The sequence below is a fragment of the Cheilinus undulatus genome, linkage group 16 (assembly GCF_018320785.1).
Source record: "Cheilinus undulatus linkage group 16, ASM1832078v1, whole genome shotgun sequence".
NCBI lineage: Eukaryota > Metazoa > Chordata > Actinopteri > Labriformes > Labridae > Cheilinus > Cheilinus undulatus.
This window is the reverse complement of record NC_054880.1, coordinates 13,676,889-13,821,067: the sequence shown is the minus strand read 5'-3', so window position 1 is coordinate 13,821,067 and position 144,179 is coordinate 13,676,889. Positions and strand designations below refer to the sequence as shown.

At 39.1% G+C, this 144,179-nt stretch overlaps 3 protein-coding genes, 1 long non-coding RNA gene and 2 other non-coding genes across 8 annotated transcripts; 1 reads left to right on the top strand and 5 right to left on the bottom strand.

The window, feature by feature from the left end:
* The first annotated feature begins 10,990 nt into the window (after positions 1-10,990).
* si:dkeyp-92c9.2 (uncharacterized protein LOC571482 homolog) lies at positions 10,991-20,579 on the top strand. Its single transcript, XM_041810022.1, has 2 exons — positions 10,991-11,444; positions 14,390-20,579. Exon 2 carries the CDS (start codon positions 14,562-14,564, stop codon positions 15,543-15,545), a length of 984 nt encoding a protein of 327 aa, XP_041665956.1. The 5' UTR covers positions 10,991-11,444; positions 14,390-14,561; the 3' UTR covers positions 15,546-20,579.
* Positions 20,580-40,876: 20,297 nt separating this feature from the next.
* myo1g (myosin IG) lies at positions 40,877-123,400 on the bottom strand. 3 transcript variants are annotated; one of them, XM_041809926.1, is made up of 22 exons: positions 123,192-123,400; positions 117,801-118,009; positions 114,500-114,593; positions 114,100-114,265; positions 112,284-112,337; positions 111,998-112,093; positions 109,643-109,759; positions 109,307-109,513; positions 108,957-109,102; positions 108,741-108,855; positions 106,936-107,106; positions 105,962-106,032; positions 95,113-95,187; positions 94,801-94,933; positions 89,098-89,264; positions 86,536-86,743; positions 85,724-85,947; positions 83,663-83,807; positions 79,616-79,720; positions 78,773-78,886; positions 66,780-66,937; positions 40,877-41,763 (listed from the first exon to the last, which is right to left on the bottom strand). In XM_041809926.1, the coding sequence occupies exons 1-22, from the start codon at positions 123,284-123,286 to the stop codon at positions 41,601-41,603; spliced, it is 3,033 nt and encodes a 1,010-aa protein (XP_041665860.1). In that variant the 5' UTR covers positions 123,287-123,400; the 3' UTR covers positions 40,877-41,600. The 3 variants fall into 3 exon arrangements, with proteins under 3 accessions (XP_041665860.1, XP_041665861.1, XP_041665862.1); XM_041809927.1 differs by lacking the exons at positions 117,801-118,009; positions 123,192-123,400 and adding an exon at positions 115,926-116,036 and having other exon boundaries at positions 40,881-41,763; XM_041809928.1 differs by lacking the exons at positions 117,801-118,009; positions 123,192-123,400 and adding an exon at positions 115,505-115,819 and having other exon boundaries at positions 40,881-41,763.
* A 6,129-nt stretch (positions 123,401-129,529) lies between these two features.
* LOC121523374 lies at positions 129,530-138,006 on the bottom strand. Its single transcript, XM_041808238.1, has 4 exons — positions 137,943-138,006; positions 135,238-135,388; positions 132,561-132,651; positions 129,530-132,449 (listed from the first exon to the last, which is right to left on the bottom strand). The coding sequence occupies exon 4, from the start codon at positions 132,447-132,449 to the stop codon at positions 131,241-131,243; it is 1,209 nt and encodes a 402-aa protein (XP_041664172.1). The 5' UTR covers positions 132,561-132,651; positions 135,238-135,388; positions 137,943-138,006; the 3' UTR covers positions 129,530-131,240.
* A 747-nt stretch (positions 138,007-138,753) lies between these two features.
* On the bottom strand, positions 138,754-141,115 carry LOC121524325. Its single transcript, XR_005993106.1, has 5 exons — positions 140,824-141,115; positions 139,943-140,015; positions 139,299-139,379; positions 139,015-139,126; positions 138,754-138,927 (listed from the first exon to the last, which is right to left on the bottom strand). It is a non-coding gene; the product is annotated as an uncharacterized LOC121524325 (long non-coding RNA).
* On the bottom strand, positions 139,466-139,600 carry LOC121524613. The gene has a single exon (XR_005993149.1). It is a non-coding gene; the product is annotated as a small nucleolar RNA SNORA9 (small nucleolar RNA).
* LOC121524614 lies at positions 140,529-140,663 on the bottom strand. Its single transcript, XR_005993150.1, has one exon. It is a non-coding gene; the product is annotated as a small nucleolar RNA SNORA9 (small nucleolar RNA).
* Positions 141,116-144,179: the final 3,064 nt, after the last annotated feature.

The following is a 144,179-nucleotide window of genomic DNA, read 5'->3' as shown; positions in this document are numbered from 1 at the left end:
TGATTGTTGTTCAAGTCTAAAACATTACCCTTATTTTGAAGAAAATACATACTTTTTACAACCAAACAAATCTCTACCGCTGTTTATAATACCCGGCAATTAGCCCGTTATAGCTTTATAAAAAATTATAAATGATATCTTGAGTAAGGTGAAAAGTTGAGACCCTGTAGCCTGCCATATCAAATGTAGCAAAACAAGCTAGCGACGTTTAGCCATTTCGGGGCTCGGTTTACCTGTTTGACTCTCTCTTCCTCTGTTGTAGACACCAACTATGAATAAATTAGATTTCACGTCGACACTTCTTCAAATTTATCACCTTTTGGTTTTGTTTTGGGCTTGTCCTTCACGTTACAACATCGACAAAGGTTATATCCAAGCGCATTTGCTGTCGAGTACGTTAAAGCCGTTCAAACTCAGTCGTAGGCCACGCCCACTCCAGACAGCATACAATACAGCGGCGCAGATTTCTGACTCATTAGTACGCATATTTATTTTGAATCAAGCTAGAGACATTTCAATCGGAGTGACTATTTAGCTGAATAATGAGGGTATTTATCAGCCCTAAATGATGAGCACTCACAGGGAGCTGTCCTACGGTATCAGTAAAGAGGCTGGTCGCCATGTGTCCTATGGGTGGCGCTGCAAAAACAATTTAAAATGATAAACAGGTGCATCTCAAAAAATTAGAATATCATGCAAAAGCTCATTTTGTGTCCACTTAAGTTTACATAATTTGCTTAAAATTTTAGGAGAATTTTCTGTTGGATATTTCAGGGAATTTCTGCAAATTTTCAAGTAATTTTATATAAATTTGGAGAGTATGTTTTATATTTTGGAGAGTTTGCTTTGATTTTTCTTTTCTTCCTTTTTTGCATTTTATTGGAAACTTAGTGAAGTTGTTTGAATGTTTGGTAAATTTGTGAATTTTCAGTCCTTTTTGTGGATTCTTTTGTAGAATTGAGAGAATTTATCTGGTTGTCTCTGTAATTTACATAGAATTTTGGAGAATGTATTGTAAATTTGGGGGGATTTGCTAAGAATATTTTTTTCAAGAACTTGCTTTGAAATTTTGGGATTTTGCTGTAAAAATTTTAGGAATTTTTTTGAGGATTCTGCACAGGAAAATTGCCATGAAATTTCTGTTCAATCACAGGGCTGACATTAACACTTATCAGGCCTTATTTTACAGTAACATTTTTCCAAAGTCTTCCTTACTTTTACCATTTATTTCTTTTTAATACCAACACACTCATAGAGTGAATGAATGCACATTTATGTAGGACTGTACTGACGCTTTAGTAAAATTCACAAGCTACTAAACAACATATGAGTAATAACCACATTAACTTATCCTATTTCTACACTTTAACATCTTATTTAAACTGTTTTTTTCATTAAGGTGGCTGTCACTCAGCCTGTGAGGACTAGGGTTGTCAGTTCAAGTCTGGAAATTAGTGGAGTAATTCTGCCTTAAGGGACTGATAAAGTACATCTTCTTTCTGCCTCCTCATCTAAAAAAAAACCCGAAGCAGCAGTAGGAGCTTCCTTTGTCCACTAGAGGGCACCATTGCCATAAGTAGAACAAAGTTTAATCGTCGAGTGACTTTTTTCCTCTTTGTAACAGAACCAGCCAGTTGTTGTAGATAGTACTGTGCCATTCACATTCATTCCTTTGTGCTTAAAATAGTCTCTATTAGTCTAAGTATTTGCATCCATTAGCTCTGTACTGGACTGATTAGAAAGACAACTCATTTCAACAGAAAGTCAAACTTTTAGACAAAACCATAGTAGCTGTGAAACGTCTTGCATAGTTTTGTTACAGAAATTGTCAAATATGTTCTCAAGATTAACTCCTGAGTGACTGGGATTCTTACAGTCACCCAAAACAAAAACAGTATTTTCGCACTGGTAAGGCTGATCAAGGAGTTCCATCTTGTCCAACGGCACATTAAAACAGGTCAGTATATATCTGACTGCCTGAAACTGTCCTGAGGCTTCCTGTAATCCCCCCTGGGCATGTGTGTTGTGTTTTCCCTCAGCGTCGTCTGCCGCTCCACGCAGGTCTGTAAGAGGGAGATTAGAGAGTCTGGGTGAGTCCGACCCGGCAGATGTGTCATCAGGTGAACCTGTCTGACTCCGGCAGCAACCCACAGCTGAGCCCATACTGTCCCTCTCTGCCTGTCTGTGTCCTTGTTCTGCTGCCGCAGTTACTGTCTCCTCCCACTCTTGTTTTCTTTACTGTTTTCTCTTCTCTTGTCCTCTTTTAAACCTTTGGCACTTTCTTTCTGTGAAGTCTTTGCTCTGGTTAATCTTGATGTTTGTTTCCATGTTTCCCCCTCAGATTATTTTTTTTTTACTATCAAGCACCTAGCCATGAAGTCATGAATTCAACAATTAACAGATGTGGCCAAATACTTTTGTCTATATAGTGTATTTTAAACCATAAACAGCATGTAAAGCTCCATTTCCTTTGTCTGTGAACTATCAGAGGTGGATAATACGTACAGTTAAAACTCCCCATGCTTTTATACGGTATAACAGCGCTCATAGGAGCCATCTTGTCCAATCAGATTATGTTATGCCCTTGTTTTTAATCAGTAGCACTCTGAGATTTGTTTAAAAAGTAAAGTGGGTGATAAATAAAGTGATCAGCTAAATGCAAACTCAATATCAGCTATGACCATACCTCCAGGAGTGCTTTAAGCTCTGATTATAAATCATCACCTGTAAAATTGCATGCATAATTAAAGTCACAGTGCCTTCCCAAGTGTAACAGCACTCATGGAACATTTCTCTTCAAATCAGATTACCTTTTCTCAGATAATAGATTCAAGTTGTTTTTTCCACCTGTTTCCATTCTGCAAAGTGTAAAATGATTCACAAATAAGCTGAAACATGATCAGTTATCTCTAAAGTATACCATTCAAGGTCAAAAACAAAAGTTAGTCTCTAGTTCAGCTGCGACTGTACACCCAGAAATGCCACAAGCTCTAACTCTGAATCAGCAGAGGAAACCGTTTCCCCCGCTGCAACAGAAAAACTCATTTTGCAATTCATGGCGGTGCATCCATGCTGCTCGGTTTCTAAGAAATCAAACATGATCAGTGGGTGTGTGACAGAGAGGCAAGACCGCTCCGCTGTGAGTTTGGATGTGGATGAAAGTGTCTGTGATAGCAGAGACATACAGCTGCCGGGCCTCATTTGTAACAGAAGCCCCGGTTCAGAGAAACCATTTGTTTTATTGACTGCACCAGTCTTCTGCTGCTGTTTCTGCTCCAAATGTGGGACAAGTCAGAACATCCCAGTTGCATAATTCAACTAGGTCAGACACATCAAAAACACTCAAAAAGAGATTTCTGACCCCAAATCAGGACTTTGAAATCAGTTCAAACCAGGAGAACGAAAACAAATACAACATGACCTCCCTGTTTAAAGCTGTGCACACTGTAGACTCTTGGACCTGTTTGAATAGTTTTGATATCAGTTAAACAAATGCTTATGTAAAGTTTCATGTAATTTATTCCCACTTAATCCCTGGATTTAAAAATTAAAATGTCAAAATGAGGATTAGGATGACAATAACAGCCATCACAGGTCTGTGCTCGTGCTTCCTGCCTCATGTTTGCTGCTGTTAAGTGATGACGTGCGTGTGTGCGTGTTTATGTGTAAGAGTGAGATTGCAGAGAAAGGATAGGAGGGAATGGGGGTGCAGGGGAGGGCTATCAGTGGACAACAACAGCTCTTTTCATAGCCGTCAGGGCATCCGGGTCAGCTGTGCAGGAGATGCTGAGAGTCCTGCAGCTGTCCGAGGGAGCGAGAGGGAAGAGCAGCAGAGAAAATGAGGACAGAGAAGAAATAGCACACTATGTGTGCTGAATGAGGAGATCAGCCCTATACAACTCAACCAGTCAATCAGCCAGCTCACACTGACGTATAAACCTAAATAGAAAGAAACAAGAGATAGGCTTAAGCCAGAGGAGGACTTGTCTCTCCCTTATTTGTGTGCAATTTGATGAGTCAGACCCAAACTGGTTGTTCTGTGTTATATTTTTGTTCCTAAAAAGGAGGGTTGGTTCAAACATGTGATCACACTCTGAGTAATCCAAACACGTAACATCCTTTGCATTTTACACAATTCAGAACGACCGACTATCAGAAGGATGAGAGCTGCTCCAAACCATCAGTCTGTTAATTACCTTTCCATGACTCCAAAGTTGCCATCTTGATTTGTATCTAAAAATTTTATCATGGGCTCTTTGCCTCCATAGGTACCAAGTAGGTATTTCTGGCACAACTTCAAAACTTCCAAAGTGCTCTGAGGATAAAGCATTTCAGCTTGTAGTCTTTACAAGGATCATTGATAATCCTGATGGAGGCTGCAAGCTGAGAAAACTTTACTTCCATTAAAATGGGTTTTTACAGGGGACATATTTTACCCTTTTACGACAAGTTTATTTTGGTCTCAGAAGTCCCCAAATCATGCCTGTGAAGTCTGTTGCTGAAAAAACACTCCAGTGTTGGATTTTTGCATGTCTAAAACACTCTCTGTTTCAGCCCTGCTCAGAGCGAGCTGTTTCTGTGTCTGTGGCTTTAAATGTTACTGAGCAGTCTGACTCCGCCCCTCTCAGGAAATGAATGTGGCTTCATGGATGTTGTTCTCCTGATCCTCTTCTCAGCTGGCAGCTGAGGGCAGTGCTAACTCTCCACATGACAGCATGAGGGGAAAATCTGAGAACGGCTCATTTTAGCACACATTTTATGAAAAGTGGAGAAAGCTTGAAAAAGTGATTTTTGCAAAATATGTCCCCTTTAACTGCAACTGTCACTGGAGACTTCTGTTAAATTTTAATACCTTTAAAGGTACAACATGCAGAATTTTAGCATTATATTTCCATGTTAATCAAAAAACAACTACTGCTATGTCCTATTTTTTTCTTTTCTTTTCTTTTTTTTTTGCATAACCTACCTTTTTTATTCATTTAAAAGTGCTCCAGTTCACAAACAAACAATACAAAGACAAAATTATGACAGCTCATGTTGCTTAATTTAACATAGCCACATCAGTTTATGTGTTGATATGAACTACATAGATAGCATGGCTATGTTATCTTTGAGCAACTGCTGGTGTAACTACTTCTAAAATGAGTCTGTACATAATTTTCACCCTGGTGAGACCTCTGACCTTTCCTCTACATTGTTGCTTAACCTGCAATGTTTGCAATGTGGCTATTTCATGAATGTAACACCCAGACTCTGTTTAAGAATAAAATTGAATAAAAAAGAAAAACTAAAACTGGAGTTATGTTGTACCAGAGACATGGTCTCTGATGGTCTGCAGGGGTGGGCGTCTGAGATCAGCTGTCTACAGCCAGGCTGTCTTTAGGGCGGCCAGGGCTGAGCAGAGCATTTCTACTCCTTATATTTTGCTAACATTTGGATTGAGAGCCCCCTGGTGGTGGAATCTACATACTGTGCCTTTAATTGACTGGACTGCTAAAGGAAGACAGGAAATGCAAAGAGAGCAAGCATGAGGAGCCTGACACACCAGATACTGTTTCACATATCAGTGTAAAGGGATATACTTTGCAGCCGTCTGGGAAAGACCCCAAAGTCAGTGTTTGAGACGGGCAGAACCTTTCAAAAGAAATCTTAACATTTGACTGGACTAGTGTTCTGTCTGTCACAATCATTACAAGCCAATCAGAGCAACAAAACATATGACTTAATAAGCACTGCCCAGGTTGTAAACTATATTGATGTTAACTTTTAGTTGGTGAATCAAACTCTGAAAAAAGCCGGTCAAGAGAAAAGCAAAAATGTCTTTTCCTCCAAGAAAAGTTTTCACTACAGTTCTTTGCACTTTTAATTAAGAAATATTGTACATTTCTGATAAAATTGTCAATATAGCTACGCATGTGCTAGTTGCTTCACAGGTTGCCATCTTTACTTAGCTTAATAAACAATAAGACCACACCAATCGCTACCTCCTCGTTCCTCTTAAATGACACTGATTGGTCCATTCATTCTCAAACCTGGCACCTGTAAAACCATGTGATACAAATTAGAATTTGAGATATTTTGTTAAGATCAAGCAAAAAAAAAAAAAAAAAACATCTTTCCAAAATGTTAAGCTGTTCCACAAATGTCAATAAATATCCCAAAGGTATTATTTTCTCACCTTCAGATGAAGAGACTTATTTTCTCATGCTAACATGTTGGTTCATGTTAAGTTGGGCTAACAAAAGGTAGATTTCCATGATCACAGGATACCCTATCAAGAGAAACCAACTTCTCATTCACATGACTGTTATGAAGAGATTACAATGAATCTGGTTCATTTGATCACACCTGACATCAGCTCTCAGCATGGCTGTCATCACTGTCAGAGAGGATTTGTAACAGCACAGTGATTAAAGTAAAGTCTGATGTGTTTATCAATCATAGATCCTTCCTCATCTGGCTTACATCAGCAGCTCCAGCTGTCAAAATCCAATCAAGACACACTTGGCATTGCAATCCTGAGCAACCTTTGGTTTTCTTCATATTTTGTGTGATTTTCAAGGCTTTTTTAGATTTATTTGCCTGATAACCACATTTTAATGACTGTATCGTTAAACAGAGAGTATAGATTTATAATCGTTGTATTAAGTTTTTTTGAAAGTAGTGGACAGCTGTGAGTGCGACAGCGTGTTTGAGACGCTGCCAAACAAGCTTTTAGATATTTTCTGCCAGGTTATGAAGTGATTCATGATCAATCAGATGAGTGCTTTCAACCACAGCGCTCCTGGTGTAGAAAAAATATCTCTGTAGGGATACTTTATTATCTTCCTCTGCTGTTGTTTCAAGTTTGCTTTGGAGAAAACTCACAGACTGTAAGTACACAGAATAATTTAATAACTGTTGATAATTAAATCACTATTAGGACTAACACTTTGCCTTCAATAAGGTTCCAGTTCCTGAATATATGGCATGGACTCATGAAATTTCACCACTGAACAGGAAGATGCTACATTAAATTTGAGATAGCTGGGTCTCAATTCAGGAAGAGCATCCCTGAAAGGACCCAGTCTTCATAGCCTGCAAGGATTGCTCAGGTCAATGAAATAAGCCTCTCTGGTCTTTAGGTGATTTCCCGTTTAGCTGGCATCGGACCAAAACCTTGTATCTCCATTTCTTCCCCATTTTCCTTCATAAATCAGTTCTATTGTTTACCCTTTACATCTGTCAGTGGGTTTGAACACATTTTAAAGCAGTGAAAATTGCCCAAAAGGTGCTGACAATGACCATTCAGTGTTACATTCATTGAAAAATACAGCATATTTTAATACCCTGAAAGGTGGTGGTTTTGGTGATGCACGGTTTCAGCCAGCAGCGACTTGCACCATCAGCTGTCACAAATCGTACCCTGTCATTTCTTAGCAATACCCATTTTGCCAAGCAATCTTAAACTAGCAAACATTACCAACCTCAAGTGGCTCAATAACATTAATTATAGTAGCTAATAGATTGAGCAGAAAAACAATACTTACATTTAAGAAAAAGGCTAGGCTACTGGAGAGCTCACATTGTGTTTCTTTAGTCAGGCGGTGGATTATCAGGATAACTCTGGCTGTAAAGGATGGACTGAATAGTTTGTGGTCCATGAAAAGACAGATGCATACTTGTTGGTCATGTTTGAAGGGGGCTGTCATATAGGAGACCCTTTAATTTACAGCTATGTAATCAATCTGGAAATGCTCTCTCTGAAGAATAACGCCCCTGAATTGGGACACAAGTGCAATCTTGCCATTAAACAGGAAGTTGCTGTATCTCAAATGTAATGATCTCAAATGTCAACAAAAATGTCACTGTTATCATTAATACGGGCATGCTAATGCTAATTTGGTTAACACTGAATTTGAGTCAGTTGTGTCCTAATTCAGGGGTAGCAGCCTTTAAAAGACTCAGCCTTTGTAGCTTGCATAGACCACTCAGGTTGAGCTGAAACAAGATTATCTGGTCTACAGAGGATTTCCAGTTTGTCTACAAGCTGTCACCAATCCTACCCTCTCATTATTAAGCAACCCCCACAGTGGCTATCAACTTCTGACTAGTTAACATAACTAACTTCATAAATCTTTACCTCTTATTTAAAAGATAACCAGAACTTTTAGGGGCCTCTTTAGTCTTTAATATTTGTGTGAGTAGCTATCAGATTGAGTAGAAACCAGTTAATATATTTAAACAGTAAAAGTTGGCAGCTTAAGAGTTCACCATCTTGTTATAATTTTCAGGCAATGAATTATCAGGATGTGTCAGGCCACAATAAAAGTACTGAATATATAGTTTATGATCCATGAAATGGAAGATGCATACTTGTTGGCCATGTTTGAAGGACAGCCTTTGACTCACAGCTATGATGCAATCAGTCATCAAATGCATCCGCTGAAGAATGCCACCCCTGAATTGGGACACAGCTACAATCTTGCTCTTAAACAGGAAGCTGTATGAGGCAGCAAGTCATTAGTGGCATGCCTGAATCGATGAAAATTCAATTTGCACTGTGTGATTTACAGTTAGTGCAATACCCAAAACAGACAGAATTTATAATCAGCAGTTTTCATGGTTTGGTTTCTGATAAAGACCCAAAATCTGCAAAACACTGTGTGTTTGTGACATACACAGGTGTGGGATTGCTGCTGCACTTTGGTACAAGATAACGCTATCGCCACTGATATTCTATTGACATCTTGTTCAATCAATACATCTGATCCTCTTACACTCAACCTACAATACAAGATGGACTCATAAAGACAGTTGCATAATAGAGGCAGACCTGCAAACACGTGAGGGGGGGCTTACCCACTCCAACCTGCAGTAAAACCCTCCCAGGTGAGACATACGCGCTTTCATTTCATCTCCAGCTGATACACACTTTTCAATTCGATTTAAACCATAAAGTTTTATTTGCCTCTAAGGTGGTATGCAGGTTCTCTGGCTGGAGTAGGCAGATGAAACTGAAAACATGCTCTCAAGTTTACCTTATGGGTACAGCACACCTACAGTGACAGTATAACAGAGATCTTAGGGAGGTAAATGTGCAGCTCCCAGTCTCACAGTTGATGAAATAATATGTAATGTAACAGCAGTGTGTTAATGTTCCTATAAATTTATATCAGACTATATTGTTTTACCTCTCAGTGACTGACACTTTTATTTCCAGGCTTCTCAGGGACTATTCTACATCTTCTGTCAAGTCATTATGTCTTTATTGGCCTGCATGTATTCTGCACTATTTGCACTTTATGACGCTGACAGAGTTTATTAGACAAACTCATTCCTCAGCAGGGGACTGGAACTTTGTGCAGAAGTGACAAAAAGATTTTTGCTCATTCTAAAATTACTGCTGCTTCTACTGCATTTCTACAAGATACTTATACTACAACCGGGACTACTTCTGTACCACACACGACACATACAGTGTCTATAACAGTACTCACCCCCTTGGATGTTTCACCCTTTTGTTGATTTTATAAATCAAATGTAAAAGTGACACCATAAGTATTCACCCTCTTCAAGTCAGTAATTAGTAGATGCTCCTTCGGCTGCAGTTACAGCTCTGAGTTAGGCTTGAACATCTGGACACTGTGATTTTACTCCATTCTTCTTTGCAAAACTGCTCAAACTCTGTCAGGTTACACAGGGATCAGGTGTAAAAGGTAAACTAAAACTGAGAAGATCCGCACTCAGAATGTCCTTTAGATCAGTTTATTCAGGCTTTAAGGCACAACGGACACGTTTCGACTCGTGGTCTTCTTCAGCGTTGAACACTGAAGATAAGTTGTGCACCTATCATCTAATTTAGTATTGGGAGGGTGCTCCTTTTTTCGCTTTTTTATCAGGTGTAAACAGGCCTTTAAACCATTTCTGTGTAGCTTTTGCTGTATCCTTTGGGTCACTGTCCTGCTGGAAACAAAGCTGTATCTCTCTTGCAGACTGATTAAGATTGTCCTCCAGGATTTTCCTATACTTTACCGCATTCCTTTCACCTTCTACCTTTACAAGCCTTCCAGGGCTGGCTGCCAAGAAGCATCTCCACAGCATGATGCTGCCACCACTGTGATTCAAAGTGAAGATAGCATGTTTGTGGTGATGTCCACAAACATAGCGTCCTGCCTGATGGCTAAAAAGCAGCATTTTGGCCTCATCAGACCAAAGAACTTGGTTCCATTTGACCATGGAGTCTCCCACATGCCTTTTGGCAAACTCTAGTTGAGATTTAAACTGACTTTTCTTCAATGGTGACTTTCTCAATAGTATTTTCTCTCAGTTGCTTGGGGTGTTCTTTTTTTCATGGTGTAATGGTAGCCAGGAAAACTGATTGGCCAGTGACTGGACCTTCCAGACACAGGTGTCTTATACTACAATGACTTGAGATGCATTCACTGCACTCAGGTGATCCCCATTTCACTGACTGTGAGACTGCTAACACCAGTTGGCTGGACCTCTGTTGAATCAGGTCAGTCACTTTAAAGGCAGTGAATATTTATGCAGTCACTTATTTTACATGCCATATTTTTAGTTATATGAAATTATTTCATAGAGATCTGTTTTCACTTTGACATTAAAGATATTTTTTTTGTTAAGAGAGCCAAATTATTTATACCATTCCATTCAGTTTACATTATGATTATTATTGTTATGCTATTCATTCATTCGTTTATTTATAGGTATTAATTTATTCTCAATAACCCTTTATCAATAACTAAATACAGTCTGTATGTCTATAAAGTCTGTTTAAATAATCTGTTACTGGTTTAACAGAGTTTATTAGACTGATTTTATTATTATTATTATTATTATTATTATTATTCGTGTGAGTGCGTGTGTGTGTGTCAGGCTGCAGCTGATCCCCGCGAGGAGGAGTCAGTGTTGCTGTGGGGGGCGGTGTGGGTGTTTATGTGTGTGTGATGAGGCTCTGCGTGCTCACTGGCTGCTCAGCCCTCGGTGAGTGAGGAGCGCGTGCAGAGGTCGGACTGCAGGGACCGAGCTCCGGTCAGCGCGCGGAGACCCGGGAGAGAGCGGAACAGACTTAACGGCTCGGGGCTGAGAGATGGAGAGTATCGAAAGGACTCAGACTCTGTGAAAGTTTGATAAACGGACATGGAAACGCCAACAAAAAGACATTTCATCCGTTAACTTGAAGAAACATTCAACAACATTCATCACTCCATCCGCGCGCGGTTTAAAGGTGGAGCGGAGGATGACACCTGCAGCCCGCCTCGCGAGGACACACGCGTGGATCCAGACCTGAGGAGAGAGTCAGAACCTGTGCAAGAGTGACTTTCTGCCTCTCATAGATCTCCAGATTTCTCTCTGTCCTGACATTTATCGCCTGTGGCTGCAAACGAGGCTTTTATGTTTGCATCCAAGCAAACTGAAAAAACATCGTCCTGGACTCACAGGTGAGCCTTGTGAAGACGAATCAATAGCCTATACCACTGATCAATAGGCTTTAACACTGCTGTCTGTATTTGATTGATCATTTGAAACATGGGTTGGATGCTGCATGTGATCTCAAACAGTAGCTTTTAACAGAAGGTCACCCAGAGGGAGAAAAAGTCCTTTTTATAGTTTAAATCCAGGAATTTCCACAAGTTTCAGTGAGGCAGAGCTCATTGATTAAATCAGTTGATTAACCCTTTCTAATCCAGTTTAACCAGCACTATTCTGCTGAAAGGTCAGAACAATTGACTCATTCAGCACTGACTGCTTTAAATCCTCACTAGTTTCTCTTTTATGAGCGGTTACTGAGAATCCTGGTTATTCCAATGCCTGTTTACAAAAACATGAACACGTCCAGGCTGATGACTGTCTATAAGATCATCAGATGTGACTTGATTTTTGATCAGAGATCTGGATGATGAGTTTTAATGTTACCATATTTTTGGCTGATTCCTCAAAGCCAGTTTTAACTGTGACAGCTATTTTGGATTTAGTTTTAATCTTAAAATTTAAGTTAAAATGCTTTTCAGCTTTATTGACAATAAAGTCCAACAGCTTCCTGGATGAAACTAGCTGGTTAGACTTGTCATACTTGGGAAAAAAAATGAACATTTAGTCGACAGAATAAACTCTGGATTGAATGTTTGCAGGTGCAGCAAGCAGGATGCTTCAAAAACCAGATAACGTTCAAGAAAAAGGTGCACAAAGATAATTCTCACAGTGCCTTGCAGTGGTGGAGAAGAGGGTATAGCCTTGCCGCATTTGCAAGTGGCTGATCCAGCAAAAGATAGCCATTCTGTGTCATTAATAGCCACGCATGACCATCTAGCATATTAACTCAACCTATGAGTTTCAGCTGAGGATCCTCTACCATGGATCTGTTTTGCGCAAAACTCCCTCCTCTGTCCATTTCTACTGCCTTTAGTGAACTTAGCGTTCATTTTTCAACAAAACATGGTTTAAATGTGGAAAAACTGATTTATGATAATGTATAAGACATGAATTATAATATTATCTATATTATTTTAAGATATGCTTTAGTCACAATCTGGGGCAACAGCACTACATTACCCACAATCCTTGAGTGTCACAGCAATTTCTCTGATTGATGGAGCAGCACATTTCAGCTGCCAGCTGTTACAAGTGAAGTTAACAGTCAGCTAACTTTTCAGTGAACAGTTTATTTTTTATTGTCTGTTTCTCTTGCATTTAACTACCATGACTGTAAAAAACTGTTTACACAAAAGCCACCCCTGGCTCCACCTATGACAAAGGTGTCCAAGCTTTTTCCACTGAGGGCCACATGTGGAAATATATAAGGATGGTGGGGCCACTTTGATATCCACAAAGCGAGGTGTATGCTATTAATCAAGTCAGAAGCAGAATAAAGGAGGAGCCGGGGCGGAGGAGGGTTGCAAGAGCAGATTGCAAAGAGAGTTACACAGCTTGGCCAGGCAAGAGTAGTTTAAATGAGAGCATGGGAGCGACTGGCCAATAGCGTGCAAGAGCAACTCAGCTGGCCGTCAGCTGATGAGGGCTTGCATGAGATCAGCTGATCGGGGAAGACCTTGACTCAGTGGCATGCCTGAACTAATGCTAAACGCTTGATTTAACGGCTGACAAGGAAAACAGACAATCAGTTTCAGGGTTTCGGGGATGCCAATCAGATTCCAGTGGGCCCTAGCTACCACTGGTTCCTCCCCTGGAATATTATTGATACTGCTATTTGCTGCCAAAACTCATCAGGGAGTTAGAAAGCAAGATATTTTGAATGCCAATATTTAACCGAGTTGTCCCAGTTAAGTCACAAAAACGCATCAATAAATTCTTCTAGTTCAGATGTTTGTTTCTAGAATTTGTTGTGGGCCAATTAAAATTGGATTGCAGGCCACATTTGGCCCCTGCACCTTTGTTTGGACACCCCTGGCTTATGATATCAATACATGAATATGCTTCCTGGATGTGTAGCATTTCAAGCTACCTGGTTATTATATAACTCCTGAGCCTGGCACTAATTAGCTTTAGAGTAGATTGCGATCAAAATTGTTGCAGGGTTTTATCATTGGTTACATGATTGGACATTACTGTCCTGGTCCAGTAGGCCTTACCACATCATTAAATTACAAATATGAATGCTCTAACTATTTAAAGAAGAGGGGGTTGCATTTTGAAACAGAAAACAATTAATATAATGTTTATTTTTGTTGCTTTAATAAGTTAGAATGAGTAATTGATTGTTAAAAAATAGGTAATCTTTGCTAAATTTAGTATGGGCTATGTCGTTGATTACCTCCATGGGCCTCTCCATGGCTCCAGGCCTCTATTCCCCCCTTATGAGCAGCCTTGAACATAGGCCAAGAGAACTACATGATTATGCAGTTTGAGTTTCACTTTTCTAAGCAGTGTTGGGGTAATTGTGTCACAAAGCAACAAAACTTTTTCATCACCTTTACCATCCCCACAAATAAGATTTTACAGAGGAAAATGCACAAATTAAAGTAGCTGTTTTCAGATGTTTTAGCTTTAAATTGTTACTTTTTGTCCAGAAATTGATCAGTATGATCAATCTTTATTATTATTGCTATAAAACCCACAAGAGGCCATTTAGCAGCTCTTGTTTGTGGCAGATAAAACATGGAAATGTAAGAAAAATACATAATAAAAATATAGAACTGTTAAAAACACAGCAGTAAAAGGCATTGTAGTCCAAAAACACCAAAATTGGCAGACTAGTTCATGCTTTTTGTTGACAAGAAGGACATAATTATGCTTAGGAAGGCACAGGAATTGAAGGATTATAGTTAGCAAGGTGTAATTTATAGTATATTGCCATCTAAATTTGCTTGCACATATGTATTTTGCAGTGCTTTTCTCTAAATCCTCTCTCTGTGTTTTCATGTCGCAGGTTTCCGCTGTGCTCGTCTTGTCATGTCTGCACTGCTCATCTCTTCCTCCATATTCCCCGTTGAGACTACACATCTTCTGGATACTGAAAAATAAAGACAGCTTTGCCTCTGACCCACCCTCCGCTCTACTACAGCAGTAAGGCAGTGTAATCTCTGGAGCTCTGACTCACCATGGGCACTGTACTATCCCTGTCTCCCGGCTCCCGGAAATCAGGCTACTATGACAACAGGCCGGGCTCGCTCAGCCACTACCCGAGCTTCAGCAGCCGCTCCCTTAACAGTCAGAAAGACCGCGGGCTGAAGAGGGGTCAGTCCATCTTCCTGCCTGCACTCACATGGAAACGGCTCGTGGCCTCCACGAAGAAGAAGGGCAACTCCAAGAAAGGCTCTGTGACCTTTGTGGACCCTCTGAACAACAACAATAACATTAACATCTACCAGAAGGACCCTTTGTTGCACCTTAACAGAGAGAATGTGAAGAAGTCGCTGTCATGTGCCAACCTGTCCAGCTACGAGGGCCCAGCGGGTCTGGGTTTGGGGCTCAGCTATGGGCTTGGGTTGGGTCAGGGGCATGGATTTGGCTACAGCAAGTCACAGCAGCTTTCCTCTGTGAAGAAAGTCCCGCAAGGTACTGTTACCTCGTCCCCAAAGCGTGTCATCGTTCAGGCGTCCACCAGTGAGCTACTGCGCTGCCTTGGCGAGTTCCTGTGCTGTCGCTGCTACCGCCTAAAGCACCTCTCTCCAGCTGATCCTGTGCTCTGGCTACGAGCCGTGGACCGCTCATTGCTGCTTCAAGGCTGGCAGGACCAAGCTTTTGTTACGCCAGCAAATGTGGTCTTCGTCTACATGCTGTGCCGAGACGTCGTTGACGGCGACCTGGTGGCGTCAGAGCATGAGCTGCAGGCCATCCTTCTCACCTGCCTCTACTTGTCCTATTCCTACATGGGCAACGAGATCTCCTACCCGCTTAAGCCCTTCCTGGTGGAGGCGGGAAAGGAGGCTTTCTGGGACCGGTGCCTCGCCATCATCGATGCCACCAGCGCCAAGATGCTGCGAATCAATGCAGATCCGCACTTTTTTACGCAAGTATTCGCTGAACTCAAGAGTGAAGGCAGCTGTAGCCCTCAGGACTATAGTCGAGTGCTGGATCGGTGAGAGTTTGAGCTGATCCTTGCTGACCGCATGCCTTTTTGTACTCTCATTGCACAAGACACATAAATTTGTCTCAGATTCTTGGTTCCCTTTTTCTTCTTTTGCAGTTCTGAAGAGGCACTGAAGGCCTATCTTGAGCGTTGTATTGAATCTTTCCACGTCCCTATCATCCCCAGATAGAAAGGAATTAAACCCCTCCCTACTACCGGTGTTTTCTTTCATCATTGGCAAACAGAGGCCTACAGTTGTCCCTCTTCTTCTTAGTTTACTCAAACTGGGGAACCATTTGGTCCACCTGTCCCCTCTGACCCCCCTGCTCCCAGTCATCCCAGCTGCCCTTTAAAATCAGACACCCTAGCATCCTTACCCAGCCATCTGAATGTCATCAGTCAAGATATTAAAAAAGAGATCAGCCATCAAGGAATTTTCACAGTGAACATCAGAGAGGATACACAGAAGAATAAACTGTGGCATAGACAGTATAATCCACCAAGTCCCCGTTCTATTCCTGAACAATATAAGGAGAAATCTTGACATCCGCTGCTGGCTAAGCCCTTTGTGCCAGCAGTGAAAAGTGACTCAGACTGATGGGAACAGCTGAGGAGGTCCATGTAAGGTCCCGCTGGTCCTGCTGAGCGCTGTGTGACCACCAAAGCAGGACGCACAGGCCGTGTTCGAGGAGCCTTTTGAGGGTCGTCTCGCCTGAGGGGACAGTTGCTGTTTTTTATCGTAACTCACTCAAACCTGCCAGCGGACTGTTTCTATTTTATCTAATCTCTGGAGAGTTTCCTGGTGGAAGCAGAGCACGGATTTAAGATTGACATGTTTTTGTGTGTGAGCGTATGCATTGTGCAGAGTGGACTGCAGCCAGGGTCATCAGCTGTTTACTCCCTCCTTTGTTCCCTGTGTCTTGTTGACAGGGCACCCACAGTCGGGGTATTAATGAGATTAGCCGATTACTGCTGCCCCTCCCCTCCTTCAACCTCTGCCCCCTTCCTAGTCCACTCAGCAGCCCTGCAGAGCTCCAGTGGCTTATCCAGGTCAGGCCGGACTGTAAACACACACACATTTAAGTACCTTGTGGTGTGTGCTTTATTCTCCTCAGTGCATGAATGCAACCTTGTTTGATGCACGTGTGCAGCGCCGCAGTTCAAGAAAGAGGCAGGAGAGCACTCAGAGAGATGTCGGCACAGGCGTAGCAGATGAATGTGATTGAATGGGTTTGTTTTTGTTGTTTCTGAATTTGCCCCATTTCCTCATCGGTCACCTGCATATTCTCATCTGCAACAAGAGGCTTTGTTTCCTCTCTTATCCCTCCTAAAACTCCTGTGCTTTGCTAAATTTGTTCCCCTGAATGAGTCATTGGCATCTGTGCTTGAATGCTTTTAATCTCTATTTGTCCAAGTGTGTGCACATCAGATGTGGCAACAGATGAACCAAGAGTCTCTGCTGTTACACTGGAAAATATTTGGAGTAGATAAGATTAAGGATTCTTTCCTCAGTCAGAATTCCTTTGTCATCTAAAGGTCGCAGTTTGGATAAACTTACCTGTAGTAGAGGAAGCTCAAATGATCTGCTTTATGTGCATGTAAGAGCTACAAATACCATTTATTTATGTTGAGTTACACCTTTTAAATAGGACTTTAAAAGCTTTTTGGTTGAAGAATCTCAAAAAAATGTCTATTCTGAATATTCAACAGTCAGTCCTATAGGATGGAGTATTGTATTAGCCTATTTACATTGTGGCATTTTACATATAATGTTGACTAGTGTCTAACTTGTAGTAGTTTTTGTTCAAACAACTTAAATCTGCTCATCTTGCTTCCCTCAGTTTTTCTCAACACACAGATGCACACTAATCTTAAAATTAGAGATAAATGATAATTGTAATTGATCATTTTGATCTAAGTATTGATCAGAATAATTCTAACTATCATTTTGGCCAAAATTGTGCAGATATAGATTCCAATACACTACTGTTTATTGCATCTGTTATAGAGTAGCAAAGCAGAAAGGTTTTCAGGTATATAATTTTGTGAGGATAGCAACATTAATGGTCACTGAACCCCTCCTAGCTGCTCAGCAACAGGCTGCTCATCTCTGCCCTTGCCCACTGTGTGCGGATTGGGTCCCGAAGTCTGAATATGTCGCCACTTTTAACGGCTTTTCTCCTTCAAATTTAAAAGTCATCCATGAAATGACAACAGTGATTTAAGATGGCATGTAAATACTACTGTTAAATTTTATAAAAGGGCGAGTAAGTGACAGAAGAGGGTGGAGCAAGGCTGTACTGTCACATTGTGATGCTAGCAGACTATAACATTTATCTAAAGTAGCAAAATATCACAAAATTAGCTATTCAGTTCACATTTAAAACTGAATATTTGAGAGGGGCCTGGCTACAGACTAAATATCAAAAACCCCTTCTTGCAGACCACTACTGTGAGATTTTTCAGGATGGAACTGACATTATTTGGTTTCCTTGTGAGAGGACACCATTCTTAGCATTGTTAGCATTGTTAGCATTAGCAAATGCTAAGATTGCAACACTGGCTATCTAATTAACATTTCTTCCTAAGCTAACGTAGCTACGTTAGCTTCAGCTTTAGCTAGTAAGCTTTAGGAAACATAGCTAAAAGTAGCTACGTTAGCTATGCAGGTAACTGCTACATAGCTAACATAGCTAATGTAGCTAAAGCTATTGCTAATAAAGCTACATTAGTTTCAGCTGATACAGTTATATCAGCAATGTAGCTAATGTAGCTTTAGCTACATTAGCTACATTACCTGTTTAAATTGTTATTGTTGCATCATTAGCTTTATTCTTTGCTACATTTGCTACGTTTGAGTGTCTTCATTAATTTTTTTCTGTAAGCAGACTGTTTAATCTGCTTTATTAAACATTTTAATAAGGTTTCTTTGACTTTTTAGCTTTTTGTATCCAAACCATCTGATTTTATTTTGAAAGGTTTAACCTGTATTTCCATCCTGACAGAGGTGATGTACTGCAGTAGAGCTCTGCAAAAGGGGTAATCTAAGAGCTAGACTGTCTTGGAGTATTTTGTCAATAGATTTTTAAATAGTTAAGAACAGAATAATTAGTCGCATGTCATTCATGTGAGATTTTATGATTTAGAAGACATTTGGGTCTTCCCAAGCCAGTCGGCTGCTTATGCTAACTCAGCATGTTCAGTGTACGGAGTCTGATCAAACAACACCTATTAAAGACTTAAAGCATTGATACAGGGTCAGAAGTCAGCAGATATAAAGAATATGAATTACTGAGGTTATATTTTTATATCTGACTCATATTAGAGGGATGTTTCAGGCAGAACCCTGGTCTAGTTATTGAAATCTGAATGGGGTAAGAACAAAACATATCAGAAGCAAAAATTGGAGAAAAAGCCAATCCTTTTAAAACCTCTTTAAACTTGTCTTGTGACCCCCTTTCCCAGATCCTGGTTTAAAGAGGGATGCTTCTGGTTCAGGAAGCTACAAGCCAAACCCATGGCTGCTTCACTTCCACCAGGATGTGCCGTCCACAATAGCATGTGGCAAAGCCTTAATCTTATTGTGTTTGGGCATCTGGAGATTTTGGTGCTCCACTTTCCTCCCCCTATTGGTCGTCTCTTTAGCACTCTCTGCTGTGACTTATTAGTGCATGGTCTACCATAACACCATGTAATAAAAGATATCCGTATGGGATCTGATTTAAGGCACACTTGTGCACGAAAAATTCCCCTCCTTTGGTAATCCAGTCCTAATCCCAGCACCCAATTAAACAGAGAGAAGTAGGAGGAATGAAAACGTGAGGAAATACGTAAACAGTTCAGAATCCGATAAGATTGGGTCTCACATTTCTCGCATAGTTTTGGCCGGCATTGAGCCTTCAAATCCTGCTCTAAGAAAGTGGAGGCCTCAGAGACGTAAAGCTCAGCCCTGCTGCCTTCTCCAGCTCAGCCAAGTTTATCCGAGTCAAGCCTGCCTCTGTGCCCGCCTCAGGGACCTCGCATGAGCTCACACCATTCAAGCAGAGAGGAGCGACAGCGGTGATTCACGCCCAAAGAGCCTCTTTTTCTTTAACCATGACTGGCAGCCATTTTGGGCTCGTTGTTATGGTCAGGACAGCTCTCTCGCTCTCTCTGGTCTGGCTCCGGCTTTCACAAGGACACTTGTGTCTTGACTCACCCCCTCCTCCCTCCCTCCAGCCCCCTATATCCACTCACACTCAGCTGTTGTTCCCTGGCTGTTTCATTAGATTTGACACCCCACACCCGCCAGCCATTGTCAGGACGAGGAAGGGCAGGATGGGATGGTTTGTTGGCAGCGTGTTGGTTGTGTTTCTGTGTGGATGTGGGTCAAAGCTAAGGCCAACAACTGCTTCCACCATGCCTCTCTGTTAAACCTGGACATTAATTCAATCAGAAGACAAAGTACAACATATCAAGTGATGCTGATATGGGACAAATAATGACCAATTTACACCAAGTTCTCTTTAAGAAAGCCAACAAAGATCTGATTCATCACAGGCAGAGGCGCAGAGGAATCCCGCTCATTGAAGCCTAATTGAATTTAAACATAATCCGACAAATGTGACACGGTTTGTTCTCCACAGCGAAAGCAACTGTCCCCTTTTTTCCACATTGGTCCAATCACTCGCACGGCTGGATCACATAGCTTTTCCTCTGAGAGTGGAGCGGCTTCCAAGTCAATCAACTCATGACTCGATCGCAGCTCTAATTCTGTTCATCCAATCAAACTCCTCTGAGCTCTTTCACCGAATCCGACACACGATGCCTGCGACATCTCTTTGGATGATTTACAACTATTGTTACATACAAACTGATCGACTGGGGAATCTTGGACAAGACCTTGAAGGACAACAAGTGAAAACTGGACATTTATCTGTGGATGGGACCGTCAAGCGGGACTCTGACGACTCTGTTTAACAGGATGGGCCTTAGACCGGCTTTGTTATGGACACTTTTGGACTAGAGTGAACAATGTGATAAAAGATTGAATGGATAGGTCTGGTGATACTGTGTATTTTTCTTATTGTCAAACATTATCATTCATTCATCTTTTATTTAAATCCTCTGAAAATGAGGAAGAACTACATGTTGAGGCACACTAAACAACAATAAAGACAAATAAAATCAATTTAAGGGTGAAACCATTAATAAAGACAGGATTAGGCACCTTAATAGAAGGTTAAGGGCAGGACTAAAGGATTAAACTGAATTCTAAGTATTAAGAGCAAAGCATGGTGCAAAAGTATCTAAGGCACCCTGGGAAAACTTTTTAAATTAAGGTATGATTATCAAATAATTGGACTACAAAGACAAGTATTGACAAGTGTGATCAAGTATTGTTTTACTTAAAGATTCTAATGTGTTCTATCAACTCAGAAAAATGGAGCTGAAAAAGCTATTCTGGGTTTTTAAGTTGGCACAACTCATTTTTAGCAGCCTTTCACTGTTCAGTCCTACAGTGCAGGAGTTACACCAATAAAGTGATGACGACAAACATCTGTATTCGCAATTTGCTAATTTTCCATTGTAAATATCTGCAAAAGCGTCCAGTGTTTGGACTGCTGTAGAACAGCGGATCTCAACTGGTCTAGCCTCAAGACCCACCAGTCCGCCTTACGACAAATCGGACCCAAATTTCCAAAAATATTCAACAATGCATGTTTATTTTAATAAATAATGTTGCAGTTTAAAGCATGATTGGACCAAAATACATGATATGGAAAAAGAAAAGGGACAAATCTGTAAAGTTTTATACCCTCTTTCCCCATTATTATGTGAAAATGTTTGCCAATTTTTCAGAGTTCTTGAGAAATTACTTCATTTTCATGGGAAAAGTAACTTTTTCATTGTAAGAAAATATGACTGATTGGTTGAAATATTGATCAAACATTTAAATTTACCCAATTTCACAGTAAAACAGAGTATTATAATAATAAGGACTTGAGGACTTTTGCTACCTTTTTTTTTTTTATACAGACGCCTAGTTGCGACCCACTGAAAACTTTTCCATGACCCACTTTTGGGTCCCACCCACCTGTTGAGAACCACTGCTCTAGAGCACAGACAATCCAGGCTTTGACCAGACTTTCAGATCAGCCTTAGTCAGCACTTTAACATGATGTTAAAAGGCTGATTTTTGTGTCAGTTCTACTAAAACTTTACTCTAAAATAAATGTGAACAACTGAAACTGTATTAAACTGAATTTCTTGAGAGTGACGAACACCTTGACCCATGGGCGTAGCACAGGGGGGGAAAGGGTACTGATTACCCGAGCCCACAGTAGGGAGGGCCCTTTGGGAGCCTGAAATGAAAAGTATGAAATTTTTTTTTCTTATATTAATTAGTGTCATTATTGAATCAAAAGCAACTAAATTAATTGGTCAAAAGGCAGAAATTTGTATCAAATAGAGTGAAATAAAATGCCAGGGGGCCTGCTCCTCCCTCAAAAATGTCCACATGGTACAGTCCAGCACTGCAAAATAATGCAATTAAATGTAATTTAACCACTGTAAAAATATTGCTCATAAATCCAGAAATTAAGGTTCAAAATAAATTTAAATGCATAGATATTTGTAAAAATTACACATTTATGCTTGGCTAGATGGTCAAGGGGAATCCTGTGTGATATTCTTTCCTAGGGCCCAAAATCCCTAGCTACGACCCTGCCTCAATCAGCTCCAAACTGGAAGATACAATACTACCACACTGAGTCAGACTGCTTCCATTCATAAATCCACTGTGCCCTGATACTAGACGGACAAGTTGTCCAGTCAAATGTCCTAATTAAGCCACAGCCATAGCTTGATTTAACTGAACATCTGAAACTGCTGACTGACAATAAGAAAAATATGAAATATACCAAGCCCTTCCTTTAAGCCCCACAGCTCTGTGAGTTGTGTTAAGTTATTAGAGTATGCTGCTGCTGCTGCTGACGGTCAGTGTGAGATTTAAACGGACACCTCAGACTGAACATGTAAATACGTGGGTGTTTTTGAGCCGTTCAGAATGAAAAATACAAACAAAAAGAAAAACTCTTGCTGTGTAGTAGCATGCATGCCAGCCAGGTAGATTAGAAATGTTTCCTTTTTTTTTACTTCTGCTTTTTGTTTGATTTTTATATGTGATGTTTGAAATGAAATACAGTTTCTTTGGTAACTTAAAAATGGATCTCAATGGAGTGTTTCTTCATAGGAAACAGTATTAAAGTCTCTTCTGTCTGCAGATGTAACTATCATCTTAACGGTGACCCGTTCATGTTTAGTATCAATAGAGACGAAGTTATAAATAATCAATGTCCTTTTCTCAAGCTTGATACTGAAATAGCGAAGCATGTGAGCACAATTATAACTGAACATCCTTTATTTTAAACTCATCACTGCTCAGTTTGCTCATTTATGTGGTCATGACGCATCACTTTCTGCAACAAATATCGCAGTGTGCATCAATAGTTTTTCTCTTCGGTGTACCAGCTGGTGACACAACGGCGGCCATTGTTGATGTAGCGTTTGGCGCAGGCGGCTCCGGCTCGGCCCTGCGTCCTCACTGATAGTAGCCTCAGATGTTACAACCTCTTCTTTCATTGCAACATTTCACGTCACATCAACACTGGACAGATGTTAAACAGAGATTAATATATAACTGTAAAGTCTGAGCAGGTTTCTGGTTTGTTCCCCTCCTGAGCCAGCGTTGTTGACTCCAAACGAGGCGGCACATCACCTCCAGTGACTTTTGTAAAGCCACTAAAATGTGCCGCTAATACTCTTGATAGTAAAACTTGAAAAACAAATATGACGGCTTCATTTTTCATGTTTTGTTTCCTTTTTTCATGACGATGATGATGTTTACTTTGTTGATTATTTAATAAAGTATTGAGCTGGAATCCAGGTCTGCTGTTTTCATGTTTGACTAAGAGGCTCACACACTTCACTAAAACAGCCTTTGTTCCCCCCAAATGAAAAACTCCCCGTCTGTCGGCCAACTAACCAAAGACTGGCAGTAAATTCACGTGGGACATAAAATAGTTTAATGCGCAGCCACACAATAGCCCGCCACTGCAGATGGCCTTTTGGCTTCCTGTCAGCAGGGCGGGGGCTGCGCTCCATCTGAGCGTGTCTCTGCAGTCAATCACCCCCCTCTCTGCTGAAACCACAGGTGGAAACTCTGTGATGCTGCCTCGGCTCAGCAACGCTCTCCTCTCAGGATGACAAACTTCAGAGGGAAGAGAGTTGGTGGAATAAACAAAGGAAAGAGAGCAGGTTTTATGTTCAGCAAGCTTGGGGAATATTTTGGTTATTTGGCTTCAATAACCCCAAAAAAAGAGCTTAACAGTCAAAGGAAGCTGGTTATCAACTCCATAACCACAACCAGATGTTTTATATCAGAGACTTCCCATCAATGGGTGATGTTTCAGCCTATAACCATTCCTGACGTCTGTGTTTTTTTGCATATTTGTCACACTTGAATGTTTCAGAAAATCAAACACATTTTAATATTTCACCAAGATAACCCAAGTAAATAAAAAAATGCTGTTTTTAAATGGTGATTTATTATGGGAAAAAGCCATCCAAACCCACCTAGCCCTATGTGAAAAAGTAACTGCCCTGTCTGGAAAGGGTTATAAAGCCATTTCTAAGGTGTGGAACTCCTGCAAAGCATGGTGAGAGCCATTATCCACAAATGAAGAAAACTTGTAAGAGTGGGAGCTTCCCAGGAGTGGCAGGCCTACTAAAATAACTCCAGGAACACATCGACGACTTAGCCAGGAGGTCCCAAAAGAACCCAGAACAACATGAAATGGTGGATTAACCATCACTTACTCTATGAACTTCAATTGCATATTTATATGCATGAGGCTGTGCTGGGTAAGCTTCCTGTATATTAATGAAATCTTATGTTGGAAATCTCCTTTAGTTTTCAGCTTTTCTCTTCCAGGTGGATTTCTTATCAGGTTCTGAGCTGGGTAAAGTTCACTTATTTTGCTCCCAGGACCCATAATAACTTAAATAACCCCTTGCATCTGAAAAAGCTAGTCACATAAGATAATTTTAATGCTATGTTAAAAGACCATTTAACTGAAAAATGTGATTTCTTCATTTAGCTTTTTTATCCTTTTCATTGTCTTTCATGTTTGTTGTATTTTGATGTTCCTCTTATTTAACTGCATGAAATTCATGTTGTTCTGGGTTCTTGTGGGACCTCCTGGATGAGGCATCGTTGTGCTCCTGGAGTTATTTTGGTAGGCCTGCAACTCCTAGGGAGGTTCACCACTGTTACAAGTTTCCCTCATTTGTGGATAATGGCTCTCACCATGGTTTGCTGGAGTCCAAAAGCCTTAGAAATGGCTTTATAACCCTTTCCAGACTGGGCAATTACTTTTTCACATAGGGCTAGGTGGGTTTGAACGGCTTTGTCTCATAATAAATGAAATCACCATTTAAAAACAGCATTTTATATTTACTTGGGTTATCTTGGTGTAATATTAAAATTTGTTTGATGATCTGAAACATTCAAGTGTGACAAATAGGGCCAGGTCTCCCTTGAAATAGATCTTATCTGGTTAAATGAAGGTTAAATTTAAGATAATAATGATTAGTCTAAGAGCCTGTAGGCCTCAACTGACTCAGTAAAGGTCAGTGTTCATGATTCAACAATAAGAAAGAGACTGGGCAAACATGGCCTCCATGGGAGAGTTGAGAATGAATGCATAGATTAAGGTTTATAGTATCACTTTATCATCCCAAGTGCACAATTTATCTGATGACAACTCATTTTCTGTCCTTATTTCCATTTCTCATGTGGCTGTATGACAGTTTCAGGCATGCTGTAGTATTTCAGCTGCATCCCCAACAGAATACATTTGAGGCTTATAAAAAAAACAAATAATACGTGATTATAATATAAGCATAAGTTCAGACAGGACACAGAAACCCCCCAGCCTGCTTCTTTCTGGCCTAAAGTTTTAGTTGCACCCTCATATTCACTTTTCTGCAGCCAAGGAGTCGATTACTGCCAAACTAAATTTCATTGTATTTGACATGCAGTAATTTTAACATATGCATCACTTTATCAATATGCACTGTGCTTTTGGAAAGTCAAAGCATTCTGCCTGGCTAACCCCGGGATTGTACAAGCAGAGCTGCCAACACCAAGCAAAACTAAAGATTGATTTTGGAATAAATGGTTCAGTCTATGATGACAGTGTTCCTGGCTGAATTTTTACACCTAAGGATATATCAAGGAGTTACAAAGAAAGTCATCCTTTTAGTTTTTACTCAGCAATCAGCTTCTTTCACTGACCTCTCTCAACATTTCCTATTTTTGACTGCCTCAGCCATATGACATGAAAGCCTTCAGGAACTATTTTGCAGTGCTTTACGTGAGTGTTTTCCTGTGTTGTTGCTCTATTTTTGACAGACTGTAAATTTCTGATGCTTACTCTCACAGACCGTCTATCTGAGATACCGTCTCTGTCAGAGCGCAAGTGCCATAATGTACCAGTACAAAATATTACCAGCTTTAGATTTTTCAAATTCAACTTCATTTATAAACAAACTTCATAAATAAAACAGAGAAAATGATCAGCGGTCTAATCTGAGATCAAATTATGTATAGACCCGTTTTAGAAGTAGTTACACGAACGTTTGTTCACTTTAGCTTCATTAGCTTTAGCTAAAACTAACATAGCTACTGCATGCTAGCTATGTAATTAACGTTACTACAGAAGTTAGCTGTAGCACTGCGAGGTTTAGCAAGTATGGCTAAAACTAATGTAGCAATGTGGAGACGTAGCTTACATAGCTGTTTTGTCAGCTTAGCTTTAGCTATGTTAGCTATGTAGCTATGTTACATGAGCTACGCTTGCTGCATTGTAATGTTTTCATGGAGGACAAGGTTTTATCTGCTAGCAGACTATGTACTCAGCTTTATTACATTTTGAAGGTCAGGTTTTTAATTTTTAACTTTTGTTATCCTAACTGTTACCTTGACCCTCACCCTAACCCTGAACAGAAGCTCAATTTGATTTTATTTAGAAAATTTTAGTGTGTATTTCTGTACTAAAATAGATGGGGTTAACTAATCTCCCCCTTTTGGTGCACTCTGATATTCCACTATTTTGCATTCAATGCATTTATACCATTTTTTTTTCATTTATGATGTTTGTACTGTTTTAAACTGAGGGGAAATGTCTTTCTGTTTGATTGCAGCCCTGTTTTTATTTTAAAAGGCAACAAGGAACTTTGGTAAAAATGATCTTGTCATGGATTAAAAAGGAAATTAGGGAACAGGAAATGATTAAATGTTTGATATCAAGAGGTGCAGATGACATTTGACTTCACCACTGAGCTGTCGGTGAGTTTCCTTTTTTGTTTTTTTTTTTCCCATTTTATTTTTCTTTTATCTCATCAAGTGTCTTGGCCCAATAGACATTGGTTACTTAAAGTTAATTTAAATGCTTTTAGCTTCTGGTGCAGGGTATGTGTCACCTGAAGCTTACTTTGAAACTGATCTACAGTTTCCACAATGAAGGACTAACTTACCGTCTTAAATCCTTCTTAGAGCCACAGCTTTGTCCAAAGGGGGCGCCAAAATCCACACAAACTAAAAGACTGTTATAGGAGCTTTAAGATTACATTGTATAGTAAAATGTAAACAAGGGCATTTAAAGAAAATTCAAATACATGAAAAATTAAGTATTTAATATTTTTAGAAATCATTGATCTCCTTCACTTGCTGGTTAGCTAGGAGTAGCATAAAGACTAGATATAGGACAAAAGTGCTAGGCTTGATCTGTAGCCAAGATCCATTTACCATCAAATTTACTATTACTTAATACACCTTAGTGGCTGAGTGTGTGTTGTTGACATTATGTATTGCTCCTATTCTTGGTCAAATCTCCTTGAAAAAGAAATTTCTGACCCAGTGGGCCCTGGCTAAATAATGGCTAAGTAAAGCATATTTTCACTGCTGTGGTTGCATATGATGGAAAGAAAAATGTTTTCTTTTAGCAATAATAAAAAGATGCTTTCAATCGCAGCCATGTCTGTTATACCAGCGAGTTTGAGTGGTTTTCAGCATTAACAGATTCATTCAGCTGTTACGGTGAAACACACGTCTGCCATAAAACTAAGACTCAAATGACTTTTCAGTCAAAGCAGCTTACTTGGCGAGGCCCAGTGCGTCCGTCTGCTGTCTCAGTCTGATGGTATTGGAAAATGATTATTTAAAATGGCATTTATAATCTGCTCACAATGCTGGACTGAGGGCAGCCGGGTGAAAACCATATGGCACTGGTCCAAGTCAGGGTCAGTGTTATAGGCTTGGGACACGTCAGAGGGCAGAGAGGTGAGGGAGCTGAAGGCCAGGAGGCTTTTGATTTAAAAAAAAAAAAAAAAGAGAAAAGAGGATGGATGAAATGACTTTAAGAGGAATCACTGCAGATGGCTGCAACAGCCTGACTGAGTCCTTTCCAGCTTTCTCCTGTCCTCTGAGGACACAAATCACCCAGCGATCTGCCTCTGTGTCACACTTCTATAGTGTGCTCCCGGTGGCTTTCTGAAAGCCTCTGCTGCTGCTGTTTGCTGCCTTTTATCTGCCCTCTGGGATCTGATGTGCTTCAAAACCCCCTCTGCTAATGCTCCTATAGAAAGTATCCAGAGACACGATCAATTCAAGCTGTGTTTTGAAGCTGATGCGGCTCCTCTAGCTCATTTTTTACATTAAATTATCACAATTATCTTTATATTTCAGGACTAAAAGAGTATTTTTAGTCCAAGCTTTAACAGCACAAATAAAGTTTTAGGAATTACTCACACCGCATGCTTATGCCATGAACATCCATCCCAGATGTATGTCCCTTTAGATAAAAGCATCTGCTAAATAATGTAAAATCTCTGTTCACCTATTTTACTTTGTAGCAGCTGGCCATGAGGCCCTTTAGCTAACTTGGACTTCTCATCATGACAGCTAGCCTACCTGATTTTACTCTACAGGTCCTGTCAGTATGATAATCTGAGCTAGCCAAGCAGCAGCCACGGGCTGAGATTGAAACATGCACAGAAAAATCACAACACTGAACTTTCACTTGTCAGTTTGTAATGTGTTCCTATTTGATAAACCAGCAGTCTTAGCATTAATTCACATATATATATATATATATATATATATATCAGTGTTGCAAGCATCTGTGCTGCATTGTTCTGATATTTCAGAAGGTAAATATAGGGATGGGGACTGTTCAAAACTGGCACATGTAAGTGTTTTTAATCTGTGAGGATATGAGATATGGAGCTTGAAAATGGGTTGGTCCCTATTAAATCAGGGTATACAGATACTGTTGTCCAGATTCTTGGGCTTGACTCGTTCAAATTTTTCCATACAGTCTGACTACAGGCCACAGCTTTCAGATGCCCATTTTTGCAGACCACTACTGTGAGACCCTGCGACTTTCAAGACAGAAATACATCATAAAACTCAAATTGGATTTAACTTCTGGTTAGCATTAGTGTATGGGTTAAGGTAAGGGATATGATACAAAACGTTAAAAGTCAAAAACACAATCTTCACAACCTAATAACAAAATGTTTAATAAATCTGAGTTAACAGCCTGCTTACAGGAAATAAGCTTGCCCTCTATGATAACAATACATGGCGGCTAATTTAGCTAAAGCTAAAGCTAATGGAGCTATGTTAGCTACTTAGGAAATGCAGTTAAAGACCTTTAACAGTCTCGAAAAACTCATAAGCCCATGTTTTATTAGCATAAAATAGCTATGTAGCTCACATAGTTCAAGTTAACAAAGCTATGTTAGCTTATGCTATATTTGATAAAGATAGCATTGCTATGTTAGCCATGTTATCTACATAGCTAATTTTGCTATGCTACCATTAACCATGTTTTCTCAAACTTAGGTTGCCAAAGCTAAAGCTAATGTAGCTACACTGGTTTACATAGTAATATTATCTATGTAGTTGACATAGCTACGTTAGCTGTAGCCAAATCAGAATCAGCTCACAAGGAACTTGCCTCTGGTTGAAGCTAACAAAGCTAAAGCTAGCTATCGTTAGCATGACTGCTTCAAATGGATCCATATATAATTTTTTTATCTATAATATAATTTACTTTATGAAAAAGGTCAATTACCAAAAAACAAAAAACCTTCTAAAATGGCAAATATTGTACTGGCAAATTACGTCACTCCAGTCCTGGCAGATGCAGCATCCAGCAGTGGTGTCTGCAGAGATCTGCATCCTGCAGTAAGAGTCCTCCCAGCTATTTAGCTTTCTATCTAGTAAGCTAGCTACTGACGTAGGGTTAACTGTTTTCCTTTAACTTATTTTTGTTTGGTAACCTCTTTCTTCTGTTCCATCTTCTCCTCTAAATCAGGTCACTTTAGGCTTGAGAAGGCCAAAGCTGGAGAGGGCAAAAGTCCAAACTCCAAATTTTAAAACAATAATCCATAAATCAAAATAAAACGCTGACTTTTTTATGCAGCCCCTGGTTTGCAATACTAGGAGATAAGTAAATATAATAAAACAGGCCTTAACCATTTTTACAGCATACATTTTCAATTTAAACCATCAAAGTTTGAGGTAAAGGACGCTCCTAAACAGTAACAGGTTAAATAAAGATATCGTGCAACAGATGAGCTGTAGAAGTAATAACATCATCAGATATCAGGGTCAGCCTCCACTGTGGCATTCTTTACAGATCATAAGTCGAGTTTGGGACCTTGGAGAGCAGAAGCCTGCTGGCACGTCCTGACTAAGTGAACAGATGGTTCACTCAGCCATGCACCCATAAGTAGCGGGCGAAGGACAGCGCCGAAGGGGACTCCAGAGGACTCTTAGGGGACGACTAATTCTGTGAAGAGCAATCAGAGGTCTCATTAAAGCTTCATGAAGTGCTTCAACTTGAAGGCAATCTCATATCCACATTCAATTTCAGCTGACACATTACATATGGCAAGTAGCTATGTGAAATATATGATGGTTAAAGATCCTAGAAGTATAAAAACAAAGTAAAACAAGCTCCACATACATAAGAGAGAACATGTGTTTGTTAAGAGTTAAGTATTTTACATTAATTATATATTGTATTAACTCTAATACATCATTGTTGTCATGTTTGATGGTGCAAGTGAACAGTAGCTAGAATGCTAGCTAAAATCTTCTAGCATTTCAACTTTCTTTGATTTGGACCTTTGGGAAAATTTCAGAAAAATATCAGACACCACATATGGCTAGCTAGCTGTGTCTTATTGTACATAGTATTTTGAGTTGAGGAAGGTGTGATGTCATATCTACATGACTTGTTAGCTTTGTCCTTCATACTTTATCAAATCTTTTAAAGGAATAATAAACACCAACAAGGCAGCATATCATTGCCATTGTTGACCATGAAACTACGTGTCATTGTTGACTTTTGTTTGATAAACTCTCAAATCACCCAAACTTTTGTGTAAATGGTAAAGTTTGGTGTGGCTGATGCAGACTGACTCTGTCTCAGTCAAGCTAGCAGTTTCTCTCTGTTTCCAGTTTTTATTCTAAACTCTAGCTCTTTATTTGAGAAAATAATCTAAACTCGCTAAAGCTGTCATATAAAACAAAAAAAACAAAAAAAAACTTTGATCCATGAATTGTAGCTGCTTAATTTTTTTCTGTCATTCCAATATTGCTATCCATGTCCTTGTGGCCCTTATGGAAGAATTTCTAGCCAGCCTGGGACTTGGGTAATTTTCCAGAGTATTTAAAGATGAAGTTAACACCAGTAACTCTGATACTGAACATCTTTAATTCATTTTTAAACCTTTTTTGATCATTTCTGCCGCTAGCAGCTAATGCTATCCACCATATTGCTTTGTCACATGGGCTGTGACAACCAATGGCAAGCTGTTCTGTTTTCCCGTCATGCTTTGCCAAACTTTGCTCTCAGATCATGCAGATGATTCCCTGAATATTCTCTCATAATGGAGATAAAGAGAGACAGAGAGCCTGTGATGTGGCCCTCTGTGTCACTGCAGACAGGAACCACTTTGACTAATGGTTAAAATACAGCCAAATTTAAAAAAAAAAAAACACACAAGGAGCTTTTTGTAAATAAATCAATCTTTTCAAGACTTTTTGTCCCACATAAAAATCTTAAGTTTTCATTTACATTCATTTTTTTTCTTTTGTCTTATAGTCGCATAACTTTTTAAAAATGCAAGTACACGTATTCTAATAATAGGGCTAATAATCTCACCCTTATCTTTATATTGCCTAATCTATACCAACATTTGTCTTTAGGTCTTGTTTTGTATTTTAGTGTACAATTACTGTTGCTGTCTGTGTCACTGTTTTATTTCTGTTTTTATGTACAAACGCCTAACCAATTGTTGTTGTTTACCCTGAAAACCGCCTCCCTGCGGGAGGGGTCCCTGAAATGTCGAGCGTTTTTTAAAGCGGCTGCTGCGCCGTGGTACGAGGCGGCAATGACGTAGAGGTGCTTCGGTGAACGTCACAGCAGAGCCCGCCCACAAGTCCATCACAACCCCAGCTCCCCAAAAACGCGTAGAGTACCTCACAATCTCTGTATATTAACATGTATAATGTACTATAAAACGGAGGGGGGAGAATATGGTTCCGTCATCAAAATAATTCCCCCTAGAAAATACGTTTCAATGGTTGGTTCCACAATGTTTCTTCAACGGTAGAGCCGTGTTGTAGAACTCAGGATATTCCGACAGCAACATTATGAGCTCCTCCACTGTTTGCTTTGACCCGCGAAGCCTGCCATTTCCGGGTTCTCTCCCTCCTTTGATGTGATTGGCTGCTGCCAGGTGGCTGCCGCCAGAAAGTTCAACACACTGAACTCCGAGTGGCAGGGTAAAATCTGTGCACGTTGACGTGGGCGGCAACCACTTCTGGGTCCTACCGCTGCAGTTAAAACATTAAAATGACTGGAGGTAGTGAGTTGCCGCGCGGCGGTGTGAAAAGGACTTAATGGTTATTTTGTGCACCCCACACCGAGACTGTGGTCCTGAAAGCAGGAGGCCAGGGTTGGACTTTGACCCTTGTCACTTTCCCACATGTTACCTCTACTTGATCTACTGTTTAGATCAGAGCATGACCCTCAGAAAAAAAACAAGAAAAAAGATGTATTTTATTAATGATACATTTTTTTTCTATGGGGTGTAATTGCTCTTTTTCTTGGAGTAAATGGTCTAAATTCTTCTTCCACCACAGATTAAATATTGTATATGCTCTAACGAGATTAGCATGCTGTCCTTTAGTTACACTACTTTAAAAAAATCGCTTTAAGCGCTCTAGTTTTTGAAATATTCCCTGATTAGTAAGCATTCAGGCTGACCGCATGTCGATTTAGAGTGAGCCAAAGTAAAAAACCAATCTCCCCCCTCATGTTACTGTAATCTCCAGCATGTGACCTCCCCTTGAGCTGATGACGGAGGGATGCTGGAAAACCTGCAGCGCTCACCCAAACCAGTGGCTGGTCTGCCCTGAGAGGATTTAGAGGGAAAAACACAGCAGCTCCGGGCCACATATTATATTCCCACTGGTAAATCCCCTCCAACTCATTACCAAATCCTCACTGCAGGGCTGCTAATCTCCAAAGGGAGACCGAGCAGGTGCCTGTCTTTTTGTAATGGAATTGCTCGGCTCTTTAAGTGATTGCATCAACAATTGCCAGAGCTGATAAATTAGATTAGAAGAAGAAGAATCTTATTTGTGTTGCACAGCGAGGAGAAACTTCATCATAATGCAAAACAAACGTCGCATGAAAACCTATTAGAATTGATTTACATGCACGTACATCCTAACCACTGGATTGATTGCAGTGTTGGGTTTACGTCTGCGAGACTGTCTGCTTTTCATCCACAGGCCTTTCACAGCGAGGAGGGACGAGATTTGAGCTGTCAGAGAGGAAAATGATTTGAAGAATTATGGGAAAATAAAAAGCCTGGCAGCGTGTAGCGGCTGTGAATGTGATGAGGAAACAATGAGGGAATAATTGTTGCAGAGTTGAGAGCGAAAAGCCGCCATCAAAGTAAACCCATCACAGTTTGATGTGAAATTACAAAAGATGCTGAATAAATCTGTGCCACTGGAAAATATTCTGGTTTTCCTCATTTGATTTGAGGATTATGCTTGATGGAAATGTTTGTTTTTGATAATCAGACACGGAGAGGATACTCTGAATATTTAATTTCACTATCCTCGTTTATGAAGCGTGCTTTTAACATCAATGATTAAAGGATTACACAGAAACAAACAAATTCGGTGTATGCTATAATCTGTGTTTCTGACTGAATGTGATGGGCTTACACATGGGGTCAGCGACTAATCTGATTGGTGGAGCTGTAACTGGGAGAAGAGCTGTGGTGTCCAGTTATCAGAGAGCAGCCGACAGTCCCTGCGGAGCGGAAACAACACATCTCCAGCCGCCACAGAAACAGATATCACTCAGCAGCTGTTGTTTGTGACATTTCCACAAATAAATAAATCTCCGTCATTCCCTTGAGCACGAGTTGTTTCTGCAGCTGCGGTGAGGATTCAGATTTTCTTATTAAGGAGAATGTGAACCGTGCCAGGAGGACGTGAGCCCACTGACCAAGTAAGATCTGAATTAGATCACAATTAAAGTTGTTTTTGAGGGCAAGAGAGACGTTTAGAGGACTTCTGCCAGATGTTTGCTCTGGTTTCGCTAATCAGATCTTAAAATAATAAAGACAAACAAAAGTTCAGGAGAGCTGAAGTGATGCTTTAAAGCTGTTGACTCAGTTCACCTTGGTACCACTACCTGAAAGGAAAAGAGCCTTGTGGGTAATGATGAGCTCTTTTAAATTTCAAAATCAAAACCACAAAGACACATTACTTTGGTATCGCTGTTTAAAAACTCCTGTGAGGACTTTGGTAATGAAACAGCCTGAACTTAATACTGAGGTCTCTCCAGTTTAATAATTCTATCAACAAAAATAGACCAAAAATGTCTGACAACTTTTAATCCATGAGGAAAATGAGACCTAGGGTCTGTTGGAATAGTCCATTTTTCTTAGGAGGTTCCTAACTGAGTGAAACGACCTGGAAGTATTTTAGTGTCGGCCATGATAGAGGGCGTTTGAAATCTCCAACTGAAAAGAAAAGGAGCTTCATTACTTCCTTTATCATCTCCTTTAGCCTAGGAAACACTGGACCATCCTTTACCAAAGGAGAGATGATGAGACGACCCACAGTTCTTTGCATAAACTTCATTTAAAGTGATGCACCTGTTGAGTAACCTTGCAAAGCAGATAGATACGCCTGTTTCGTTGTTTCTCACTGGCGAATCCATCTTGCAAAGCTCCCGTCTGAACTGTTAGGACCCAGTTAGAAAGCGACAGGACCAATCGGTGAGGGGGGCAGTGCTTTCAGGCGCGGCAGAGTCGTGACGTAAGCAAGCAGCAACAAGAGGTCGGTGCAATTATGGCGGAAGAGCTTAGCGTGGATGCTGCTAAAGTGCCAGTTTTATCAGAAATTGACAACATTTCTTTGTTAAAAGAAGAACAAAGAACAGCAGTGAGTTGTTTGCTTTTCAAAAATGACAAAAGTTGTGCACTGACATGTCTATAGTTGCCATGTTTCGCCTTATTCCTTGGTAGCTGCTCATGTGCAACTCAGTCGCGGCTACGTCACGTGTTTTGTTGCTCTGATTGGCCTGTAAAAATGTGACAGACAGAACGTTCACCCAATCATACTCCGAGATTTTTTTCAAACCTTCTGCACTTTCCCAAACGCTTTGTATTGAAGGTTTTCCAGATGGATGTGTGAGACAAACCCATCTGGCGTGTCAGGCTACCTGTTGACCGCTCACCAAAACAAGCGCTCAATCTGACTGTAACTTTACCAGCCCTGATTTAAACAGTAAAATTTATTGTCAAACTTACAATTCATGTGATAAACAGACGGAAACAGGGATGAAGAAAAGAAAATATTACAGATATGAAAACTATATTGATTTTGATTTGACATAATTGTGAAATAAAAGGACTTGAAAATTATTTATCTAATCGTATTGACTTTGCAGAGAGTTCAGATTAAGAGAGAGGTTTCTGCTGTTGTAGATGTTCAGCCAGTAACATTCAGACTCATAATACTGGCTGCAGAAGGACAGACCTATTTGTCATCCTTGCTCAAGTCTGCAGTGGTAAGTCTGGTTAGTAAAAATATTAATCCAATGTTAATATTCATGTTGAAACCGGCAGGAAAAACAAAAAGAGGTGACGTTTTAAATGATGATGGATTTTAAAGTTGGCTCAGTAAAACTAATATTAGGGTACAGTAAATAAAACATCATAATGTCTTCAATGTAACTTCATTTTTTTGCTCACAAATACTAATTGAAATTAACTTTTATACTTGTTTTTAAAGGTACAATATGTAGGTCTTTTCCATTGAAAGGCTAAATTAATTAACTATATGTTAAATATATTTTTAAATTTTAAACAGTTTTCAAAGTTGAAGAACTCTGTTATACTTATGGTTGTCTTGCTACCATGACAGCCCCACGATTTGGTTATTACTGCCATGAAAACACTGATGTTATGTCAAAGACTACTAAATAAGAAAGGAGGGCCTGCCATTCTGTGTTACTAGTATTTCAACGAAAAGATAAAATGTATGTGACGTTCAGTGTTTGGGAACTAATACCTCAAAGTTTCTAATAAATACACTCACCTAAGCCTGCTTTATAAGCTCAGCCCTCGCCCTGACCCACAGAGATCATTTGCCTTTGGGACGTCCATGCTCCTTACCCGTGGGGGGAATCAGGCCCTTTCACTTCCTGTGGGTCGTTTGCACGTTGATGTCACCTATGGGTCATTAAGGTCACAGTACGCTCATGTGAGAATCATCAGGAGTTACAAGAATAAAGGTGTGAATTGATGTCGAAGAGCTTGGGTTTTGTGAGGAGCTGATAAGTGCTGCCCCGGGCTCTGAACTGTGTGACACTCACACGACAAACTGAGAGCAGCATTGTACTTACGGTGAAACCAGACGGCTTCAAAAGAGAGGAGAGGAGGAAATACAAGCTCTAATTACCATCAGTTTAAAGAAAACTTTCAGCTGCTTAGAGCATCTGAATGTCAGTTAAGTCGTGCTCAGGCTAGAGTCACAAGTTAATTTGAAGTGTTAAGCATGTTTATTGCTGGGCGATGCTGAGCATCCACACTATTGATATTCGCGTCAGCCATTTTGTTTATTATCCTTCTTCCACGCCGGCTATCTCCTCCTTCATACGTTTTCATATTGACATACCATTTAAACTTTAAAAAAATTCAGTTTCTTTGTCATTCGACTGCTATGACTTTTCTCATTTCAACTTATAATTTTTTAAATATGGCTATTTTCATGCAATTTTCAGCTATTTCTATGCTTTTTCAGCCATTGAATGCAATTTTCAGCTACTTTTAGGCCAAAATCAGCTATTTTTATGCTATTTTCAGCTATTTTGAGCTACTTTCAGCTATTATTAGGCTATTTACAGCTTTTTTAGGCTACTTTCAGCTATTTCCATCCTTTTTTGGGCTATTGAATGCCATTTTTCAGCCACTTTTATGCCATTTCATACTATGTTAAGCTTTTGACAGCTATTTTATTCTATTTTACTTTTATGCCATTTTTACCTCCGCCAAAGAGGTTATGTGATTGGGTGGGTTTGTTCGTTTGTTTGTTAGTTTGTTTGTCAGCAACATAACACAAAAAGTTGAGGACGGATTTTGATGAAATCTTCAGCAAATGTCAGAAATGGCATAAGGAGGAACTGATTAGATTTTGGGAGTGATCTGGATCACTGTCTGGATCCAGGAACTTTTTAAAGGATTCTGTACTATTGGGAGATAGGGCTAATGGCGGACGTCTGCGCTCTCCAGGTGCTTTTCTAGTATGCTACGTTATGCTATTTTTATGCTATTTATAGCTATTTTTGTGCTTTTGGTTATTTTCAGCAGTTCTTCCACAATTCAGCTATTAGCATCCCCACACGTTTTCAGCTGAAATTACAATTTTGATCTAGTTTGCTCTGATCTCTTCAGATGAACCAAACGTCAACACAAAGGAGAGGCTGAGGGCCTGAGTCACTGAGAATGAACCATGTCAACTTATAGCTTGAGACAATGTTGCTAAAAGTCACATCTGCTATGGAGAAAACGAATGGGAATTTTACTTTTAGAATCACACTGTTGAGCTCTATAGCTGCATGCTTGATATTTTTAGTTTGTCAAGGAAAATCACCAAGAAAACAAGGAAAAGGAATTCTGTCTTGACAGTTACAGCAGCTAAAGAAAGACCTGGTAATTTTCCAAGTAGAAAACATGAGTTTGATTTGTTTCTCCTCCACCATCGCTGTTGACAAAGCTGGTATGAAGTCCGGCCCCTTCTTCATTTTGATTGGTCAGTGAGGGAGAACTGACATTAACGAGCGCAGCGCTGCTCCAAAAGTCGAATTGTTTTTAACTGAAAGGGTGGAATGATGGGAGGGAATGATGACAAAACATACTAAATACTAGAAATACAAACTAGAGAAATACTATAAACACACAAGGAACAATGAAAATAAATAGAGAACCTTCAAAATAAAGGTGTAATGCTAATATACATTTATACATGTCTGCCTTTGGGCTTCCGTAGAGAGACATATTGTGTCTGTTTAGAATTTACACAGAAACTTTCAAAAATGTATGCAGACTTTTGCAGAGATGTTTATGATCTCATTTGTTTTAGAAGTTATTTTAATTTTTTCAGTGTTGACTGAAATCTGAAATGTGTGAAACTGAATATGACAGGTGTGACTGCTGCACACTAACAGCTTAATGATAATGTCTAAGAGTGACTTTGTTAAATGAGATTTATCGGAGTGTAAATTATACCAAACAACACAGAACATCCTGTCTCCTGCATTATGTAAATCCCACTTATCGGAGATAAAAAAAATAAAACAGAGTATTACAGAGCAGTGAGATTTGAGGGAATCACAGCAGGGAGTATGTCAGAGGGCAGGGAAAGTGGCGTCACAGTGAGGGCAGGCGGGCTCTAAGTCGCACTAGCAGGTCACTGAGGGGAGAGAGAGATGAAAACTGGCAGAGGACGGAAGAATTAAGCTCCCAGACTTCACTGTTTACTCCAATACCATGACTTCAGTTCACACAGAAACACAGCGTTTCAAAAACATGAGCTAAACAGTTTTTATAAGGGGATAAAACGACATCTGTTTGAAAGAAATTCTTTACACTCCTAATTCAAAGCTTGGGAGAGAATTCTTGTGTTTACAGATGTTTGTGGCCAGCACCGGCATCTTATATGACTCGTCCAAATTGTGAGTCAAGTGAGTCGTTTATTTCTTCTGCCTGGCACAAACCAAAGAGATGCAGCACAACTGTGGGGTGTTGCCAGTTGCTGGAGCTGATGCTGGTACAGATGGTATATCAGCTGCTGCCTGCAGGACCTGGTGATGGCACCCCTGGTACCACCCCAGGTCAAAAGAGTTGCAGCATTTGGTTCTAAATTTAGCCAGTGAACGTTTCATGTACTTATACCAGGATACAGAGCATTGAAATTCTAAAAGCTAAGGATGATGAACGACCTTTCTCAAGTCTGAAAATGAAAGAAAAGGTCGAACCTTAGAGATGAGTCAGAGCTGGCAGTAACAAGACTGCATCACTCTCCACACCTGAGTGGGAAATGACAGAGGGGAGTCAAAGGTCACTCCAAGATTTCCTGGATTTTTCAATCAAAGACAGAAGATCTAAAGGAGCAAAGCTATCAAAATAACATCTATCAAGACTTAGAAAGTTTTTAGACATCAAAAATTTTATGTGATAGACATCACTTACATTTATATCCTCCTGCATGTTCATATAAGAATGTTACCTTTTTACATTTCTACAACATAGTTACAGTTTTTGCTATTAGAACGTTTGAGATAATAATCAGGATCATCTGTTGAAATTATTTTACTTAAAATGTTGGGACAATTTGCTATGGATTTTTTTATAGAGATTTTGGGGAATTTGTTTAGAAGTTATGGGGGAAATTTACCTCAAATTTTTAAATTTGGGGAACTTAAGACGCAAATTTGAGGAATTTGTTGATTTTTACAAAATAAGGAAGTTTTAGGAGATATTAGAGGGAATTTTTCTAGACATTTTCAAAGAATTTCATGGAAATTTTGGGGATATGTTGGAATCTTTGGAGAGTTTCATTAGAAGTTTTGGCGGAAATTTTCATGGAAGTTTGGGAAATGTATTTTTGGGGAATTTGCTTCATACCTTGAAAAATGTACATGAGATTTTTTAAGATTTTTTATTAGGATGTTTAGTTACAAAAAAAGTTTCACTAATACATCTGGGGAATATTTGAAGAATTTCTTGGGTATTTTAAATTCAATATTTCAAAATATTTTTAATAATTTCCAAGAGATGGAGACCTTATAGTGGAACTTTTCTTCATGCTCTGCAGGTTTTTGTGGTGTATCATTAAAAAAAGAAAAATGACAACACCATATCTCATACGACACCATGTCTTACTGACTGCAGCTCCCTGAAAACTGGCCAAAAAATATGCTCTAAAACCATCCATTGCTGTATTTTTTGCATAAACTCAACCTTCAGGAGATTTGAGGACATCATTTTAGTTAAAAAAAAAAAAAGACGACTCCTGTTCAAAGACAAGACTGAGCTTTAAAACTTATCAGGTCCTACTGATCCCTAATAACAGGAGAAACTAGAAATGCTTGGGATGCATTCAGGTCTCTGGAGATTATAGAATCATTTAACTGAATATCATCAGCATAACACTTAATGAGCCTTACAGTTACTGATTAATTTTTCAATAAAGCGGATAAATTAGTCTTTTTTAATGTTATTTGCCTCAGCAGGAGTAACGACAGATTTTGCTGTAATTTATCTGACACTTTAAAATAATTTGCTCATATTTGGTTTGACTGAAACTGAACGATTAGCGCTGCAGTACAGTCTGTGTGTTTTTTATCAAACCAGCTGATCTGACTCAGTCATCACCAAAGGGAGCAGAGAGGAAACAGCTCTTACGCCACAGAGTCCAGAGCCCCTCATTCACAGGACAGTTTGAACGTCTTTACAGTCCGTGTGTGACTTCCTGCCGGGTGGAGGAGTGTCAGCACAAACACCAAGACTTCAGCTGATACTGTAAAAACCCTCTCTGTACAACTGAAGTGGAAGACTTCTGAGTTATCCCCTCCATATTTCCAGGTCTTCCTTCAGAGCACATTTGATAAAAATACATTTTAATCAGTGAATAATGCAGACTAGTCTGGCCAGCGTTACAGCATGCTGTTTGTTCATGTGTGAAGCATCGGGAGAAATTAACACAAAGAGAACTCGCTTCAGTAAATCCTGAATAATTTATTTTCTTCCACAGTCTTCTTTTCTGTTTTCCACTTCTTATTACTTCTGACACGGAATAATTTCCAGTCTTCTTGTTTTGCAACAGCATGAGAAAAGGCACAAAAATAATTCAAAAATATCTTTGAATGTTTCATCTTGATTGCATGTTTGCATTGGGATGTACAATCTGTCATTTACAAAGTGCATATTCTTTATAATGTCATTCCATTTCATTTTGTAGAAATATTTCCAAAAGTCTTTTGTTGCAACAGCAAAATAAAATGAATCTTAACAGTTTCATAACTAACATAAAAAACAACTTTCTCAAAATTTCTTACAAATATACGTAGAAGTTTAATGACTGTCCAGTGCAAATCTTTCTTCTGCAACTCTAAGTAAAGAAAATAGACTCTCCCAGCATCTCTGCCCTCTGTTAACACTGTAAAACCTTTGACAAGAAATATTCAAACACTCCTGCTACTATACAGCTGGTTTTAAAAGCATGATCTCAATTTAGAGATTAACATTGTTGATTTTGTCGTATAAATGAGGCACAATGACAGTCTGATCAGTTCTGATATCAATGCTGTCTCATCCAGTTCCCTCAGATGAAACTGCTGTTGATGACTATATTTTAGTTCGCTGGGACGAGCAGGATAAAACCATCTCGAGACTTCTTGAAATCTGCATTGGCCTGGCCAGGTTTAGACTCCACTGTGACGGTTTTTGGTTTTCCCCGCATGTGGAGCTGCAAGGCAGAGCGGCAAACCTTCACAGGAAACGAGACCTTTTTTATCCTGAAACAGAGAAACACAAACACACTTTTTGTTAGACTATACCAATGAGGTTTACATTTGAACACTTATTCCAATGCTTTAAATTTCAATCTTAAATTTTCCTTTTAACCCTGAATCAACATAAGGGCCCCATCACTTGAGAATTTATTATATTTCAAAAATATTTCATGTATATCAATTCAATGATGGAGGTAAGTTAGTCATGGTAGTTTAATTATTGATGAACTGCCAATAACAAGAACTGAGTAAGAACATCTGTCAATAAAAATCATGGCATAGCACATATGGCACCCTTTATAATTGCTGCTATTGTCATATCTTACAAAATGGGAGGTAAGTTTATGGCCATGGTAGTCTCATTTGTCTTCCAGTTGTTTTGTTGTTTCTCGTGTCCCTCTTTCTGTACCTCTTAGTTTTAATGCCTATATGTTTTGTGTATGATTAGCAGACGGTGAAGCTACATGGTTCAATATGATGGACTGTGGTGGTTTCTGTAGTAGGGTTATTCGTGAAACATTGAGGGAAAAGTACGATCATGAGGCCCAAGGACCTTGACCTTTGACCTTCATTATCTAATAATCCCATTCTTACATCAATGTTGAGATTATTTTAACTGCCAGACTTCGTCTCAATTATTTCTGAAGAGGTCTAGAAGCAGCTGTTGTATTGGAAATTCCATCTCAGCCTCACATTAACCCTAAAATAGGACAAAAGGGACAAAAATATTTTCTTGTACCAGGCTGCTAAAACATTAGTTCTGTTGTACAAATGGGCATTTTAATATGAGACCTAAAACAATGCCTTGGCTGTTGTAGACAGCCTCGAGTGGATGCTCATGGAACTGCAAAATAAGACGTTAGCGCTGTCTACAAATGGGGCTCATATTAAAGTATTCAGCTTTACAATCAAAGTAAACATGATTCAAGACTCTCGTATATGTCGCTGATTTTCCGGTTTATATCAAGACTTGGGCGTACATGTGTACTATGCAGACATTTTTATATAAAAGTCAGGATATTAGCTGCATTCTTCCAGCAGTGGTGATAGCGAGCCAAGGTAAAAACAGTCCTTTCCTCAGAACTGCCAAACTTGAGCAGTCGCGTTTCTTTTTGGGCGGTAAAATCTCCCAAAAATACCTGGTTGAAATCACAACTTAAGTAGCCAAAAGACACCACGTTCTCACTGCCACATAACTCGTCAGTTTGTCTTTATGTTTTCACTTTATATGCTATCCTATATCATTTCAACTGCACATCACATCGCTGACACATCGTTAACCTGAGAGCAAATCTTTATGAAGGTAAAAGGAGATTTTATCTCATTTTATTGGCAGTTTCCTGTTGATCTCTTCACACTTTGTTCTGCTGCTGGATGATTCTGCCTGTTCACAGCAATAACATGAGTGAAGGTGTTTTGGCGTCACACATCTGATCTCTCTGCTGACAGCTGGAGCCAGAAAGTGTGACTGTGCTTGCTGTACAGGCCACTCGCTGCACTGTCAGCTGAAGATGATCCGCTGTGAAGTGGCTGCTTCCTCTTGGCCCTCTGAAATCCTGCAGCCTCTGCCTGGTCACACTGCTCCACCAAACACACATCTCAGAGTTTTGCATACAAAGAATCTAAACAATGAATCCATCGACGTCACAGCCTGAGTCCCAGGAGGACACGTCTGATATTTCTGCTTGTGACGATATTTCTCCTCAGATTGGCTCGTCTGCACTTTGTTTGAACCTGACGTGAAGGCTTTAGAAAGCAGATGCAGAGCCCAGCAGCTATTTGTGGACGCCTTTGAATGTTGATAATGTGACTGATAAGCGGGGCTGGCTCGTGCTTGTAAGCCAACCTGGCAACTGTCTGCCAACTCTGGCAACAACAACCTAAAGTAAGTGTCAGAGTCCTGTTCTTCACTCAGTGACTGCTCCTCTTCAAAAACATGGCTGAGAATCACAGCGAAGGAAATCTCACTGCTAAAAAGGTGAATTTAATTTATGCAGATTACATAATCCGTTACTGTTATGCAACAGAGCTGGCAATCTGGTTTAGTACAGTAGATTGAGACAGCAGGTAAGAGCATCAGACTGATGAGCCAAAATTTAAGAATTAGAGACAGAAGAGGTGCTCATTTCTCTCACTTCAGTATAAGTACCAAAACCATGAGCTTTAAAAGCTTCATATCAGGTAAAAATCCTTCAATTTGAGTCTCACTGATCCAAGTGTGCTTTGTTTGACAAGTTAAACTTTGTCTACATGTAGAATATTTATATTACTTTTAGAATTATCAATATTTATGCATGAATGCAGATTAAACATCTGTGGAGGGTTTTCAATGCATATTTTTTCAGTGAGGTTTGATAGTTTAGCCCAAACCTAGGATTCATGTTCCTCCCATGAGCCATAAAATGAATCTCCAGAGCTAATACTAAATAGAACTGCAGCCACTAGTCTGTATTGGAAGTTGTTTTGTGTCCTTGTTTCTCTCAGTTTTTTTATGCCTCTCCATTTATTCCACCTTCTCAGCCCACAGTCACAGCAAATCACCTTGAGTCTGACTCTTCCCGAGGTTTCCATCTAGTTGGACCCCTTCTGCAGCTATAACAGCCTCCACTCTTCTTGGATGACTTTCTACAAGCTTTTGGAGTGTTTTGGTGGGAATTTGTGTCCATTCATTCTGAAGACAAGGTCAGGCACTGATGTTGGATGAAAAGAAAGGTGCTCCATGGGGTTGAGGTCATCAAGTGTTTCCACACCAAACTCATCAAATCATTTCTTTAAAGTCCTTTCTTTGTGCACTGGAGCACAGTCATGTTGGAACAGAAAAGGGCCTTTGCCAAACTATTTCCACAAATTTGGAAGCATAGCACTGTCCAAAATGTCTTGGTATGCTGAAGCGTTAAGACTGCTCTTCTCTACAGATAGGGGCCAAACCCTGAAAAACAGCCCCATACCATTATCCCTCCTTCACCAAACTTCACAGTTGGCACAATGTAGTCAGGCAGGTAATTTTTTAACCATTTTGTATTGCCTGGACTTGCTCTCTTAAAAAGCCTGTAAACATCAACCCTGTGGTGCAATCAAGTTTTAAACATACTTTTTTTAGGACAACCTGTGCTGTAAGAATATGTGTGCTGCTGTAATGTTACTTAAATTTAAGTAATGGGACAATAGAGACAAAAGAAACAACTAAACAGAAGATTTTTATATGTGACACACTGTAAACACTAAAGCAGACTTTTTTTTTCCACACAAACTTGTTTTCCCTCCCTCTCTTGGGGACCAAAAAGTAAAAAAAAAATCTGTAACTAAAAGTCTCCAAACTATTCACATTTTTACAAAAAAATAGTCCTTGCGATTCTTTGTGTTAGCTTTGTTTATGCTGTTATTCAAAGCAGTTCCTGTCTGCAGTGAAACAGAGGGCAACATCACAGGCTCCCTGCATCTCTTTCTGCATTATAAGCTGTTCAGGCCGTCTACTGATCAAAGTGTTAAGGCATACGCAGTTTGACAAAGCATGATGTGGTGGCCGATGCTAAGCTGGCAGCAGGCACAATCAAAAATGGATAAATCCCCCCCCACACACATTTAACATTGGATACACTGGTGTGGATATAATTAATAAATGCCTGCGAAAGTCACCCAAGTTCTAGGTTTGCTAGAAAAGCCTTAGTAAGGGCTACAAAGCCACTGATAGCGTCATTAGAATGGCAAAACAGAGGTCTTCCATAGTGAAAAAAAGTTGCTATGACTTATCTTCCAAAAGTTATTTAACTTTAAATAACCTGTGTCTCTTCTTGTACACAAACTTTGGTCTCAAAGGGTTGATGCCAGGGAAGTCTGGAACTCTAGCAAAGGTGGCATCCATCACAGAACCACGCTTGGAGTCACTGAGCTCTTCAGAATGGAGACTGCATGGCTAGGTGATTGATGTACACACCTGTGGCAACAGGTCTGATTAAAACAGCTGAGTTCTGGCGTGCTGGTAGTCGAGTGGTTAAGGCGCATGCCATATACGCAGGCGACCCGGGTTCGAATCCGGCCCGTGGCACTATTTCCTGCATGTCTCTCCCCTGTTTCCGACTCTATCCACTGTCCTATCAAATAAAGACCAAAAATAAATCTAAAAAAAAAACAAAAAAAAAACAGCTGAGTTCAATAGTGTGGCTGGAATACTTTTGTCCATATAGTGTAGTTTAAAGATGATTTCTATCTGCTCTATTTTCACTACTCTTGCATTTAATTTTTTTTCACTTTACCAATACTTTTAATCATACTTATGAAGTTTACATATATTAAATTAATTTCTCTGAGTAATTTTTGTACTTCCCTGGTCTGAAAGGTTCAAAAACATTGGACTAAACATTGTTCTATGTACAATTTTTATGACTGGCATTTTACATATAAGGTTTGGTTTAACAATTCTAAGAAAATACCAAGCTCTGATATACAACATAAGAGTTTTGTTGATAAATGTATTTCATCAGTAATGTTTGCAGTAAAAAAGGCTGTTCTTGTCTCATGCAACTGAATGCAACTGAATGCAACTTCATCGGACACCCTAAGGCATTGGTTTCAGAGATTGAAAATAACTTTGAAGAAGTAGTCTGTCTTTATGCTGATGATCTAGTTTGCCTTAACAGCTCATACAGCGTCATCAATATTATTTTCAGTCAGTTTCATAGCCAGCTCCTCACTGAAGCTTTAAAATGTACTTAATTTCCACTTAAACTACAAACAGAGCTGAGGACCAGCCCCTTGCTGTAAATAGACATAATTTGAATACTGCAGGTTTTTAATGCTTCCTTTTCAGGAGCAGATCTGACAGTCTGAAACAGCATGACCTCAGTAAATCCTGCAGAATACATAATCATCCTCTGTTAACACGTCTCCCCCTATTATTCCAACCAGCCTCCCTTACATACATATGCAATAAGGGGAGATCTTGCAGGCGCTACAGCCTGCTGCGTCTGCTTGATAAAAACAGCACGAGTTTTTGGGGCAGAATCCATCACATTTGGTGCACAATTTAAGGCAATGTGGCCCCTCTGCATCTTTACCACTTCCTACTTTGCATTTCCTCCAACAAGACACAGACAATGAGGAATGAAACAGACATCTGGTACATTCAGAATAGGGAAAGGACATTTTAAACAGATTCTACTTGTTAATAAAAAAACCAAACCTGATGCTGATTATCTGAAGAAAACAAGCAAGCTCTAAAAAGTAAAGAAAATGAGATTTTAGTGTTGATTACATTAGAAAAAATCCTCAAAATGAGGCCAATTTCAAGCTCTACATTTTTACTCATAGTGTTTTCCGTCTTTGTGTTAGAGATATTGAACTTTGTTGTTTCCAAATCTGTCCCAGCTCATCCTAAGCCACTCCAACAGGTGTGGCCTTGCCTCATGTTTTTCCCCACTTGGCCCCTCATCACCCCAAACCCCGCCTTTCTAAACCCCTTAAACCAGCTGTCCGGAGCTGCTGTGGCAGACACAAACCCGACACACAAACCCACTGACCTCCACAGGGTTTTGATTTGTGCGCGATAACTGATCTCATCGTGTCTGCCACCACAAGAGAAACCCAACACCGGCAGAGCGTGTTTGGGAGAAGCCTCCGGCTGAGCCTGAGGACAGCCGATGATGGGCTGTAAAGGTCTGTGGTGAAGAAATGTGCAACTTTGTGCTGCTGCTGGAGGAGAGCTGAAGGCTGAGGAGATTTTCCACAGATACAAAACAAGCAGGGAATAAACAAGAGTCATTCTATTCTTAACTCTTAGTTCTAAAAAAAACAAACAATTTTATTAGTTATAAATTTCATACAAGATGAAAATAAAATAAGACGCTTTTTATCCTCAAATCTCCATAACAAAGTTCTCCTGTGTTTCCGGAAACCTCAAACAACCTCCGGAGGTTGAGGTGGAGCTGTGACTCCATGTGTTTGACACCAGACACCAATGTTTTCATCTGTCTCCTCCCAACAATCCCTTTAAACCACAACTGTTTCCTGATTTTAACCAACAGTAGAAGTCAGTTAAAGGTGCAATAACCTCTTAGATGTCATCTTGGATTTTGTCCTGTTCATGTCTTCTTCAAAATCTCAATGACCACAGAGATGACAAGTACTGTATGTCTTTTGGGACCTGTGTGACCCAGTGGAAGGCTTGGTAATATCTGAAACCTTGGGTTAGACCTACAACAATTATAAATCTTCAGCTGTGTTGTTCTATTTTTGTCAGAGGATTAAGTCCTTGTGAAAAGTTTTTAGCTGGTAATGAAACCATCTATATGACCTACAAAGGCAAGCCAGACCATCAGTAGTCATGTGATGTTTGACGAGCCTCACTCAAAGGTAGTCAGATGTAGCTGTTCACATTTTGCTGCAGGAAAAAAATTGATACAGTATCATATTGTCACGTGCATATTGCCAATATTACAGATGTTCAAGAATGATGGCAGTTTTAAAATATACATCCCTTATGGTGCAGTTAACAAAAAAACAGCAGATGGCAGCAGATGTAAAACCGCATGGATCAGCTCCCACTGATAAAATGTAGCATTGGGTCTATCTACTGCCAGCAAGACTAAAAGCAAAGATACTGGATTATTGTGTGTTTCTTCAAACAGCAGAAAGTCAGGAGTTGGACATTAGTCATGCAAGCTGTGCAATAAACAAGGTAAAAGCCTGCATCAACACCAATCTTCATCAACACACAACACAAGGCATTAGCAGTCCACAACAACAGCTAGGCCCACCGGGCTAATGAGTCGCCCCGAACAGCACTGAATGACACTGTTAGGTCAAAATTTCTCACAACTTCAAAATGGGATAGAGAGATCATAAGAGCACTTTATGCTTTATTTGTAAAGACATTAGCCAAACAGTGGTACTGATAACCAAAGCTTAAGGAGTGTGAAGCTAATTAATCCACTTGTTGGTTCATGAACCCTCTAATACTGGCATTTTTGTATATGACAAGAAGAGACAGGTTATTAAAAGTCAAATAATTTTTGAACCATAAATTGTAGACTCTTACTTTATTATTCCTGTTGAAGCTAGCCATTGTGCCATTCCAATAATGCTATCCACGCCTTTGTAGCCCTTACAGAAGTTTTTCTAGTGAGCCTGGAATTTAGGTGACTTTCCAGGGTATTCCAAGATTAAATCCTTACCAGTAAATCCAACACTGAACTCTTTTTATCACTTTCTTTAATTCATTTTCAATCATTTCTACCGCTAGTGGCTAATGCTAGCTTCGAGTTTTTGTCCCAGAATGCTTTGCTCATGTCATGCTCTCACAAACTGCACAACCGTAACTGGACTTCTTTGTAAATTCTTGAATACTTTTTCATCCCAAAAAGAGGGAGAAGAAACTTTAAACTTTTCCTCTTCTGTTACCCTCCACAATAAAGACAAGCTGCTGTAGTGAATTCAGTGTAGGATTAGGGTCGTTTATTGTCATGATCCTTATTTTGATTCATCCAGCCTCTGAGTTTCATCACTGTTTTCTGTAGCCCTTGTTTTTTTTTTTAATGTGTGCTTTTTATTTATTTATGTTTATAGTCTTATGTTGTAGGTGTTGTGTTTATCATTCCTTGTGTTACTAGTATTTCCCTACTTTGAAATTTTAGAGTGTTATTTTGTAATCCTTGTCCCTCCCTGTGTAAGCATGAGTCTCCTTGTTGTCCTCTTGTTGAGGTCCCCTTGTTTCCTGTCTTATTTGTAATCCTTGTCCCCTGTGTTTCACGATGCTCTGTGCAAGTAGAAGCTGTAGCAGGAGCACATAAGACACACTCTTTAGCTCTATCAATGCATGTCTCTACATGACATAATCCTGTTTCAAATTCATGAACAGCTCAATGATCGTAGATTGAAACACTTCTATCCACCATGAAAGATCATCTAGGGATAACTATTAACTGAACGTGTTTTATGTTATTCTGGGTTGTTTGAGGTGTCTTAAAATTTGGAAAACAATAATGATTCTTCCAGCAGAGTAATGAAGAGATGCACCAAACAAAAAGCTAATTAGCTTAGCGTAGCAAAAAGACAGGAAAAGGTGGCCAACTGCCTGGCTCTGTCAAACATTGATAAAAATCCACCTTCTGGCATCTCTAAAGCTCATTAACACATTTTATTTTGTGTGTTTATCCACGCTTAAAGACTATAAAAACTGCTGCCAACTAGTAGGTTTACAGTAGGTCTCGTGCCGGACTATTTCTTAGCTCAGAGGTTGTTCTTCATGCAGCAGGTGGCTTAAGCCAGGAAATATTTGAGCACAAACCCCTTTCTAAACCAGATTTTGTGGGGATTAAACAAAAGAGATATAAGGTGTTTATTGCCGAGCTTTGGGAGAATTTGGCAGATAGTTTTGTTACCTTTGGACAGAGGTAAGTAGTTTCCTGTTTTTATGCCATGCTGAGCTAACCAAGAAAGTGCTTGCTTTATATTAATGGGAAATAAAGATTTTGAGCTTCATATCAAACTCACAGAATAAAAAAAATCATCAAAATGATTAATAGCCTTGCCAACACTAAAATATTTTTAAAATCTCAGCAGATGACACACTGCATACAAACATATTCCTCAAGCAACAAGAGTTTAGACCCATAAATGGTGAACTCTCTTCAGGTCAAGTATGATTTTGAAGTAAACAAACATAGAATTTTTGGATTATTGTTGGCAAGATCATGCAGCTAATGCTGACGTGCTCAGGAGAGAAGGGATGGGAAGGGACAGCTGTTGGATACAGGAGTGGCAGTCACACTTCTACAGGCACCTCGTACGCTTTCCTGGGCTTCATCCAGCTCATTGCATACTGGATGCCTGGGACCCAGTGGGCAGGACCAGACGTCTGGGGAGGCCGCGTTCATCATGGAGAGGATAGCCAGGAGGATGCCTGGAGAGATGGGGCATGGGCCTGGCGTTGGCCTGGAAGATGGCCATCAGGAAGCCAGAGCAGTACAGGACCAAGATTGACACAGTGGAGTGCCGAACCAGCATTTGCTCTGATACCTGATCTGAACTGCAAGTGGGGCTCTAAATCCAAACAATCAGACACACTGCTCAGCTCTGCCTGCCTTGGCTGCATACTACTTGTACTGAATGAAAGACTGTTTTGTCCTGATTAAAGCAGAGTTAATAGGAAGACTTTAAAAAAACTTTTTCACCCTAATTGTATGAAATTAGTAAATGAAATAAAACAGTGGCTTACAGAAAAGTGAAAATTCATATAGAGTGCAGTTTTTTAATCAAACACACTCCTCAATTCAAATCAAAAAGTAAGAAGTGGATGGAGATCTACATTACAGGGAGTGCTTGGAAGATACAAGTAAGCAACACAAAAAATGAATGAGGTACGACAGCTTTCAATAGCAGTTAATGTTTCCTTATAAAGCAGTCTTGCAACATCATTTCCCATATTTTGTCACATATATTTTACCCTCTACCATCACAAGCCTTCCAGGGCCAGCTGCCTAGAAGCATCCCTACAGCATGATGCTGCCACCACTGTGTTTCACAGTGGGGATGATATATTTGTGATGTGCAGTATTTGGAGTCAGCTAAACAAGCATCTTGTCTGATGGCCAAAGCACCATTTTGGTCTCATCAGACCACAGAACTCATCTGACAAAGGAGTCTTCAACATGCCTTTGGCGAACTGTAGCTTTCTCTTTGCCACTCTCCCATAAAGCTTCAACTGGTGAAGAACCTGGGCAATGGTTACTGTATGCAGAGTCTCACTCATCTCAGCTGCTGAAGCTCGTAACTCCTTCAGAGTAGTCATAGCTGTCTAGGAGGCCTCTCTCACTAGTCTCCTTCTTGCACGGTCACTCAGTTTGTAAAAACGGACTGATCTATGCAGATTTACATGTGCCATATCCCTTCCTTTTCATGAAGATAGATATAACTGAATTCCAGGGGATATTCAGTGCCTTGTATCTATCCCCTGATTTACACTTTTCAATAACCTTTTCTCTGAGTTGCTTGTAGTGTTCCTTTGACTTCATGGTGTAATGGAAGCCAGGAATACTGATTAACCCATGACTGGATCTTCCAGACACAGGTGTCTTTATACTACAATCACTTGAGACACATTCACTACACTCAAATGATCCCCATTTCACTAATCATGTGACTACTGGCACCAACTTTTTTTTTTTTAAGTCAAATCACATTGACCATGACTGATTTATATAAATAATAAAAGTGAATACTTTTATAGACACATGAAATGCACTGTTAAGACAATAAAAAACAAGAAATCTCTGGAATTGAAAACTTTTGGAAAACTTCATGGTAATGTAAGTACTCAACTAAAAAAAACCCATCAAAATAGTGAATGCTGTAATGGTGAAAGGGGTTTCAAGAGGCAAAAGATAGGGTTAAAGTTGCAAAAACATGCATAACAAACAGTGAAATGCAGTTAAAACTGGTAGAATTGGGCATAATAGTAATGAAAAGGGGTTAATAGTGGCAACAAAAAGTTAAAGGCAACAACAGGTGGAGAAAGGCAAAAACTGGTCAAAAGTGGCAGAAAATTTGTGGAAAAATAGGTTAAACGGGATGAAAAAGTGAAAAAAGTGGGTTAAAAAAGGTAAAAATGAATGCAAAATGAAAAAAACAGGCAGAAAAGCTGATTAATGATATTTAAGAATGAGCAAAAATGGTTACAAGGTGGTAAAATATGTTTAAAATGGCAAAAATAGGTTGCAAAAAGTGATGACAAGGGATAAAAATGTGGCCTCATTTGGCTTGAAATGGCAAAAATGGGTGAAAAGAGGTGAAAATTTCACAAAACGGAAGTAAATTGCCAAATAATAGTTGAAAAATGGCTGTAAAAAGTTGTTAAAGTGTGTTTAAAAGTTGCACAAAATAATTTCAACATCAGTGCAATAAAATGAAGCCAGGATGTTAGTACGCTCCTGCTCCAACACACATGCATTAATACTATCAATTAGTCACCACCAGAGCGGGCTTATTCTCTGGGTTTGTCAGGATCCCAGCCAATTCTGTGGGCAGGTCTGACCCTCTCCTACTGCTTCTATCCAACAGAGCCCAAACCCTTCACGTCATAGCCTCTAATTCTTTCCTCCAAACCGACCTGACATCACTCTGCCAACAAAACACTACGATTTCTCCTGTCAATCTTCATTGGCACTTCCTTGGTAACTACTGCGCTCCCAGCAGCAGCATCTGCGCCCCCAGTCAGTGGGGGGAAACGGGGAAACGTGGGTTGAGCAGAGGGAGTTGGCTGACCCGCATGCTGTCAAAGTGTTGATCATCACCCATTTCCTCCATTATTATAACCATCAACGTCATCAGAAACAGCAGGCCTATCGCAACCAGCTGCACCCTGCGTCTTGAGTCTCCTCAGGGGGCATTCTGGGAAAAAATGAATCATTCTGTAAACACAGCAGGGCTAATGCACTAAGAGAGATTCATATAAATGGTCAAAATTCAGTTTAAAACATAAAAACAGCAACAGTTTGGTCCTGAATCTTAAAATGTGATGTACTTTAACAGCACAGGCGTCTATGATTTCTTTAGTGACGGGTAATTGATAACTGCTGACATGTTTCTAAGATGAAAGCAAATCAGGCGAGTCTGAGAGGGAGCATGCAGAGGAAGAAGCAACCATCTCATCCAATCGATTATCAATGATAGGAGGTGGTTGAACACTATGAGGAGATTCAAAGCAGCAGTAACAACTCTGCTCTACCTCAAAGTGGGCCATCAGACCGGCAGAAGTAAAAGAGATCAGGCTAAGTGTCTTCAGCTGAGTGACAGCTAAACATGTGTTTTTAGAGATGAAAACATCTCATTTTCTCCTTGTGTGGTATCAAACACTACTCTGACTGTAGTGAAGAATGAAAATGTTCTTGAGAAATCCATTTGATGCACTCTGCGGTCGATTTAGAGGCAGCATGTGCGCTCTGTTCCAGTCCACAAAGAGGCCCTTTGATGCAGGAGCAGTGTTTTTTTGAGGTCAGTGTGACCGGCTCCGTGAGCGCGCTCAGAAATGCCTGAACACAAAGTCGACAATTAACAGTCAGGAGGAAGGCAAAGATGAGATGTTTGGATGAAAAATTTGTTGGGAGCAAACTCTTCAGGAAAATCTCACGTAGTATTAACTGTCTCTGAGTTGTTTACTACATGCGTGATGTTTTTAACCCTTTTCTTTTAAAAGAGATGCACATGGTAAACCAGTTAAAAAATTAATATGATTTGCATCAGAATTACTTGTTGATTAACCAAACTCCACTAACAGCCTCTGTGACTGTGGTTAATGGCTTCTGCTACACTGATGCTAATTTTTGAGAGCTTTACTGCTAAATATAGAAATTACATTGACACAAAGGGCCACATCACAGGCTCTCTATCTGTCCCTCTATTGGCCTCTATTCAGGCTGTTTCAATAATACTCCTACACCTACTTTGTAGGTGCTACGGAGACATGGATAGCATCAATAGGACGGCATAACAGCTCCTCACAAGGGAAAAAGTAAGATGCTAAATTTTAACATGGTTCCTACACACTTTTAAAAATCTAACTTGTGATTTTTTAAAGATCTTTTTAAGATCTGAACTGAGAAAAATAAATACCAGCTAGATAAATAGTCAAGAATGAAAGGCATGAGAGTTCTCAGGGCTGAATTTTCTGATTTAATGAACTGCTTATGAAATGTCATATGATATAAGGCTAAATAATATTTTGGTCATAAACACCCAAATTTGATGATTTATGGCACATTCAATGCCTCTATTCTATCAATATGTCTTATGTTGATTTTTATCATAACACATTTTTGCAGGTGTGCTGACCTGATTCTAAACAGTTCAACTATACAGAGCAGAATTACACCTTTTTCAGGGAAGAACTGTTCAAATAAAGGTGGGCCGCACCGTGTTTTACGTGGGGTGCTTGGCAGCCAAGACATTAGAGGACTAGACAAGTGTTTCTCAACACAACAGTTTATTAAACCACGGCCAGGCAGATAAAGTCAGAGAGGATCTAGGGGAAATTTAGAACATCCAAACTCAGAATTCCCTCAATTATAGAGAATATTCATGCAACATTTTGTGGGGGAAGATGATTAAAATCATACAAGGATGGCTAAAACAACAAGATGAGACAAGGAGATGTCTTAGTCAAAGTGCTTTCTAAAATTTAAGACCCCTCACTGGTAAAATCAGACTCTTTATGGCTATCAATTTCAAATCTGAATTTAAAACTATTTAAGACTGATAGTGTTTCTGATAACGGAATCAGAATCAGAACTCTCATTGTGAGAAAGATTCACAGCCTATGAGTTGCTTTTCCCTGCTCTGCCTGACACTTGCTGTCCTTACAGAGGAGTATTTCAGTCAAACCAACACTCCACATGGTTTATTCATGCCACAGTCACTTTGACCTAATGAGGCAGAAAAGCAGTTAAAAAGTGGCACCAAACTTTTCCAGTTCAGTCTGTGTCATAATGTTTTCTTTGCAGTAAAGAAGAGGTTTGCCATACACAGTGGATGTGGTGAATTTTCTGCAAAGGTCTCGTGCAGCGTGTGACAGCAGCAGCTGCGTGCACTCAGAATAATGTGGCTCAGCACTTTATATTGCTAAGTAAGTTGCCTTGGTAAATCAGCTGTATCCAACTTTTTAGATGAATAGGTATTAAACATCTGGTTTATACACAGTTTTATGGTAAATGTACTGATTTGGACATCACTAACTGTGGTGAAACTTTCCTTTTCAGTTGCCCTAACTTTAATTTGTGACCTTCATATTTGTAATCTAGGCATGCTTACTGCCATGAAAACATAAAAGATGGACAGAAAACCAGCAGCCAGCTCTTCTTAGAGCTGTATTAAATCAGTGTAGTCATAAAAATATTTTCACATGGAAACTAAATTATTCACACACGTGCTGACTTCAGTCAATCACATGTAGGAAACTTTATATGAACTGAGAAGGAAATAGGTCAGTGCTAGTATACACCATTTACATGCTTTAGATGAAAGCTGTTGCAGATGCACACTACATACTGTTCCATCACACCTGCACCATCACTGAGCCTGTCCCAGGTTTGAATCCAAATCTAGAGCAGAGTAAGAGCAGAAAACCCACAAAAAGGACTTAAAACAAGAGATGGAGTTGGTAGAGGGGAGCAACCGATGGCACAACGCTGTGTCTCCTGTTGCTCTGGCCAGCAGCACCGACCGAGAGACGAACACATTGAGGACAGCCACAGAGGGAGGAGAAAAAAGGGGGAGGCAAAGAGACAGAGGAGGCTATTTCAGGCTTCAGATGACGCCTTTCACGACCTAAAAAGTGAATTTAGAAGCGAGAGGGACGAATTTCTCCCACGCCGAACAAACTGTTGACACCTAACGAGGTCAAACAAGAAAGTCAACAAGTCTTCAGACATTACTAACGGCTCTGTGTTTCTGTCTGCAGTCATTAAACACATCACAAGATGCTCTGAGGTTAATGAAATCATGGCCGTTTTTTAATCCTGTTTTTCTGCTACGCTGTGAAGGGAGGGGTGACCCAGAAGATTGCTATTAATGCAACACCGTCCCAGGTCTCTCCATATTCATAAGTGAAAGTGCTGATTTAGAAAAGAGGAGAAAATGCCGGAGAAGGAGACGCTGGAGGAAGAAGAGACGGAGTAAATTAAAACAAACAAGGCAGAGGAAGGGAGGGCAAATTAAAATATAACTATCTTCTTCCCAGAATAGAAGGAGCAGTGTTAAAAATCAAACAAAACAACCAAGACCATGAGCACATGACTGCTGCAGTGGTGGAAAAAGTAGTCAGACACTTTCAGGGCTTTCAATCTTTTCTCAAGATTATTTTCAAGGAATTTTTCAGTCACAGTTTAACAGACAGGAAGTCATCGTGCCCAGACACCTGTTTGATGGGATCTTTTGTTGAGTGCTCACTTTTCTGAGAAGTTTAGGTGTAGTTATTTGCCTCTTAAAAATGTGCACAAAGCCATGATGGACAGCTATGTTGACAAATGTGACTCCTGCATGTCTAACTCCACTGGATTCGCTGAGTGGAGAAAAAACAGAGAAAGGAAACGTAACACTAAAACAAGAGTCACTGAACTTTGCATTGCTGTAAGAGGCTTCTTCAAACCGTCAATACAGCTGCTCCACCTGCCCATCCCTACGTCCCAACTCTGACCCCAGATGACATCTCCAGCGCAAGATGTCAGCACCTGTCTTTGAGGTATTTTGGCTTAATTTTTGCACAATGGCAGAAGGACTGCTGCGAATTGATCCACTCAACTTAGTCTGGAGACTTCTCATGACATTAAAAAGTAACTTAAACTGATAAAAATGAACCGAGGCAACGAGTGAGGCAGGGCTAGTAGTGATGTTAAATAGCTAACGTAATACTTTGTATTTTTCCAATACTGGGATCCTTTTAAGGCTTATTTACATACATTTCAAACAGATGTATCCAGATTTAAATGGATATGTTTATCACTAGTGATTAATTAAGAAAAAAAAATCCCCCTCCTTCATGTAAATTTGGTGAGGCACTGTTGGACTGAGTATGAAAATGTACTGCACCAGATCTGTATATAAAAGGACGATAAACAGTTTTTTCTTATCTAATCTTTGACAATTACACAAACTGGCTGCTGCAGGATCCAAAAGAATGACAAACGTCATCATAGGGCACATCCAGACCTTTGTTAGGAACCTGGGTTGCACTGACTTATGCAGGGGTGTCATAAAGAGCATTTACTTCACTAACTTATCCATACTAAACATTTCTAATTAAGAATAGTCATCCAAGTAGCTAAAAGCTCTTTGTTAACACATGTATAGTTTTCAGTTTTAAAAAGTCTTCTAAGAGTACTTCTTTTCAGACTCAGAACAGGGTGCATGTTGAAATTTAAGAAAAACCCCAATTCCAAAAAAAGTTAGGGCACTGAGTAAAATGTAAATAAAAACAGAATGCAATGATTTGCAATTCTCATAAACCAATATTTTATTCACGACAGAACATAGACATCAGATCTGGTGTTGAAACAAATACTTTACTATTTCATGAAAAATATTAGATCATCCTAATTTTGATGGCAGCGACACATCTCAATAAAGTAGATGCAGGGCCATGTTTACCATTGTCTAGCATCCCCTCTTTTAACAACAGTCTGTAAACATCTAGGAAGTGAGGAGACTGGAATTTTGGGTGAGGAATGTTGTCCCATTCTTGTCTGATGTAAGATTCTAGCTGCTCAACAGTCCTGGGTTGTCTCAGCTGGATTTTTTTAATTATGTGTAAAATGTGAATTGTAATGTGAATAAAACATGTGTCTGAGATTTGCAAATCTTTGTATTCCGATTTTATTTACATTTAACACAGTGCCCCAACTTTTTAGGGAGTGGGGTTTTATTGGGAGGCCTGTTGCAACACAGCCTAAGTAGTTGATTGCAATATTTTGGCATCTAACAAGGCAAACAGCTGATTGTAGTTAATGAGCTAAGTATAGGGGGACACCTTAGGTGGTCAGTCAGATTTCAAATGGCCCCAGTCCACCTTTGAATCCGGTCTGAATTTTATGCTCTTTGTTACTTTTACACCAGAACATTGCAAAACAATGACAGAAAAGTTTATAATGTTAGCCTTACAGCATAACTGGCTGAGTCATATTTTAAGGTTTTTAGAAAAAAAGAAAAAACACATAGGATTTTTAATGTATACTGTAACATTGAGTTCCAGATGTGTGAACAAATTTCTTTAAAAAAAGCCACAAGAAGGACTACATAACAAATTAAAGTGACTTAACAGATAATAATTAATAGATGCCTTAGGCATATAGTGATTATTGACTGTAACAAGCACTCTGATAGGCTGAGGATATAGGCAATAAGGCACAATGAATCAGCAGTGTTAGGAGCATAGAGTTAGGCAGATATCACAAAAAAATGACTTAGGCAATGATGTTATGAGGCTAACAATATGTAGGAATTTTTGGTGATAAATCAGAGGTGATCATTACCTATAAAATACATTTTACTACATAACTGACGACACTAACGAGCTTATCCTAGTTTTACAATTGATAAGATAATTGATTTTATTCATATGGAAACCCTTATTGATACTCCTTAAAGATCCAAATTTATCAACACTTCAATTGTTTGGTTTCTCGAGGATCTTTCTATCGTTCTTTTCTATCGTTAGGATAATGTTCATTGCCAATAGCAGAAGGAGTGTTGCATCAATTCTGAAGCTCCACCAGTCCTGTTTTTAAATGAAAATGTAATTTGAGGAATCAAAAACAACTATAGCATGTTTATGGGAACTTTAAGAAGCACAGCTGGTACAGGGACCTTTATTGTGCTTAAGGTCAGTGATCAGTAACAAATTAAAATCCCTAAATTACCTTTTAAGTAAAGAATCCTCCTCAATCTTTTAAGGCCGAGGCAGATCATTCCTAAATCCTTCCTTTAGCCCACTCATACTCCCCCAGCTGTCCCAACAGATGGTCCACAAGCCAAACCCCCTCCTCAAACACACACTGCCTCCATCTCAGTAAACATACCGACACACATCTCATTCATGCTGACAGCTCAGGCTCAGGTGAATGCAGGAGAGAGAGAGGATGAGGAGGTTCACAGAGGATGAAGAGGAGAGAGTGGAGCTTCATTGAGAGAACCAGAGACGGATGTGACATGACAGGAAACCAGACAGCTTGTCTTCACCGTCCTTGTCGCTAACACAGAGCGGCTCTGAAGTCAGATTTCTACCTCTAATGCTGAGTTCACTGACCCACTTTTATACGAGTCGCTGTGTCATCGCTCAGCACTCTTACTGATCCTCGCTCTCGTGTTTGAACTTCAGAGATGGGAAAAAAAGAGGATCACAATCACTCCATTCACTGTTTAATGCTTGACCATTCTACAAACCTCATAAACAAAATGGTGCGCGTGACTCTCATCGTTCAGGATCTCACTGCCTGACAGAAAGAAGCACAAGAGGAGCGTGTTGTTATGCCCCCCGCCCCCTCGCACATGCTCACACACTTACACAGCTCACCCCTGACTTTGTCTCATGAGTAGGCTGGTTGAGGTCTTGACCCCCCTCCATTCACTGCAGATGGTGGCACAAAGACAGGCGGAAAGCTGAAACTGACTCCCCCAGTGGTTGACCCTCCTCTCGCAGCAACAGAGCAGAGCCGCACAGCTGCTGCAGGGACCCCGAAAACGCAGATACCCCCCACCTAAAGGACCCAAACTCAGCCCAAACATGTAAGAGTCATAAAACTCACAAAAGCCTCAGCATGGATCAGCAGGCTGAACACACACTCACAGACGGACTCATAAAAGTGGGAACACACACCCTGATGCTGCTGCCGTCTGCGTGGCCCAGAGAGCAAAAACAAACTCAGACATGTGATGTTTTTATCTCTGCCAAAACAAAAACCCACATTAAGAATTCAGAGTGGCTGCTGACTTTGAATAAGGCTCAACACTCGTATTTAATTTAGCAGAAAATTAACATATTTACGTAATATATTAATGGTTTTTAAAAAAAACTTTTTGGAAAATATAAAATGGGCTTGTTTACTTTTAAGGGGAGGTATGACCATCAGATGTGTTTGTGTGATTTACAATTTTGTGCTTTTCATGCATTTTTATTTATTTTACAGTGTCCCTAGTATGGTTTACATGTATTTTATATTGTTCCTATAAGCTTTTAGTCTGTTTAACATGTATTTTATATTGTTCCTATAAGCTCTTAGTCTGTTTAACATATATTTTACAGTGTTCCTATAAGCTCTTCGTCTGTTTTACATATTTTTTACACTGTTCCTATAAGCTCTTAGTCTGTTTTACATATATTTTTCACTGTTCCTATAAGCTCTTAGTCTGTTTTACATGTATTTTACAGTGTCCCTATAGCTTTTAGTCTGTTTAACATGTATTTTATATTGTTCCTATAAGCTTTTAGTCTGTTTTACATGTATTTTGTATTGTTCCTATAAGCTTTTAGTCTGTTTTAAATATATTTTACAGTGTTCCTATTGCTTTTAGTCTGTTTTAACTGTATTTTACAATGTTCCTATAAACTCTGAGTCTGTTTCACATGTATTTTGTATTGTTCCTATAAGCTTTTAGTCTGTTTCACATGTTTTATATTGTTCCTATAAGCTTTTAGTCTGTTTTACATGTATTTTACAGTGTTCCTACAGGCTTTTGATAAGTTTTACCTGATTTGACAGTGAATCTTTAAACTTGTTACTGAGTTTATTTGTATTTTACAGTGTTCCTATAAGCTTTTAGTCTGTTTTAGATATATATTACAGTGTTCCTATAAGCTTTTAGTCTGTTTTACATGTAGTTTATAGTGTTTGTATAAGCTTTTAGTCTGTTTTACATGTATTTTACAGTAATACATATACATATATATATATATATATATATATATATATATAAATAGAGAGAGAGAGAGAGAGAGAGAAGAAAAGACATGGGTTTAACAAATTAAACTTTTACATTTACAATATTTTTATTTTTGCTGCACTGCTACACCATTGTGGTCTGAAACCATGACTTAGCCGTAGGAGACAGCTTCCAGCGCTTTCTGTATGTTAAGAAATATTTAAGAGTGCATGTACAAAATGACTCATTGACTGTCAATGATACCACATTGTAACATGAATTTCATCTGTGTGTAGGAAAGTTGAGGTTAAATACTCTTACTACATTGTTCTCTTCTATCCCTTCCTCTGTTATTGGTACTGTAAAAGGTACTTTACTTTCTGTTAGGATAAATAATGAACCTCAAATGTATTAACTACAGAATTTTTCCATTGCAACTAATGCATTAATGCAGACAGCCTGAGTTTTTTCTCTTTATTTTGCCATTGTTTTATGAGCTTACTATGTTTTTCTATATATCTAACAGTGTTCCTATAGGCTGCTAACATATTTTGATGTTCTTTTAACTGTCCATTAGTGCATGACCGTATGATGCTGTTAGTGTATGTGTGTCTATTCCTGGCCTTTTGTGTATGTAGTATGTTCAATAACAGCGTGTAAACACTGAATTCCCCCTCAGGGATGAATGAAGTATACCCTCGTCTCCTCTCCTTCATTCTTCTAAAACACCAGTTGTTGTGTTAAGCCTCTTTGAATTTTTACTATAAACTAGAAACTGATGGTATGTCACCACTGGAGTTACAACTTTCATTTCTTAAATTACACTGGTACAGGAATCTGAAAGAATCAATTTGTTGTCTGTAAAATGTCAGAAAGTTGTAAAAACCTTCAGACCAATTTGATATGGCTTGCTTTAAGGATCCAACAGTCCTAAACAAAACAGTAATCACTGAATTTTCATAGAAAGCTAAGAAAAGCAGAGCATTCTCTCAAAGGCTGATTGCAATATTTTAAATGTGCTGTTCTTATTCCCTTTAAATTGTAGAGATTTGGATCACTTCAGGCTGATCTATTGTTACAAGACGTAAAGCCTGGTATTTGTAATGGGCATTTTTCTCTACAACAAATCCTGTATAAACACTACAGATAAGTATCTACTGTGAAACCAGGTAGCCTGGCTAACTGTTAAGCTAGCTGCTCCGTCACAGAAAAACATTATCGTATTATTGAATCGGTATGGACAGCAAAGAAACTGATGGCATCCCAACCACACATTGCAAAAATCTCTTTTCTGTATGCCTGTTTAATTCATTTTTGCCACATCTTTTCAGCACAAAAATAAACACTAATAAATTCAGTTGGGCATTAAAAATTCTCACTTCAGTTTCTTTTGTGACTCGAGAACTTTAAACCAGATCTAACGGCCTCCTCTGTGCAGTTGGGGGACAGCTCCAGTATTTATTTTAGTTTAAATTTCAGTAATATAGGTCCATGTGGTGATTCTGAAATATTGTGATTTTAATATGGACTCATGGGAGAGGGGCCTTGAGCTAAAAGAGAAACAAATAAACAAATGCAGATGGTTTAGTTTGTCAGCATGGGACCACAGTATGTAAATCTGTTAAGAGGCTAAGAGCTGCAGAAACTCCATCAGACCCTATTTTAAAAGAACAAACCTTAAAACTTCTCTTTAAAACATAAAACCCTGAAAATAAAGACATATCTGGAACATTTTGGTACAAGCAGAGGATTTCCTGCACCGTCTGTTTGTTTGTATTTTGTCCTCTTTCTACGTCACTCGGTGTGCTCCTGGCAGGATTTGGAGGATTATGATTTTAGGAGACCGATCTCAGCTGACTGGGTGCTGTCTCAGCGGGCCGTGCACACCCACACTTAAACACACAAACGCCCACCGACACAACCACAACACTCAACTGTGTGTGAAAACTTGCGGGTTGTGCCATTCAAATGAAGTCTGGCAGAGATGGATGTGGGTGGATGTGAATCAGATTTATAAACAGAAACGACAAATCAGGTCGGGAGTGATAAATGTGATAAATGTCAGCGTGACTGATTCATTTCACGGCTGTTTATTCAGAGCAGCCTGCAGACGCAGACATCTATGACACTGATAAATGCCAGCGCTTTGATTTGCGTGATTGTTATTCTGCATTAATAGACTTGGTTTGAGTCGGGGGCTCTCTGACCGCTAACAATGATTTTGATGCTGTTGTATTTGTTCATGTGACCTGAAGAAGGCTGCATGTTTTCTCTGCAAACAATTCCTTCACCAGCTGATCGCTCTCATTAATATCTCCTCTACGTTCACATTCTGCAGTAAGACATATCACCTGGTCACGTGTTTTGTTCTATGAAAAAGTCCCGCAAACAAAAAAATATATATAGATATGCATGAAAAGTCTCCGATTATTATTATTTTTTTTTATTTTAAAGCATGCTCCCAGGATCTTGCGGGGTTATTAACTGGCTGTGAAAACATTTTAAACATTTACATCCTAAAAGCTATGAAAATTAAAGAAAGTTGATATTATCAAGAAAAAATATGTTTGGCTGAAGGAAAGAGGATTGGAACTTATGTAGAAAATAGGTTTTATTCCATTTAAAATATGGATTTGTAGCTGAGCTTTTCAAATTAGAAGTCTCTGGGCTCATTCTGTTATGTCTGAGAATATGTTTAAGTGATATCACCATTTCTGATAAATACTTCCATCTCAGCATTTTTTATGCTAGGATGCATTTATAAAATGCATCAAAATGCACTGTTATGCACGGTCTTCTACTTCTCAATTGTTAATGTGTGTTGTCCATCCAGCTGCTGTGTTGTGTAGGTCCGTCCCTATTTATGCTGTACATCGCATAAAAGTCTGCAATTACTCTTGTATTGAGAAGAACTTAAAAGGTTTACAAAAAAGCCTGCAGAAAGGCTATCAAGTTCACTATAGCACCCATGTTGCATTTTGTAGAAGTATCTTTATTTTCAAAAAAGAAAACCTTTTAAGTTTTGGAAAATATGAAGGTTAATTTGAAAGCAGTACTGTGAAAACTGACATTTTTGGCTACTAAATAACTGTATGTTTAGAGTTGAACAATACAAACATCAAAACTATAATTATTCCCTGCATTTCCCTTGATAACAAAGCAAGTACACCTATGATACCATTTATGTGTTACATCATAATTACAATCAAAAATCCCATTATTGTTTAGTATAATCACAATTACATACTACCTTCAAACTGTGCAGCACAAGTCCCTATGCTTGGGTGAGCTAACATCATATATCAGCATATAGCGTTACTTCAGGCAGGCCATATGCCATATGACTGAGATCAGCTGATCTCACACACACCCTCATCAGCTGACGACCAGCTGATTCGCTCTGAGCTGATAAGCACTTACGCTGCCATATTCAAGCTGCTCTAGCTTACCTATGCTTTAAGCTGCTTTTTGCAACCCTCCTCCACCCCAGCTCCTCCCTTCTTCTGCTTCTGACTTAACCAGTGTCATTCTGTTGTTATTGAGTCCTGCTCTGCTCTGAGGTTTTTGCTGCTTCTTTCCCTGCCCCAGGCTTTCCTTATATGCACAGAAAAAGCAGGAACATGGGCTGTTCCTGCTTGATCATTTCCAGGTAGGCTAGGGAAAGAGCAGGGGGATCCCAGAACAGCCACACCGCCAAATACAAATAACAACATTAAGTGTAAATGAATAACTGCTGATAAAGAAAAATATTTATAACTGAAAATCACATTAAACTTATGGTGACACTAACCAATACTTCCCCCATGATTTCCAGCAGTATTGCAACATTTTAGTATTTTAACATTTTTTAAGCTTCAGGAAAACGTGAAGGAAATTAACAATACGAAGGATTGACAAATATTGGACATAGAACATGGAAGAGTCTTTGGTGGATTTGAAATAATACATTTAAAGTTGCAAGTGCAGAGCTTGTGAAAGATTAATTTTGAGCCTTTGTAAATAATTTAACAAAGAGCACGGTTTAAATCCTTCTGTGAAGTGTCTTGAGATATAATTTATTATGAATTGGCTCCATACAAAAGGGGACGACAGGAGCTCTGTAAGGGCTTGGGTCGGCAGGTCAAGTCCTGGTTGGACAAAGTCTGGAAATTGTTCTGGTTGCTGGAGAGGCACCAGTTCACTTCCTGAGTACTGCTGGAGTGTCCTTGAGCAAGGCATTGAACCTCAAACTGCTCAGGCACTCCTTCATGGGAAGCAGCACTCTGACATCTCTCCATTAGTGAATTTCCTGTTTGTTTACATTGATGTTTTTCAGAGTATGCTTATGTAGCACACTCATTAACAGAGTGTAGGAAATTATCCCTTTTAAGGATGGGATAAAGTATATCTCATATGTCTATCTTAAATCTAGATTGATTAAAACCTTAAACAGAATAGAGCTTAAACTAGTTGAAATAGATGAAGATTAGCTTCAGGAAATGTATAGTTTATGTGGGATTTTTTTTTTTTTTTCCAAGTTTCAGAGATTAAGAAATTAGTAAATGGCTAAGAACTGATTTTCCCTAAGTATTTGGGGTAGTCTGCAAATATGTCAAACAACAACATCAGACTATTTGCCCCATTTGTTGAGAGACTAAAGGATCATAAAACCTAAACATAATCCCTTCCAAGAATTTGAGAAAAAAATTAAGTAAACAGTGAGGACGTGAAAGGTGGTTTTTCTAAGCTTTGTCTGGATGGAGGCGGCCAGTTTTAGACTTTGGACGCTCTGAACTAATGAGACCAACACTGTTGGTTTAATAAAATCTAAACCAATAAACAAATGCCTGATTGTACATATTTTGTCTGACATCAAAAACAAAGGTTTAGGAAACGGTGGTAGGGACAAATCAATTGAAAAACATTTTAGATTTCTTATCTGATCATGAACAAACTCAAATAAACAAGACCAATTAAGTAGTTTCACTTCAAAATCCCACTGACCAGACAGAAATATCTCCAATTTGTCTTGATATATCTGAATGATATTTCTTGCAAACCATGACTCTGTGAGACAATCTCTAAAACTTGTTGATGTGCTCAAGAATTTAAATGTGGACCTACTAGGTGCAGATGGAGAGTTGGTGACATCCAACAACAGATTTAATCATGTGAATAAAACTTTTACCTGAATAGAAAGGAAGCTTGTTAAATTGGCTTGTCCTTCTCCTGTCTTTAAATAGCACAGCGATATATAAGAAACCTGACTATTGGGAGTAGTTTGAGCTGCTAAAGTTACTTTAGTATGGTAGCCGTGGATTAGACAGCTGACTCAAAAAAATCTGTGATACTTAGGAAACTTTTAGGATCAAAATGTTGAGGGAAATTTGTCATTCTCTGATCCAGACTGAGCTTAAAGAAAAACTAATCTAAAGATTGATTTTTGGCACTCAAATTCCTGGCACTTTTTCAACAGAAATCTTAAAAAAAAAAAAAAAAAAAAAACAGAATTAAAGGGTGCCGTGTCTGTTGTACCTGACCCTAGCTCCTCATGCTAACCATGTCCAAGCACCAAGGACCATTCTTTGGTTTATATTTTTCTCTGCTGAGGGAAAACAACCGTGTTTTGTCGTAGGACTGACCGTGTGAAGTGGTCCACCATCGATCCCACCAGCTCGCCCACTCGGTCCTGGTTTGGGCACAGCTGCCCTCTCTGCAGACACAGCAGGACATCATCCTGAGTGGACGTGTGTAGCACCACCATCTGGTCAACGCCGCTGGTCACACTGAGTCCTGTGAACTGAAGAGGGGAAAGAAGAGTTCAGGTACAAACACAACATCAACAAAGTATAAGGACATCATCAGATGTTTTTAATGGTTTCCACAGAGATGTACCTCATGCAGCTCTGCATACTGTGTTTTTCTATGGATGCTGTTTAAAGCAGAGAGGGTTTAGTGACCTGAGTGTCCAACTCATAGAGAGTTGGAGAGAATAGAGAGTTGGTATTCTTTTACTTGATCATTCATCAGAGACTCAAGCATTTTGGACAACACTGACAGTTTTGAAATAGGCCTGTAATTGTTTGAGACATTTGGATTGCCTCCTTTAGACAGGGGGGTCACAAAGGCTGATTTCCAATCAGCCAGGATTTTATTTACACACAGAGTAAGATTAAAAATATGACAAATTGGATCAGCTATAAAATCTGCAGCAAGCTTTAAAAAGAAAGGCTCTAATCCATCTGGACCAGCTGGTTTGAGAGGGTTGAGACATTTGAAATAGTAAAATGTTCAAAGTTAAAAACTTGAGTGTTTTGGCCAGTCAATTCACTAATTGGACACAGCGAATTACACTTGTTTGACTTAGATAAAAAACAAGAGGATATAAAATGCTGATTTAAAGAGTTCAGTATCTCTGTTTTATCAGTTACACTATGACCATCAATAACAAAGCTAGATGGAAGGTTAATAGATTTGCAACAGTTAAGTTACGATGTGAGGAAAAGGTCACTATGATGTCACAATTATAAGGTTGCAGTGACCTTTGACCTGAAAATATAAACAGTTCACCATCAAGTCCATTCTAGGTTTGGCCATAACTATTTATGTACAGGTCATAGTGACCTTGACCTTATACCATAAAAAAAACACCACGTCATCATTTAGTCAAAGTAGACATTTGTAGAAAATCCCTCAAAGAGTCCTTGAATGTCACGTTCACAAGCAAGGGATAAACATGAAGCTAAATGACCTTGACCTAAACAAACGCATTCAGTTCATCCTTGAGTCAGGGTGGACATTTGTGCAAAGTTTGAAAAAGTCCCACAAAGATATCATATTTACATGCAGGGGATAAATATGAGGCATAATGACCTTGCCCTTTGACCTATGACCTCCAAAATACAACAGTTTTGTCCTCAAGTCAGAGTGGACAAGTGTGCAAAGTTTGAAGAAAATCCCTCACAGGCCTCTTGAGATATTATGCTAAACCTCCCCTAGCTAACACCTGCAAGGAGCAAAATGAGCAGCAGGTTGACTCTTTCAAAAAATGGTTTATCAGAGTATTAAATCAAATTTCTTATTTGGTGGATAGGTTAAGCACTCCACTTTAAATGGTCAGTGTGGGTTTCTTATATCTTCTGATCTACATAAAGGTAATCTATACTCAGATAAAGGGACCATCTTTGGTGTTTCACCACAAAGAACAACCGGGGTTTTAAAGAGGCTCATCTTAATATCTGCATAAAGTATTTTGCTTTAATATGAAATAATCCAAAGGATTTTTTTCATTCATTTCATTTTTAAATGTTCTTTTCTAAGCTTTTCAGTGCTGGTGTTGGCTTTACTTCTATGCTGCACATCATTGCCTCTTGTAAAATAAATGAATAGAATTTGAGAAAAAAAATACTGAATTAACTGCTCTGTTTAGAATTGATTTTTTAAATTGTTTTTTTGTTATCTGAATGTCCTTGTTTTCTTGAATTTTCACTCATGTCCTGGTTACTTTGTTGAGAAAACCTTCCAGACAACAGGTTAGATCCCCTTTGCCTCTAGAATGACCTTTAATTTTCCTGGCAGAGAATCAAAAAGGTGCTGTATACATTCCTCAGAGATTTAGGCCATTTGTCTCACACAATTGCTGAGAAAATCTGATAACTTCTGAGGCCATTTCAGTTCACTGAAGTCACTGCCATGTTCAAGAAGACCGTTTGGAATGATTTCACTTTCTGACAGGGAACATTTTAACGCTAGAAGCCACTGGGACATTTATTTATTTATTTATTGTAGGGGACAGTGCACATTACTGAACATGGACACGTAAATGTGCCAGATTGTAGCCATTGTAGGCTAATTTCCAGTGTACATCAAGCATGTATATAATAAGAATAAACATAAAATCAGACAACACACTGAGACCAAACAACATAAACAGTACAACATTATACAAAGACACAAATATAACAATATAGATGGAGGCTCTATGATTTTGCTTAAGACTGACCAGGAACAAAGTGACCATTGCAGTAAAAATGTATAAGATGTTTATTTAAAATGCTGATATGACTGCAGAGAATTTGCATATACAGGTGTGTTTATGCATGTATTTTTGCAGTCTGATTAAAGACTCACTGACTGTTTTCTGTTAGTGGAGGCAGTGCCTACCCATGTACAACTCTTTACATCAGACAGGCAATTTTACATTATTGAAAAATTTCAAAGCTCAGAAGCTTGTACCTCTGAAGGATGTTATAAGGCTGATATGAGAAGGGTTTCTTTTCTCTCCTATACAGTGATTCAACAAGTTTCGGTGCTGACGTTCTTCCTGGTGACGCAACAGCCAGTATGTGAGACTATCATCGAATGTAGGGGCATGAGGGCAGCACTTTCAGTAAGGGATGTTCTGAATTGCTTAAAATAATTCAGGTTAAATTTAACAGTGTTTGATACTTTTCTTAAAGTGTCTCTTAAAGGATAGGGAAGATTAGGTTAGGTTTGTCTTGTTAACAAGTACTTTAACTTTGGGGTGACCCACACCCAAGTCTAGCCTATGGCTACTTTCCTGCATTCTCTCATTCCTCTTTCTGACTCTATCCACTGTCCTCCTCTATTAATAAAAGCATAAAAAGCTTCAAAAATTTAGCTTAAAACAAAACAAGCACTTTAACTTCAATTCATAGAGTTACTGAGATGCACCAAATCTGTCGCCCCCTGTTTTGTTAATCTAGTGGTGTACATGTACGAGTAGCTTCATCTGTTTCTGTCTTTGAACAGTCCGCTCCTCATTCATATTAACCATGGAAACTGTGAAACAAAAAGCTGTTTATTCAGACTGCTGTAAAATATCTCATCTGACATCTACCCCATGGCAACAGTTACAGACGTAAAAAACATGACTTTGTAGAAAAAGTCAATCTTTATGCTGATGGTTTCTTTGGATGTCACGTGTAGCAGTATCAAACAATGTGGACCTCTTTTTAGCCCCTTTCACACAGCCAGGTCAAGATGGGACTTTTGTGTCTGTTGAGTCTTGCTGTCTATTTAAAAAGCCCATTTGCAGCACAGAACTCTGCAATATGAGAATTTCTTCTTTTGGTTCATAAATATTTCATCTTTTGTAAGTTGTTGGACAGAAATATGACGGTGCTGTTTGGTTCAGAGTGACAGAACGGACGTGGTGTAATAGCAGAGCTGTTGTGTAAATCTGTGTAAAAAGGGAATATGATAAAGATCAAAACTGCCTCTCACTGACAAACTGGAGTGTTTTTCTTGAACCAAATGTCAAATTTGTTCCTATTCCTTAACACTCTTTCTGTTTTCGAAGTTTAATAATCTTTAGTATTTCTTTCTTTCTTTGCCCATCTGACTGCAGCGCTGCCACACTGGATGTGCTGGAGTGTTGCTGAACTGCTGCATTCCTACATTCAGTTTAGTACAAAACCAGATTAGAGGCCTAATGACTGCAGCATTTAGTGTCACATATGAGGGTTCCAGAAATTCATTTGTTTAAAAATGTCAGGGATTATCACGTCAACGTATAATACCTGTGAATTTATTAAAGTGCAGCACAGTATATCCCGGATCAAAAGATCACGCCATGACTGAAGTCAGTGGATTATTTCTGCTCACAGTATGTAGGGTGAGAGAAACTCGGCCCGTGCTGCACATGTGCTGGAGGTGCAACAAAGTGAGAGTCATGAGGTGTGACCCAGTTGGGCTAATGCACAGATTTACTGCGAGCAAGTGGGACAAGTTTTCATGTATTCTACTAGAGGAAAGGGAGCAATGCAACAGAGGGGAAATACTCAAGTTTAAGTAAGACAATGAAATCGAATCAATGAAAGTGCATTTGCTTTAGAATGAATACATAACAATATGTCTTCATATCAGTTGCTAGATGGTAAGGTCTGGTGTGTTTTCTGACCTTGTACCTCCAAAATGTACTCAGTAACTACTCAAGCCAGTTTGGACATCAGTGCTTGAAGAGGAGGTCTGAAGACAATTCCTCAGTCTTCTTAGGACTCACAAGCAAGGGATGAGCATGAGGCGGAATGACCTGAAAATTTTACCTTGAAAATCTAGCCATTAATCCTGGAGTCAGTGGATGAAGGTGTAAAGTTTAAAAAAAAAAAAAAATTATCAGAGCAGTCTTGAGACATTGCCTGGGCAGACATACGGATGGACGGACCAGAAACCCATTGTAAAACAAAAAAATAAACAAAGGGCCATGTTGTTGCTTTTTAGCCTTTATACTTAAGTTGTCAGATTTTTCTTGCCTTTTCAGAGTCAATAACATATTCATTGATTATGATACTTGATACAAGCCTTGATCACTCAGATGATGCAACTTATACAGGTGGAGCCAGTGTAAATTACTCTACACAGGTATACTGATGGAGAAGGGTCTGAGTTCTTGAGGCTTTTGTGGAGGTCCTGACATGATTCATATGTCCACGGTGAATTATGACCTTAGCTTAAACAGAATGAAGGGGCTGATTTTCTTTAATTGTAGGGGGCGCTACTTAGCTATTAAGCCATTCCCATCCATCAAAATCCTCCTGGACTTCTGTTCGTTACTGGCAGGGTAGGTTAGATGAAGAATGTTTGCATTTGCATGGTGGGTGGTGAGAGGTAGTATGGAGGGGGGTAGCTCTGGGATGCAGGAGATCACTGTTCAGCTCTCAGGAGGTGTCATGGGACTAACTGGAAGAAAACCGTTGAAGGAGGGTTCCCACTTGAAAACCATGGCAAAGTGCTGGCTTTTTGTTGCCCACTGATGTGCACTGTTAGCTTGTGGGGCTAATATTAAGGACTTAATTGGGTATCGAGGCATCTTCGCTTAGTGCTTATCCTCTCCGTAGATGCTGACTTCAAACAGAGTAAAGTACCTCAGAAGATTTTTAAAATATTAAATTCTCTCATACTTTTGATGCATTGTGTTTGAACATGACACAGTCTTTTCACTGAAGATAAATATTCTAGTCATATGTTCATGCCAAGCTGCTGCAAGCAGAAGAGAGAAAACAATGCTGAAACTGTTTGACTTTGTTGAGTGGTATAGAAATGTCTATATGAGAGAGACAGATGAACAGACAGAGAAAGTGAGGTGAGTGTCACAGATTTTAGAAAGGGAACGGGACACAAACGTGGACTAAGCCTCTTACAGCCCCCGCTACACACAGGTTAATCCAGCAAGGACGACAACGTGCAACACAGACGAGGCCACATTCTGGTGCAACCTGTTCCTGCTGCAACAGGGACACCGCAGAGGTCCTCACACTGAGGTCAGGGATCCCGTGTATTAGATAAATGTCATCAACAGATACATCATTTCTATTATTTTATAATAATATAATGGAAAAGGTTTTAGAAGTTTTTGTTTCAACGCCAGGAGTGGGAGGTAATCTGTATTAAAACATGGGGATTTTAGATATTCAGTTAATGATTATTTCTATTCATCATTTGTTCAATAAAGAGTTCAGTTTTGACTGTAATGATAAGAGCTGTTTATATTTTATGAGGCTGAATAACTGAGATGCTTTTGTTTGTCAAACAGACAAAGTGTAAATATTAAACATGTAATTACATAGAAAAGGGAATAAGGAAACAGTCATGTCTGAGATTCTTTTTAAATGTCTTTTCTTTAAACAACCCCCTCATTCTTGCGGGACACTGATCTCAAACACACAAGGATTTTATAAGTATTTTACATGTTCAATTTATGGACACCATGTATGATTAACATTTAACTCTACTAAACAATTTTCAAACAAGACTAGGTTAAACCTAGTATATGGCTAATCGCAACTATCTGGGATGCCTGTTGTAATACCGGACAGGGGAGGGGATTAGCTCCGTCTACTCTCCTGAACAAGGTATCCACAGTGCAATAGACAGAGAATCAACCTGACATGCCAGATAGACTGATTCGCATATCTATTGAATAGTTATATTTCTGGGAAAGCTCCCATAGAAAGCGTTTGGGAAGGGCAGGACTTAAAAAAATTCAGATTGGAGGAAAGTTCTGTTTGCTTAAAAAGAAAAAGAAATGTGGTCCAGTTCCAATTAAACTGCTGCTTTCCAACAGCTACATCCAAGCTACCTGCTACTGGAGCAGCAGCCATTGGATACCCCGGCAAACCCCACCTGTAACAATTGAAACCTGTGCGGAAACAGACCAGGAGGAGAGCGAAAACATCTTTTCCTTTATGAAAAGCTCTCAGTGTTGCTCTCTGCCCTAGTTTTAATAAAGACATATTGTCCAGTTCTGACAAAACTACTACTAAATCCAAGCTAATCACTCCACTAGCAACCAATGTGTATAGCCACTAACACAACAACTAACCCTTTCCCCTGTAACTATCACATAGTCATACCAAAGCAAATGAAAACATCTTTCACATCATGACAAGCTTTAAGTGTGTATTTATTTTCTATTTCACACAGAAATTTGGTCCAGATCTAGAAAAACTGGCGCTACACTAAAGCTACATCCAATGTAATCACCGCACCAGAGGACGCTATTACAACCAGCTTTGAGTACAACTAAATCCCGCCCCCCACCCCAGCCAAAAATATTTTCAATAGATACAAGAAGCAAGCAGAGAAGTAGCAGGTTAAATTGAGTGATTAAAGTATTTCACCTTTGGTATTGACTGATATGTTTGGGTTTTCTTGTTTTATTGAATCAATTCAAAAATCAAAAAAGGAAAAATGGCGTTGTTTATTTGTTTTATGGATTCTGGCCAAAAACAAAAACAAGTGAAGCTGCCCATTTTCTTGCTTTCCAAACAATCAAATGCCCTTTCAAAATACACTTTACTTTTGTACCCTGACCATAACCCTATTTGGCAATAAACCAGATCCTGAAAAGCAAAATCCTATCTTGTTTTCAAAATGCTGAAGCTACCAGACTCTAGAGTCTCAGCAGCAGAAATTCAAAGTGCCTTATCTTGGCAACTGGGAACAAAACAGTCCCGAAATCATTCAGATTTGACCCAAATTCATGAAGTTAATCAACTGAAGTTGCAGATTTTACTTTTCAGCTGTTATTTTCAGCCTTCGTTGCTTTGAGCAGCAAACTTTAAGCGTGTCTCCAAGAAGGAACACTGCTATTCTGTTACTTCATATTTTCTGTAGACCAGCATACCTTCACTCTGTATCAAAGGAACATTTTCTGATGAAGTTGCTCATCTTCTGTACTTCAGGATGCTGTGAGTCATGTAAATGGACCCCACTTATAAAACACTTAACTTGTCTTTAGACCACTCACAGGGCTTTATATTATATGACACTGACCCCATTAACACGCATTCATACAGGGATGGCTCAGGCTCATCAGGTTCTAATCTCATCTTCACACACTTAACACGCTGATGACACACATTCAGGAGCAATTTGTCTTTCAATAACTTCACTAAGGACACTTCATCATGCCGGCTGCAAATAAGTGGACCTACAGACTGTCCGTCAGAAAACTGAACAGGATTTTAAATCAGAAAGTGCTCCTTTCATCTAAAACTAAGCATTATTAATCAATAATCAGAGAGCTATTTTTGTAGGTCACTGACTTCTGTTGTTTTGCCGGATTTTGCTGAAGCGTGTTGAACATGAGGTCAATCGCTTCAGGAAAAGCTGTTAGAAACCATCATTGTTCTGCACAGCTCTGTTGTTTTGTCACATTGTTCTGTCGGTCCTTAACCTGTGTGACATTTCAGACCTAAGTGCTGCTGGTCAGATTGATGACCGGTGACTCTGGTGACACACTGAGAGGAAAAAGCAGCGCTGCTTCTTTAGTGCTTTATTCTCAGTTTCTGACCTGGATAAGACTCATTCCCCTCAGTGTGAGCAGCAGAGCTTAATGGCATCAGCTATCTTTAGCCGCTCTGCTGCTGCATAATGATGGTTTTTAACCCTCTGGCATGTTTCAGCTCTCTCTCTCTCTCTCTCAGTGTCCCCTTGACTCGCTCTCTAAAACCTCTGCCGATGTCCAGTTGTGCCGGCTCACTCTCACAACGACACATCACTCACGAAGTTCCCGTACAAGCATCAAACACCAAACTGTACCAGCAGAACATCTCATTATTTTTCACCTCAAACTGCCAGTCATGGATGGATACTGACACCAAAATGTCAAGACTAAAATATTGTTATACGACAGAAATGACACAACTGATATCATATATTGTACAAAAATCCATAAAAGTCCATAAAAAATCCCTCACAATCCCCTTTATCACCTAAAAAGTGTTTTTTCTGCATTGGATGCTTGATCAAATAGAACCCCAAATCCAAAAAAGTTGGGTCACTACGTAAAATGTAAATAAAAACAGGATTCAAAGATTTGAAAATCTCATAAAAAGGCTCATGTGTAGCATCCCCTCTTATTTTATCAACAGTCTGTAAATATCTGGGAAGTGAGGAGACCAGTTTCTGGAGTTTTGGGAGAGGAATGGTGTCCCATTCTTGTCTGATAACGAATTTTAACTGTTCAACAGTCCAGGGTCTTATTTGGTCTTCTTTCTTTTTTTCATATTATGATGTGCCAAATATGTTTTATTGGTCATTGGTCTGGACTGCTAGCAGACCAGCTCAGTTCACTCTTCTACTGTGAAGTTAGGCTGTTGTGATTGATGTGGTATGTGGTTTAGCATTGTCTTGCTGAAATATGCAATGCCTTCCTTGAGAGAGATGTCTGGATGTGAGCATATGTTGCTCTAAAACCTCTACAAACTTTTGAGCATTGATAGTGGCTTTCCAGATGTGTAAGCTGCCCATGCCATAGGCAGTAAAGTATGTATTTGTATGTGTTTGCCTGTCATACAGTGATTACTACTGGGATTATTTTGTTTTGCACCATGAGAAAAGTTATCCACAGGGTCAGTGACTTCCCGCCTGTTGCAAAATAAGTACAAGGTGGTGTGCTGGTCTTTATCAAAAGGTGTTCTTAGGTTCGTTTGCTGCTTTGCTTCATCCTTGCCAGAGAACTCTATATTGTGATTAACACATGGAGGAAATCTTAAGTAAGTTTAAAAGTGTATTGTGATGTGTCAATAACGAAAGTTTTGCCAAAAGTGGAAAGATTTAACACAATGTTGTTTAAACTCTTAGACTTAGACACTTAGATATGTAAAATACAACACTGAAAAATATTAACTCTGAACTGTAAATGGAACCTATCGGAATGACATAAATTTGGAATAAGTGTTAAATCATTCACTAGGGGAGTTGAATCAGCCTTGACTATTTTGCTGTGTTGAGGCTGTTAATATCAAATACTACTACAAAACTCCTGACAAATATTTCTCCCTGTTATGATTTAATTCAAGGTCACAAACTTTGTTAACTGGTCAGAAATTAAAGTTGAAAACTCGATGTACTTTAAGAACAAAAAGCTGAATAACAGAATAGGTTTCAGCAAGTAACAAACTCTCCAATGGTTGACGGATGTTTTAGTCTCAAATCAAGCCCTACTGTCTTCATGTCCCTTCCAAACATCAAAATTAAGAAACGTACAAATCTATGAGACCATAAAACCATTTTAAGGGACACTGAAAGATCAGATTAAATTGAGCTGTCATCACCTGTCTGCATATAAACCCTAACACCTGACAAACCCACACAAACCTGAGCTGGCTGACCTGACAGCGTCTCAGATCCTGACTAAACAGGTCATGAGCTCTTTGAGTCGAAAGGAGACGGTGTTCTCTCCCTGTGAGTGCTCTCATTGCTTTTGTACTTTTCTTGATTGATGGACTGCAGTGACCTGGGTCAGAAATGATGTGGATCTCCGTGTAAGTGTATGTGTGAGTGCATGTGTGTAAATAAATGACAGCTGGGATAAAGAACCAGGTCTGACCCACATTCCTGGTGGCTATTAGGAAGTGGGGCTGCTGTTTGGTGCTACACACAGTCTGTGCCCTTTTCCTGTGTCAGATTGAGGTTCATTATGTAACTGTTTGTTTAAAAGGCTTTGTTTAGTATTAACCCCTCAAAGCCTGTTGTATCATATTTGATACATACTTTTATGATACCTGTATCTAATCAATAAGATCAATAAATTACTAAAAAAAACTTCAGAATACAATCTGATAAATGGTATAGGTGGATTATCAGTTACCAAAAACACCTAATGTATCAAACAAGATACAAAAAATATATATGTTAAATTTTATGGAAATTTTGATTATTTTTGGATTTCAGTAGAAAGTGAAGTAAACATTTCAGTTCCAAAATATTAGAATTTTCTGGCTATAATTTGTGTTTTCAGGCTTTAATGGGTTAAAGGCATATTCCAAAAATTTTACATATATAGAATAGTTTAATATGTATTTAATGAACTTTAGAGGAGCTTTATTTGGATTTTGAAAATATTTGCTGGTATTTTCTGTCATTCTTTCATTATTTGATACTCTGTTTATCTTCCAAAAAATGACTTTTAAGACAAAGGGTGGACAACTTGCAGTCTGGGGCCCCCTTCTTCACTCAAGGTGAGTCAGTTTCATATATTTAAAAATGGGGAGTTAATATGAAAAAAAGTTGACAGAAATCTGCCATGAAAACATGAAAATAGAACCATTTTCAAAATAATATTTGATTGTTGCTATGAGATCATTTCTCTCCAAGAGGTTGCAAAAAATGGCTTTGATTGTTTCTGTGACTATCTTATGTCTTGAAGGCATCACTGATTAAGGAATAACAGCCTGGTATAGTCACTGATCTGTTCAGGTGAAATCACAGATAACTTTTCTTGTGCAGACAGCGATGTAAATCATTGGAGTTAAGAAGTACCCATGTGTTGTTTCTTATACAGAGCTTTCCGGACCTAAAAAAAACACGAACTTTAACCTAACCTGTTCTGGGTATTCTACAACGCCCCTACAGGTCAATAAAAAAAGAACCATTGTACCTGGGAGTGTGTAATGCCATGCAATCTAAAAGGAACAATAGTCAAGATCTTAAAAAGGTAATCAGAAAATTTCTTTTTGGCATATTTTTAATCCACTTCTGCAGAATTTGGTATATTAGACCAATCACAGATTAACGTGAGGGAAAAACACACGTGCAACCCTAATCCTTATTCCAGGAGAAAACTATTTAATAGTTATTTGAATAAGTTGGAAGACTATACCCTCTTTAGTCACCTAAAGTTTTCTTACAGTAATTTAATCCATGAATCTAATTTAGTACCAGGTTCTCCTAGTCAGGGTGAAGGTTTAGTTCCCTTAAGTAACTTAAAAGTTCCTGAGGTATTCGTCCCATATCAAAGTTTTTGCAGCAGGCACAACTTAATAGAGTTTCCAGATTTGGTTATTTTTTGGGCAGAAAAAAATGAGCATGACAATAAACGATAAAAAACACATTTTTTCTATTTAAATTGAGAAGAACCATGCAGATTCTCAAAGTTACTGGCCATACTGTAATGTTATTGCTTGTTAGTTGAAGAATTAATGTTGTTAAGGATTTATATATTCTGGGCATGCTCATCAGGATGAAAAACAACATCCTCTTAATAGTATAGGTCCTCTGCTTTATGTGTCTTTATCTGGATGTCTGCGCAGCTCTGCAGCTTTAAGGTCTAGGTTGCAGTGTGGTGGTGCGTCTGTGCATGAATGCTCTCTCCCATGTGAGTACTTACAGTGTCCAAAGGAAGCCTCTTCAGAACCTTGTTCTGTTTCTTTGGCTCTAATTTGTAGACGTACTTGTCTGTGACGAGCAGACCTCGGTCTGTGCTTTTGTTGAATCTATTCACCTGAGAGAGCAGAGGAGAGAAAAACAGAAAGAGAGACAGAGAATAAAGCCACTCGTTTGTACATTTTCTATTTTCTGTCAAGAGCTTTTTAGTTGCATCTTAGGATCTTTTTATGTTCTTGGATTCAAAATGGGTTTTCCTTGTGGAGCAGCAAACAAGGAACACACACAAAACAAAAGAGATAACTTCAGACTAAAGATGAAAGCTCTGCTGGGTTTGTCAGAGTTGGAGGTGGTTTCATTCTCCTTTATCAAAGCTCACATATCTACAGACATACTTTGGCTTAAGCTGCACCCATAGTTTAGTGGAATCCCTCGCTCCACAATCCCTGATAAGGAAAATATGGCCACTTTTATCCACAGGGAGATGATAAGAGCAAGTTCAGCATGAGGTAAAATAATAATTCAGTTAAGTCCTTTCAGTCGATTCAAAACAGGCAGACTTCTTTTCAAAAGAAGAAAATCTTGAAGGTTAAGAGAATTGAAGAGGTGCAATTCCTTTCATGATTAATCCTCTGATATTTTTTCTGTCTGAGAGGGCTATGTTCACCGCTGGAACATGAAAACATAAAGGAGCTGATACAAGGGACAGAAAGTGCGAGGGGGTGGAACGGAGAACACAGCATGAGAGAAAAACATCTCACAGCTTCAAGGAAGCAACAAAAGGAAACTCCTCGTACCAAACAGACATTAGTGATCAGCGTGTTCTTTCCCACATGCTGTACTGTACCTTTCTACAGAAGCCTGAGAAGAGGACCTGAGAGTACTCGTCTTTGTTCCTAAGCTCCTTTGAAACGCGCATGAAGCCCGAGCTGGTCTGAGGGCTGTCTCGCACCTGCAGAAATGAGAGAGAAGTGTTATGGCTAGAAGCTGGCTGATGTCACCATGCAGACACATTTCAAACAGTTTAAGAGGTTTGATCATCGCTAGTTGTGTAACTCTGGGTGACCTCTTTCAGCCTCTTTCAAGACTTTTTATTGCTTTAATTCTGTAAGCAGCAGATCAAAGCTCGAGGCCTCGGGGTGCAGTTAGCAGACACCATGTTTGACATGCTGTTAGAGGAGGAGGATGATACTGGAGCTAAACTGCCTGATTAGAAATACAGTGGGGGGCCGCAAGAAGAAATCTAAAATCATTTCATGGCCTACTTTACTTTTATGTGACCATTTCATTTGTTTAGATATACTTTTGGGCCTTTCATGCCCCCATTACAGAGACAGGATGGAGGAAAGAGAGACAGAAAGCAGGTAATGACATGGGGGAAAGGAGCAGCAGGTTTGAGTCAAACTAAGGCCAGCCTCCCCAAGGTGTGCATTATCTATAACCACCAGGCCAACGATGCCCAGGTGTGTCAAAAGCCATGCAGTGATGAGTCATGGAAAAGTAACATAGCTGGAAAATGTTTTTATGGCTCTTTATTTTTTTAAATCAGAATATTGATAATTGGCACCTGTGATATGAAACTGTACCACATGAGTCAGGGCAATAATATACATTTTTTAAATCACATCAATAATTTGTCCCACCTCTAGCTTGTAATACTTTGTGCAACCAGCGGTAGAGCAGTGAATCTGCTGACTGTTTACATCAGCACATAGTGAAGAGTTTTGCTCTAGGACTTTATTGATAATTATTTCAAAGTAAAGCTCAATAACAACATTTTTGCAAAGCTTATCGAGGTTTTTAATGTAGGGTTTTGGAGTGTCTAACAATTTTGTACTCAGAAAATTGGATGAACTTTCTTGGGATGGCAAAAGCACGAAAAAAAGGCAGATGTTCTATAAAGAAAATGTATAGAGTATCTGTAAGGTGAGATCAAATTACACTGACTGTTTGCTGAATAATAACTTACATATAAAAGTTTTTGTCTATCTGTCCAGCTTACAGATTTGTGTCCTCAAAAGCTCTCATACCAGTAATTTCCCACGTTGATTTAAAGACAAGCTTGAACTTCAAATATTAAAGAAAGCTTGATGACCCTCTGATCTTGCAGATGGTTTCTGAGAAAGCATGCCAAACACTAATTGGTCCATATGTCCCTTCTTCTCCCTCCATTCTGTCCTCAGAAACGTCAGACACATATAAGCCATGATTCTGGCTGACTGAATGCACTTAACTATAGGTCTTTGTGGATTTAACTACAATCACGTGAAGCTGGAGACCAGCGAGTCACGGGCCGTCTGACAGGCTAACAAGGGCAGTGACTCAGGACTCGGTGGCGGTCATGCTCACACTCCCCGAAGGCGTCTTTCAAGCCTCGGGCGACCAAACACCCTAAGATTAGCTGCTAAATGATCCGACTGTGGGATTCATTAAGGAAGGGCTGTGTTCACAAGCGCCATCCTCTTTTAGTCATGCTGTTTACTGGGAGGGCTCGTCACATGCACCACATACATCCACAACAACAGATGATTTACTGCAATGCTGTTGGTATTCAGATCACATTGACTGGGACAAATTCAACAGGAAGAAATCCATCAATGCAGTCAGTCTAATTTCTCCTTCACTTACTCATAAAAGAGAAAAAGTTTTGTTGAGTAGACTTATAAAGAAGCATTTACAGGAAACGAGGTCCTCTTGTGGTAAGGACTGACTAAAAATACTTGCAGTGTAGGAGAATAATAATATAAAAGCAATAAAAAATTAAAATCATTAAGAAGAACACACAAATACATTTGAAATGCATTTAGTTTAAAATTATAATCTTCTATAAAGTCTAAGAGGCATATATGTAAAATGTTGTCAACTCAAGGTTCACTAACTGGCTTTTATTCTGGATATTTTGAACATACCTAGTGTTTTTTTAACCAAAAAGAAATCTCAAGTTTCATGAAATTATTTTTTCTTGGTAGTCAAAGATGTCATAAGTATTATTTCTATGTCAGGTTTAGTGATGACTCATTATTAGACCCCAATCTTAAAAAGTGTTAGTTACAATCAAATGTGAAGACCATCCAGCATCATGAAGTGCTTCAATGCAGACTCTTTCATTTTCAGTGAGCTATCAACGTTTTACCATTTTGAACAGGAATGGGGGATTTCAAACTGAATTCCCCCAAATTTGAGCCGGCTCACCGGGCTTCTCTGAGAAGTCAGAAATTAATCAAGCATAACATTCAACCACTAAAACGCATTTCTCTCTTCAGGAATGCAAGGGAATAACTATAATTTGACATATTAATCAAGAAATAATAATGTGCCTTACTATTTTTTCAGTATTTCTAAAAATTTGAAAATTCATGGATAACAATAATAATTATATTTTAGCATTAAAAATATCATTTGGGTTAAAGAGCTTCTACATTTGGTGTATTAACCATTGCAGAAACATAAAAAATGATTTTGGTAATTACCAATGCTGTTAATTTAGGGCAGCTGTGGCATAAACCTTACTTTGGTTAGGGTTAGGGTGGTCTAATAAATTAGTTAAGCACTGTATGTTGGTGTTAAACTTTTCAGAGTTGGTGTGACTCCCAAATTGTAATTTTAACTCCATTCTAAGTTAAATAGGCCTAAGTGCCATATCAAATCTGGGGATATGTAGGCAGAGGTTTCCCATGGTGCCCTTGGGCAGAGTGTTTATATGTGTTAAGATGTTTCCTGTTATACCACAATCACTGCCGGGATTCCTTTGCTCATATCTCTGGTGGATTGTTGTAGTTTTTGATGTTTTGCACCATGAGTGAAGTTATCCATTGAGTAAACCATTTCTCATCTGTTGAGTTGGGAGGATCAATTTGTCAAGAAAGAAGATGTTCTGTATAAATGAGTGCTGCCTGGTAAAGAATCTGATTCTCTGGCTCCTTCTTAGGTATGGCTACTTCAGCCTGCTGTAGTTACATTATTCATTAGATTAAAGTAAGAAATTAATACAGTTGTTTTGAAATGCATAAATGACCAATACTGTAAATGTTTCAAAATAACACCTCCTGTGAGGAGGATATGATAATGTGGTGTTGGAAGTATACTTTCATGTCTCCAAAAATAACTCTAGGTATTCATGATATAAAAATTCTCAATGTGCAGTTACATACGTCAATACTGGAGTAATGACATGGAAAGCAATAAATAGATATATATCATATATTAAAGACAGTATATTAGCTATTTCCTGGAGCTTCTCTGTTTATCTACAGTTCTCAGTGGTTATCAACTGGTTGGGTCAGGGGACCCACCATCAACTCCTCAAGGACAATTGCAATCCAAATTTTTGAGATTTTTTTGGTCAATCAGATGTATTTTATAGAAAATAATAGAGCTTGGACCTAAGACAGTACAAAAGGTGTAACAAAACAATAAAACAGGACAAAACATCCACGTTTTATAGCGTCTCATGGACAATTTGGCACAATTTTTTTCCCCAGACACACACCCGTGACCCACAGAAAAGGGCTTTGCAACCCACTTCTGGGTCCCAACCCACCAGTTGAGAACCACTGGTTTATGTCTGTGTTGGAAACAAGTCTCTCCTAAACCCAAAGTAAAGCCAAAAAGTTCTTTTTCAGCACTGAATTGGAACAGACAATTCTAAGAAACTTCCTCTGATTGCACTTTCATACTCATGTAAAATGTAGGCCTGCTGAGTGATATAGTATTGTTTTTTAAAAGTGTTATTTTTCATCTTTACTTTAATTTAATTTAGGCTTTTGCAATGTGTTTATTGCAAATGCTCCTACTGAGATAATGAGGAAATCAGGATTTGCAGTGCAGGCCTAATTAGAGCTCACATGTACCGTTTCTCCACTTCCCTTATGTTTGGTTCATATGTGGTTCTTACATTAGCGAGGTAGTCCCTCTCCCAGGCTCGGCTAACTCCCCAGTCTTTCCTCTCTCCACTCAGGGCAGTCATAGCTGCCACTTTAGCACGAACCTCCAGCATGTCAGACGGAGGGATGTTCTTGATGATCTGCCTCGCCCACCACCTGACAACAAGGGATGAGAACAAGACAGCATGTCACGTGGGTGGAGAGAAACATCAAAGGTGCAAAGGAAAACAATGGAGTAGGAGGAAAAGCTTCAAGTCTGTGAGGGATTAAAAAAAGCCTTCATCTGTGCTTCCAGAGTATGTTCTTGTTGATCAAAAAACTCACTCATTAAAGATATTATCAATAATTTATAGAGCTATTTCAAAGCAAAACAGCTAGATAAGAGAAATAATGTAACTCTGATTTCTTTGTTATGAAAATGGATCTCCATTAAAGAGTCACAGTAAGACTAGTGACAGGGGTTAAGAGCTGATGAGGCTCTGTCCAAAGGAGAATTACTGGCAGTCAGACAAGAAATGACAAAGAATCCAGCTAAAGTTATCTGCACTGAATCCAGGAAGCCGGAAACTAAAACCCGATACTCTGAAATGCATTTAATGAGGGAACTGTGATGTTAAACTGGCCTTAACCTTTTTTAGTGTTCCAATGATGCTGTAAAATACAAATTTAACATGTTTTTGTCCTTACATTTTCAGACTCACTTCTATCTCTGCACAATTCCTGTTTTTCTTCCATTCAAAAGCCGGATCAAAAAGCCTTTTTGAACTGGCCACCTTAACAACAGGGGACTCCGCGGGTGCAACAACCCACCAGAGAAACTTGTGCACAGTGCACTTTAAAACACATTTAGGTGCATGTAAAACTATTAATTTTAAATTATTATTTTTCATATACACAAACATATTGTATTTCATACATTGTATGAAATTTTACATGATGTATAATGCAATATTATATTCAATAATTATGTCAATAAATAATGTCTTTATTTTCAGTCATTTTCCACCAGATTTAATTTATCAAATTTTATCTTTTTATCACTTTTTTTCTGATTACAGCAGGATGAATATTATTTGTATGAATGAGCAATATAATCCCATGCTTAATTTTAACTTAGTGTAGATCAAGACAGCTGACTGCTTAATATCAAATAGTTAAATCAGCCTGTCTGGGTTTAATTTCACCACATCCTCTGTTGCACTGCATATTTCTAACTTGGCAAGCAAAATGTAATCTATAATAATATATAGGCCTCCTCTGATGTCTACATGATACATCATATCAGATGTCTGTGGGCACAGCCCAGCAGTTTCATGACCTTATACATGCAAGGATTAAAAATCTGCACAAGCTTCCACCTTCCAAGGACATGGCATTCACTAAATTAAGAACACAAGTGTGACCAATCCTGCAGTCAAAAACACTTCATGAATCGGCCAGTCTGCTTCGAAGACAATAGCTGAATGAACATAGCAACTACGCAACCAGCGCCCCCTCTCAACCCATCTAATAAAATGAGCAGCTTTAACCACTGCTTCTGTCTTTATTTTCCTCCCTCTCATTTTGTCTCTTGTTTATTAAGAGAAAAGAGCAGCAGCTCCCTCTGTCATGAGTTTAATCTGAGCTGTATCAGACAACCTTAGCAGAAGGCTTTTATGTTGACCCAAAACCAAAGCAACTTTAATGGAACAGTTTGTCATATTGTTTGTTGGTGAATGAGTGTCAGTATACTGGTGGATTGTGTGGATCATGTTGGGCTCTTAGTTCATCTATTTTTTGTGTCTTCAGGTCAGATGTGAGCAGAGATGACCGCACCAAAGATATGCACTTTGTTATTGTTGTGATCTTGTATCAACTATGTAGTAATAATTCATCCTCTCTTGCATGGTCTTGTTTGCTTTCATAGGCCATGAAGAGGCAATTCAGTTGGTTTCATTACCATCTATAAACTTCTCCAGGAGGTTTCAGTCATTTTCTGACAATTTGTGAAAACAAGAACATGTTTAAATATAAACAAAAATTTACTGAGGATTGATATTTGATTTTGTGAATTTCCATTTGTGTGGACTGACCTACGATGCAGCATGACTGTGATCTGGTGAAACCGGGACAGAGCTGCAGGCGGGATCGGCCACTGCACGCTTTTTCCATAGTCGGCCATGGTTCGCACATTAGCAAACCTCCGCTCCACTTCCCAGAAATGAGCTTTCACCTTGTAGCGCTTGTAGCAGCCCATAATGGCGTAAATAGCCCTCATTCTTCTGCACCTCATACGAGCCAAAGCCCCACGCCACACCTGTGGGTTTCAGGAAAAGAGGGACTTGTTAAGAGAGGAATCAGGATGAGCTGCAGACAAACTTCGTTCCAGTTATAGACCCAGACTTCTCTGCAGAGTCATCAAAGTAGGTCAGGAAAAAGAGGAAGGAGAGGGGTGTTTCATTGAGCTAGAGAGGTAATTGACTTTAATGTGACTGTGCTCGGGATCTCATTAATTATCCCAATTATTGTTACAGGAAATTAAAATTCAGCTGGCAGATGAATTTCAGTCAAACATAACCAGAAGCCACATATTCATGAGGCTGAGGCAAACTGCAATCTCCTCTTTGAAGCCCAGAGGCCTGAGTCTGTAAGTGGAGGAGATAACGTTGTTCATGATTAACTGTGAACACATGATCCCAGCTCCCCATGACATTAAATCAGGTCTCTGTGTCGACTAATCAGTCTGTCAGATCGATACATTCTTATCAAAATCCAAGCACAGCTTCAGAAAACTGCCTTTGAGATCTGACATTTAAGATTTCAGAGCATGTTTGAGGCGGTGTAAGAATACTAAAAGCAGTGAAATCATCTACATTACAGTCACACTCATCCTGATGTGTCTGACCTTCTGCAGGAAAAGCACCAGGATCGGGATGAGGGCTGCTCTTTCCTGCTCCAGATTGTAGAGAGACTGCGGTGTTCGGACAAACAGCTTGGTGTGTCCGTACGCCACGTCGTCCTGGAAGCCATGCTGGGTGACGATAGCCTCCACGGCTTCCCTGTCTGACGCCATCAGGTGGTTCGGCCAGGTGTACTCACATGTCATTTTATACCTGTAACATGATAGAGGAGAAGAGGAAATCAGGTCTAACAGTGATAAAGTGATATCAGTGATCCATTAACTAACCCATGGAATAACTGGAAGATGATAGTGTCTTTTTCTTTGTTTCTCCTCTTTCCTGAAACTTTAAAGTCTGTTTTAAGGACTGATGTTCTAGGTCTGAACTACATTCACATCTGTATCGATATCAGTATAATTAAAAATTAATTTTTCAAATATCAGCAACATTGTGCATCCCTACAACATACACAACTTAAAGTTATTCTGATCAAACTAACACACATGTAACAATGAGGATAGTAAGAGAACAACAACAGCATCTTTTGTAACATATTATGGAGAAACTTTTTTTTTCGGATCAACAAGTTAAAAAGAATACAGGGGAGACTCTTTAGAGTTTTCAGCTGGTTTCTACGCTATCATAAAACTTTAACTTTGAGAAAAAACAAAATAAGAAAATAACACGCACAAAACAGAAGCCTTAACCCTTGTAACAAGACACTTTACATGTACTCACTGTCTACAGAGGACTACAATAATATTCAGAATTAAATAAAGAATAATATTCTTTCAATCATCACACAGTTATTTTTGATCAGTCATTTTTACAATAATCTTGGCCCACTCTGAGCATCCTGTAGGCGGCATTTATTGTTCACTTCCAGGAAATCTGCATACAATGTTCCTCTTCTAGTATACATTATCAAATAAGAGCTGTAATCATTAAAGACCAGTTACATGAACAAAAGACAGAAGATGATATAACATCATCAAAAGATTCAGAGAATCTCGAGAAATGTCTGTGCGCCATGGCAGAGGATGCTCATAATCTTCAGGAACACTTCCAGAAATCATTGTTTATCAACCCAATTAACTGTCATCCACAAATCAAAGTTCAAGCTGTATCATGCAAAAAAAGAATCTGAATGTGAACATAATCCAGAAACACATCTGTCTTCTCAGGGCCAACCCTCATTTAAAATGGACTAAGGCAAAATGGAAAACTGTTCTGTGGTCAGATGGATCAAAATTTGAAATTCTTTTTGAAAATCATGGATGCCATGTTCTGCAGATTAAGAGGAGTGGGACCATCCAGCTTGTTATCAGTGTACAGTTCAAAAGCCTGCATCTCTGATGGTATGAGGGTGCATTAGTGCCTATGGCATGGGCGGCTTATGCATCTGGAGAGGAACTTTCAGTGCTGAAAAGTGTAGAGGTTTTAAGTCAATATATGCTCCCATCCAGACATCTCTTTCAGGGACGACCTTGCATATTTCAACAAGACAATGCTAAACCATATACCGCATTCATCACAACAGCATGGCTTCACAGTAGAAGAGTCAAAACATTTGGTGCATGGCCCTGTCCCTACTTTTATGAGATGTGTTGCTGACATCACATTCAAAATCAGCTTATATTTTTCATTACATGGTTAAATGTCTCATTTTCAACATCTGATATGTTGATTATGCTCCACTGTAGATAAAATATGGGTTTATGAGATTTGCAAATAGTTCCACTCTGTTTTTATTTACATTTTACACAGTGTCCTACCTTTTTTGGCATTGAGGTTGCAAATAGGTTTCCATGTAAGGGTTACTATGATGCTATTTTATCATGAAGTATTTAATTTTCATTATGAAAAGGACACTAGGGAGGAACTTGATTGCATTTACAGTAGCTAAAAGAGCTGAATGTGAAAACAACCAAACACAGACACAGAGAGAGAGAGCAAAGGGATGTCAGCTGGGTTGTAGGTCTTGTGCATCATGGGGAGACAAATGACTCATAAAGCTCCCATGATGCAGTATGAGTCATCAACTTTCTTTCTTTTGTTTTCCAGGTAATGACAAAATCTGTCAAGGGCTGGCATATAGTTGAGTATGGGAACAAGACGAGTGTTAAAAATAGAAAAACAAAGCATCATTTCTGTCATCATGGGAGCAACAAGGAAGTGGATGTTTAACAAGCAGGAAAATCTTAATGAAAAAAATGTATCAGGGTCTGACAAGAAATTAAGTTCCTAGATTTTTTGGATTTGGATCCATGTAAGGTACTCTAAGCATAACAAGTGGACTAAATCATTTAATTTAAAACAAAGCATTTTCCTTTAGACAACACTGTTAAACTGGGAACGCAAACATGGAAACTGACATTAAGTGGGATAACTCTAATGTCATCATAGCAGCACCTGCTCGACTTCTGGGAAAGTTTGGTACATCTCCCACTCCAGGTGTTACACTGAACTCCTGAAGAAGTACAGACTGAGACTTCTTCTCAGTTTCTCACAGAGGAGGTAAAACACAGAGGAGGTCTTGCACCATAAAGCACATTGTGTTCTCTTACCGCTGCAGGAAGCGGATGTATGGCTGCCTGTAGGCAAAGCCCGCCCTGCGCACCATCACGTTCTCCAACAGGCCCAGGTAGGCCACCTGGTGCTGGCAGCGAGCGTCGTCAAACAACACAGGAGACTTCATCTCGTTGGGTTTTATGCATCGCACATAGTACGGCTCCTGAAAGACAAAAGAAAGAAGGTTATTCTTCAGATGAGTTTTCAGTGTGCTGTTGGGCAACAAAGCGTCAGATAACAGAAGAAGAAAAAAAAAATGTCGTCATTCACAGTAAAGTATTCTGCTGCTTTTCCTAGCAGGGATCATCAAGATAAACATAGTTAGATTACTGTAAGTAGCTTGTGAATCAATTCACAGCAGAAATGCCCAGTAATGGAGAAAAACTGAAAGTATGGATGCAATGAAATACCTCTGAATGTGGCTGCAATCACAACTTTATCACAAACACGGAGTTACATAATTCCAACATTTCACTGCTTCAGTGTTTGAATGATCAGAGTATTGGTTTTACACAGTGCAGATGGTCGTCAAAGGGGTCTTAAAAGTAGCAAAAATGGGTTGTAGTGGCAAAAATGTGTTACATTTTGAAAACAAAAGGGCAGGAAAAAGTGATGTAAAATGGTCCGAAGTGCAAAAAAGAAATAATTGGTGGCAAATTAAGTGGCAAAACTGGGCGAGAAAAAGAAGTTAAATGGGATCTTAAACGTAGCAAAATTGGGGAAGAGTAGAGTTTGGCAATTAATCGAAAATTAGATTAAATTGAATATGGCCTGCTGCAATTTTCAAATCGCAGAAGTTGCAATATTTCTTTTACCTGAAACTTGAGTCAAAATACCGGTTTAAATTTTTTTTTTTTTTTTTTTTTTTTTTTTTGCAGCAGTGGTGTTATACATAATATATCATGCAAACAATCAAGACATATTTAGTCAACAAAACTTCCTTTATTTTGTATATTTTCTGATTAAATATGAGGATGACATAAAAATGATCATTCCATTCAATACAACAAATTCTATCCAATTTGCAATTTGAGTAAAATCATAACAATGATGGAGCAGACCAGGCGTTTATTTGGGACCAGGCGTCTATTTGGAACAGGCGTTTAATTCCTTTTTCACAAAAATCTTGCTTAGCAAAAACTGGAAACATATGGTAAATTTAACCAAAGTGTTTATTTACACCAGTATGAATATCACTTTTACATTTTTGAGACAAGATTACAGTACCATAGTTATACTTTTGTCTTCTTCTGTCAACTCAGCACTCTCTAAACACTTTAAACACTGGTAAGGAACTAAACAAACACAAAGTTGACGACAGACTGTTTAAAGTTAATGTCGTACTTTTTACTTTTTCGCTGCACCAGGGCATGGCGCTGCTATCTCACTTGAGAAAACCAGCAAGGGACAGGGGTGCCCCAGCCAATGAGGAGGCTAGTACTCGCAGACAATCAGGCTCAGGTCAGAGGGAGCATTCCTATTGGCTGCTGTAGCTTCCGTATCTCAGCTCAGTGAGAAGTTGATTCAATGGCAGAATTACGGCGGTGTTTGGTCCTGTGTAGAATTTGTTCATGATGAGATGAAGTATTTTCTTGTCTGTGAGTCGAACATTGAATTCAGTGGAAAAGCAGTGCAAAATCACTCCATGAGCGCTTTGCCACCATTCAATTCAATTCAGCGGACATTCTCAGGTACGTAAAGAGAGGGGTGGAGCTACAGAGCTCAAACAGGGAGAAGAACAGGAAGGGAGGGAGAGTTGGTAGTTGATCGTATACGGTTCTCATCTCAGTCACATATCGAAGCTTTAAATAAATTACACCCGGCATTTATTTGGAACATGCGTTTACTTGTCAAAATGTACTGCCACACCCGGCAGTTAATTGGGACCCGGCGATTATTTGGTATTTTACAGTAGTCAAATGTTATCTTAGAAGTAACAAAATTGGGCTAGAGTGGAAAAAATGTGTTATAAGTGGCAGAAAGGGGCAGAGAAAATTTGATTTAAAAGGGTTTAAAATGTGGCAAAAATGGGCAAAGAGTGCACAAAATAAATGGAAAGTGTCAAATACAGTGGCAAAAATGGGAGGGGGGGAGTGGTTAGAAGGGGAAAAAGAGAGCAGCCCAGGTAAATAAATTCAACATCCAAACCCACACCTTGTCAGGAGCCCAGCCAATCAGAGGGCTGGCCTGTAGTGTACATCACTAATTTTTGCTTATTTTCTTGATAGTTTTAACCCCTGCTGTGGTCATCACTGTGCAAGCGAATAAAGAGCACTGAAGTTTAAAGCAGCAACCAACAAGCAACATGACAGGCAAAGTCAGTTCACTTACCTTAATCAAACGGTTACATTTTTACTGCTGCTACAGTTAGCAGCTGTGCCTGAATCCGCGTCTACTTATTTACGGCACATTTAACAGCATATTACAATTTTAAAGCCAACAAAGCCTTCATTGTGGATGTTCGACTGGACGTCTGCACTATAACAAGAATCTCTAATGGACATGATATCTTCTCTCTGATCAGAGATCGCTGTGTTTCACTGTATTTCACTCTCTTTTCATAAAAGATGAACAAGATAAAACTGAGTTAGCACTTCCTGAGAATATTCCTCCACTGTCATTCATCACATCTATGATGCATGGCCATGTGTGCCCCCAATTTCAACTCAGCTCAGCAGAGATTATAAAAGGATTCAGGTAGTGGGGGGTTGGGAGCAAATGAGAAGGGCAGACTGGGCACAGGTGGAGGGAAAACATCCGCTCTTTCAACGTGACATGGAAGGGAAAAAAATTTACCAGGGGAGTTTCCTTTAATTTTACCTCAGCCACACCGAGACGAGATGTTACAACAACCTGACAGCAGGCCATCCCAAAATAACAGCAGGAAATGTCAGACTTCAGACAGTGAGATGAGGCCAGGGGAGGTGAGCAGAACATTTTGTGGTCCACCAAACCTCCCCCCTCACCACCCACCCACCCACCTAGCAAGCTCCACATGCTGGAAAACAGGATGAGGACAAGAAACCCACAAAGTCTGCTAGACCAGAAAGAGCACACTGCTATCTATACGTGTTCCTCCTGGACGGTGGCAGACTGCTTCTCACTGCATATTTTAGGTCATGCATGGTGACAAACATCGCCTGAAAAGAGACATAGTACAGACACATTTCAGCCTCAGAATATCCTGTGACTCAAAAAAAGGCGTTACATGAGCCAGAACAGCCCAGACTGGTGCAGACTGTCCTCCTGAGGATGACAGCAGCGTGAAGGTGTCAGTGTCACTTTACACTTCCAATAACATGGATCACAAAAATCATGATGTTTCTGACTAAAGATGGACATTAATAGTGCTCTACCAGGCTGATGTGCAGAAATTACTTAAACAACAGAAAACTAATTAACATGATATAAAAAATTTGCTTTCACACAACAAACAAAACAAAAAATCATTCATAAATATTCCAAAAAAAAAAAAACAACCACAAATTGTGTAGCTAATCACAAAGAATGGTATCTAATTTCTTTTTCAGTTTACAAAAGAAAGCAACTGTGAAATCCAGTCATGACTTTCTCAGCAGAACTTAAAGAAAAGTGATTTCTGATGTTGTCTTGCTGTTATGAGTACAGTTGGGTATCCTTCTGGGTTTTTTCCAATATGGTAAATCAATACTTTTAAAACAGTACTGGTACCTAAATGATGGGTACCTTCAGTAGGGAAAAGAATACAATAATGGTCAATGGCACTAAAATTACTTTTATAACTGCAAAGGCATTTGAATTGTAAAATATACTTTGAACAAATTCATACAACTGATTAATAAAACCTTATCCAACTCCAATAAATAAATAAGTTGTAAGTTGTTTTAACGAAGTACTCCACCCACTACTCTCCTCCTTATTTTTGAACTTTTTCAACTACTTATTTATCAATACTGCTTTGTACTATTTTTGAATCTTCTTAAGTAAATCAAATCATAAAGTTAAATACATTAATGATACATGATGATATGTTGCCTGTGTGGATACACACTTCAATTCCCCCCTTGCACAAATCAGCCCCCCCCAAACTAAAAAGTCTAGGTACACCCCTGCTCTGACCTAAAGAACACATAATATATGTGTCAGGTTAGTAATTAGCTGCAGGACAGAGAAGTATGTTGATGGGATACAGCGGTAAATTGTGATCAAGGTAGAAGTCATACAACTTTTTATTTCCCCTTTAACAATCTGATCCACAGAGATGCTGCTACGTATGTCTCTGTCTGCTTTCATATCGTTTAAAAAATTTCATGCTGAGACTGAAAATGTTCAGAAATAAACTTACAAAGGACAAGAGGTAGCGCTTAAAGTTCCTGCCTTGTCTGATCATTTATATCGTTTCTGCCCAGATGAGTTGCTAATAGAGTGTGCAGCGCGCCACGCTCTCGTTCAGTTTAGGCCACTGGTTTTCAAACTTTTTTCACCCAAGGCACAGCTAAGATTAAACCAAATCTTAAGACACACCATATCTACATTGGTGTTTTAAAAAATGTGTTTTGCCATGTAAATTAAAGGCAATTTCATTACAAAAAACCTAAAATGTGCCTTGGATTGCTTTTTGAAGGACAGTTCCAGTTTTTTAGTTAGTTTTTTACTACAAGTTTTTGGATTAAACCCATTCTTTTCACTCCTGCAACCACCCCTTCAACAGATGAACTGAGTAAATCAAGCCCAAAGTTTCCAAAGAGCCCCTGTATATGAACAGAGACCTAGCAGCACTTCTTCTTTTTTGTCTTCAAGAACCCCATATCTATGTCCATGATTCTTTAATTATTGTTATAGTATCTTCAGTCACAGCTATAGTAATGATGCAGTGTTACACAAATTCCCAAGGCGCACATAGACTAGCCTCAAGGCACACTGCCACATCGTTTGAGAACCACTAATTTAGGCCATCGCTGATTCATGACCTCTCCCTCCCTCTGCTATGATTATAAACATATAAATCCATGCAAATCATCAAAGGATGGATTTTTCTTAAACAGAATCAAAATGATCAGCAAGGCACCAAAATCTGTAGGCACCGGTGCCAAGTTGGTACTAAATTTCGGTACTTATCCCTAGGTTTGAGAGCAATACTGTCTTAGCTTAAGTAATAAAATAATAAATAAAAATACTAGGGTTCAGAAATTTTAATCATTCATTTAGATGAAATAACTACCAAGTACATTTAGCTGAATTAGTGTTTTTACACAACAAAACAAAAAAATAGCTAAAACTCATCAAGTCATTTGAGGCAACCTGCCTTGTCAGTTCAGTCTTACTGAAAAACTTTACCAAGAGAACTGACGTTGTCTTGAATATTAGCTAGCCAGTAGAGAGCTGTACACCATTACCTAAAACAAAAAACTAAATTGGGTAAGATTTCTGTCATTCCAATCATTCATGAAATTAAGATACAGTTAAAAACCTGCACTCAGAAAACTAGCTCAAATTATGTCGACCAATCCAAGCCCATTTTAACCCTCACAATCTTTCAGAAAACCCTCCAATCTGGCAACACTGTTCAAAAGCTTAGGCAACATTCAGACTTAAATTGATAACAGCTAAGTTTATCAACATAACAACATCAACAAGCTCAGCAGAACTCCGTCACTGTTGCTTGATCTGACTTTAAGGAGACAGAAAGAAAAAGCTAATGTCCAGTTAAAACCACTGACCTTGCAGGCTAGTTTATCCACCAGGGCCACGATGGAGTTCTTGAAGAGGGTGGCTGCAGTTAGAGGCCTCTTGGTGACCTCGGTGATGCTCAGCTGACCATCTGGCCACATCTCCTTCAGGACTGGGTTGGCACTTGAACAGAGAGAGGAGGGAGTGAGAAAAGAGGAAAAATAAGCAATGAAAAGGCATAATTAAGTAGGCTGGCAGAGAAATGAAATGCAAACAGGGTGAGGATGAAACTTATTTCATGACTAAACCTACTTATCAAACTGTCCAAACTATTCAAACTGTTTAAAGTGTGTGTTTGTCACCTGTTGTACATGAGGCGCTTGAAATCTTGGAAAAGCATGTCCTTGTTTTTATCCAAAAATCCCTCCACAGAGTATCTGTAACAGAGAGACAGAGTGGGATAATGTGAAGTTAAGAGTGAGCAAAAAATGTTGAAAGGAGAGAAGAGCGGTGGAGAAGGAAATGAGTGTCAGAGAAAGTCAAGACGTCAAATTAACATTAAAGTCAGAAAGTTGCAAAGTTTAAATATCTGTCACTAAAAGGGTCACTTCCATTTCTGTAACAGACTCCAATGTCTTTCTAAAATGATTCACAGTCCTCAGGCCAGAGGATTAGAACAACAGTCAGGCCGCTTAGTCAACTAACAAATTAGGGACACGGTCAAATTCCCCCCACGGCTCACGTTTTGGAGAAATTAAATGTCTCCACACTGAGCGGCCAGCATTTATTAGTATGGCTCGCTTGGTTTCGGAGAGGCATCAGTGGGAGGTCACGGGCGCTCTGTGAGGCTCGGTTACATAAGCCGTCCAGCTCCGGGGTAAGAGCCTGCTGTGGTGTAAGTGTTGCCTCAAATAAACCTCTGCCTCTCCTGACTCCCTCATAATGTAAGAACAACCTGCACAGTGTGGATTGCTCAGCTTAGAAATGCATTAAAAAGCCCACTTAATACTGAAGTTTGATCAGGTAAATGTACTTAAAATGTCAAAGCAAACGTCCTCACTGCACAGACAAAGGACTCTGAGCAAAACCGTGCTGTTCACCACATTACCGAGCGATTACACTTGATTATCCTGGAAAAAGGTGCATATGGAGCCTGTTGGGACTGTTGAAGCACTTTTGAGGAGTAAGATAGTCCATTAGAGTGACTCCTTATTTAGTGGTCTAGCTCCCTTCAGAGACAAACTTTAATTTCTCTCAGTGCCCGGCAAGGTCGTGGCACTGATACTGCTGAATATGATCCATGATCTGCTCCAACACCAGAGACTTGAACAGTCAAGCTTTGAACCTAAGGGGTCTACGATAGCGTTCATCCTGGCACTTACGGTCCTCACTTAGCACTTTTGGGAATTCAGTAGAGGGTTGCTTGCAGCCTATGTTGACTTACGCAAGGCGCTCAACTCTGTAAATGGAGATGCCCTTTGGAGGATTCTGGAGCTTCACGGGATCCCACATTTGCTCATGCAGCTGATGTCTGCCCTATATTCTGGTTCAGAGAGTGCTGTAAAGTAGGGATGGGCGTTTGGAAGAAACCTGCTAACTCAAGCATCTATAATGTTAATGATCAATTAATTGATTAATCGTTATATATGTGTAACATCTCCCTTTATAACAAAAACAGGTAACTAATGAATGTGTTTCTCAATGATTTATTTATTTTCACCTTTTGAAAGCCTAGGGCTCTTAAACATAAACAAGGCATGGTCCCATTCACAATGTCATGACGGTAGATATTGTTGTGCAGTGCAGAGTAAGACGTGTTTAGTCTCTTTATTAAATGCCAACATCAGATCCACTAAATTCCCCATGATCAACCAAATTCTTAACGACAAATTAATCAATCACCGATTAACTGTTCCCATCCCTACTGTAAAGTGTGGTGGCTCCACCTCTGACTTCATCCCTGTTGATTCTGGGGGGAGGCAAGGGTGCCTCTTAGCCCCTACACTCTTCAGTACCTGTATAAACAAGATAATCGGATGGGTAACAGGGGCAACAAACTGTGGGTTGTCATTTAGACTTATGTCTTTGTGGGGGCTTTTAACTTGCTGAGAGAGGAGGCTGTAACGTTGGGAATGCACGTTTCCTGGGACAAAACAAAGATTCAGGCATTTGGGGATGCCCTGGATGATGACATTGAATTTTTATCCATGATAGGTGAGACGGTGGAAGTTGTAGAGCAGTTGATCTACCTTGGCAGCAAAACTCATTGATCCACTTACTGCGAGGCTGAGATAAACCACAGATTTGGACTCGCTCAGGGGGTGATGGGTTTGCTGAGTAAGACAGTGTGGCGTAACTGGCATCTGAGCATGTGGATAAAAGTCAGAGTCTTTCAGTCCTTGGTTCTCTTGGTTTTTCTATACACTTGCGAGGCCTGGCCATTGACTGATGGCCACAGGCACCGACTAGACTCCTTTTTGTCCACTTCTCCTCAGCGCATCTTTGGGTATGGTTAGCAAGTGTGTCTAATGCTGATGTGCTCAGGAGAGTGGGGATGGGAAAAGTCAGCTGCCTGATACAGGAACAGTAGCTGTGCTTTTACAGGCATCTAGAGTGCTTTCCCAGGCCTGATTCAGCTCACAGCATACTGGGTGCCCAGGACCCTGTGAGCTGGTCCAAATGCAGGTGGTGACTGCCTACATTGTGGAGGGGGCAGCTGGGAGGGTACCTGGAGAGATACATGGGCCTGGCACAGGTCTGGAGGATGGCCATCAGGAAGCCAGAGCAGTACAGGACCAAGGTTGAAGCAGCAATGTGCCGAACCAGCATATGTGCCCATACCTGACCTAACCCCTCCATGAGATCTGGATGGAAATATGGAAATATATACTTCCCAACTCATGAGAAATTCAAGGCTGATTAATTTGTCTGTAAATTTATTTCCATCTAAGTTATGACGAAACTGAGCTAGTAAAGCATTTTTGGGATTTTATGTGCTTATTGCGCAATAACTTGAGAATAGATCACAAACTGAGTGACTTGAAATGATACATGGTCTTTTCCAGTTGCAGTGGTGTGAACTGGTAGGCCTGTCACAAGCAGTTGGGATTTTATTCAAATCTTGCTGTAATCTTTGGTCTGAACTGGTCTTTAGATGTAGAAAAGCTCTTTTTAAAAAAGAAGAGCCTGATCCCTGCTGCCAAAGCTGCCCTGAACAAAGACATCTCTGAGCAGGGTAGAGTGTAAGCATTGATTTTGTTTGCTTTCTGTTATGGGTTTGTGTATCTGCTGTCTCTTGATTTGTCTGTTAGGTGAATAAGGTACTAAAAAAAGAAATTCCCCTTGGGCACAATAAAGCCTACATTTATATCATATCCTGAGTTACTTTGCAATCCTTGCCCCTGTCTAACATCCAATCCAAATGACGTCTAGTTCAACATAATACTGGGAATTTTGCATGACATATGACAGAGTAGGCAGCACTAATCATTTTTAAGTGAACCCTTTTTTAAATAGCAAATTCAGTATGCTTAACTTGAATCAGAGTCATCTCTGATGTTAAAAACAATGCCTCAGCTGTTCTATAAATGAAACCATGTGAGAAGTTTAAAGAGTAAATTCTTTTCTGGTTTCATAAGTAGCATCTCATTTAAGATGTACCTGAAAATAAGATTAAAAAATATGGTTATATAATCCTGTCTTTAACTGAAAAGCAACTAAAGTTGTCAGAAAAGGGGCAAAACATTTTTTTTCCCCTTTAAACATAGTTGAGTACATATTTTAAGCACAGTACACTACCTCAAAAACCTGAATAAAACCTTCCACCACTGCGGTAGCTCACACTCTTTTCCCAATGAGACATCTCCCCGTGTCCCTCCCTCTCCAACAAAAACGCAAACAAAAACAAAGCCACAAACATGCAGCGTGTCACATGTCATCTGCATGGCCCTGTTTGTGTCCCGGCTGTCACATCTGCAGGCAAAGAAGCAGAGGCTAGCTTTGACAGATGTGTCCCCTTGGCTCATGGGCATAAAAAAACCCACCTGACCAGATCCTGGAAAAGCTCAGCAAGGAGAGAGACCAAGTGTGAAATGGACAGAGAGAGAGCGGTCAGGACACACAACAACAAGCCACAACAGTCATTCACAAGGACAGGACAGGACAGGACAGGAGGGTGCTGGGACAGGAGAGGGCATGCTGAGATAAAGACAGCAGCTCTCCAGAGACACAAAGATGATGAAGAGGAAAGTATATTTAAGTATGAAGGTCAAGGCTGGAGCAAGGACAGGGCTGTTTAATACAAGGTTAAAAGGAATGCACACAGTGAGAGAGCCAGGCAACAGTATAAAGTTATGCAGTAAGAGTATGATGTATCTTACGGCTGCTCAAAGTGCTGCATGTGCAAGCTGAAATACAACAGGGAATTAAAAAGCGGATGACAAAGAAAAGCAGGTAAGGGTTGTAGAACAAAAGTAGAAAAAAAGAAAGAGGATGAGGAAAGAGACGTAGGAGGAGGTGGAGGAGGGAGCGAAGTAGGTCAAAGCTTGTGATAGTAGCGGCTCGGTGAGGCGAGGGTATATTTAGCCAGAGTGAGGATCGACTCGGATGAGGTAGGATGTGACAGTGGGGATGATGGGGGGTCAGCGTCAGCAGGAAGTAATATACGAGGGGTGACAGCTCAGCTGGAGAGACCCAGACGAGGCTCAGAAGCTAACTGAGGCAGGGTGACAGAGACACGCACAGCCATCTGTCACTACCTCTGCAGGTCTGTCACACATGCTCTTATCCAGCCCGTCATGTTAACGCTGCCAGAGGTGCAACCCACTACTGCAACTAACGTTATTCTAATCCTTGACTGATCTTTTGGTTGTTTTCTCCATAATTAGGTCTATAACATGTTAGAAGAAGGTGAAAAATATCCATCAGTGTTCTCCACAGCAAAAGATAACATCCTAAAATCTTTGTCCTGTCCAAATCTTTTCATTCAGTAAAGTGCAAGAAAGGAGGAAATAACTGAAACAATTACAATAGATGGAATCAGGTCATTTTGATCTCTTCTATTTAAAGGGTTCCAACATTCTTTTAGAAATCAAATTTAAGATTTTCAAGGCCCTTTTTTAGACCTGAACTGAGAAAAATGAATACCACTTTATGCAGAGTAAACAGTCAAAAATGAAAGGCATGAGATTTCTCAGTACGCTGGAGCAGGGCTGAATTTTCTGATTTAATGAACTATTTATGAAATGTCAAATGATAAAGGCCAAAAGAAATCTTTTATAAACGCCAAAATTAGATGATTTCTGGTACATTTAATGCCTCAATTCTATCAATATACAGCATATCGATATTTTTCATACCAAATTTAGCAGATCTGCTGAGTTGATACTGAATACTACTGATAGACAGCAGAATAACACTTTTTGCTAGGGAAGACCTGTTAAAATAATTTGTTAAAATGTTTTCAGTAGCTCACCAAGGGATTCACAGACTGTGCACAAAAAAATCCAGCAACAACAAATGCACCTTTAAAGTTTCCTCTAACATCATAAGATCACACTGTAAACTATACCAAAACAAAACCTATTGCTACAAACCTATAAACTTTACGATTCTGACAGATTACTTCCACTTCATCACCTTCTGATTTAAAAGCAGCAACAACGACAACTGATACTGAAATTCCAGAAAGAGATCGGACCACATCTTCTGTTAAAAACATTGTTTGATAACCCGTTAGCTATCAGGACACTGCTAACACTAGTTCAGTCACTTCCTAAGACATTATTTACATTAAATAATCATAGCTTTAATTGAGACATACTCTACTTTCCTCCTAAGCTTGACAGGATTGGTCTGACAGGTTGGAGATTTCTGTTGCTACTAAAACTAATTCCATTCTAAAATCTTTCAAACATTTTTGGAGTATTATTTTCAAAGATAGGCTTAACTTGTGAAGGAGTACTTTGCCAATACAAGTTAGTGTGATGTGTTTTTTTTACTTTTATTCAGCTTTAGGATTTGAAAACATCCCCCTGTACTAAGTGTTCAAAATGGGAGGGCAGTAAAGGAGAAAGAAGTGTAATGGTTGACTGTGTGAGCTATCTGGAGCTTCAGAGAAGGATAAAAATTACTGTGTTTTCCTCTGTGTTTAACATCGTGTTAGCCTGGATTTCCCCGACTCAAAGAAACTCAATAAACCCTCCTCCTCCTCTCTTTGATTACTGCTGCTGCTCCATCTAACAGAGCCAAAATAGTCTCATCAGTTGGCAGCATCCTTCCTCCTCCTCCCATCGTGTTCCCTTGACATATTAACGTCCTTCCCCTCTCTAGATTGAGGGCAGTACACGTGAGCGGGGGGATCTTCTGGAACCGAAGCCATGACGGGTGACTGCTGGCCGGGGGCCTCATCTGCCCACTGTGACGTTTAAATCCAGTGAACACATTAGGGAAGTGGAGCAGTGAAGGAGGAGCAGACTCATCTTTAGTCTGGGAATCATAAACCAAACAGCCACTAATAATAGAAACAACAATTATTTTACTTTGAGAATACGACTAAGCCATCAACCACACTGACACAAACCTGACTGTGCTGTGGTTATTATACCAAGAAAATTAATACTAAAAAACAACGTAACATTTCTTAAATCTGAAGCTCCAACAAGTGAAGGAAACATTCTTTTTTAAATCTTCAATTACCGCTTGGTTAGTGGGGGGCGTAAATCACCAGTTTCATTAGGACACCATGGGATAACAATTCTTGAGGCTACGATCAATACCAGACGATATTATGCACCAATTTCACACAGCTGAAGACATAAAAAAGGCAAATTATTTGCTGGAAGGTTTCTACTATTTCATGAAAAAAAAAAATCTTTGTATTAAAAAGAACAAAGGCCTGTGTTTCACTTGATGTTGAAAATTCAAACTGCAATCAGTGCATCAAAGGAGACATTTAACAGCTGACTTTTTCTTTTTTGCTTAGCTGTAGAGCCTGTATCAGACAACACTTGCACTAATAAAGCCACTAATACTAGATGGCGAGGGAAGGTAAGTTTCTATACCTACATGATAATTTGGGGATTGTATACAAATAAAAAGGCCCACAAACCTAGTTGCCAAAAAAGGTGGGATGCCCATCCTGGCATAGTCTATGTCCAAAAAGTGTCCACACAGCTGAGAGAGGAGTTTGAATCCTTTTTATACTCATCTTGACAACTAGCTGTGAGCCCGTTTAAGTTCCAGACGACATGCAGCGGGCAAAATTGTCAACAAGCATGCAAGAGGAATTTCTAAATAAAAGATTAGCTTACAAGTGACAGTGTAGATCGATGTTTTGACTTTCCTTTGATCTGAGTGGATAATTGAACAACCAATTGATGTATCAAACCACATCAGGTATCGGCAACTTTGGTTACCAAGAGGGCCAAATTATTTTTACTCTCAGTGCCAAAGGGCCGAATTATTATAAATTACATATCATATATTCTCAATTCAACCACTGTGATTAATAAAAATAATAGAAAAACATACCTTTGTGTTGATTAATTATGGCAACATTTCTATCAATTAACTTAGGGACAAACATAATTTATAAATTAGATTAGCTTTTTCTAAATCAAATCAGTTTTAAGCTATGTTACCAGTGAACTTGCAGTGAAATACAGTGAACTTAATGGCTACTGTGTATTTTTACAATTTCCCTTGCATATCTAGCTATTTTTTACAAATGCATTTAAAGATGCATATCAAGAAAGTTTAAAAGAGAAAAATGCAGCCAATTTTAGCTTAGGATTTCTTGCTAAGAACATAACATAAACCACAATTCAAAGATTTCAACAGAATTATTTCATTTCTCATGGTTCCATGGCAGCTTTGGTCATGTTTAACACATGTTTATAATTGATTGGTATTTGAATTGACCTGGGGGCTGCACTGAGTGAGGAGGAGGCCCCCAAACCACCAGTTGCCAACCCCTGATCCACATTGCTAGGTCACTACACCATTATTGATTAGGCGACTTGACTGGATAACTCTCATCATTCAACTATACAGGCACCAGGGCCAAACTGATATATCACAGAGACACATCTGACACATACACTACAAGGTAATATGTGACATTCTGAAGGCAGAAGTCAACATGACCTCTGCTTTGCTTAGGATTTATGCGGTTTGACCTCCAGGTCCAGGCCTGGTGCTGAGGCTGTGGAGAAAAAACAGTATGGTCTGATGAAGCACACATACTATAGTGTCAAAAGTACTCGCTCACCTGCCTTGACTCACATATGAACTTAAGGGACATCCCATTCTTAATCCATAGGGTTTAATATGACATTGGTCCACCCTTTGCAGCTATAACAACTTCAACTCTTCCAAGAAGGCTTTCCACAAGGTTTAGGAGTGTGTTTGTGGCAATTTTTGACCATTCTTCTAGAAGCGCGAGGTCACACACTGATGTTGGACAAGAAGGCCTGGCTCTCAGTCTCTGCTCTAATTCATCCCAAAGGTGTCCGATCGGGTTGAGGTCAGGACTCTGTGTAGGCCAGTCAAGTTCATCCACACCAAACTCTCTCATCCATGTCTTTATGGACCTTGCTTTGTGCACTGGTGCACAGTCATGTTGGAACAGGAAGGGGTCATCCCCAAACTGTTCCCACAAAGTTGGGCGTATGGAATTGTTCAAAATCCCTTGGTATGCTGAAGCATTCAGAGTTCCTTTCACTGGAACTAAGGGGCCAAGCCCAGCTCCTGAAAAAAAAACCCCACACCATAATCCCCCCTCCACCTAACGTTACACCTGGCACAATGCAGTCAGACAAGTACCGTTCTCATGGCAACCGTCAAACCCAGACTCGTCCATCAGATTTCCAGATGGAGAAGCGCAATTCGTCACTCCAGAGAACGCATCTCCACTGCTCTAGAGTCCAGTGGCGGCGTGCTTTACACCACTGCATCCAATGCTTTGCATTGCACTTGGTGATGTATGGCTTGGACGCAGCTGCTCTGCCATGGAAATCCATTCCATGAAAATCTCTACGCACTATTCTTGAGCTAATCTGAAGGCCAAATAAAGTTTTGAGGTCTGTAGCGATTGACTCTGCAAAAAGTTGGCGACCTCTGCGCAATATGCGCCTCAGCATCCGCTGACCCCGCTCCGTCATTTTACGTGGCCTTCCACTTCATGGCTGAGTTGCTGTCGTTCCCAATCGCTTCCACTTTGTTATAATACCACTGACAGTTGAATGTGGAATATTTAGGAGTAAGGACATTTCATGACTGGACTTGTTGCACAGGTGGCATCCTATCACAGTACCACGCTGGAATTCACTGAGCTCCTGAGAGCGACCCATTCTTTCACAAATGTTTGTAGAAACAGTCTGCATTTCGAGGTGCTTGATTTTATACACCTGTGGCCATGGAAGTAATTGGAACACCTGATTTCAATTATTTGGATGGGTATGTGAATACTTTTGACAATATAGTGTAGATCCAAGAGTAAATCTACATCAACTGTATTATCCAGTCCATCCAACTTCGAGAAATTGGATTATGTATAATTTTTCAGTTATAGTTGGACTAACACAAAATTGGAGTTGGGGGGTGGTGAAGGGTGGCTTTATTTGGACAGGTCAGGAAAAATTGATAAAAGGAGAGGGAGAGCACCAAACAGGCAGGCCTGGGACTCAAAGCAGTAACCAGTGCATGTAGGATTGTAGCCTCTGTATATAGGCACCTGCTGTACCAGCTGAGCTTAACCAGGGCTCATAATTTGACTTTTCTATCTGCATTTAAATGCACCAAGTTAAAGATCTCCAAAACCAAAAACAGCTAGATGGGAAATCAATAAATGCATTTGTACATAAATCAGATACAGCTACCAGTATTCAACAGTCTGATAGCCAAAAAAAACTAAAAGAGTTAAGAGTATCTGTTTGTTCTCTCAAGAAGGGCAAGACAGCTCCATCCTGAGGTCACTAGATAACAGAGCCCACCATATTGAAAACACTGCAATAAATGATTCTGCAAAATCAATGTATAAAGCAAAACAATCATATAATGAAGCATCATGACATCTAATTAATTTAACAATATAGAACCACCCAGAAAAGCAGAAGTGGAGGATTAATGTATCAATTCACTGCAATGTGGTGTCATTTTCACCTTTACTTCTCGTTTCACAGCTGTCTGAAATTATTCTGCTGTTAGCTTCTTCTTTGCCCTTATTTATGTCACCATAAAGAGAGAAGAAGTGACATGGTGAGTCAAACTTGGAGGAAAATCTGTTTAATCAAAATATTATTTGGTACTAGCTATTTGGTCATTGCATCACAATTCAGGTCAATGAAATACCGCAGTGATACTGATATTCTGTCCCACCTTTAATTTGAGCTGATCTGAAATGCTTTCATACCTATGAAAACATTTATCCACCGGGTATAATCTATCTGAGGCTTTTTTTTCCCCAACACGTCAAACTAAATAACTTCATTCCATGAGCTGTAAATGTAGATTCAACATATTAAGGTGAATTCTTTTTTTCCATGATAAAACTACAAACAAAGGATTCAATGTTTCACCGAGGAACAAAGCACAAGTCATAAAACATTACTTTTCAAAGCTGCAGTTTGGCACATGTCCAGATCTGTGATTCATGAGAAAAAAAACATCTTTACAGGCAGCTCTAACATCAACACAGATGAGTGTTTCCTCCCCCTGCCTCCATAATGCCACATGTGTCATATGAAATCGTGTCTGAACGCCTGCCTGTACAAATTAACGAATGCATTTATGTACATGATGCAGCTGAGCGTGTTTTCACATGCTTTGTTCAAGCACGTGGCAAATTCAGTCTCTACATTTCTATCTTTTGCAGACCTGAAGATGTGCAAAGCAACATTTACCCGCCTTAGGGAACTCATTTATATTAATTCAAACTGTAGAATCACATTTTTGTTAAAAAATAAGTTGTAAATACAAAGATTTCAACTCAGCTCTTAAACAACAGATGTTCTTGAGCTGAATCTTTACTCTTTTGACAACATTTGCATCAAGCTGTCATAATCAATAACTCCTTTGAATTTAACCTCTGCTGGTATGGTACAAATAACACCTCCAAACAGGATTGCTGTATACACTCACACTTATATACTCTGTGCAGCATCCTAGCATTTCTTTAGCCAAAGTGAAGGGATTAAAGTGTCAGAGACTCACGTGACATCTCCAGCATAGTGGCGAATTCGGAAGTGTTTCTGGAAGTCCATGGTTTTGTCTGTGGGGCTGAGCTGGAAATAAGAAAATGACTCTGTGATTGAAGAGACAGCTGTTAAGAAGCATGTTAACTTCTTACTAAATGTAACATCTAACTTTTACAGTGTGCAGATTAAAGCAGCCCGGAGAATTTTAAAAGCTTCTCATTACAACTAGAAAGTTACAAAGGCAAAAAGTTATGATACTGCCCCCTATTGACAGCAAAATAACATTTAACGTGTACTGTACCAAAAAGGTTTGCTGGAAAGAAAGAAAACAGTGACTTTAACATTTTTCTCCTCAATATAGTCAAAAATCTAACCAAAAATATGAACATGTTTAAGTTATTTGATGCTTAAATTACATTTTGGATTATTGCAATCCCATTGTTTACTGTGTTTTTTTGTCATACTCAAAGGTAATATCCTCATGAACAACTCTGCTACTTTTATAGTGACATGTTGAATGCAAAACACTAATTCAGCCCTAAAAACAGCATTTTCAGGCAAGTCCTAGCCATTTAGTGTTTATTATTTTTAAAAGTGAACTTCATACAACAAACTTTCCCCAGAGCTAGAATTTCCAACTTGGGCCTATCCATCATACTTCACAGGTTAATGTTTATATCAAATTTGAGCTGAGATGTCAACTTAAAACACTACATCTTCAAAATTATGATATTTAGTCTTATTTTTATGTTTCTCTCCAATAAAGAAAGTTTGGGAAACTTCATGATAGAATAAAAGCATCATTTCCTCACTGTTATTGTTCTTTGATTAGTCTGATGACCATAGGTAAACAAGAAATCACCATATTTTGGCTAACTGATCTTAAATAACATCATTTTCATATACATTTTTAAACTTTAACCGAGCTGTCACATTTGAAACAGGTCTTTTGCATATGAAGCATGTGAAGAGCCTGTGGTCTGGACTCACCTTGCGGGAGGTGTAGTGGGGGTGCTGGGCCAGTTTGGTGTCCATACTGTCCAGGCAGACTGTATCAGTGACTTTACCAACTGTGAGACAAGCTTCATCCAGAATGGAGATGATTCCTTTGTGTGGCTGCTCCACAAGATCCACGATGATCTGGTTGTTGAAGTAATCAATCTGTGGATAAAAAGATTAATTAATAATAAAATACACATCATGCTCCCTAAATAGTAAACCTCTGTTGACCATAAGAACATTCCTGCTGATATTTACACTTGACATATCAGCTGTAAATACTGGCCGTATGTGTGAATACATTTATGGAGACAAACAGAGCTACATTAGAAGAAGTCTTTTCCTTATTTAATCTCATTCCTTGAATTTTTAAAGTGTTTAAAGGACTAAAGCTTTAGGTCTGCACTTCTTTTATATTAGTATTAATATCAGAACTGGCTGAACAACTTCCATGTGGTTCAGCCTCCTACCCAGGTATACCCAAATTAAACTGAATGTTGTATTTGAATCGTTTGGATTACAAGCACAAACAAGTTGTCTTTAGAAAGGTTAAACTCTGAAGTTTCTTTCCAAACTGTCAAATCATTTTTTTCCGTCTGAATAAGAGGCCTGTAGATGATTGTAGCCGGGAGGTATGATCTGGAACACTGAAGTGGACCAATGTTTGAAGCCTTAGCTAGTTCAAGTTCAAAGTTGATAAGAACAGAAAAAAAAAAATTAGCATTTTACACCTTTTTTATGAGGAGAGGTCCAGATATTTTGAATGTGAGACTGCAGAAATGATCAAGGTTGGTACACATTTTTATATGTAGCAATGCTAATAAATGCCTGGAAAAAAAACGTTATTATAGAAAATGCAGTGTACTATCCAGAGTAACAACGGCATGAATGTTTATAGATGTAATTCTGTTTTTAGACTAAAAATTTGATTTGAATTCGATTGTTAAGACTCTTTCTGATGCAGCAGGGCTGTTTTAATGCAATATTTTGATCAGGAGAGAACAGGAGAGCTTCTAATTGTGAGCTATTGTTTATTTGATGTCTGACAAATGCATAAATTGTGGCTGCTGTGATGGATTTGTCCTGATACGGTTTCCATGGTCAGAATCCTGAAATTCAGGATTACGGACAGAAAGGTCTTTTCCTATCCGTATGCATTTAAAATGTAGAGCATAAATGAGCCTTACAGTACAACTAATTCCCACCCGTAATGATTGCAAACTCGTGCCAAAGCAGGTCGGAAGAAGAGCAAAAACATCTTTTATGTCTTGAAAAGCTTTCAGTAGGCTCTTTTCTCTTCATTTTATACAGAAATGTGGTCCAGCTCTGATAAAACTGCCACTGTACTATAGCTAAATCCACGCTAATTGCTACAACAAAGGCAGCCATTGTTATCGGCTCAACTAAACACTACCTGTAGCTACCGCCTTATTCTCCTCAAATGATGCTGATTGGTCTGAACTGTTGTTGGTCCCACACAAACACTGTAAATTGGAGCTTTACAAGATGCATTTACCTGATGACAGATATGGAGTCTAGCAAATCCATCTGTTTTGCAAGGTTATTCAGTCATTAAGGAAACATGTTTTTGATTTATGCCACCAGAGTGGAGATTAACTATATTGTGTCTTTAGAGAGTTTTCATGTAAAAGGGGCATGAGTTTATTGGCCAAGGTTGTGCACTAAAAACCTGCTACTAAGTAACAGTTATTTCTTTCATTATAGAGGAACTGCTCTGCAAATGTGTCCTTCTTTTGTATCTCTTGTTTGTGTTACTGTTTGTGTGTTTTCCTCACGTGTTGCCAGGTGATGCCCTCTCTCTGGTATTCGCCTTGCTCCTGTTTGAGGATGAGCTCAATGAAGAGCTGCTGCAGCTTCTCGTTGCAGTAGTTGATGCAGAATTGTTCAAAACTGTTAAATGGTAAAAGGGGAAACACTTGAGCAATAGTGACTTCATTCTTTCCATGTAAATAAAGAGGATGCAGCACATTTCACAACACAGTGACACCAACCTGTTGTTGTCAAAGATCTCAAAGCCATAGATGTCCAGCACACCAATGACCGTGTTTTTCCCATGAAGCACTGGGTTGTAGTCTTTTACTTCTATGACACTGTTGATGCGGCCTACAATCCAGCCAAAAAGCCTCTCATACAGAGCCTGCAGCAGGGGAATAAGAGAGTGAACCAGCGATAAAAATGATGTGAAAACTGTGTAAATGAGATAAAAGGAAACGTGTTACAGAGATGATGTTAACATAATATTAGCCTGAGGATATCTATACAGCTACTCAGCTGAACAAAGCAACAATCTTATCCTGATTTTCTGCTGCATGGATGGCAAATAAACACAAGTAAACAGCACCTTGGCAAAGGCGTCCCGTCCAAAGCACGCCTCCTTCTCTGTGTGTCCCTTCTCTATGACTTCACCACCTCCTGTGGCCACAGTGCGGTACAGCAGGCTCTTACTGACTTTCTCCGGGTCTGTATCGGTCAGCTCAGCTATGTGATCAACAGCTTCCTGTCCCTTGATCTGAACACTTTCTTGGTCACTCTCAAACTGCAAATTACCCTGAAAAAAATGGAAAAACAGATCTGTGATCAAACCACTTGTATCCTCAAGTTTTAGTTACAAACTGTGCAGCAGAGGTTAACGCATTTACTGTCATTTTCTAGTTTTAACAATTCATACTTTACTTACCACTAAAAGAATTGAGGCTAGGATCTGATAAATAGATCTAATCTCCTCCTCTGAGAAGCCAATCACATGCAGGGCACTCATCACAGCTTTGTGGTTCGAGCGATCGTTGTTGGAGGTCTTAAGAAAAATTAATTTCAGTTAGAAAAATGTTTTTGATAAGTCAGAAAACAATCTGAGTTTCTGAAATTTATAATTAGTTCCATGAGTATTCTGACAGCAAAACACAATTTTATCATTTTGCTTCAATTAACCATTACAATGACTTTGAAATACAGTTATCACCATATGGCTGATGTGTGGACTTTCAGCTTTAATTTCAGGGGTGTCCTAAAAATGTGGCATTTAAGGAAGCTAAGTATTAGTTCATGCAGGGCATGGAAGTCATATACCCAGCTGTGATCAGCTGATGATTCACTGATCCCAATTATTGTCTGCCAGCTCCCACAGCCAATAACATCTCTTTCTCCAAACACAGTCATCCAATTAAATACGACAACCTTCTCACTAACACCTGCTCGCATTAATGCTGATGGCAAAGCTTTACCTCCTCCACCCCAGCCTCCTCCTTTATAGCATGAAGCTTGTTGCACCCTCATATTCAGATTCATGCTAATGCAGATTGTAGCTTCTGAATTAATTTTATTGTATTCAATATAACTTGTCATAAATGTATCTATCTATATGGAGGTTTCTAGCAATGAGCTCCCTCGAAAGTCAAAGTATGCTGCTTAACTGACCCAGGGAGCATCTTTTGAGCAAAGCCTTCTCCATCAAGTAAAAATGTATATCCTTTACACAGTAAATGGTGAAATGTATTATGAGAGTGTTCCTGGCTGATCTATTTAGGAGTTCCAGCCACTTTATTCAGTGTACCTCCATTATCAGTTCATATGTGTTTGGAAAGTAAACTGATGGGCAGATCCATGGTTAGGTGTGGTCTGACCCCTTATTTCAAAAGAAATGTAGCATATAAAAGGTCTAGGGATGATTTTTAGTGTTAAATTAGTATTTTGGAGATGTCTGACTGCAGCTATCCATATGAGGTCCATGGAAGTACTGATGCCAGCAAAAAGGTCATAATGAGGCAGAAAAACAAAGAATAACCTATTAGACAGAAACTTTAGGAGTGACCAAATCATCAACTTGGTTCATTCTTAAAAAGAAAGAATGCACTGGCAGGCTCAGCATCATCAAAAACCCTTCTCATGCAAAAAGGCTTTATTGCATTAAACATCTTAGGATGAGGATGGTAATAGCACGGCAAAAACAGGGTAAATTTTAGTTTATTGTCCGTGAGAGCTGAGTGTACTGCAGTTTTATGATGCAAAAACTTTCCAGAGATCAGGAAACAAATTTCACCTCTTCAAAACAATATTATAAGTAATGAGGTCAGAAAATATAACTTCAACATTGCTAACACTAAGCCATAACCAGGAGATACATCATTCAAGGTCCAAACCATAAGAACAGGAAGGCCAACAAAATCTAAAAAGCCTTTTACAGTTCTGGAATCACATTCTTTATGCAGATGAAACTAAGATCAACTTGGAACAGAATGATGGGAAAAGAAAAGTGGAGAAGAAAAGGAACAGTTCATCATTTAAAGCACAACATCTCCACTGTGAAACATGGTGGATGTAGTGTGATGGCATGGACATGTATGGTTTCCAAAAGGACAGAATCACTGGAGTTTTTCAATGATGTGACTGATGGAGGAAGAAGTAAGATGAATTCTGGAGTGTATAGGTCCAAACTCTCTGCTCACATTCAGCCAAATGCTACAAAACAGATAGGATGGCACTTTACTGTGCAGTGTAAAGAGTCTCTGATGTAAAAGAAGTAAAATATTCTTTAGTTGCCAAGCCAGTCACCTGATCTCAACCCAACACTGTATGCTCTTCAGTTATTGAAGATAAAACTGAAGACAGACAACTGGAGGGAGCTGCAATAAAAGCCTGGCAAAGCATCTCCAGAAAGAAAACTAAGAATTAAGTCAGTGAGTTCAGACAGTCAATAACTTTGAAGGATTTTGATCCAAGTATTCAAAACTGTGGTTATTTTTTTAAGTTATGTTGGTTTGCCCAGTTACTTTTAAAACCCTGAAAATGGAGGTACTCTAAATAAAACGGCTGTAATGTCTAAATGGTAAACACCATATATTGGGAACCTCCTTTAATTAAAGCTGAAAGTCTGGACTCCAGTCACATCTTGATTGTTTTAATTTCTAATCCACTGTGGAAGTAAATAGAAGCAAAATGACAGATTTTGTGGCTGTGGCTGAACAATCATAACGCTTCATTGTCTTTTACTCTTTACTCTGTCTTTACTCTTAAAATAAAATAGACACAGACTCACAGCGGTTTCAGCTCCCTCTCTGGTGTACGTATAAACGGCAGGATCGTTCTGTAGATGAAACGACTCCAGCAACTCATCTGAGCCTCCACGCAGTAACTGTTGAACACACCAGACCAACAAGCTCACATCTAATACTATTATATCATAATATGGACAATCATAAAGTAAAATCCATCATATCTTTGCTTTTAATATTCTTCCTCATGCACTGGTGACTGTGCTAGAGTTTCAAACACAACATTCACTGAGGAGAGAATGATCTCAGCATGAGTGGCATTGAGCCTACCTGGTAAAATGAGTGGAAGTTCCTCTCCCCGTCTTGCTGCTGGACCACCCTGGACTTGAACAGGAAACAGATTATGGTAGTAAATCTTAACATGCACTTAGAAGGTTACATTGTTACATCCTGATAACCAATGTGGTCAAAGGGATTTATTTTAAGATAAATTAAGTTTTTAATTGATCAACATTCAATATAGTTTTGTTTAAAATATCTATGGGGTCAAACACAGACAATCTAGAGTTCAAGTATGGGCAATGGTTTTTGAGTATCTGAAAAATCATTGTTTTATTAAAGAAAGATTTCATGTGACTATTTTCTCATTTTAAAACTATATTTTTTCCATTATTTTTACTGGCAACTGGTGGTAATGTACCACTATTATCATACAGTGGTTTTAGCCCATCTAAAGGCTGTTTGCTAACCACCATTAAAGCCACAATATGAAGAATTATTGTACTGAAACATCTATATCAATCAAAAATTACTAATCCTGCACATAATTTTTGTTGAGGTCTTACATTGCCATGCAACAGTTTTCCGAGCCAGAGAAATTTTTACCTGTTATAATTACAACAGGACATAATTATTATTATTTATTAAAAATCTACTAGCACAGTAAGGGCAATTTTAACCATGTGTTAGCATTAAACTAACAAACCAACATGTACATCCCACAAACAAAGACTCTTAAAGAGTAAGTTTCCATGAAATGACCCCCCTCAAAAAAAGGAGCCATATGAGGCCCTGTTTTACTATAAACACTGAAGAATAAATTTTGATTTTACATCTTTTAATAAGACACTCAACCTAAACTGATCACCAACTGTTTGACTGCAGCAGCTGCACTTTGATGTAGTTAATTCTGCTCTCTGAAAATGAATCATGGTAGCGTCATTCACACCAGCTCTGAGTGCCAGACGGTAGTTTAACGGAGTGGATAAATACAGCAGCATCAAGTTCCCCCAGGTGGGCCATTCATTAACAAGGAGGAGCAGCAGCACAGCTTCACCGACACATCTATTCATGGATGTTCCCTCACACCTCTTTGTCATCTCCTCATGAAACATTCATGTTCGTGAGGAAATGCGTAATGTAAAAACTAATGAGCAAAACTTTTTCTGCACTTTCCTTCAGGGGCAGAACACTAGATCTTAAACTTCTGCTGTAGCTCTCCTGTCTGCACTCAAAGGGTCAATCCCATTTCTACCCCTTCGCCCTTATCTTAGCACTTACCCTTAGTTTTGCACGTTCACGTCAGGTGAAGGGGTGTCCCAATTCTCTTTTGAATTGAGGGCTGGGACTAAGGGCCAAGGGCTACATAGCCCTTGAAAAAAAGATTTTTCAGGACCACACATGAAACCAAGGGGTATGATGAATTTCCCACCAAAAATGGCACAACGAACATCGAAGGAGGCGTGTAAATTTAAATATTTTTGGCATTTATAAATGATTATAGAAAACACAGTAGCTGTGATTTTTCATATATTCAATCTTCAGCTACTAGGGAGTTTGTTGTATTTTTGGTATGTGCACATGTAAACCAGGGCTGTTTACTGTATAATTAAATGGAGAAGATCAACACATGAACAAGATGGTCCAAGCTTTATTGACACCTCTGATGACGTGCTGTTTATTGGCGATGATGAACAGCAGTCAAGTGGCGTCTCATTTCTTGAGGGTAAGTTTTCACCCCTACCCCTCATCACTCTGTTTCAAGGGGAAACAGGTAGATGAAGGGGAAGTGCAAATGGGAAGGGTTAAGGGGTAGAAATGGGATTGGACCAAAGTCTCTCCATCATCCTCCCAGCTCCCTCCTCACCTTCTCCAGCAGGTAGTTGTTGATGTGTCCTCCGGTGGGATCGCCGTTGAAGTTGAAGTTGATGTCCATGTACTTGCCGAAGCGGCTGGAGTTGTCGTTACGATTTGTCTTGGCATTCCCAAAGGCCTCCAGTACACAGTTGGACTTCAGCAACACATTCTTCACACTTGATTTATCACATCATAGCAACCATTGATGGAAAATGTGACAAACAGCCATTAGGGAGGTGAGCATGGAGTTTCAGGAGAGAAAAAGGAGGATGATTCATGCTAACATCATTTTCTTTTGATCAGATAATCCATTTGTGTTGGATTTCTGAGTATAACACATCTAGATCTATATTTCAGATTATACAACTGTGAAAAAAGATGTTATGAAGTCTTGCTATAACACCACTCACCTCTCAACCTCAGCCCTCTGGCTTGGGTTTGTGATGGCTGCAATGTACTGCATGATGTATTTACTAGCTTCTGTTTTTCCTGCCCCACTTTCACCTGAAAAACAACACATACACTAATTAGTAGAGGATTGACACTTTACTTCACATTTTTAACTGAGTTCACATTTTGTTTCTTGTTCAAAAATAGTTGATGTACGAATGTCAAGTGCATAAAAAATTTCAAAGCTTTTGTTCACAATGTAAAACGAGTCTGAAGCCAGATATTAAGGATGCACCTTAGTGGATTTTTGTTTCTATCTGATATGCTGATATAAACAAAACAATTTCAGCTCATACTGATAGTTAAAGGTAGTTCAGATCTAAAACTTTACTCCTTAAAACCCCCAAATTTAAAGTTTTGGGATGAAAAAATTAACAAATTTGAGTACTTGAAACACACTTTACAGCGTAAGGAATGATGTCAAATAAAGACACAGACTTCAGCAGACAGGTCTGTTGGTCCAGCCAAAACTCCACTAACTTACTTGTTTTTGGCCAATATTTACAGCTGATATAGGCAGAGTTTTACTGTCAAAATATGTGTTGTAATACTGGCATGTTTTCATACCTGCTGAAACAAAAAAATCACTTTTAGGCTAATATATGAATATACATTTATCATATCTATTTATCTGTATAATAGATAAATATAAATTTATCCTCATAACTACTGACTAACAACAAATAATAATGCTTATTCTGCCAAGAAGAGTCATAGAAATGTCATATTCAACTAATAGGAAAACAGCATACAGTTAAGAAAACGAGTGGACAAATAATTAAGGCATATGGCAATTAAAGCAAACTCAAATATTTAAATATTTATTTGTCATGGCTGACAAATGGCTCTTGTGAAAGTCACAAACCTTACTTTTCTTCCCTATTTCAGAGATAGTGAATGCTATACAGACCCTCTTGAACTTATTAGGAAACTAAAAATAACGTGAACGAAAAAGTTAAACTTACCAAATGAGCAGACTCCGCAAATTTACACTGAAAAACGACAACGTAGTTTCTTTCATGAGCTAACGCTAACAGAAAATCACCACATGCTAACCGATGCTAACTTAACGTTTGGAACGTTAGCTTATTTGCTATATGTTAGCATGACTGTTGCTAACCGCCCTCAGTCGTACTTCATGGCAGCTGAGTGGTTCATTATGAATCTATCAGCTCTTTAGAGTGATGGACAGGTGGCTTGTTTGTCTTTTTATGCTGCCATTACTGTAAGTACTGGTCTGTCATGCAGTTGGATAGTATCTGCAGTTCAAATGTAGCACACCTGCATGCATGTCCCTCATAACTTGACCAAACATTACACATTTTAATTAGCATGAAATAAATACCGTTGTACAAAAATAGAGCTGTATGGCCGACAAGTACTTACTCTGTTCCTGTTGGATATTAATGGCGGAAAATAAAGACAACCGAGCCTACTGTCCATCACTTTACAGAGTCCAGGGGTTTATTAAACAAGCCAGCAGCCATTAAGTGCAACTGAGCACGGTTATTCTAGACAATGACTTACTCATTTTCTTGGCCATGACAAAAATTGCTATTGTTTTGAGCAGTTTTTTCAAAGTGTGTAATGCCATGACTCCAGTTAATACAAATCTACAGAGTACAATTTAACATTTTATGTACAGGACATTCAGGAAGTATTCAGACCCCCTTCACCTTTTTCATTATGGTGAAGACCGATGCTACAATCATTTAAGTTCATTTTTTTCCTCATTAATCTGCATGCTGTGCCCCATCTTGAAAAAGTGAAAACAGAATTTTATCTATTTTTCCAAATTTAAAAAAAAAAAGGGGGGGGGGGAGGGGGGGGTGAAATATCACAGAGATATTAGCATTCAGACCCTTTGCAACAACATTTGGGGGCTTTCTTTGATCATTGCTGGATGTTCCTACACCTTAATTGGAGTCCACATGTGGTAAATTAAACTAACAGCTGACAATGAATATCAGAGCAAAAACAAAGTCATGAGGTCAAATGAAAGAAGGGCAACCATCTCTGCAGCCTTCCACTGATCTGGGCTTTATGGGAGAGCGGCTAGGTGGACGCCTCTGATGAGTGCAAAACACATAGAAGTCTGATGGGAGTTTGCAAAAAAGCCCCTGAAGGACTCTCAGGTGAGAAACAAGATTCTCTTGTCTGATGAAACCAAGATTGAACTGTTTGGCCTCATTTCTTCTTTTATATCTTGAGGAAACCAGGCAACAATTATCACCTGCCCAATAGCATCCCAACAGTGAAACATGGCGGCAGCATCATACTGTGGGGGTGTGATTTTCAGCAGCAAAGACTCGTCAGCGTTCAGACAAAGCTGAATGGAGCAAAGTATAGCAATATCCTCAATGAAAACCAGTAATGCATCTCTCAGGGTTTCACACTGGGCCAAAAAAATAGCCTTCCAACCTTGCAATGACCCTAAATACACAGCCAAGACAAGACAGAGGTGGCTTAGGGACAACCTTGTGAATGTCCTAGTGGCCCAGCTAGAGCATGGGCTTGAACCCTATTGAACATCTCTGGATAGACCTGAGCATGGCTGTCCACCAGCAGCCCTCATCCAACCTGACTGGACTTAAGAGGATTGAACCATACTCTTTCAGTGAGTTAACCCACCACCAAAACACTATCAAATAAAAAGCAAATATTAAAATATTAGTCACAATAATGCAGAATACAGTGTTCAGCCATAATGTAACCACAGCAATTATATAATAAATTAATAACTTATTTTCGAAAAAATAATATGTTCAAAAAGTTTCCCTTTAAGATACATTTACATTTAGGTCTATAATTCAAGCAATTTTAAAGCCATAATGCCCAAACCTCTGGTTACAAAATGTGAATATTTGATTATTTTTAGCTTTCTGCAATGTACTAAATATGAGTTAAGTTTTCTAGCAAATGTAGGCTATTAAGTGGTATAAAAACAAAAATCAGTAACCCCTGAGACAAATGATATAGAAGTGGATCTCATATGTTTGCATCTGGTGCCATCTGCAGGCCAAACCTATGGCCATGGATACAGACATAAGTCTGCATTTATAGAGATGTTATGTACATATTTCTGTCCATATTATAGCAACATTCACTGTTGCATAACATCAGAACACATGGACCCAAAAATGATAGATTCAGGCGTTTATGTTGTTCTTAAATCTAAAGATTGGAAAGCAGCCTGTACAGCTTGATAACAGCCGGATAGAGGATGTCTTTGAGTAAAAAAAAAAAAAATAGGGAACAGACCTGAAATAACAATGCAGGTGTCTTTGGCTCGTCTCTTCATGGCCTTATATGCTGCATCAGAAATGGCATACAGGTGAGGAGGGCTTTCATACAGCTCCCGGCCCCGATATTTTTCAATGGTGTCTTTGCCATAAATGTCCATCTGTCTGTACGGGTTTACAGAGACCACTACTTCTCCAATGTAGGTGTAGATGCGTCCCTTCTCAAATCTGCGGGGAGAAGAAAAATACTGATCATATTCTAAAAATAAATGTAGAAGAATACATAAAGACAAAAAAGCATGCTGTGCACAAAACATTTATTAAAAGCCTTCTTCTCCATGACATTTTCACACCACTTATTAAAAAAACATTGATTCAACATTTTTCTTTAAAATGCACCTTTATATGGCAGACAGGAAGTGACACAAGTGTTTCTACCCTGAAAGCAGGAAATGAAACTTGTGGTCTGAAGGGCGTCACAGCTTTTTGTAACCTTCTGTGGCCTTGTTGAACATGGGTGGTGTCGAAACTAACCTGCCACATATGGTGATGGAGAAAAATGAAATGATATCAGACTTCTTTGTTTCATGTATAGCTTAGATAGAAGTCTGTGTTGTGAAAAGTTGGAGACTGAGCATTAGTGATGGGTAAACATGAGCATGATAAGGAGACAAAGTTGGGACAAAAACTACAAGTTTGGAATCCAGCTGCTTGTTTCTGAATTTGGAGGACACAATTGTTTTACTTTAAAATCATTTTCTGGCCAATAATATCAGGATATTCAAAATGTTCACAACATATCTAACAGTTGTTTGTGTTCAAGAGACGCAACACCAGAACTGGATGAATGACTCAAACAGAAGGTGATTGGGGATCAGTAAAATGTCAAGCCATTTACAATAATAAAATGCACGCTTTGGCTTTTGACCAGATAGCCAACAACATACAAATATGGTATTTACAGACTCTGTGGGCTGATACTAAAGGAAACCTCATTATTCTGAACAATAATTCACACATTAAACATGAGGCAGGCAAAGCAATCATTATGTAATGCAGAGTATGGCAGCAGACCTCCACTCTAAGGCCTCTTTGACTTGCATTTAAAGCTGAACTGTGAATTTAATACTGGTATCACTGGGGGTGGGGCACAAGTCTTGTGAGGACTTTGGTTGGAAACTGGAAGGTCACTGGTTAAAGTTCTGGTTGGACCAAGTATAGAAATTGGTCAGGTAAAGTAAGTAACTTCATAAATATTCATCCCCTTTAAAATGACTGACCTAATTAAACAGAGGTCCAGCTATGTGGTGCTAGTAGTCTCATAATTAGGGATCACCTGAGTGCAGTGAATGTGTCTCAAGTGATTGCAGTATAAAGACACCTGAGTCTGGAAGGTTCAGTCACTGGTCAATCAGTATTCCTGGCTACCATTACACCATGATGGCAAAAGAACACCCCAAGCAACTCAGAGAAAAGGTTAGTGAAAAGTATAAGTCAGGGAATGGCACAAAAAAAAACTTCCAAGGCACTGAACATCCTCTGGAGCTCAGTTAAATCCATTATCAATAAAGGGAAGGAATTTGGCACGTGTAAATCTGCCTACCACATCAAGACGTCCTCACAAACTGAGTGACCGTACAAGAAGGAGATGAGTGAGAGAGGTCACCAAGACACCCGTGACTACTCTGAAGGAGTTAAAAGTTTCACAGCTGAGATGGGAGAGACTCTGCATACAACAACTGTTGCCCAGGTTCTTTACTTGTCAAAGCTTTATGGGAGAGTGGCAAAGAGAAAGCCACTGTTGAAGAAAACAGGGGCAAAAGGAATGTGTGGGACTCCATGGTCAACTGGAAGAAAGTTCTTTGGTCTAATGGTGCTTTCTGGCCATTAGACAAGATGCTATCTTTGTGGACACCAATCATGGCACATCCCCACAAACACACCATCCCCACTGTGAAGCTTGATGGTGGCAGCATCATGCTGTGGGGGTGCATCTTGGCAGCTGGCCCTGGTAGGCCAAAACTTGAAGTGTCCAGATGTGGGAGCCTCATTGAAGCCTATCCACACACACTCAGAGCTGTGATCGCAGCCGAAGGTGCATCTATGAAATTCTGACATGACGGGGGGGGCAGGAAGATGCAGGAAAGTTAACTTGTGACTTAAATTCCGTGTAATTGGGTGATTTGTCTCACTACAACAATCCCATGAATACTCATCAACTCTTCTTACTTTCCTTTTGGCCTTTTTTGCAGGCAGCACACCCATAAACTTGTATTTTAAATACGAGGGTTGGCATGTAGAGCCTGAAAGCACTGTTAGTTTCTATCATGGAATGTTATTTAGGAAGCGAAAACTGATTCAGCCTTGAGTTCAGGTTCACTGCAGGGCCTGCGTGTATGTGCAGCATCCAGGAAAATCCCTGCCTGACGTTTCTCACACTTTCACATGATTAGGACTGCAATGGAGCCACTTTTTAGAGTCTAAAAAGTTTAAATTATCTCTGGTTGTAGCAGTGGTGTTGTCCTGGAAGTAGCAGTAACACATTTAAAGATTCCTCTATGAGACAGCTGTGTTTGGTGCCATAAAAATGGAGAAGTCAGACAAGTCTCCTTCCTGGGTGAGTCAGTTGGGTGAGTTCACATGAGATTTTATCTGATAGAGGAAACCCAGAGAAGACCAAATTTCTTTAATAAATGTTTGATGGATTTTTACATTTTCATCTTATGCTAGTGTCTTGTGAAATGAAACACATCGCTGTAAATCAAGTCTTGACCTTCTAGTCAAAGTGAAAGATAGTTTGTATATTCAGGCTACCAATGTGCAATGGTGAAACAGTGTAGGACAAGGCTGATTAAAAGCCAGAATGGGAGCTAAATATTCATCTTTATTTCAGTGATATAATCAGCCTAATTATAACAACAGGACAACAGTAAGATTGAAAAATACCAACATATCCCAAAAATATCAAAAAGTACAGCAATGCATTCAAGTGGGCACAAATAAGTGCATGCGTCAGCTTTTGCATCGACATCAGACAAGTCTGATGAAGCTGTGTAAGGAAACTCAAACGACTTACATCATTAGCCAACCAGTGATGACAGACAGATTCCCAGCCAGGGCAAGTATGTGAAAAATGTTCATTTACAGCCATCTGCTGCGCTCACGTCAGCAGAGAAAGTGTGAGATTTTTTTTCTAAATCTGGAGCTTATTTGATGTTGTTTGACATTTTTGTTCCTCTGTAGACACTTTGATGAGCCCACGGAAAAACTGTGATGTCTAACGATAAGGATATGTTTCCCCTGAAAGACACTGAGGAAGTGAGAATGGCCATGAAACACTTTTGATACTCAGATGAGAGATAAAACACCAGAGAGGTTAAGATTGGGGTTGGGCTTTTCAGGGAAAATGTATTTTGAAGTCATCAGAGTTCTCATAGAATACCACAATATTTTAGTTCATTGGCTTGATGCTAACACATAACATAACACACCTGTCCAACATTGATCTTATTACCATTCCAGCCAGTTCCACCATGCAACCACAGATCACTATCCAGCTTGGATCAAATAAACTCATGCCCACCAAGTCTGCTCGAAACCTGGGTGTCATGATTGATGACCAGCCAATCTTCAAGGTTCATGTTGCCTTGATTGTTCAGTCTTGCCAATTTACCTTCTATAACATCAAGAGAATCAGACCCTGCCTCACAGAGCATCAACACAGCTCCTGGTACAGGCTCTTGTCTGCAACTCATTACTAACAGGCCTCCCTGCATGCACAGTTAAACCTCTGCAGATGATCCAGAATGCAGCAGAACTTCTGGTCTTCAACCAATCCAAGACAGCTCATGTCACTACTCTGTTCATCTCTCTACCCTGGCTTCTAGTTAAAGCTTGCTTCAAATTCAAAACTCTAATCATTGCTTGCAAAGCAATGACTAAAACTGCCCCTGTTTACCTGGAATCCCTAAGGAGGATTACATTTTTTTTAATCTATTTATTTATTTATTTATTTTTGCTGAAGTCACGTTTAAACACACAAGTTTCTGTGAGATCTCCTGTGTGGGGTATCTTCACTGTGAGGATGCAACTATAGCTAGAAGGTGCGTGGTCTTATAGTCAGGTGTACTTCTTTAAATTATAGGATAAAAAAATCATATTAAACTGTCCTTATGCTTATGGTATCACATGTTTTTATGACTGTTTAAGGTTTGCCAGTGCTGACAGTGCACACAACCTCAGTGTCAATGCTCCTTGGTATTATCTGTTAAATGAGATTAATATTTCCTTTACTCAAGGAAATATAACCAAGAAAAAATGAGAATAATGTAAAGGAACCCTGTCCTGACATCAGCAGTAGCCATAGCCCTGAAACTATACCCTTAAAAAGATCAGTCAGATCAGCTACTCAGCCACCTTTGTTGTTGACAAAGCTGGTGTCATAAGTTCCGCCTTTGCTTAATTTTGATTGCTCAGTGAGGGACAAGTGACGCTGATGAGCTGTTTTAAAAGTTGAATTATTTTTAATTGAGTGGGCTATACAGACAAAAATAGCTGATGCTTAGGGTGTATGCAGATGGGCAGATGCTGGGCACAGAAAACACTGGACTACATTGGTTTAGCATTAAGAATGGGTGCTTCTGGTGCATTAAAAAAGGGAAACTTTTCAACGTCCAAGTTACTGAGACAGACCCAACACTGACCCACCAATTAAAGAACACTTGGCAACACTGGCATCAATATATTTCTTTTGACAGGCAGAGATCTTGAGACTCAGAAACCATCAGCCAGGACAGGATGGGCAGAGAAAGAAGGGGAAAGTCATAAATAAATAAAGGGTACCAGTTTAGCCCAGCTGGTTGAGCAGGTGCCCATCTACTGAGGCCACAGTTCTCAACGCACCGGTTGCACTATCTGACCCGTTCCTGGTGCATATCTTCCCCTACTCTTTCCTCTTGTCCTGTCTTTCTTTATAGAGAGAGACAATCTGGTGAAGCGTTGTGCGCTCTATTCATGACTTATGGTGTGAAGTGATGAAATTAACCACAAACCTATGATTGACAAGAGTGAGCGGGAAAGGTAGAAGTGACTCATACTGACATCCCTTCTATGTTAATTTTATGCCATTTGTCACAACTTGTTTTAAGAAAACACTGAGAAAATGTCAAAACTGTGATTCAGTGTAAGGTATTATAAGTCTTTGGATGTCAGAGAGTTTAAGAGTAATGATGTACCTCACCATTACAAGCGAGACACTACTTCTAACATATTTCATGGCAGATTTCAAAGGCTTGAATGAACTTGCCTTTTTCTACACATTTCTGATACGTCAGAAGCGTTACTTGTTGCATCTCTGACATCCAGATGCTTCCCCTCCCTTCCTCCCCTCTAACAGTCACTCAGTTCTTACCTCAGCTTCAGATTCTCCATAAACTGCTCCATCGTCACCTCATCCAGGAGAACAAAGTCCGATTTACCAAACTCCAGACCCTCCAGCTCCGCCATCCTGGCCGGTGTTCACCAAACTAAAAATAAAGAAGACAGACAGGACGCAGAGGAACAGAAAGCAGCCCAGGGAAGGAAGAGGAAAGAGAAGTATGGTTGACTTCAGGGCCCCGGTAGTGTAGACAGTGTGCAGTAGGCGTGGCGAGCTCTTTTTTGGGGTGGATTTAGGGTGTGCTTAGTGAAGTCAGAGTGCTGTGGTCTGCAAGCTACAGCACGTCATCCTGTTAGTCTTTGCCCTCATGCAGATCTCTGTATAAATAGCAGGAGGCTATCTTTAAAGACTCACCACTTCTGCATCCTCTCTTGTCTCTTTCTTCCTGCCACAAGGCCTCCGAATTTCTAAATAGTCTCCAGACAGTGTGCAACTCTCTACAAAACGTCACATTTTTTAGCCCCTTACTTTTGAGTGTAAGGAAAAGGAACCCACATTTTATTAGACTGTATGAGGGAAGCACTTAATTTGGGGGTGGAAAAATGGGCTTTATCTGCTGGGAAGGATCATGGCATTTCCTTTTTTAGCTTGGCATTGGCAGTACAACATGTCCCACAGGGTTTGCCCTTAAACCAGAGGTTCCCAAATCACAGAAGAGCCAATAGCAGCTTGAGAAACTCCGTTGTTTTTGGAAATTGGAGCCGAAATGTTGAGCAATGACCTGTTTTGCACCATGTAAGAACAATGTACAGGTTTGTGGGAGTGTGAGGAGCGCACAGGAATGCTGACTAAGCCAGAGGTGGTTAATTTCTAAATCCCTCCTCATACTAAGACACTATTTTCTTCAATTCTGCAACATTTTCAAGAACTTCTCATTGTAGTTCATCTAACTTTCCATCATTTTAAAGGTTTTGGTTCCTGACAAGTTAACCCTAAAGCTACTTACCTGAGCCATGACATAATTTCAGAGGTAACAGAAAGAGTAAAGTTTAGCTGTGAAAAAAAGACTGTAAATAGACTTTAAATTTAAGGGTCAAAAGTCAAAAGTAAGTAAGAACTGGTACATAAGATGCATCTTTCAAAACTCAGCCATCAGCAGTTTTTTTGTCAAACATTTGATGCTCCAACTTGTTATTGTACGGCTCCATAGCAGTTGCAGATAAGCTAACAATGTTAAAAGCACAATTTTCTTCATTCTGTGAATCCTTTTATTCTCAATGACGATAACACTGTAACCTCATTGTCTGTGAGTTTAAAGCTCTGTGCTGTTGATTTGTTTATTTGTAACCACGCTAGCTAGCTTTTACAGGGCTATTAGGTTAGCTATCTGAGGCTATGGTTTTGCTAAAACTAACCAACACTTTTGTATGTTCAACATTCATTATTTGATAGCCAGAATTGGGAGGGAAAGGGAAAACATTAAGTATTGTACAGTTTTTAAACATTATTAAGTGGTTGCACAGGCCTCAAGGCTGCTTAAAGGCTGCTAGCTTAGCTGTATGGTGCTGCTGTTTTGCTAACATAAAACTTTAACCAACAGTTTTGTATATGACACTATACAACATTATTTAACAGAAAGAACTGGAAGGAAAACACCTAAAGGTATATTAGCTTAAGAGTTCTTAAACATTATGAAATGGCTGCACAGATATAAGGGCCATTCAAGGCTGTTAGCTTAGCTTTCTGGAGCTACTGTTTTATAAACAATGTACTCTAAGTGACTGATAAAGTAGCTTGGCTTTCTCTTTCACTTTTTCCTTTATGTTGACTCTACCAATGTGTACCGTAAATTATATCACTGAAAATTGTGAATTAAACGTTTTTTAAGCTTTTCTCTTTTCAAACTTTATTCTGAATGGATGATGACCACTAGCCTCACAGAGAAAGTGGAGATGACAGCAGGCGTCACGAAAGGCACGCCCCTGGCTCGTGTAATGTTCTTTTTGATAGTCTCAATTTAATTGGGACTACATGCTAGCTTGTCAAGCTGCTTTATTGAACAATTTCAACGCCTGCTCTGCTACCTGGCTCTGCTGGTCTGTAAATGTTTTACTGCCAATACTGGTCATTTATAGCCACACTAAAGATGGGTTTTTTTCCACCTGGGAAAGGAGAAAAATGTTCTTCCCCACCATGTCAATGTTTTGAAGCTAAAAGGCAGACACAAATTACAGAAAAACACTGGGTTTTCCATACGTGCCTTTCAATATGGCACCCATGACCCAACATGCACCGCAGTGTGGCATAACCTCACATTCTCTACATTCACATCATTGCTCAAACCGTCTGAATTATTCCAGTTACTTTTCTATAGGTTACTTTCACGCGGCAAACATTTTTTAACTGAAATGTATCTGACTGCATTGTTAGCTTTGAGGCCATTTTGCCCACCATGTGTTGCCTGTGAAGTAGGTTTGCATTAACTTTGCAAAGGAGAGAAGGCAAGACAATACACGCAAAAACTTTCTAGATAAAACTGGATTACATTATGGATTACACTCCTGGTTAGGGTTAGGGCCAGGACACCAAAAAAAAAACCTGACAAAAACCCAATTACAAAATGTTCAATATAGCCGAATAAACAGTCTGCTTACAGAAAAAAAGGTGGTCTCCATTAAAACCCTCAAATACAGCTTGCATTTAAAGCTAAGGCAGCTACATAGGCCTTATTAGCTTAAGCTACATTTGCAAAAGCTAACATAGCTATGTTAGCTTACATAGTTGAAGGTAAAACAGCACTCTAGCTTTCATTACAATTCTCTAAAGCAGTGGTTTTTAAATGGCGGGGGGATTTGCATAACCATACATTATTACTAAACTACACAACAACTGAAGATATTGTAACATGTTTTAAAAATGCTATGTAAAGATATGGATATGGTGTGCCTTTAGAGTTTGACTAGGTCTTAGGTGTGCCAGGGCAAAAAAAAAAAAGGTGAAAACCAATGCTCTAAAGCTAACTTTGATAATTGAGCTACGTTGGCTTACGTAGCAATTTTATTAACTAGCATAGCTAGATCATCTTTAGCAATGTGGCTAAAGCTAACATTGCTTTAGCTAACATCACTAAAGCTAACATCATTAACGCTAACATTACTAAAGCTAACGTCACTAACACTAAAATTACTAAAGCTAATGTCACTAAAGCGAACAATGGTAAAGTGGAAAATGGGTAATAAATTGTACAAGTACATTACACCACTTCTGTCTTGACGGACGTGGAGTCTCACAGCAGTGGTCTGCAAGAGGGGCGTCTGCAGCCAGACCTCTCACCTTGGTGCTGGTCTAAGCAACTGCAAGCCTGTAAACAATGGCTGCCTGTGAAGGTATTCCCATAGATATTAAAGTGTCCATTTTAAAAGAACTGAAAAACATTTTGTAATAAAAGAGGAGCAAAGACCTTACTGGAAGCTTTGGTGGAAAATATGTTTTTTATTGTCTCCTGACCTGCTTTGACAAGAGTTTAATTTACCAACTGGCTCCACTGATAGTGCAGAATTTTATTTTGACATATGTTTTGTCGCTTTGATTTGCCCATAATAAATATAGACAAATCAGCCTACATTGCAAAGCCTGCAAAGCTCTGTCCTTCCCAAACTCCATCTATGGGCTGTTGCACTGATGGATGTGAGTAGCCTGCATCCATGGATGTGTGAAACAGTCTATCTGTGTGTCAGGATGGGTTTGCATAATAAAAGTCATACAGATATCGCAGATTTAATGCATAGGGTGATATAATCTGGTTTTAAACTAGGAGATGTTCCAAAGTTTTAAAACTGCTTGGGAAACCTTCTCAAAGGGCAACATGTCTTGGGCTTTTATTAAGGGCAAATTCACATCTTATAGCTGTAAAGAGGGTGAATAAAGAAAGCAAAACCAACAAACTTCTCCATTGTTTCCTGTGTGGTTACTATACAGCAGAGCAAAAACTATTCTCAAAACATTTACTTATTACTTCCGTATCTGACTGCTCCACCAGTTAGCTTAAAACTCAAATTAATTGACTCAGTCTCATGAATTAACTTTGACAGTGTCAGCTCCAGACTCTAGCATTTTGTCTCTGCTATCAGATAATAAGCCTAGAAAGAAAGAAAAAGTCCTCAAACAAGTTTTCAAGGTTAGCTGACCAGCTGATTACACACTTCTCTGACCTACACCATTTAAATCATAATCTCAGATTACTCACAAAATAAATTTTTAGGCAGATAAAAATCAGTCATGAATACAATTGAAATAGTCATTTGTAATATGAGACTTCCTGAAGCTATCCAGAGATTATAAGTGGGGTCCTAGACGTCAATACACAATTTAAAAATAGCATTAACAGTTAGAAATATACTTTTAATCTGCAACCATTGCCAACACTCTAAAACAGCCACAACATTTCTCTAAAGCTCCTAAAAGTATGGTGACAATAATACATGCATTGAATACTGATTCAACTAATTTGAATTGGCAGACTGATTCATCACTTTAACCTATTATCTATAAATCTGTCAGCATTTGTGAAGGTAAGGATGCACTAAAGTGATGGGATGATACTTGTCCTTCATCATCAGCTGCTAGAAGTTCTTAAACATGTGTCATTGGTGAGTGTTTATCTTTCCAAACACACACAAATAGTGACGCAACTCAGCTCATGACTCAGATGATTTTTTCATGATGAGCCAAGCTCTTCCACTGTTTGTTACATGAACAGAGTTTTTGATCGGTATGAGCAACTAGCAGACCTTAAGAATGGCAATGTCAGAACTAGAGCTGCACCATTAATGAGCTCAGTCACATCAAACATGGTACTGTGATGGATGCAACCTTTGCAAAAAGACAATTTGTGACATTTCATCTCAGCATGATAATCCACAGTCAACTGTAAGTGATATTAGTGGAAAGTGGAAGTATCCAGGAACAAAAGCAACTCAGCCACAAAGTGGAGGATCACATAAAATCACAAACGGGGTCAACGACTGCTAAGGCGCATGGTTAAATCGCCCATACTCAGCTTTCTGCATGCAAGTCTTACATCACCGAGCCTAATGTCAAGTGTCAGATGAAGTGGTGTAAAGCACAGACACTGGACTGTGAAGCAGTGGAAATCTGTTCTGTGGAGTGATGAATCACGCTTCTCTGTTTGGCAGTCAGATGGGTGAGTCTGAGTTTGGGGGATGCTGGGATAATGTTACCCGCTCAACTGCATGGTGCCAACTGTGAAGTTTGTGGAGGAGGGATGATTTCAGGGCTTGGGCTAGACCCCTTATCTCCAGGGTGTTTCAGCCAACACTGACAAAAATTAAAGCTCTTGAAAGGTGAGTCGACCTTGATTTTGAATTTATCCCTTTAGCAAACATTTCTAAGGAAAGTTGTCTAAGAGACTAACTTTATATGTCTGAAAAGTCTGACATGTTTTAGAGAACAAAGATCCAGCAGGTCGACATATCAATAAATGTTTACCAGCCAGTCTCTATGGAAGCTAAGCGAACCCAGTTCCTGAAATACAACACAATGCTCTAGGTAACGCAGGTGTTTTTAATGCATTGTATCCAGTCAAGAACAAACTCAGACTTGTATTTTGTTGAGGGTAAAAGAGTCATAACCAGAATTTTACTCAGACTCAAGTAAAAACCTTGTGTTGATCAGACATTATGTAAAGTTCTTGGTTTCCCTAAAAACAGACTGAAACAAACTGGGAAAACCCCAACATACACTCTCATCATACCTGCTCAGATATTACAGTAAAGACGGACTTACGACCAGTCATACTGTAGGTGTAGCTCTGTTTGAATGTTCCCTTTAGTTCAGACTTCCCTCAGATACTGATTTGAATAAAGGGACTTTACAGGGGAAAAAATGCACACCTACCTATTGTAGAGCTTGTTTCTTGAAAGCTTCTGATACTTGATTTAAACTTTTACTCAAATATCCAGTGATCATTCCTGTAACTACAGCTACTTTTAGATCCTCATCAGCCATGAAGACTTCCTCTCTCAGCATGAGTTTAGTTAGCTGTCAGAGAATTTTCACTTCCTGCTCACACTTCCTCTAAAATCTGTTATAGCCAGGTTCAGAAGAGGTGATAATCCCAGATTTAGAGAGTGATGATGGCAGAGCATAAACACACAGATATGAAGAGGTCTGAAAATTCAGATTCTCATAAGCACCAGGGTGAGTGTGATAAAAGCAGAAGGTCCTGATTTTCTAAAAATTACATAATTACCCAAATTAGATTAAAAGAATTATTTTATTTGACTAAAAATGTTATTTATGTACATCAAAAGATGATAAATTTATCAAGCATAGCTTCCTTTTTATTAAAAAATCACTACATACTCCTATATCACTGTCAGAAAATGTTACAATGTCAGTTTTTCCAGTTTCATTCAGTTCTACAACAAATGTGGAATGCAGCTATATCAAAATTCACAATATGATCAGGCCATTATAACTGTGATAATATAGACATAGACAGTTCATTGGTTCATTACAGGCACAGGAACATGTGTAGTGTACTTGTGTAGTGCTAAATAACACCAATACTGTTCTTTGACACATATTTTCTTTAAATCAGCGATATTACATGGAGCAAACAACTCCATCTGCATGGCTGTACAGCTTTTAGCTTATGGGAAGACACTGGATCAGTGGTGTAGTGCATGGTGTACTTATTTTCAGAGGTGGAAGAAGTACAAGACTAATGTACCCAAGTCAAAGCACAGTTACAACTCAGAAAGTTAAAAGTAAGTCATTTCAAGTTTACTCGAAGTACTGAGTGGCTGCTTTTGATACCCAAAGAGCTTCAACAGTGAAATATGATCTTTCCTTAATGCACAAAAACAACAGCAGATGAATCTCCAACCAGGTCGGTTATTATAAGATGTACTTAAACGTACAACAGCTGTTTTGGGATTAAATGTGGAATTAATCTCTTGCAAAGTGCAACATGTAATCAAAGACAAACTGCTGGCCAGCTCCGTGTTGTTAGAAGAAAAATAAAATGACTGACTTTAAAAAGTACAACTTAAAAAAAAGAAAAAAAAAAAAAGCTACTCAGTTATCTGAGTAAACATAAATACTTTCCAACCCTGCTTATTTTCAACTTCTAAATCCACTCTTATACTCACCATTCAGTGGTATGTTGCACTTTTTCCCCCTAGGATGGCAAAAGCATGTCCTACTTTACTTGGACCCTAACTGCTTAGTGCTAATCACTGCCTTTGTTATTTGGTTAAGTAAGAATATCAGCACAAGCCAAACCAAGAGTTAGGGTTGGGTTGGTACTCTGTGACATCTAGTGGCACAAACGGAGCAGGCAGTGCTCATTTCTAGCAGTTTGCTTCCTTCATCATTATCTCAGAATAATCCTGAAATCAAGCAACTAAAGTTGCTGGTCAAAATACAAATACATAGGATATATTTTTGAGTATTTAAAATGTGCAAAAGCAGTCTAACACAGGCGGATTATCCTTTATACGATGGGTCACTTACAAAATATGGGGCCTATACCTTCTTCTACAGGCACCAGTACACCACTGACAAAGACAGGGCTCTCCTAAAAAGGGGCAAAATTGACCAGCATCACTGATAAATTTACTATTGAAAAGCATCACGTGCAATCAGTACAGATTGGTCCACCAAAATTGACAAAACCAAAAGTTTGTCAGCATGGCTACAATGTGATTTTATAATTGACTTCATGTACCAGCATTAATGATTCCACCTGCCATAATTACCCTTTATTTTATTGTGTAAATAGTGCATTAATATGTGCTTTTGATTGCCCACTGTGACTGGTACTTTGTGCACCTGCAGACTTGACAGGCCCAACTTCTTTGTCATAATGTCAGTCTGCAACCTGCTGCAATAGTGGCTAAGAGAGACCCAGGATGCATCTGTTATCAGAATAAATGGTGCTCATGTGAAAAAAGTTTCTATTGTGTTCATCATACAGTATAGTACAAAACTGTTTCAGTAATCATTAGGAAAACACAAGAAAGAAGGTTTTATTGCTGTCAGATGTGGGAGTTTTGGTCATTTTTTCCTCTTGCTACTTTTATTAAGCGTTAGCTTTATATCTCCCGTCTTAAAGTTTAATAGTTGCTTTAATCCCTTTGGTGCTTTAGTAGGAGAAGGTTTGTTTTCTGTGTCTTGCTGGTAGCCGTTAGCCCTTTCTGTCTGAGGTTTTTTGCGGGACTCAGACTGGCTTCTTCTCCTAAAACTTCTGCCTTCACAAGCAAGAGCTGCCTGCTCAGGCTGCGCCTGTTTTGGTTTGTCATCCTGGTATTTTAAGGGAGAGTAGGGGTTAGCACCCCCAGGAGACGGATTAGCAGCCCTATCTCCTTCTGTGTTCCTTCGATTCATCGGCGGTAAAGAGCGGCTCCTCCTTTCAGTGTTTTTATCCAGTGTTCTTCCAGTGCGCCTGGATTGTTGGACTGGTTTTCCCAACAGCCTTTGCTTTAGCTCATAGCTCTGAACAGACGATCCAATGAGGTGGAGTCTTTCAGTTTTCTGGCACACCAGCACTGAATTATAGATGTTATTGTGTTTTTTAATGATCTCTAAAAGAGTCCATCCTTCATTATCCATGTCCTTCAGAGGAACTTCTTGTGAGCGAAGACATTCTCTGAGATCATCCAGAAGCCTCTGGAGAGGACCTGCAGCTGTCTTTGCATTCTTTCCTATTAAAGTGATGCTGACGTTGTCTTCAGTAACTTCACATTTCTGCATTTTGACATTATAGCTCATCAGGATGCTGCCAATGTCATTCCTTCTGAGCTTGTCTGCGTACAGAAACACATCTGCATCAACGAGGAAAGACTCTGTTCCAGGCCTGAATGAACTGCCTCGGCCTGGTCTAGGAGGAAATGAATCTCTCTGTTCTGGAGAGACGTGATGATTTCTGAGGGATCCAGATGTCAAAGGTGAGGGTGAAGATGGAGAGGCATGTGGAGGCTTGTTCCGGGATCCAGATCGGCCTCTTGTGCTGCCATACTGTTTGGGAATAGCTCCAGATGAAACCGGAGAGGATAAAGATGGAGCAATGCCAATCTTAGATTCTAGGGTAAGAAGTTGCTCCAAAGAAGCCTTTGCTGCTTTAAGTTCCATAAATGACCCCTTCACGCGCACCTGATCGTGGCTCAGTTCTTTCAACTCCAAGTCATGGGCACAGAGGATTTCTCTCACCTTTACTTTTTTAGGAAAAGTATTCAAATGCACAGTCGCCTCCACAGGGAAATCCATCTGGAAATAAGACAAGAGAATCAACAGAATGACAAACAATGAGCATTTCTAAATGATAATTCTGATCCAACAATGGAGAGATATAATTAAATATTTAGCCGTGTTAGTTACCTCATAATAACCTGTTGCCTCACTGGTAGAAGATTCTGCTGATGATTCACCTCCAACACGTGACGGCTCTTTTGTAAGACTCAAGCAGCAGCTACAGACAGAAATACATGACTTATTTACTCCTGTGTTTACTGATTGACTAAGACTGATCTCAGATGGGGTGTGCCCAGGTAGTTTGACCCCTGTCTTAGTGTCTTTTCATGTTTTCATTTGCTGACATGTTCATCTATGTATCTCTTCATCTGTTTTTACGTTTTCACAGCCGTTTCAGACTGGGTGCGTGTTTGCTGCATCTCCCTGCTGTCACAGCTCGGTCTTTCTTCACCATAATAAATCTCCCTACAAGCGAACTGATTCACTGTTTAGCCTAACTGAGCAGGGAGAGTTCTGTACATATGAGGGGGGTTTCTACATAGAAATGCCACACTGGGCTTTTACTTTGAAAAGCACAAACTGGAAGTGTGACCGTAGTGTGTTTATCTGGCCTTAATCTGATATGGATATCCAAATCTGCCTCTCAGCCGAGAGACACAGTTTGCAATAAGATAAGAGCAAGGCTTCCATTCTTTATATCAGGATTTTCTAAGCAGTTTTCCTGAAATCTTTGGGCCCCCTTCAGGGGGTCTCAAACCCCAGGCTGAGTGTTTGAGGCAGTCTGAAAGCCTCAACTTGTTAAAAGCACAGTATGTAAAGTTCTGCCGCTAGGGGTCTCAAACAAAACAATAACACATTATAACAAGTACAGACCAGTGCTGCACATCTTCACAGTTTTTTCCTGTTTCAAACTGAGGACTCTGTTGTGCTCTGCATGCGCTGTAGCATCCCCTCCAGCACACGTGCATTCTGGGATCGCTTCCAGTACAAACGTGGTAGTGCCTTTTTAAGTGCATTTCACCCTCATAATGAGAAATTTATGAATGGAATAAAGTCTGTTGAGTATGAGGTGCTGTTTTTATTGAACAGAGTCCTCACTTTCAATGAAGAAGTAGTATTGAGGAGGAGGCTACAAGGGTAGGTGAAAATGAGTAAAGCTGGTCTGAACTTTTGCTGGAAATACCAAGTGAGGGGCAAGTTTGGGTGATTGAACCTGTAACCTATGGCAGCCAACATGACAAGACACGGTCTGTCCCAGTTATAAAAAATATTAATTTCTCTGTCTTTGAAAATTTTAGGAAACATTTGAGATACTGTAAGACCTCAAAAAAAGAAAGAAATGACACAAGAATGGTCACGTTTAAAATCAATATAGATCTTTCAGTGCAGAAATTCTACATATTGTATCTTTAACATGCACACTAATATGAAAATCAAGCCTTGATGCAACTATTACACAGCCGCCACACACACAGTCTGAAGAAGCTGTTACCTTTTATTTATCTCTACTAATGTGATATCTTCTTCTTTTATTATTTCTTACATGACTGTACTCTTTTATTGCTTTTCTTCACGTATTATAAAACATTTTATTCACTATTCTTTAACTGCTTTTTGAAATGTTTTATTGCGTTACTTTTGTTTGTTTTAACCTTTTTTCATGCCTTTTGACTTTTCTAGACATTTCTCTGTTTGCTGATGTTTACTTCGATTATTTGCTGAGTTTTTGCCTGTGCTTTGTAAACATGTTTTTAAGGCTGCTCTATTAATAATGTTATAATTACTGTTATAATTATCATTTATTCTTCACACTTTATAGGTTAAAGTATTGCTATTTTCAGTTAAAAGTAATTTTTAGTGTAATGAACATTCTTATTAAATCTAGTTTGTAATTCATACTTACAACTTTAAATCCTTTGCGTAACTTCTGGTTTTATCTAAAGTACTTATTCCAGTTTATAGGTATTTTCTTGCTGTTTCCTTTCACCTCTCAAAGCTTGACTCAAATAATAGCCAGAGAATTCTCATTTTTTAGAACCTAAGTGTTTATTAATTTATTTACTGTTTATTTATTTCTACTGAAATTAAAAAAAAGAAAATTGCAATAAAATTTCACTTTTTTGGAATCACATTTGATACATTAGGGGTTTTTGAAGTGTTAATCCACTGGAGGACATTTTTTTAATTATTCATCAGATTACATTCAAAAGATTTTTTTAAGGAAATTATTGATCATATTGATGAAATAGAGATCTCATCAAAGTGTGTATCAAATATGATAGGCTTCAAAGAGTTAAAAACAACTGCACTATGCACAGGAAGCCTGGGACACCTGGTGGAGCGTCTCACTATTAATTGGGCCCGCAGCTATCCACAAACGACTACATTTTAGCTTCAATATTTGATATGCTGTCCTCACTGATAAATACAATATCTCATTTTTTATTAAATATTGGGTTAAAATGTTTCTTTTCACATTTGAAATAGCATCCTAACATAGGCATTACTATGGTAGATAAATGTGACGTATTGGCAACGTCTGGTTAGTGAAAAAGCCACACAAGTATCTGAGACAATAAGCTTACAATATAACACATTTACAGTACTGTAGTTCATTCTGCTGGTCAGTAGAGGGCAACACAAACCTAATAGTACTTGATAACCACAGGAAGAAGAGATTAAGCATGCTGACTGAATCTTTTCTGTAAAGGAGTTATTTTTATGTTAAACTGGTGACTTGTTATCCACTTTAAAGACCAAAACAATCAGTGATCTCATACTTCATGATCGTGTTGTAACTTACCCTCTGGCTTCTCAAATATCACAAGGCTTGTCTCAAATGAGAACAGTGGCTTCTGCTCCTCCTTTTAGTTGATCTATCTGCATGTAAAACATCTGGAGACCTGAAAGACTTTGGTCATGCTTCCCCCTTTCTCTTGTAAGTGCCAAAGACACTGCAACACAAGATAAACATGTTTTCATACATGAAACTATCCTGTTTGTTTATGTACAGTCTAATATAGTCATGGACGAAAGTACTGGCACACCTGGAAATTTTCCAAAAAATACACCATTTCTCCCAGAAATTGTTGCAATTACAAATGTTTTGGTATACACATGTTTATTTCATTTATGTGTGTTGGAGCAACACAAAAAAGCAGAAGAAAAAAACAAAATTGACATAATTTTACACAAAACTCAAAAATGGGCTGGACAAAATTATTGGAAAAATGTAGGTAAATCATTTTATTTCAAGCATGTGATGCCCATTTAAACTCACCTGTGGCAGTAACAGGTGCTGGCAATAAAGAAATCATACCTAAGGCTAGTTAGAATGTATAAAAGTTGACTCGTTTGTGTTGTGTGCCTGTGTGTGTCACATCAAGCATGGAGAAGAGAAAGAAGAGCTGAGAATTGCCTGAGGACTTAAGAAGCAAAATTGTGGAAAAATATGAACAATCTCAAGGTTACAAGACAATCTCCAAAGATCTTGAAATTCCTTTGTCCACTGTGTGTAATATAATCAAGAAGTTTATAACCCATGGAACTGTGGCTAATCTCCCTGGACGTGGACGGAAGAGAAAAATTGACAGAAGAATGCAACGCAGGATAGTGGGAATGGTGGATAAACATCCTCAGTCAACTCCCACACAAATTCAGGCTGTCCTGCAGACTCAGGGTGCATAAGTGTCAGCTCGGACCATACATGGTCATCTGAATGAGATGAAGTGCTATGGCAGGAGACCGAGGAGAACCCCACTGCTGACAAAGAGACATAAAAAAGTCAGACTGGAGTTTGCAAAAATGTACCTGAGTAAGTCTCAATCCTTCTGGGAGAACATTTTGTGGACAGATGAGTCTAAGGTAGAGCTTTTGGGAAAAGAACGTCATCCTACTGTTTACAGAAAACAGAATGAGGCCTACAAAGACAAGAACACAGTACCTACAGTCAAACATGGAGGAGGTTCAAAGATGCTTTGGGGTTATTTTGTTGCCTCTGGCACTGGATGCCTTGACTGTGTGCAAGGAATCATGAAATCGGGAAAAGTTTCTTGGCTGCAATGTAGGGCCTAGTGTCAGAAAGCTGGGTCTTCGTCAGAGGTCATGGGTGTTCCAGCAGGAAAATGACCCCAAACACACCTCAGAAAGAGTTCTGAAGTGGCCAGCAACGAGTCCAGATCTAAATCCCATTGAACATCTATGGAGAGATCTCAAAATTGCTGTTGCAAGAAGGCACCCTTCAAATCTGAGAGACCTGAAGCAGTTTGCAAAAGAAGAGTGGTCCAAAATTCCAGTTGAGAGGTGTAAGAAGCTTGTTGATGGTTACGGTAAAAATTCCAGGGGTGCCAATACTTTTGTCCATGACGGTAGCAATAATAAAATTTACAAACATTTAGCCTACCTACTGTACAGTCTTAAGGCTACTTATGTACAACTGTGAGGTCTAATGTATTTTCCTTTAAGGTTTGTTTATGGATAAACTATATATTTTACATTAAAAAGGAAATATGGCACACTTCAACAGCTACATGTTTATTTTCCATTCTTTAAAAACATCAGATAAACATAAAACAATCTAAATATGACTGATACAGATTATTCAGTTGTTGAAAAAAAACACATGAATACTGTGTTTGGGATTGATGTTTAGTGTGATTTATAGCAATTTTAAAAACTAGTCATTTTACTTTGGTATGTTTGGGGGGATTTATCGTACTTATTTATACTTTGCATAGCATTCATACTGAGACAAAATAAATTCAACTGATGAAGGTAACAGGATCCATTAGCTGTTGATCAGTAGTTGTGCTCATCTCAACCAAAAGAACTGAGCTTTACTATGACTCAGGGATTACATTTTATTATAAAAAACATGCATTTAATTTAAAAACCTGTTCAGACTTTCATATCTTCATGTTTAGCACTGCACAGGAAGCAAAGGCCTTCTTTTACTTTATACTTTTATTTTAAATAGGAGAAGTAAATTGCATTTTAAGAAAATGTAGCATTAGCTGTGATCTTACTTGAGCACAGTACACTTTTTCAACCCTGAAAATAATCAATTTAAAGAAAAAAAAATGCTTGATGTCTGGTGTTATCTGCTTGATAACTAAATGTCAGGGTTATAATGAGATACTTTAGCTTAAACGATTCATTAGCTTACTATTCCCATCACCTCATGCTATGCTACATAACGCTTTAAACTGTTTCATAGAAGCTAAAGTTATGCCTTCGAACTAAAACGTGGATATTTTGCAGACACTGCGTGTTTAAAATTGTTTATTCTGATCGATTTTATCCGTAAAACACGGTTAAACATCGATAAAACTAAACTACATGTGACAATGAGTGATTTGCAAACGTGCACTAATTTCCTGATTGTTAAACTGAGCAACTCTTGAGTCGATTTATGACAAATTTGATCTCGAATTTCCGTTAAAATGATAGCAGTCGTGCAAAAGATGATCAAATCATATATTTACTGTTTCATTAATATTTGCGACTTACTGTCTTGTTGCTCACTGCTGTTTACGTCGTGAAAACTTTTTCATCAGCGCAGATCAGACTTTGGTCGAAGTGAAACTGAAAGTAAAGTGGTCACGTGTCGCCCTTTGAGATTTACTGTTCAAACAAGTTTAATCACAACCCTCACAACTAAATAGCATAAAGATAAGCAATGCATTGGGTTTCTTTTGAGACGCATGGAAATCTTACAGTAATCTTTCGTAAGACTATTTTATCAATCACATATATCAAACAAATCATAAATTACACAACATATGTTTATAGCGCTGTAGCGCCCTCAAAAAGATCCCTTCCGGTATTCAATGTTTAAGTTAATGTACAGTAATTTTTTTCACTTGGTTAGGAAACATACGTGGGTTTAAACTGATGCTTTTACATGGCCGAGGAAATAAAAGACCATAAGTAGTGAGATTGATTTAATTATGGGTTGTCTTTATTTCTTCAAAAACAAAGTCTTATTTTGTTCTGTGTTCAAACTCAAAAAATGAAATCAGTAGATTTCATCTTTTATTTACAAATTGTGTCCTGAATTGTTTCTGATGAAGCAAAGATCCTTACGAGCAATTGTTTTAGGACAACAGAATCTGTGTCTTGATTAAGTTCATAAAGTAACTTTCCATTCCATTTCCAGGGAAATAATCTCTGACTAAAGAAAAAAAAAATCACTGCAGTCTATTGTGACAAATGTTAAACTAGATCAGGTTGAACCAGAGACATTATGAAAACACAATGCTGTTTCAGCAAAAGAAACAGTTCCTGACTGAAATGCCAACAGAGCCCGAACCACAGCAGGTATGTTTCAGGTGTTTATTCCAACAATTTATTTTTTATTTAGACAAAAAAACAAAACAAAAAAAACACAATTAATCTTTTCCCAAGACATGTGCAAATGAGGCAAAACTTGAAGTTATCTACAGGTTGACAGCAAAACAGCAGATGAGCGGCTTCTTGGGTTCTCTGATGAAATCTGCAGATAAAAAAGGGTAGTTTAGACATTTCTTAAAAGACAAAAAGAAACCAGAAAGATTGGCAAGAAGAGATATCATTTCCTCACCTGTATCAAAGTCTTGAGAAATACTGGAGACTGGAGTGAACTCAAAGAACGTCAGCGTCATTCTACATTATTACTCTTTCTCCTACTCAAGCTGGCTGGAAGCAGTGAGAGACTGTTGGAGAATAAAAACAGTATTCATCAGAGGATACATTTAATAAACACACAACTTTAATCTTACTGAGCTGGACTTTCTAAAATAAAAGTTATCATCTTTATACAAAATTAGACTGAATTCATACTATGCAGACTTCTTGGCATTATTTGAAAAGTTCAGATAAACTTACTAGACTTCCACAGAGACTTCCAATATGACAGATTTCTGCAATGATCAGCATTCACTGACAACAGAGCTGAACGTGACACATCTGTAAAGTTACAAAATATTCCAATTTAAATGATCTAATGAACACTGCAGGGGTAAAAATTTCATCTTACTTAAAGCTAAGGATAAAAATGTCTGAGGTTTACCTATAACCCTGCCATGAAGAGACACAGCAGGGCCTCAAACAGCCTCACATCTCTCTAGCAGACACTACAGGAGAGACCAGAGCCACCACAGGCTGAGCCTTGCTAGAGAGGTCTGCAAACATGATAAATCTCACTAATGATCAGAACTGCCCTTGACTTGTGTTTATAAGCAGTTTGATATGAGTAACTGTACAACTATGGCAGCTGTTCTCAAATGGTGTGGTGTTCAGACAACTACATTACCACAGCTATAAAGAAATCAACAATAGTATGACATGTTTTTAAAATGCTATTTTTTAATGGATAGAGTGTGCACTAAGATTTTAGCTTAATCGTAAGTGTGCCTTAAGCAAAAAAGAAAGGTTGAAACCCACTAGTCTAAGACCTAGCAACACTTCAAGTAAATAAATTCTAGCTATAATCAGGCCACACATAATATCTTAATTCCACACTGACTGACCTTAAAGTCATACTGCATCAGATGTCAGTCAGGAGGTCTGTCCAGGGTCATAACATGCTTCATCTTTGCGGTCCTGTAAAAAAGCATCCTCATGTAAGACTTTTTTTTTAAATTAAAATGTAAGCTTTTTTATGTCCTTCAATTAAATTTTCTTTAATGTATTATTACTACTAGTTTTAAGGATGAAGAGGTGGTGAGACAAAATGCATTTCATTGCAATCACAGTACATTGTGCTTTTTATTTATATAACAAATAAAATTGGAGTTTAGTCATTTTACATATCATGAACACTGCCGTAGAGCAAATCATGAAGAGTATATTACAAAATGCATTCTAATTGATGGTTAGAGTTATCAATACAACCAAAGGGTTTATCAAGAGGCAAGAACTAAACAAGATACCACAGTAATGACCAAAGTTGAAACAACCTATCTTGTATGGAATAATTTTCATCTCTTCCTGATAGAGTTCAAGCTAATAACCTCAACATGTATAACACAGAGTTAGTTAGAATAAGGGCAGGCCTAATTACCCATGATAATTGACTTCAGTCATACCTTGGCTTTCAATAACAGACATGGTTCAGTTTGTCTGAGGTTTACCTATAACCCTGCCATGAAGAGACACAGCAGGGCCTCAAACAGCCTCACATCTCTCTAGCAGACACTACAGGAGAGACCAGAGCCACCACAGGCTGAGCCTTGCTAGAGAGGTCTGCAGAATCCACTACTCTCAAGCACAGTGTACATTAAAGTTGTAGTAAAATTTAGATTGGCTGCCGTGAGCTAACAACATAGTGAGATATTCACAACTCATGCCATGTATACACAAAGGGTTACACAGACAACTAATGCCACAGGTGAAAATAGGGTTTAATTACCTGTCCAACGCATTCCTTCTTATTGCTCCCATTGTTATGCTGTAAAAACACAGCAAACATGAGGGCTTTTGCAGTAACGTGTTTGCCGACGGAAGTACTGCACTAGGAATTCGCCAAAGCCTATTTTGACGATTAAAAAACATAACTTCTTCGACAAAACCGCGATTTCCGAAAAATTATCAGCTTCCTGAGTATTTCACAGAGTAAGAAACTTCAAACAAAAAAGAATTAACGTTGGATGAAAGCCGATTGAACCAACACCTTCTTTAACGTTCAACGGCTGAATTTTCAACTGAACGCTTTACCGGATGTGACGTATTCGATATCTAACGGCAGGTCTATGTATGCATGGGATCCCCCGGCAGAGGGCAGTGGCACACCAAAGATGGCGGCCAGGTAGGTTGACCGAATAAAACGTTTCTCCTTGAATACGGTATTAAATTTTTGGAGAAAAGTATCATAATTAATTGCGACAGTACAGAAATGTCAAACTACAACAATACAAGGCTAAATTCGAATAATGTCGCAATTAAACAACATGTATAGCAGTTTATCTCAAGCTAATTCAAAAAAGGGCAGGTTATATTAAAAGCAAGGCAAAGAAGTAAAAATGCAAGGAAATATGCAAACACAACGATGTTTGAACAGCACACAAGGGGGAAAAAGAAATGGCTAACTCATAGTTATAATGTGTTTTAAGAAGCTAAAGTGAAGTGAAGAAACTCGGGCACAATGCTGTCAGAACAAACCACAATGTATAGGAAAATTACAACAACGTGCAGAAAGAGATGTAAAATACTTCAAAATAGTATAAGCCACTTCCTCATGCTGTACTTTCCAGTGTGAGCAGAAGAAAATTAAATATTCAGCATAAGAATGTGGTCCAAAATATCAAACAATGTACATTTCTTTGGTATCACGTCAATTCAAAACCACTAAAGATTTTCATGAAATAGCATGAATATTACAGCTTATTACCAGTCAGTTCGTCAATAAGCCTACGATTTTTTTCCATTTAAGATTTCATGTAGCAACACTTTTCAGATGGGTTGTGGATTTTACATCAACACAGTCCATATTAAATATTTCAGAAACAGCTTTTTTGGCTGTCTTCGTCACTGTCCTGTTTATGTAGGAGGGGTTTTATAACCAAGTGGACAGCCGTTGTTTGTGGGTGTCGGCAGCTTTGGAGCATCCACGAGGAGGGCGCTCATGGTTGATGACTCAGAATGCATTGGCGTACAACAATACGGCCCATAGTGTAGCAGACCTTGCCTTGGCCGTCTGTCGTGGCCTGCGCCATCAGCAGACGCCGGAGATGAATCCAAGCTTTGTTTGCTGGTCGTGATGCTGAACAATCAGCCGGCTGACGTGATTTGCATACTGATGAGGACCCAAAATGACCATCTGAAACTGTGTTTAGGCATAAACACAGGCTGATTCTCCAATTTCTGCATCAGACTGGAATATTTAAAGAGAGTTTGGTATAAAAACAAAAGCTGTTCTGTTGTATCTATAAATAAGAAAATGCTGTGTTATCTTTTCCCTTCTGTCTCTTAAGTCCCCACCAACTGTACTGTTTCCTTATCACAATTTGATCTCTTTGGATAATCTTATTCCAACCATGTCCCTAAATCCTGACTGAGTCTGTTTTTCTGCTTGAACATGTCTGCATAATACCAAAAGCCACATAAATAGAAGAGAACAGACAATGCTTAAAATAATTTTGAACAGATTAGAACATTTCAGCCCTGGGCAGGATCTTAAAATAGCTTGATGACCAAAACATTCATCCAGAAATTTAATTTTAAATTTCATATCAGTTTATGTTTTATACTTAGCAAGAGACACCAGAGAGGACATTGAGTTAATATTCTTTGTATTAGTACGGATGTGTAGAGTTAAGATCAGTATTTAAGAGTTTTGGCTTCCAGTACAATTGAAACAATCACCTTTCTAACAAACTGTCCTCATTTATAGAAAAAGTGTTTGAGTACTTCCAAAATGGCCCAATCCGACAGATCAGGAGTGGGAGCATACGCTGGTTCAGCTGCATCAACCTTGGTCCTTTACTGCTCTGACCTCCTGATGGCCATCTGCCAGACCTGTGCCAGGCCCTCTCCAGGTATCCTCCCAGCTGCCCCTTCCACAACATTCGTAGTCACCCCCAGCATCTGGACCAGCCCACCCATTATGTGGTGAGCTGGATCAGGCCCGGAACAGCGTGTCAGGTGCCCATAAAAGCGCAGCTGCCCTTCCTGTATCAGGCAGCTAACCCTTCCCATCCCTGCTCTCCTGAGCACATCAGCATTAGACACATGGTCTCGTCAACAATACCCTCTCCTCTACCAAGGAGAAGTTGTCACAGAGGAGTCCAGTCAGCACATCTGGCCATCAATCAACATCCAGGCCTTGCAAGAGTTTAGTAAGACTGGGAGGACCAAAGATAGAACAACTCTGACTTAGAAAGACTCAGATATCGGGAATGCCACACAGCGCCATGTGTGAGTCCAAGTCTGCGGTTAATTATCTAACATCTATTTTATGCAGGTTAGAGCAAATGAGCTAGGGCTCTATTAGGAGACTAAGTACCGAACCATCAGACAGTGTAATTTCTAACCCTGTATGGATGTGCTTTGATTTAATATTTAAATGGCCAAGCCGAGAGAATTGATGGTACAGAACTGTCCTATTAAATAGTTTGACTATCACTAATGACTAAAACAGCATATAAATGCCTTAATGATAGGGCTGGGACAAAGTCTTGATATAGCAATGTATCATCATACTGCCATGTCTTACAGTTCTTGATTCACTAGTGCCAAATACTGCAATTTAGTACAAAACTAAATCTACCGCCTGACGGTTAAATTCCTCTGCAAGGTATAAAGTGGCACAACAGCGAAGGTAGATTGTTGGACCATGAAGGGGGACTTGTTTTTTTTTTTAAGATTATTTTTAAGGCTTTTATTCTGATAGGAGCTTGAAGAGAGACGGGAAAAATGTGGTGAGAGAAAGGGGGAAGACAGCCTTGAGACCAGGAATCAATCCCATGACCAGTACGTAAAGGACTACAGCCTCTATTTATTGGTGCCTGCACTAGCAGCTGAGCTAAACTGGCACCCAGACTTGGGTGGTTTGAAATGAACTAAATGTATCTTTGAGAGGGGACCTTAGTGCAGTTGAAGAAAATCTCTTGAAGAGTTCCTGACACATTTCATCAACAATACGGGATGAAAACAAAGCCTAATGACACTGGCCATTGACTTATGACTTATAAAATCTTGTCAGTTCATCCTTGAGTCAGAATATTTGAGTGAATATTTGTGCAAACTTTGAAGAAAATGCCTCACAGC

Bases quoted from the DNA above. Each gene is read 5' to 3' on its own strand.
- LOC121523374 (XM_041808238.1), bottom strand. From the start codon at position 132,449: ATGGATTTCCCTGTGGAGGCGACTGTGCATTTGAATACTTTTCCTAAA.
- si:dkeyp-92c9.2 (XM_041810022.1), top strand. From the start codon at position 14,562: ATGGGCACTGTACTATCCCTGTCTCCCGGCTCCCGGAAATCAGGCTAC.
- myo1g (XM_041809926.1), bottom strand. From the start codon at position 123,286: ATGGCGGAGCTGGAGGGTCTGGAGTTTGGTAAATCGGACTTTGTTCTC. The intron at 118,010-123,191 runs GTAAGAACTGAG...TTCTCCCCGCAG, and splicing joins ATGGAGAATCTGAAGCTGAG to ATTTGAGAAGGGACGCATCT. The intron at 79,721-83,662 runs GTAAGAACCACA...TCATTTCTGCAG, and splicing joins AGAGGGACTACCTCGCTAAT to GTGCGAGACAGCCCTCAGAC.